Here is a 131,946-nt window from a genome sequence, read left to right as displayed (position 1 = left end):
TTGGTAGGAGTAGGTATTCTTACTGATTCATACAGTGCACACAAACCCATTTTTCTTCTGTAAGTCACTGCCAACTGATGACATTTTTTGGCCAGAAATTTTGGGGCCGGAAAAAAAAAGTTAAAAATACAGCTACCATAATCTGTGTGTATTGAGGTGCTGCTTAGTTTTTGTTTTTGAGCAGGACATCTCTAGTCTGAGAGGGGAAGTCTAGAACTGATTTCGTATGTGTTGGTCAAGTCCATACAAAGACAAAATAAGGTAAGTTTCTGTAGCAAAAAGAGGGAAGGTAGAAAAACACATGATCTTTTCTGAAAATTACTCACAATGAATTTATTCCTCATCTCCCTTTTATTCATGAATTTAGAGACTGAGACAGTTCTGTACTTGCTTTACATGTTGTTAACCTTCTGATCTTTGAGAAGCTGAGTCAGGAGGACTCTTGTGAGTCATCTCTAGTGATGAAGAAGGAAGCGTTACTCCCTTCCAGATGTATTTAGTCTATTTTTTCCACAGAAAACTTTTCAAAATATTACCTGAACTGGAAAGTACTTAGGAAAAAAAATGTGGCAAGAAGGCACCTACATGATAACCCTATGAGATTTTTTTTAAATTTTGTTTTGTGGCTTCTATACTTTTGTTGCACCCTCTTCTGTGATTGAGGGGAAAGAGGCTTAAAGAGAGAAGTTAGAAAAAATTATAATCTATTTATTACAGGATGCTTAATGTTTAATACAGTATCTATTGTATTTGCTTAGAATCTGAATTCTTGTTTTCTGACTTATTTACTCCTCACCTGTGTGTTGTAGTTCGGATGGAATTTGTTGGATTTGTGCATGGAAACGTCTGTCTGCTACTTGCAGCAGAGAATTTCATGTGTCTGGCATCCCAGAGCAGCACCTTCAAAATAAGAAGAAACTAATCATCATTTATTTGTGTTTTGATTTTTCACAGGCTGTGTTCTTGTGAAAGAGGTTTAAAATTTTAGAATATTGTTCTTGGTGGGGTATTTTGAACTCATGTCTTCTGACCTTTTGCTGTTCCCCAGCAGCTCCCCTCCCCCCCAGTTTTGGGAGGAAAAGAGAGGAAGAGAGGAACCTGGAGACTGGAAAAGCTGGAAAAAATGTAGAAGCTGTACTGACTAGGTATCTTGCTAACGAGGATTCTGTAAAAACATGACACCGTTTTTAAATTGTCCTTTTGAATAGTCTACAGGAATGTCTTTGGCAGTCTTCTCTAGGTGCTGTAAATAATCACAAAGATCTGAAAGGTCCTCCTCTCAGACAGCTCAGATCAGAAGGCAGAACCTGACAAGTGCTGATGAGAAGGGCCAACCTTGTGACTGGGAGAGGCAAAGGGACCTGCTTCAGTCCCGGTGTGGCTATCTGCTTACCTTGCTGCTGGGCGCTCTGACAACTGCTGTGATGCTGGGCTCCTTCCATACCCCCTATTATAGCTTATGAGAAGGAAACTGGTTGCAGAAATTTAAATACCTACCAATCTACCCTTGCCAAGCTAGAACAAAAGGACTGTCCTTCTCATGGCAAAGCTACTCATTGTAGTAGCTTTTCAAAAACTCAACCTCTTAGTAAAGTCTAGCTGCATGCAAGTAATGGTGAGGGCAGACACTGGCTAGAGAGGAACCAAAGAGAAGGCATGAAAAAAGGTTAAGCAAAAGATACAAAATGGTAGCACTTAGGGGCCAATGGGGGAGATGAAAAAGCAAATGTAACTGTTAAGAAGTATATCACCTGTTGATGCTCCCCTGGCAAACACAAATGTCTTCCTGCCTTAGTAGCTGGGCATGTATAGCCAAACCAACTTGCCAAAGCAAGATACCTTGGGAATGACAAAGATCTTCTTGCAATAAGGAAACAGGGATTAATGGGGTTTCTTCCACATCTTTTCCACATACTTCTATGCCACATATCCTGTTTGGTCGTAAATTGGGAGTGAAACTCAGCAGGAAGTGCTTAATTTAGGTTCAGAATGACCCTATTCAAAGGATATCTCTTGGTATCCTCCTTTTTTATCTATCCCATTTCTGGGGTTGTTGTTAATTCTGTAGATGTTCTTCTTTTGACGGTTTTGCCAAGGCCCTCACAAAATTCATTTTGGGATGAGCACACCATGGTGTGCTCACCTGCTTTACAGCGCTTTATGTTTCATGTGCGGAAACCCCAGGCTGTTGTAGGAAAGCACACACAAAGATCACTGGAAGCTAAAACAGCAGCTTGAGTGATGTATTTTAAAGCAATATTCCCTTTTCTTACAGCTTGTGGTAAGTGAACATTTAATTCTCCTATGACTAATTCTGGGATCCTATGATTTGTCTTACCATGAATTAAATCCTGCAGTCACGCTGGTAAAATTATTCCCCTGAAGTCATTTCCATTGACAATAGTATTTGTCTTGCAGATGTTAGTGATTAACTGCAGGTTTCGTTTGTGATTATTGCAGTTGCTTCCATGCACTAGACTTGAATTCTTCCCTTTTCTCAGTATTGCACCTCCAAGTGGAAGAGCAGCTGAGGTTTGGAAGCTCAAAGCTTTAGATGATGATGTTCCAGCAATCCAGGACCTCATCTAGAGTTCTGAGAAAAAGTATTTAATGCACTTAACTGTCAGTCCAATGCTCCAATTTCACTCTTTCTTTTAAATAGCTTTTTGGAAAGGCCTGATAAACCACACAGTTTAAACCAAGTTACCTAGATGTGTGACTTCATGATAGAGGGAGATAACTCCTCCTCTTGTGCATGCTTCGCAAAAGCTGTAGACAATTTTTGACCCCTGTGTTCCAGGAAGAGTAAATCTGCTAGTCCTACATCTTTCTGTGTTACAGGTGAGATCCTTGGAAGAAATGTAAATTTTTCATTCTTCCCTCTGGAATGCCATCCATGAAGAAAAGCCTACCCCCTAGCATAGGTCAGTATAAATCTCCCTTCACCTACAGTCAGAAGAAATCAATCTAGAAGAGCTCTTACAAGGTTGTCTACTCCATAACCCTGTATCATCTGGACAAATAGTGTATAATCTCTTCTTGTGTGTGATGGAGATTCCACAATATCCCCAGGTAATCTGTTCAATTGCTTTGCTGTACTTAATGTTAGAAAAAGTTCCCTTCTGATTAAACTGAACCTTTGTCCTGCTACAGTGTAAACTGATTACTGCTGCTGCTATCCCATCCTTTCCTTACACAATAGCTTTGAAGACCCCTTTGACCTGAAGTCTGATAAATATGACTTCTTAGGAAAATTACATTAACTGGACATATTTAGCCTATTTTCATTATTCTCCTTTAATGCCAATTGGTGCCTCTCTTGTCCTGAATGTGACACCCTAAACTAGACACAATGCTCTGATTAAAGTCTTGCCAATGAGATACTCGTCCTGCAGATTTTACTTCTTAGTATGCTGTGGGGTGGGTTGGTTGGTTGATTTGTTTGTTTTTTGGGGAGAGGCGGACAACCTGGTGTTGTTAAGTAATTTTGAGGTTGTAATGAGGTTTAATGCACAGATTTTCTTCTTCAGTACTGCTCTACTTTGCCCAGTTTCTTCTGCTGGGAGGTGTTCCAACTGGAAAATCTTTAGTGTCTCAGCCAGGTGAGAGCTTTGTGCTTATGTATCTTTTCAAATGGCTAACATGCTGTCCTCAACCTTACCTGAGACTAGAAGCATTCTTTCTTGCTCTAAGTTTTGCTCCATAAAATACAGGGAGGGAGACAGACAGATACAGAGAGAGAGAGAGAGAGAGGGAAGGAGACAGGAAGAAAGAGGGAGGAAAAAAGGCTGGCCCAGAGTGTAACTTGTTTACAGGGCAGCTTTTTCAGATGCTGTATGTAAATAGGTCTCTTCTTATGCAATTAGTAAATATGAGATGTAATATAATAATTTATGGAGATATTAGATCAGATTTTATCATTGTTTATTTCTGATGTCATATGGAAAAATCTCTTAAATGAAATATACTTTTATTACGTTTTGATACGCATACCTATCTCGTATGTTATAAATGCAGGTAGGCCACCTTCAGTCTACAGATATTTTACTGTAATTCCCAAGCTAAATCTGGCTTATCCTGAATTGTATTCAAATAAGTAGGACTTTTATTATTTCCTGCTGCTCTGTTTTTTCACCATTTGCTTAAATTAGGCTTTCCCTTGCCTGGAGAACTAAAAGGTTTTGTTCAGTTAAACAGAGTGAAAGAGCACTGTTACCAGGTGAGATTTTTTTCTTCAACCCCCTTATTAACTTACTAGTGTATTTATTTCTACAGTGCTTTCCCCCTCCTCCCCAGTGAATTAATTTCCTCTAATAATACATATGAAGTGCCTTTCAGCCAGAAGGAGCAGACCACAGGGTGTTTTAGACACTAGTCAGGATTATGTCAGGATTATTAACTCGTTAGTATTCTTTTTGGCTTAATTGCATTTTTCTCTCAGTAAAATAAAAGGAATAGTAAAAGCAGTAGTGTTACTAGTTCCTAATAATCATGGACATGAAACTGTTCCTTTGCCATTTTACTTCAAGGGCAATCTTTTTGACAACTTGTTAGATTGACTTGTGCTCTTAGGCTGTATAGAATATTTGATTGCAGTAGTTAATGTAGACTGTGTATTCATAACTCATATCTATGAGCGGTTGAAAGGTGGAGAGAAATGGTTCTGACATTTTGAAAAACAACCCAGAATAACAAACAGCATGGAAATGCTCAGTTTAGACTGTTTTAATTGCCCATTCCTAATATCTCTGCTGATACAAAATGTTGAGAAGTATTGAACAAAAATTGGCATGGTAGATGTCAATTTAGTAATCTAAATAAAATGTTAATGGAGGCTGGTGTTATGTATCTGTGCCACTGGAACTGCATTATGCCAGTTCTGTACTGTGAAGCTGAATGGATGGCTGACAAAACAGGACACAGTGATGCTTCCCCTTTAGGAGAGACGATAGATCTTTTCGCCCATTTGTATTCCAGAACATATTTTGCCTGAGGAAAGGACAGGGTGGTTAGAACGTGAGCTGACACATGGAACCTCCTAAGCAATCTTAAAAATTAATGTTAAAAGCTTAAGTTAAGGAGATATTAAAAAATATAAATGAGTCTGATAAGTAGTGGCAATTTCTTGCAAGATCAGTATAATATTCACATTAATTATGATACTACTAGATTTTAAACTAGAACTCCCTTTTCTGCAGGAAAGGTAGGAATCTTTCAGTCATAGCATTAGGAGAAGTTTAAATATCCACTTAAAATGACAACTTTGTTCTCAGAGTATCTCTTTTCGTATTCTGACTTCCATAGTACTTTTCCTTTTGATGCAGAAATTTTGAGCTGGGTCACATGTAAATTATTTCAGTAATGTGTTTCCTAGCGTTGTAGCACCTAAAAACGAAGTCACTCATGGGTTGAGCTGTGCAAACAATTATTGCAGAGTCCGATGCTTGCCTCAGAAAGCATAAAACCTGAGTGTTAGAAAAAGTACAAGAGAAAAAAGAAAAGAGAATAGGAGACAGGGAAGATATGTTAATGATACCTGCAGCTAAGTTTAACATAACCACGAACATCTCAGCTTGCTTCTTGCTTAACAAGTATCAACAATATCAATTTGTAGAATGAAAAGATTATCGAAAACTTGGAGCAAATAGAGCTCTAGATAGGAAGGGTTTTAAAATATTATGAATTTTGTTGTTGTTGTTAGGCAGCTCCCAAATAGATGATCTTTAGAATTCATCCTTTTGTGGCAAAGTCCTGAGAATCTGCCATGTGATATTTTTGACCTTCGCTGCACAAAGTTTTAAAAAATAACAATAGTTACATGATATGGAAGTGCTTCTTCCATTTTGTCAGTCAACATTGACTAGCAACTATAACAGGAAGGATGTTGATTTTTTTTGGTATTGTTTTTGTTAGCCTCCATCTTGTGAAAAAGCAGATGAGACCCGAGTAAAACAAAGTGGCAATAAGTGACTTTCTCATGCATGCCTTGCCAATAGCTGTCTTGCATACTTCAGTAGTTTTCTTCACTACAGCAATGGTAGATTGACTTCTGTCTCTTTGCCAGTCTTGCTAATTTTCAAATTGCAAGCTAAGTAGAATGCTATAGGTTATAAAACTGACACCTTGAATTCCAGCAGGGGACTCCCAGGAGGCTAGTACTGATGCCGCAGTGTGCATTGTGTTCTTGAGGTGAAATTCTACTTGTTAAGAAGGGTATAACATTCTGAACTCATTGAAGTTTGCATGCTTTCAAAGTGGAGAGGGAAGAAGAAGGGGTTACAGCAACCTAATCTCAAAAAACAGAGCCACAAATTGTTGTGGCAAGGTCTCTGTTAGTCAGGGGCAGCAGTGGGCTGTCACTGGTAATAGTGTGTTGCTTAACTTTAGGCAGCTATTTTAGGTACTTGTGTTATGGTGCCAAAGTCTTTAGGAGCTCTGCCTATTCTGTAGAAGGAGCAGGGTCTTCCAGACTTGGACACATGTATCTTTCTCTTTTTGAACTTATAGGAACTTAGGAAAATTACCACAATTAAACTAATTGGCTAAAGTTAAGAGGATATTCATTCTTCCCATGAGACACAAATGTTAAAAGCAGTTCCTGCTCTAGTTTCTGCTTTGGCAGGGCAGATCAGTCCAAGGTCTAACAACATATCTTCATGCTGAGCTTCTATTGCAAAAGATATTCAAGGCCTTGGACAAGAAAGCTAATATATCAACTGCTCTGTTTCTTCCAGTTCATACAAGTCACTCCACTGCTCCATTTATGTCATATGTGCAAAAGACAGAGGTACGGGATTGGTGTTTTATTGGCTGTGTTGTAACCACTCTCTCCTGATCAGTGCACCAGGTATCCTGAGTAGGTGGTGAGCTCAGTGAGAGTAATGTCTTAGTAAAAACAACTGCTGGGCCCACACCTTCCCCAGTTGCTCCAAACTAGCCCTTTGTTCTTTTGAGGAGGATGTAGAGCAAGTAGACCACTGCAGTTCAAAACAAATTGGGAGGAAAAAACTCTGAAGGGTATCCAATGTCGCTGAAATGCTTACGGGGTTAGAATGAACAGGCCATGCTCTTTGACAACTAAGTTAAACACTTGTCCAATGTGACCAATGCAATTTCATTCTGTACTTAAGTATATAACCTGACTTGTTTAAAGACATCCGAAGACTCAAGAAATGAACCATGCTCTTTGACAACTAAGTTAAACACTTGTCCAATGTGACCAATGCAATTTCATTCTATACTTAAGTATATAACCTGACTTGTTTAAAGACATCCGAAGACTCAAGAAATGAACTTGCAGTTTTACAACCTCTTATTTTCTTTCCCTCAAACTAAGAGATGGGCTACTAACAGAGTTAGCTAGGCTGTTTCTGTCAAGACTTCATGTCCTGAACATGGCCTTGCACAGCTCTTTAAGGATCACTGCCACCTTGCCTCTGAGGAGAAAATGCTGACAATTCTACCTGGGATGAATGAGGTATTTCTCATCTGGCTTTCCCCTGCCAGGTAGGACAGTGATCCAGTTTATGGATTATGGCAGAAATCTATGCCAGCACCTCTAACTTTTGTGAGAAACACTGAAGCACAAGCAGAGGAGATGCAGTGTTTATCTCTTGAGAATACTGTGCTGTTTCCATGGTAGTAGACAGCTCAGTCCAGATTTGGGCAATCTTGTCTGCAAAGTAATATGAAAAAAATCCGGAGAGAAAAACTTGACTGTAGCTGAATGCAGACAGTCAAAATTAATCAAGGTTGCATACACTGATATTGGGTCTGCTATATAAGACTGCAAATGCTATGAAGGAAGCTCTTTGCTTCCTGCATAGCTAAGCCATTTGATTTAAAATCTGCCTGCCTCAATCAGTGAAACTCTGCATGAGACTTCAACCATTTGCACTCTGAGTTTCCCTTCTGCCACGTAAACTATAACTACTAATAATGATAAGACAAAGTCATTATAAAACATAACTATTAAACTTTGAAACAATAGTAGAGAATTAAATATTACTACAAAATTTTTTTCTATTCACTGATGGAATGATTAATAAAATGGCTGTTTCTTTAGGGGTGTGTGAAAGATCATCTATGCAATGATCAGAAGATAAACTATTAAACCAGATCCATTGCCTTGTTGGAATAAATATACTGTGGTCTCAGACTAAAAATTAACAAAAATAATGGAGTTTGTTAGTCACAAAAAGGAGTGATAGATAGGCTTCTGGTTAAGCTTTGTTGGAATTCAGAAACTATGTGCAGCAGTGCCAGAGTGCTTTGAAAACTGTTGTAGTCCTTTTAGTGTGTTGTCATTGATTTCAATGGCATATGAGGGAGGGTTTGCTGACTTCCTCTGATAAATCACCATTACGTTGTATATCAGATTTGAACTGATTTTAGCAAACAGTCCCTCAAAACTAGCATTAAGTGAAACATAAAAGCACTCTTAGACAATTTTAGTCAGTGGTCCTACTCTTAAAAGCACAGACTAGCTGTTTAATCACCATTTGAATATTGATTGGTGGTAGTGAATGGTCTGCTGGATGATAGATAATATAATTAACAAAATCAAAATGTGAGGGTATCTTTTGCCCTGTGAGCTGAATTATATCCAGCTCAATTCAGTCATTTCACAGACTTAGAAACTAATGATTGCTTTAAGTTTCTTTATAAGGTGGCACTTGTACAGTGGCACTTGCACAGTGGTCCTGTAAATTGGCTGTTTCTTAATACAGTCTTTGCCAATGAACTGAAAACAACAGATGTTTCAGGGCAAGCTGTGTTACAGATCTACTTTTTCTTTTTTGAAGAGGCTGCTAAAGTAGGTAATAAGGCAACTCTTCTTTTTAGACAAATTTTGTACATTCAGGGCATGCTGTCCTGTAGCTGAAGAATACCATTTGGCCAGTATCTTTTAGGTGACTGTTGATTTTATTATTTGTATTACTGGAGTGCTTAAATATCTCACCAGGATGAGGTCCTCATTATTCTGAATGCACACATAGTAACAAAGCTTTGTCATTGATATATTGTCAAAAAGCTTTAGTAGCAATGAGTGAGATGGATGAAGAATAGAAAATTGCAGAAATTTTGGGAAAGGCATTTCTGAAAATCTTCATGAATTTGTGTTCATGTGCTGGGAGGCAGGACCCCGAGGCCTAGTGGAGGCTAGCTTGTCTCTTTTGGCTCAGATAGGCATGCCATAAGAGAAGATATGTGACTTGGGCATTTCCCCATTTTTTTTCATGTCTCTGTGCATTCTCATTGCATATGGAAAGAAGATGAACCCCTTTTCAATGATAGAAGCTTGTACCCAACAGCTGAAACTACTCTGGAGATGTTGTATTCATTTCCCTGTCCCTCAGGACTCTGTATGTTTGACTAGATCATTCTAATACATTTTTCATTCTTTGTAAATATATAGAAGCCTTGGCAGAAGCTCAATCTATATATTTATATTCTACCTGAACTAAAGAAGAAATGCCTGTGGAGGAGCTCAGTACTGTTCTCACTGTTTAATTATTCTTCTTTACAAAACCACTGTTTTGTTGGCAGGTGACAGTCCCTCAGAAGTGGCATTGTGTGCCGGCAAGTTATGAATGAGAAAGATCACTGACCTTTAACTGGAGCTGAAGCAAATTGTCTGGATAGATCACAAATTCATTCCCACTATTTCAGAATCAGTACTGGGGGGGGAAGGTAAGCACGGACAGAGCCTGGGGCAATGCCTCCTTTTCTAAGCCAAATGTAATATCCTATGTCTCTTGAGAAAATGTGCATCCCACAAATGTGAATCAGCACTGACAAAGCTACTTGAACTACTGCAGAAACAGGTGAGTAATCTTTTGTTCCACCATCTTTCATTACGAATACCCCTGGCATTAGTAACTAGGGAGAGCCAAAGGGCACCTTGTTATGAATGAAAAAGGCAGTGGCTGTAAGAAGATTCTGTGATGACTGACATTTGGTCAAAGGATGAGCATGACACACTGCTGCTTTTGAGGAGTAGTGCCCATTCTGGAATCAAATGTGAAAGGTGACAGTTTCTAAGGAACTGGTCCCTGTAACAGTATGTATTTTGGGTCTGGAAATTTATGAGAACGGTTGGTGGAGTTGATTGAATGGTATGACTTAATTAGAATTATACAAGTGTTCTTGTAGTACGGTGGGTGAAGCAGTCTTGACTCGGGGAATTTTTTCCTTAATTTATTGCCAATTAACACAAACTTCTGAACACTGAGAATTGAGAATGGGTATTGAAAAGAAGAAAATACAAGTATAACACACACTTAAACAAACACTTTTCCTCCCCCTTCTCTAGGCTCAGCTTAAGCTCAACACCTCTGTTCCCCCTGCCTAGTCTCTGCTTGCCTTGGTTTTGCTGCCTGTCGCACTCGGTCCCTTCCAGCTCCTCCTGTGAGGTGACAGAGGAGATGGGGGTTGGAGGAAGTGAGGGTTGATGCAAATAGCTTCTCAGTGCCCCTCTTTGCTTCTTAGTGGGGGTCTCTCCTCCACCTCTCTGGGCTGCTCAGTGTCACTGCTCTAGCATGGTTCCTCTACCACCACAGTCCCTGTTGGGGGTGTCCCTGCTCTCTTGTGGGTCACCCATAGGCCGCAGTCCCTTCAGGGGTGGCTCTGCCCCAGCATGGCTTATCCATGGGTCACATTCCCTCAGTGGTATACCTCCTCTACATGGAGTGCCTTCTGCCAAGGGCACACTGCCAGCCATGTCCCCAACAGTGTCCCCTTCCACATGTCTCCTTTCTTTCTCCTTACATCTCCTCCATTTCTCCAAATGCATCTCTTAACATGTTTCCTCCATGTTTCCTTTGCACATTTTCTCATTCCTCTGTTTCTCCTCACGAGTCTCCTCATGTATCTCCTGTCCCTTGTGGCTGTTGCTCACTGCGGGCCATGTCTGAGCCATGGTGCTGCCGGCACTGCTAGCAGTTTGGTGGGCAGCAGGTGCTTGCACCAGGGTCAGAGCTGGCTGGGACCAGCTCAGTGCAACTCATGGTCTCCTCTGCACAGGGTGCCCTGCAGCCCCCTGCACCGACACCAGCCACTGATGTCCAATAGTCTTAGTCAACATGATCGTATTTGAAGGGTTTCCATTTGCTGCAGAGCCAAGACTAAGCCAAGGTTGAACTTGCATGTACCAGTTCTAAGGAGAGCTTTGGAGACCACAGAGAAATGGAAGGAATTTGGGGAAGGAGTAGAGAAGATAGGAGGAGGATCTCTCTGGAGAGGGCTGGGCTGTGGAGTAGGGTTAGTATGAGCTCTTCTGCTCAGGGGATTTTGAAGAGATAGCGCCTTGGAAGGTGGGCAGATTGATATCAACCTCCTAAAAAGATAATTCGTAGATTCTGGAATTGCCTGACCCTTGAAAGCTCGAAAAAAATGGTATAGTTTATGATACTGGATACTCATGAAGAGGGATGTAACTTTGAAATCTTAAAGCATCTGTGCTTCTGAGCATCTGTGGGAGGACTGCAGAACAAAGAAGAGATCAGAAGGAGAACACTTAGGTTTGCATGCTCTAGCAAAAATATATAAAGTAAATGGAACCCTTCCAGTTTTACATTTTTCAGTGAGGGATACCAAACTCCTCAGAATTTCACAAAGAGTTGAATATATGGGGTGGGGGAAGTCAGATGAAGTACATCTGGGTTTATGCAGTGCCTAGTAGGATGGACTTCTATCTGCTACTGTGGAACAGACAGACTGATTTCATAACAGCTGTCACACTTTGTCCATCTGTCTTGTTCAATCTTAGTTTTGTTTTTATTTTTCTACATTAAGCACTATTTTCACCAATTCTGTGTTACTGATAAACCAGTTTTACGTTTCAGCCTTTTTACATAAAAATGCAGTTGTGCTTTAGACTTTAAAAACAGTAACAACTGCCTGCTGGTTTTGTTTCTAGTCTTGTGCAGTTTAACTACCCCATGGCTCCTACCAGCTGTATTTCAAGGTCATTAACTTAATACAAATTTTCATCTTTTTCTTTTTTTTCCCTTTTTCGCAAGAAATTCAGAAGAGTGAATCTGACTTAATATCAGTTTACTTTAGTATAACGTGGCTGTCATGTTCTGCAAGAACTGTAATGAATTATTACATGTAATTGTAAATAGTAGAGATGATTATAAATAAGGGAGAACAGAAAAGTAAGAGAAACAAGTAGAAGCTTAATAAAATGTTAATGGCAGTGGATATTTAAAATAATTAGTTCATTTATTTCATCATCAACTAAACTGATAAAAACTGGTATTTTGGCTGTGTTGCTCTATCTTCAACTATAATTTTCAATTACAAAATTGATTTCTTTCTTGCCTTTCTCAATTACAACATTGTATGAAAAATACGAAATGCTACCCTGCATTAGAAAAATTTAGTAGATTTAAGGTTTTGTGCATCCCATGTACCACCTCCCCCTCCAAAAGGCTGTCTTTAGCTGGGCAAGCTAATCTTCCAGGCATCCTCCCATCAACAGAGACAGAGCTCCTCCAGAAGGTGATTCAGAGCATGACTGTAACTTGGAGGCACTGCATTTGTCCTCAAGTCTCTCTTTGCCACAAGTCAGAATTTCAGATAAGGCCTTTCCTTTCTTCCATTTACTCTTTTATTGTTGGGCAGCTGGTAATTCTAATGACTTTGCATTGTAGTACTTGAGCTTGGGAAAAGAATGATTGCTGCTAGTAAATAAAATGCTCATTTGGCTTGAGTTTCTAATAGCAGTCCTCACATCCAGTTTTATTGCTTTGTCAGTTTAAAAAAAACATGGGACCTTTTCTTTTCATAACACCAATCCATCAGGGAAAATTGATTGTGTTTTGCTTAGTTTCACTCAGTTCTTTAAAGACAGCTCTAAATCCTCAGGTACAGAAAGGTTTCCACTAAACTTTAACACAAATGTTTTTGAGAGTTTGTGTGAATAGGTTTTGTTTTTTCCATTTGCAGATCTATATCATGGTAAGACTCATTCAGGAGACTCATTTCTAACTCTTACACATCTCACATGCTCTCCCTTTTATTGAAAATTGAGGGGTGCAAAAATTCAGGTCAGTGTATTATGGGGGGAAAAAAGAATTCATGAATGTAACAACAGTTGCCTAGGTAGAATATTGTCTGCTTATTCCATGATACTGTTCAAGACAATGTTGGCTCTGGAAAGTCAATTCTAAGATAATTTCATCCTTCATTGAGAAATCTGCCACATGCTGAAAATACAAGGAAGAGTGACACACAGAGAAATAAGTAGCATTATATTTAGTAACAGACATGTTGTAGAATATGGACATCTTGACTTGACTGAAGGACTACTATATTATAAGGGACCATGAGACCAATCAGGCAATAAAAAAACTGTGTGTTTAAGAAGCCTGAAGTGTAAACTAATTTCTCATGGCATTTGCATTACTAGGTAAGTCTGTAAAATTTTGTTTATGAGATGCTGTCCTGGTTAGTCTTTGTTTTTTTTGGTGGAGGTGAGTGATAGAAATGCTGGTCTGTAACTTCACTGTGCATGTGGGACTTCAGCAGACACTGGTAAGTCAGAACGAAGTCCTAGTACCCTGTGATGATAGTTTGCCTGGTGTTTGGCAGCTACTGCCAACCCCATAGTTTTCCATAATAGATGAATGCTGCAGAGCTGTAATACATTGCATTTCTCCGGAAACCTCTTGTAGGTCAGAGAGAAGATAATGAATATTCAATTTGGTCTACTCCCTCCATATGTCCCCTTTCCACAAAAATCCCCTTTGCAAAGGAAAGTATGGCATGAGTTGTGTTGCTTCAATTTAGGATGGGTGAGTGTCTTCCACTGGATTTACAACTATGTAATTGAATATTAATTTTGGCTCCCAGGAGTTTTCACTAACTGATTAGATCTGCTTTGGCAGGATATATTCTGCCCTGGCTTTTTTTAGGAACTTCAAAATGTACATCTGGAGTAAGCTTTTGAAACATTTCTTAGTGTTGCTGCTGCTTTGGGATTCTGTATTTACATCATGAGTGCCACATACAGACAGATCTGGGTTAAAGCAAACTGGTTGAAGCACAGTGTCCTCTGATCATGGCTTCCAGCAGAGCCTTGCCCTCCCAAAGCCAGCAGATGTCCCACCAAAGGCTGTGATGTGGAAGGAGGACATCTCAGCTACCATCGTCTCACCCATCACCCTCCTTGGTGCCAGGGACTGCTCTTGGCATGGAGGATGAACTTTCTTTTGAGGAAGCAGCAGGAGGAATCACCTCTCGCTTTGCCTATCTTCTTTCCACGTTTGGAAGCCTTTTTTCCCTTTGACCAGCTCCCAACTTGGCTGAAACCAGGCATCAGTAAACTAGGCTGTAGAAAATAACTCAGCTAGGTTGGTGGCAGTCCTTGGCAGAGGCAGTTAGAGGGGGCTTGTGGGCTTTCACTTTAATGGGAGCTCTCAACTTCAAAACTCCTTCCCCCCCCCCCCCCCCCCCCGGAGGACAATGTCTACTGAGTGTGAAATGTACCAGGGCACTGTATGTTTTTCTCTGGCTGACACAAAAGTTGGATCCCCTCTCCTTGACCCCTCCCTCTGACATGCATGAAGAGACCTGGAGGCAGGCGCTGCTCCAGCTGTTGGTGGACACTTGAGCTGGCTCTGAGGGCTGCCCAGAAAGCCAGGGTGCTTCTCCCTGCTGCAGCTAGCCAGCACCCCTGCTATCCCCACTGAGTCTGTGGATGCTATGAGTCAGGAGCTGTGAGCACAGGTCTGCTAGGTATAAAGACCCTTTCCTGGAGAGCTGACCAGCTCCTCTTTACTGTCAGCTGTAGCCAGGTGCTGCTCTCCCTGCACCCATCCGATAAATAGCTTTTCTCAGTCCCGATCCCTTCCTGGTGTTTTCCTTAAGTGAACCAAATTTACATGTAGCTGAGCGGAGGTGGTGTTGCCTTTTTCAGATAGATGTGGTATTTGTTTTAGCTGTCGCCTCCCTCCACCCCACAGTGCTGGGAGTGGGGGGCTGGAGGGGTATGGAGGGACGGCTCCCCTGCCCCCGCCCCGGGGAGGGGCTACAACTCCAACAAGAGGTGCGTTTTCACCTTTAGATCAGTCTTCCCGAGGAGCTGCTGGGATTACGGCAGCACTGGTGCCCTGGGTGCCCTGACCTGCCCGCCCTATGGTTTTGCTTTCTGTCGGTGATGCTTACTCGCGGTCCCGATGCAGACAGACTGCATCTCTCTCATAAAATGAAGGAAGCAGGATCTCTGAGCAGGCGGCGGGAGAAGCTTTTATTCCTTTCGGAGTTGAGCATGGAGGGAGGTAAAATAGCTACCTGAACATGGAAAAAAACAACAAGTAGTTCTCGTTTGACAGAGAGACACGCAGATCGGCTGAGATTCCGGCATCCGCTGTGAAGCAAACGGAGCCTGATGTAGGAAGAGGAGCCACTTTCTCGCCTCTTGCTAAGGTATCTGAGGGGTGGCAGGGAGGAAGAGGGGCTGGCAGAGGTCAGGGAGAGACCCTGAAAAAATCCGCGGCAGCCTGGCTCTGCTTCCAGCGGCTCTTCCTCGAGATGCATGCTCATCCTCACAGAAAGTAGCGACCAGAGCTCCACACATTCAGCTTTTACAAGGGTGTGCCTGCCGCCTGAGCTGCTTGGCGGGGCTCGGTATTTCCTCCCAGGGAGCAATCCCTCGCTCCCAAAAAAGAGATGGGAAATAGAAGGAAAAAAAAAGCGGGGGGGGAAAGAAACCTACCACCACGCCCTCTTCCCCCCACCCCTTATTACGCTGTTAGCATAGTAAAAGATAGATAGATGCCCATTAAATAATTAACTGCTCACTTTCTATTCCATCCGCTCCATTCAAGCAGCCCCGAGAGGGAGACGGGCGTGGGGGCTGACCCGGGCGGGGCGCAGCAGTGACGCTTCGTTAGGCTGCGGCGGGGGGAAGACCCCGGCGAGGGGGGCCGGAGCCCCCGAGGTGCGGGGGGTGCCCGGCGGCAGCTGGGCTCGGTGGCGAGGGAAGAGCCGCGGAGGGGTGGAGAGAGCTGCGACGCCTGGGGGTCGTCGCCTTGATTTTTGTTGTTGTTGTCGTTGTTTTTAAGGCGGAAACTAGTCTCCCGCGGAGCTGCACGCCGCCCTTGCCCGCCTGCCCAGCGCCCCGGCGGGGCCGGCGCCCGCCTCCCGCCGCCGACCCCCTCCCTCACCGCCTGCCTCCCTCCCCCGCCGCCATCTCCCGCGCCCTCCCCAGTCATGTCCGACCCGGAGCGATGGGGAAGCTCGAGGACAACGAGAGGGTGATCCTCAACGTGGGGGGCACGCGGCACGAGACCTACCGCAGCACCCTGAAGACCCTGCCGGGCACCCGCCTGGCCCTGCTCGCCTGCGAGCCCCAGGGCGAGTCCCCGGGCGGCGAGGAGCCGCCGCCGCCGCCCCCCAACCCGCCGCCGCTGGCGGGCGGCTGCCCCGAGTCCGGCAGCAGCTGCAGCCCCCGGAGCAGCGGCGGCGCCAGCGAGTTCTTCTTCGACCGGCACCCGGGGGTCTTCGCCTATGTGCTCAACTACTACCGCACCGGCAAGCTGCACTGCCCCGCCGACGTCTGCGGGCCGCTCTTCGAGGAGGAGCTGGCCTTCTGGGGCATCGACGAGACCGACGTGGAGCCCTGCTGCTGGATGACCTACCGCCAGCACCGCGACGCCGAGGAGGCGCTCGACATCTTCGAGGCGCCCGACCTGCTCACGGGAGAGCCGCCCCCCGACGGCGGCGGCGGCGACGACGACGACCTGGCCGCCAAGAGGCTGGGCATCGAGGACGTGGGGGCGGCCGCCGGCGCCGCCGACGGCAAGGGCGGCCGCTGGCGGCGGCTGCAGCCCCGCGTCTGGGCGCTCTTCGAGGACCCCTACTCCTCGCGGGCCGCCAGGGTAAGCGCCGCTGCTGCCGCCCGCCCGGCTGGGGCGCCCGGGCCGGGGCGGGGCGGGGCCGCCCGCGGCAGCCGTTGGTGACCGTTGGGGGGCGCCGCGCGCCTCACGAGCCGGTGGGGGCGTCGGGGCGAGGCGCGCGCGCTGCCCGCTCCGCTCTGGGCAGCAGGGCGGGTGGAGGCGCCCGGTGTTTGATCCGCTGGGGTGGGCGACGGTGGCGGCCCTCGCCCCCGCCGCGTGGGCAGGCGCTTCGGGGGGCGCCGCGTTGGGCGTCGTCGCGGAGGTCGTGTGCCTGGTGCTCCTGCCACCGGCTCCTCCGAGTGGCTGTCGCCGACCCCCTGGTTGGAGCATGAGGGCGTGAAAGGCTTTGCAAAGTTGCCCTTGTTAGATAGGGATTTTAGTTTTTGCCACTGAATGTTTTCTGCTTTTGAGAATGATTCTGATTCTGCTCCTGCGTTTCAGTCGCTGTTAGTGGTGGTGGGGATTCTAAGCTTTTCTGTGGCTTTGGAGCAAGTAAACCTTGTAATTCCTTTGAAGGGGGAAAAATACAGTGGTTTTCTCAAGTTTAACAGTGAACAAAGCAACCGGCAACAAATCCTCCCTGTGATATGCAAAAAAGGAAGAAATTGTAATGGGAAATATGTTTGATTTTTGAAATGCTAATAACCATTCTGCAACATATGTACCGGGATTGTGTGTGAAGCATTCAGACCTAAGCCTCATCCTGCAAAAAGTGCAATTACTGTCAGAGTCATCTCCAGATCAGTCATACAAATTTCTCTGGAAATCTCATAGATGCAAACATAAGCATATGTTAAGTGATTCCCCAAGGAGTACCTTATGGCCTGATCCAGTGTCTGTGAAAAAGTTATCGACTCTTATGAACATAGTGGGATAAGTTAATTTAACAACCCATGAAAGGCCTCATAGTAATTAGTGTCCTTTGCCAAGTGCCAGCATTGTTTACATTTTCAAAAATTGTGCACCAGTTTGTTTTCCCTTGACAGCTGGCTCCACATGATACTGAAATACACTTTTAGTGCAAGATTAGTTCTGAAGAAAAACTACCAGAAGTGTCTATTTTTGCTCATCAGTGATATACACGTGTTGCTCACATCTTTCCTGTCTGAATTTTAAAGTAAATGTTGCTGTCAGTTATCTGACAAAATAGTAACTTGCATGGTGGTTCCGCTGCAGTTCCATCGCCTGCTATTTCTGTAAAGGTGTGCTGGCCGCACTGGGTCTGTGGCTTTTACAGTACAGAGTCTTTCCCCTCAATTTTGTGAGAGATACGATGAATATAAAGTAAAAGTTAAATGGAAGATACCAGGCAAAAAGTGGAGATAGGCATGCTGATTGCAATTACACCACAAGATTATAGCTACCGCTTGTGTTTTCAGTCTGCTTGAACTCCTTGATAGCACCTGTAAGCGCTGTCCTACAAATTGTCCGTTCTTACTAGAATATCTTGAACATTATCATCAGTGGTTTGAGTAAAAACATTTTGAATCTGCAAACTGAATAGTATAAACTTGTAAAGTGGCAATATTCGTCTTTTAGAAGATAACAGATATGCCTTTTTATAATGTAAGAACTGGTGTTAAGCTTTATGTTCAGATTTCATCTGAGTAAGAGAGTGTCAGAGCTGTAATAACTGTCAAAGTGTTTTAATTTTCCTCAAGACTGCTACCCTGTATGTTGATCTTTCAGGTAGTAAGACAGTTTTGAGAATTGCTGGCAGTTTTTAAAGCAGTAAATAAATTTGTGTTTAAGGACTAGCATACACTTAATAAGCACACTTGTACACATAATAAACAATTTAAGCTTATGGTAACCTTAGTTTGGAACTGAGATGTTACTTTCAATTCAGCATTTCCTCACCCCTGAAACAGAGATACTACTTTCTGAGTATTCTGGCAAGTACAGTTTTGTTTTGTGTCAGCTGAAATGATGTGTAGCTCTAAAACCATTTTGGGTGAAATCCTGGCCTTACTGAAATCAAGACAAAACTCTGTGGACATCAGCCTTTGCCTCACAGTGTTAGTGGCTCATATACTGCTTAAATTATGGTGAGAATGCTTAGTGGTAAACTTTCTTAATAATTGCAATAGTGGTTGTTTTTTTTTTTTTAGGATTCCTGCCTGATTTAACTTCAACAATGTCTGTTTTGGGAAGTGTGATAATGACAAAAATTGGATATTTTTTATTAGTGAATTGGCCCTTAGTATTTGTGACTTTCTTCATCCTGAACTAGGATCTCTAAAAATAGAAATTTACAGAAATTCAAATATAAGTTGCCATGGTAACCTATTGGGGGATAGTGCACGCGCAAGATTATTCTAGCAAGACCATCCAATGATGTTATATAAATACTAAAACTAGTTTGTTAACAAAAAGGTGTACTTCATCTGAGATTCTGAAAGATTTTCAACTTCTACTGTATGTGGTTTTATATTCAGATAGTGACATCTACTAATCTTGCTTTTTGTAGATGTGTGCTGTAATACACTTATATACAGTTTCTTTGAAACCTGCAACATTTTGTACCTCAAGTCCAGGAATTATGTCTGAATGTTATTTCTGTTTTCATTTAATCATTTTGGATTTCGTAGACTGAATTGAGATTAAATAGTACAGTGGTACTCCTTTCACTGCCATCTTAAGTAATAGAGCAATCATTCGCACCCTGCTATTTGACAGAATACTATTATGTAGATATAGAAAGATACCGACATAAGATACTCTCATAGAAGGAGAGGTACTGGGCAACCAACTAAATCTTTCTGTGCTTTGCTTTAAGGATCTATGAAACAGATACTATCATTCTTATCTGAATCATACGTGTGTATTGTGAGTTCGATTAGTCAATATCTGTAAATGACATCCTTTGATGGCAATTGGTTCATAAGTGCGAAGTATTCATTATACTTTAGAACAGCGAAATCCAAAGCTATGTCTAAATAGTTTGTCAGAAAGTGCAAAAGTCATAATTAAGCACTGAGTTTGAAAGAGTGTCTGCAGATGCCCAGAAGGAGCTACAGTGTCAGTGTTTCAAATTAATTAAGCTTTTTAGGCCTTTTACGTTTCAATGATAGTTGAAATATGATTCTGTATAAAGAAATAATTAGCATCTTTCATTGATGTTTCCTAAGGTTTACGGATTGCTCATGTACTCACTGCAGGAACTCAAAAGTGGGCCTGAGATTCGTGAACTTCATAGCCATATGCCTTTCACTTTTTGAGAAGACCGTAAATCTGTTCACAGATAAGGGGACAGTGACTACAAAGTTGGGTAGCTAAGCAACAGAAGAGTCAATGTGGCCTAGTGCACTCCAGCAGATACTGCTTCTAATTCTCTTTTCATTTCCAGCAGCTGAAGGCAAGTTACATAACCCCTTTGCTATGCATTCTTTATCTATGAGTTACATCATAATTACTTGATTTACAAGGGAAAGATAAAAACTAATTGGCAAGTATTTGTAAAGTTCCCTGTACGTATTTGTAAGTATTCACTGAAATGGAAATAAAACCTCCAAGAGCCTTCAGATCTGGGACTTACGATACTTAGATCTTGTAAGTGTTCTTAAAAATCCTGATCTTATCCCACTTCATCCTGACATGAGGGACTGGACTTGAGCAGTAGGCAATATTTGATGTTGGATGGAAGTATGAAGTCCGTATATACTGCTTTATGTAAAGTTACATTGATGGAGACTCCTGTCAGTGTCCCATAGTGTCTAAGCCAGCTTCGAACATTTTGTGATGCTGGTGATAGGTAGAATCACTTGAAATGAACAGGGTGGGAGAGGGAGAAAACATGATTTTGTATATCTGCTCAAATGGTGAAGTCACAGAACTCACTATTAGAGAACATTCTTACTAAAGACGTTTTACCTCTTTATTTGGTGATCTGGTAGCTAGATACCTGTTGTATACCAGGGTGAATGATTTGGGTGGAGTATATTTAGGACTTAGGCTGTTTGTGATACAAGACAGTTTTTATTTTTGGTGTAAGCAACACTGCTGGGATAGTCCAACTGAGTCGCAATGAATGAAGTGAAAGTACATTCAGCTTAGAATACACGTATGTAGATTAATAGTAAAAGATCAGAGTTTATCTGCTTGCTTAAAAAATAATAGAAAAGCCCTTTAATTTGTAAATGCAAGTCTTTTACTCTTCATTTCATCTTCAGCAAGGAAAGGAAGTACATGTTAGGAGTTACCTTCTAATAATTTATGAGTTATGCAGAGTTTTTCTATCTGGAAATGATTATAAAAGTGTACAAAGAAAATAGTAAGGATGATAAGAAACTGAAAGGGAGGGAATTCCTTTTGCCATTTTTGTAATCAAAGAGTTGAATTTATTTTTAGGTGGGAAAAGAGACCATTAGTTTAAACTGGCTAAAACCAGTCATTCTGCTTGAAGCATTTAGTCTGTGGGAGCTGTAGTTCCTTTTAAAGCAAGATTTGTATCTAATGACAGAAATGATAATGCATCGCTATTACAGATATTCATATAATCCATAGCTTCTTGTGTACATGGGCTGACTAAATCACATTATAAGTGATTTCTATTAATTTATGTCTGGAATGCTGGCTGTAAGAAGGCTTAATTGTAAGTTGTTGCTTAATAAATTACCTGTTCAACATAAACTGGCTTGATCTACCTTAAATTTAGATGGTATCTGATGGTACTGGCATATCAGTGAGGTAAAATAAGATAGATTTCTGCCTCCCTAACTTCTGCCTTTTCCTCTACAGCTGTTCTGCCTGCTGCTGCTACTGTTTCCATGGAAACAAGCCAGCTCTTGGCTTCCTTTTTCCATTGAAAACAGCCTTCTTTCTGTCACTTATTAATCTCGGAAAAGCATTTTGTCATGACTCTGACATAAATGCCACAGAGATGATCTGTCCTATCATTTCAGAAATAGACGCTGCTACATATGTGCATATGCCAGATTCATTTCCCAATGACTCTAGAAAAATTTGGTTAATGGATTTACTCTGAATTTACTTTGGTGTAACTGGAAGTGGAAATTAGCCTAACATACATAGTCCATGATAATAACAGTGGGAGAATTAGTTTTGTTTGAGAAAACTGGTAGGCAACATTCAGTCCTTCTATTTAGTTAATACATAAAGTGCTATCTGTCACATTTTGTTTACGATGTTAAAAATCTTAAATGATTTGCTTTGGGGATGAGAACTTCATACTGATTGAGATGGAGCGTTGTTGGAGGATGAGTTCACAACTTCTTGTGAATATTGTATAGGTTTCAATGTGATATTTAGCCAAGGTATCATATTATCATATGGTCACAGGAAACAGTCAGGATAAGAAAAAAGTGACGTAAGAAAAATGGTATCTTTGAGGTCCTTATATTCATAAGGTATCTGGTATCTAGCCCAAGAGATATTTGTAAATATTCTGCAAAGAATTTGCTGTCTCGGTGATTTTGTATTGAATCATAATCAAGGAAAAGTCAGAAGTTGGACTAATCTGAAATCCTTGATTGGCTTCCTTCATTATAGGAACTTTAAGATATTTTAAAAGGAACTTTCTCTAAAACTTATTTGTCTTTTTCTCCCTCAATGATGGTGCACAGAAAGTGTCTGAATTCCTGTTTTCCTCTTCCTATGAACAGTTACCTTTCAATCAGAGTGGTAGGATCAGAGAAGAGGAAAGGCATTCCTATACAGATTCTTAGTGTTTTTACAATCTCTTATGAAGTGCTGTCCAGTCGTTTTATGATGATAGAGACAAGTTCTTCTCGTTACGGAGTGCTGTTTCAGTGTTGTTGATTTCTACAGATACTTTTTTCCTGATGCTTGCACTTCAGATTCTGATTCATCTTGGGGAAACATGGTTTCCTTCAGCCATAACTGCAAAGAAAGGGTTTATGCCCTCTGTATTTAGGATCTGAGGGGATAGTATGTTTCCTTTTAGTTCTCCTTACTCAACTTTTCTTTAGACCTTATTTCTGCCAGTATGATTTCTATAAACTTATTGATCCAGTGCAGAAACTTGTGGGGATTTTTGCAGTTTGCTTTTTATCACGAGCAAATAGGCAAATAAAAATATATTAGGGTAATATTTGGGATATCATACTGTTGGTTGTAGTTCTACTAATGGGTATTTCTTGTAGTAATGTAATTCCTTTATACTCACCTAGTCATTCTTTCACTCACGTGCCCTTTCCAGTATAAACTAGTGATCGCACAGGAACAAAAACTTGCTTTTAAATCAGTGCTAAGCAAGGCTATTCAAGAATTTTATGTAGAGAGCGTATTGAACCTATATGCATTCTTACAGTAACCATTGTTTCCAGAGGGCCTTTAACCTGATGCAAGGGCTGAAACATGAGGACCTTTCATGCATTGGAAATAATTAAAAATGGTGAATGCAACATGCGGTTATGTAAATGTGTACAGGCATTCTAATATGAACTTTTTATTGGCAGTATTTATCAACATGACAAAATGGATTCAAGCTGCAGTGATGATTTGGTTTATTTACTTCCTTAACATGATATGTTGCATAAGTTGCTATAATTAAATGGCATTTTGTCAGAAAAACCTTTAGAAATAGCTATATAGAAAGAACATGAAGCCACAAGTTTTTTAGTTCTACAAATGTGTTTAATTGATGTAATTGTTAGTACTTTATGATGACTAAAGCACTTTTAAAAAGCTATTTCCATCTGTTAAATCAGTAGTGTTAGAAACAGAATGCTATCTAATCAAGCAAAACGCAAATTCTTATGTTTTATGATTTTCTTTACAGAATTTTTGACTGAAGTGATGGCACAAAGCTTGAAAATTATCCAATTATATATTATAAATGTATATTGTTTCCTGCTGTTTTTTGAAAATTCTGAAATTTCTCTATGCTTTCAGTCTTTATGCCAGTAGGTTAGTTCAATCTCCTGTCTACAAAAGGCTCAGCATTTTGTAGTCAGCAGAGATCCCATTTTAATTATGTATGTATACATACATCTATGTATACATACTACTTTGCTTCTTAAAATTAACACTAAGAGGCTTTTAATTTTCTTCGGAAGGGAATCTTCCTTTTGACATAAATAAATTCTTTGTTTTAGAAGCATATACTTTGTTACATGTTCTTACACATATTTATATGTATATACTTGTTGCATGGCAAAATTATACTTGTTTAGTGTCCAGAGTGCTATTCCTATTGCCCATTTACAAACAGATTTGTTGCTTAATTTATAGGAGGTAATCTCCAAACCCAGTGGTCAGTCATTATGCTTACTGTTTTGTTTTCTCCCCATTATATGTAGTAGAACAAACTGGAGTAATTTTTAAACATAAGCACATTAATATAAGTTTCTTAGTGTTTTCAGGTGAATCTTAAGTATATATCATGCTCCTGAAAAATGTCGTAAATAGAGGAGAACAATCTTTTAGCCTAGTGCTGAATAGTATGTAAACTTTGTTAATATGTGTAAAGTATACTGCACAATATCATGCAGCCTTATTTCTGAAATGAAAATAAGTGTAGTTTATTGTATAGGTTTGTGCAGGTACTAATAGCTGTACCCTTTGTATTGTATAGGTATTATATAAGTACAAATAGGTGTATATTTTCATCAGTGTATAGCATACTAAATTGTTTCTTTTAGTATATCTACTCTTTGAACAAGTTGCTGAAGTATCTCTTGAAGTTTGTGTTTCTGGTTCTGATAATGTATAGAGTACTAGTTATATAGCAGTAATAGTCTTTTTGACTGTTTAATCCTTATCTTAAGAAAAATAATTCTTCTTCAGGAATGACTTCCACCACGCTAAAATGCTTTCTTTGATAAAAGCACAGGGATTCCACTCCAATATTAGGGGTCTGGATAGTGTGTGGGATTTTAAAGCAACGGAAATGAAAAGCTGAAACCTGATGAATGGCTAAGACAATTCTCTTTCAGGGAGAAAATTCTCTTTCATGCTTTTGAGAACATGAAGTTTCATATAGGAAGGCTACAGGAAGGCCACAGAAGAGTACTGTAAAAAGCTGCAGTAATAAGGAACACTGGCTGAGTTCCTAATGATTTTGTATCAGAGGCTTCATCAGTGCCTGTCATAGCACTGAGATAGAGTGTTTAAGGATCTCAAATAGTGTCAGGCTGTTCACAGTGGTCTTAAAGAGAAGGAAGAATAATTTCTTCTAATCATATTTTTATTGGCCTACTTAATTTTTCAGAACATAAATGTTCACAAGATATATTAGTCTTTTATATGCTGTCTACTGTAAGATCAAGGGAAATTAAGCATATAGTAACTAGTGTTTGGTAAAAGTCTTTGCAGTCACAGATTTTCCTTCTAAGTAGTGGTAAAAATCCTTAAGGTAAAAGAAGTTTTTGAAGTATACAAACATGTAGGTATAAAATTTTGTTTTGTCTTTGTTTTTTAGACACTTAATACCACAAGGAGACTTAATCTTTAGTCCATATTCTTAGAGGTATTCAAAAATTCTCTGTACTTTTCAAGAAAGCTGTCTTTTTTTTTTTTTATCTTTTTATCACTGGCAGTTGGCAATCATCCACCCCTGTGGTAATTATTTGTAATTGGTCACAGGAGTATTTTAATTTTTGGAGAATTATGGTGGTTAAGAGGTGGAAAAGTTATTTGAGATCATTTTGTTATTATCCCAGCTGATGTGCTATTTTTCCTGACAGCAGTTTTGCAGTATCCTGAATTTAATACAGATTTGTTTTAAGAAGAACCTTTTTTGTCTCCTTGTTTTTTGGCAAAACAGTTTTCTTGCACTTTAAATTCTAGGTTTAGTGTCTGTCTTCAAATTTCTGTTTGAATTTTAAGACATAATTGATGTGCAAGCATGTCTGGGTTTCATCTTGAACATCATGGCATTAGTCTGGGAAATCACTTAAATAGGCGATTTACTCTTGATTTTGTGTGTGCTTAAAATTAAGCACATGTTGAAGTGTTCTGTTGAACTGGCAGCTAAGCTTTGACCACTTGCAGGATGAAGTTCTGGTCTTCCAAACTTCTTTTCCCTTAAAATGAAAGATGAAGTCATTTTACTTAATAACTATTCTGTGATTCATATTTTTATAATTTTAAAAATCAATTGTACACAGTAAATGGCATATAATAAATGTCATCAACAACTTTTTGGGTTGAAATGAAGTGGGGTAAGATTTCAGCCCAAGTATTGAACATTAACTTTGCTATACCGCACCAAATGCTTTAGTTCATTATATGGTATTATTTGATATTAAACAAATGGATTTACACACCTCAGGCGTCTTTATCTTTTGACCATGAAGGTTTGTAGTGGTTATATTCTAGGCTTGGACTGAACCTTTTGTCAGCAAGACAAAGTTGTTCTCCTGCTTGACTAGGTGATAGGATGCCTGTGCTGTTTGGAGAAAGAAATGGACAGGTTTGTCATTTGTCTCCATAAAAGGCATATGAGACTGGTGTCTGTGACCCATGAATGTTCAACAAAATTGGTTTGATGCATTGCAGCTACAGGGTCTCCTTGGTTAGTCATTGCATGTTTAAGTTGGTGCCTCAATAGCAGAACAAACTAAGTGGGGGAGTTAAAAAGAAGAAAGTTTCTGATAAAAGGGAAAATTGCATCTTGGTGGAAAATGAACCAGTACTATTATAGAATGAAGGAAAGAATATAGTTTCATAATTTTAGTTTATCAAAACATAACCAACCAAGCCTTAAAACTGGCAAAGGCATTTTGTATTACATGTGTTTTCTATCAGGGATATTCATTGTTTTAAGGATGGAAGGTGTTGGTTGGTTTTAAACTGCAGGCTGATCTACCCAGATTTATAGTTTTTGTTGTGATTGCCACTTCCTTAATATTTAAGTGAGAAGGGCATGTTGATGTTTTTAAAATGACTTCTCTAATAACTGGATTTATTGTATTTTGGAAACAGCTGATGTAGCTGGTAGAACTCACTCTTGCAGTAGGCCTCCACCTTAATCCAGGTTTTTTGACAGCTGAAAGTATCTCCCAAAACTAACTTCTAGAGTCTCCGAGTTCTTAATTTTCTGTTTCCTCAGTCTTTAATCCCACCTCTTTGCGTGTCAGTATCTTGCCTATCATTGAGCCAGTGACTGGCTGTTGTAGTACTTTTGAATCAATGGCTTTCCAATGCTTTTATAATAAAATGAGCCATTCTGCTACAGTTTCAAGTACAATGACTGTTATAAATACCTCTCTACTGTTAATGCTACCTCTAGTAGCTGCCCTAGCAACTTTTCTGTGGATGCTTGGTAGCATACATCACTTATTGAAATGAAAAGCCAGCAAAATTTCAGTGATTTTGTGTTCTCAACAATTTAAAGGGTCTGGGGCATTTAGTAGAAGAAATGTACCTGTTAGTCTCTAGAGAGGTACAGATTTAGTTCATGCTGGGTTTGAATTTCATTAGAGCAACTTACCTTGCACTGAAATCCTGACAAATTTATATAAGATAAATGCAGTGGTCTTCGAAATAATTTCTGCTTTTGTTAAACTAGTAATAGCCAACTTTATAAAACAGCGTGAAGAAAATTATTACACTCTTGTCTTATGCTGCTACTGTTTGTGCATTCCTTGAGTATATAGGTCAGGATGTGCGCATTAGTAATTATTGTGAACAAACATTGCAAATTTTATTTTTTTTGTATTTACCAGCAATGCTGTTCTAAAATAACAATGTAATTGTTATGGTTTCTAATCATACTGTGAGCAAAATCCTGCCTCCGGAAACCAAAACGTTGTCTCTGAAAGTAAAAGTCTTGGCAGTAGTGGAGGTTAAAGGAAAATGTGTGATAGAAATTCTTTTTTGCAGTTCTGCTGTTCAGACAAGTATAGTGCCAGTGTGGCAATTATGTGCATTACAAAAACAGGTGTGAATTGTCAGTCTGAGATAGCGGATGAGAACATTTGTAATCCTAGTGTGGTCCTTTCAAACTTCAGGTGGAGTTTTTATCTATGTGAATATACAGATGCACATATATACATACATACGTGCATGTATTAGTGTTCCTAACCTGTAGTTAGGAAAGTCAAGAAGATTTTCTCTGCTTGGTCTTCAAGACTTTATTAAAGAGGGCTACAGTCCAGATCTCAGTATTTAGTTCACAGTGTTCTTGCTTTTACTTGTTTAATTCAGATCCCACCTAGTAGTTCAAGTAGAGCTTTGTGGACTCTCTGAATATCCTGCTTTATAAGGTTATGATAGTTCTATCTTATTGGCTATATTTATATATTGGCCCTACTAGTATATAGTATTTTGTTAATTACATTTATCAGTAGATGGAATGTTTCATCCCTTATGAATTGTACCTCAGTAAAAATGGAAACAAACCTGAAGCAGTTCTGTGAGTATTGGAACTAAGGAAATCTCATTTTCTGTGAATGTATGTCTTATGATTGACTCCCAGTTCCAATTCACCTTTTTCCTGCTGTTGGCATATTATAAAGTCTCTTCTGAGAGCAGATTCCTTGCTGTCACAAAGTCTTTAGCTTCCATTACAGCTTTCTTCTCTGTCTGTATGGCCCCTTATTTTCACAGTTGGGTAGAGATGTAACTGTTTTCAAACTCTCTGTCCTTTGGTATAGCTTACTTATTACTGGCCAACTGGTTCAGAGTTGTTAATGGGGGACAGGTAAGTCGAAGATAGTGAAGTGGGATTTAATTTAAAGTCCTGATTAGGTAAAACATCTTTTTTTCAAGACAGCATTTATATTTACAACTGCTACATCGGGAAGATTAACTCTGGAACTCAAGAACAGGTTAAAACAACAAGCAGAGGCTTAAGTGCGGTTCTGACTAGGAATGGATTTGGCTGACATAAGGAAAATCCTTCTGTATTTGAGAACTATGCCTTTTGGTCAGGAAATACTAAAACAGGATGGAAACTATTTTACTGTTTTTTGTGCAGTCACTACTGCATTATGACACACACAATGTTATCTAAAAAAATAGTTAATTGTTCCAAAGGAAACTGATGTTCTGTGGTGTCCGTTTTTATGGACAGACTCTAGAAAATGTAAACAAAGAGAATACTCTTTCCACAGCTTTATTTTCAAAAATCCTATAAGATTTAAAAGATAATTATATTGCTTCTGTAGAGTTATATGAAATGGTTCAAAAACCTATAAAAAGGTCAAGTTCTACTGGTAAATTATATAATCTTTCACTGGAACCCTACTGCTTTTTATTATTATTAAATTCTATATATTATTTATATTTTTATGAGACCTTTTAAGAAAAACATTTCTCCAGAGGATAGAGCTTCCCTTTCTGCAGCTGTTGGTAACAGGCCAATATAAACCAAAATCAGATTTGGCAATCATTTTCATTAGATCATGGTGAATGATACATACTATGATTTTTTTCATCTTTGAAGTGTTGCAACCTATTTTATTATTAATTTATATATAATTTATTTATTTATTGTTTAATGTAGAAGGAAGAGAGGAATTGTTCAAACCAGGTTCATGCATCTGTTTCTTGTGAGAAACACTGAATAATGAGAAACACAAAAACATAAAAGCCAGCATTTAAATAGAAGATGCAAAACATCACGGTACAGTGAATGCTGTGAGTAGTATAGGGGTTGCGTTATGAGTGAGCAAGGCAAGATAGCTGAAGGCTGTGTCTGTGTGGGATAATGTTATTTTTCAGGCAGCAGGAGAGTTTGAAATGATGTAGTTGCCATTGCCTCTAGGAAAGATGTTTAATGTGCAATATATTAGGGTAGTGACTTTGTTCCTGTTTTATTTTGAGGAGGAATCCCAATGGCTAGCCCAAAGAGACTTGACCTTACTAAAATTATTTTTAGTTTTGCTTCCCCAGACATATTCCTTTCTTTGCTTTTGCTCTCCCTTTCCACATGGTGAACTTGTTTGGTTCAGGCTGGGAGGGCCACAGAAGGTGACGAGGACTCAATGACTAAAGCACTAGGAGAGAATTCCAGAACTCCAAATTTATTTTTTTGCTAGGCCATAACGTTTTCTGTGAGTCACTTCTCTGTCTACAAATAGAGAACAAGCAAACGTTCTCTTACTTTAGAAAATGGAAAAATAACTTCAGGATTATGCAGTGCTCAAATAATGCAGTAAAATGGCATAGTTTTTTAGTTGGTGACTGTAAAATGTAATACAAACAAGGCTTTGGTGGTTTTAAAGGAAGGTTGAGGATAGTCTGCTCAGCTATGCCCAAAGGCAAGCATGTATAATCATCTTATAGTCTTTTTCTCAGGACCTTTTCCTCACTCAGTTTACAGCATAGGTCTGTACTGAGAATAAACCAGGTTTGTATACTCACTGGATATATGCAATGATGACTGTGAAAGGAACTCGCCTAAATATAGGGATAATCTTGTCTGCAGAGCAGAGTTGGAGGAGTGTATTCAGCTATAAAAGCATATATTCCATACCTGAACAATACGGAATAAAGAAAACTTTGAGTTCAGTAGGTAAACATTGTCTGTTCTGTGAACTCACTTGAGGCAGGGTCTACATGGGAAAAGACTCTTCAGTAATGTTAATAAAGATTGCTTTACAGCATATAAATAGATCAAATTCAGGTAGGGGTTGACACAGGTATGGTGTCTGTCAAATATAATCTTCTTTCTTCAAAACTTGAAATTACTAAAATAAGTTTCTAGAATTTTATATTAGCGAAAATAATTTAATTCACCCACTTTCTCATGGATTGCTTAATGTTTGCAAAAATATTTGGCATTTGGCCTGTGCTGTTAAATCCTAGCAGAACGGAGTCTTTTAAATGAAAAATATTGGGCAATCTTTACAGTAGGCTTATCTGTCAATTCCATCTGCAGTATATCAGAATGATTGTTCAATATTTTCATGTTGATTCTTGGTTATGTTCTGTAGCTGCTTTTGGAGTATAGATTTGTTGTGATGCTTAGCCACCAGCCACAGTGGAGAGGGTGCTTGAGCTTGTGTGCAGTAATTCTAGTTGATACACTTTATCAGACTGCTCCTAGAAAAAAAGGGAGACTCCAAAGCCATGCTCAGTGTGAGGAATAATTACGGTAGCATTTAACTGGGAATTTCAAGAGCATTCTGATTGGTTAGTGAAAGCTTGTTATTATTGTTTGCTGCTTTTGAATATGTTAATTAGTGTGTTCAACTATATAAACAATCAGTTCTGGAAAAGCAGACTGCAGTATTGTATTGAGTTGCTGTAAGTTTTGGTAAGAAAATTTTCCAAAGGAGTAGGTAAAACCCGTTCTTTATTTCTGAAATAACATTCATCTTTCTGTCCTACCTCATCTACAAGACTGATGTATAGAAGAATTCTAGTAGGGAAATCTTCCCATGTAGATGAGTGAATTCTTCCCATGTAGATGAATGCATTTTCATGAGTAAGATGTCATCCAGTAGTTTATTGTGAATCAATGCCAGAAATTTTGCTAACTTCTAAATTACTCAAAATGTGGTTGAAGTCGGTGAGAGCAAGAGAACTGCCATAAAAATTTTTTGAAGTATTCTGAAGATTTACCTATGTAGATGCCTGAGGGCATTAACATTGTTAGTTTGATTCCCTCCTCCACCTCACAACCCCTTCCCAGCTCAACACAGGCTTTTACAGTTCTTTTACATACCAGGAAGTTGTGATGAATCATTACAGGAAATTCATTAATAGTTTAACTGATGTGTTTCTGTGCTGGAGAAATGTGTAACTATATTTGGCCGAGATTTGGGGATGTTTAAAGCACATTACAACATTGGCTGAATTAATTCCAAAAAGAGGTCAGCTGACAAGTGTTAAATCTGCTCTGATCATAGACAGGCAAACAGCTTCTTCATTCAGTTAATTCTTTTGCAATAAGATGGGGGATAAACACATGAGCTCCATTTCTTTATTCACCTGAAAGGATCACTGCCTGCAGTCTTGACAGGAGAAAGCTGCATTTTTGGAATGTCTTCTGAGGCTTTTGAAGTTTGAAAAATTCTTCTCTAGCATGTTTTCAGTGGCTGCATAGAGCAAGGCTAGGTTTCAGCATGATTCCTTACACAGAATCATCTGTGATCTTGAAACAGTATTTTACACATACAAGATTTTATTTAGAATTGAATGCACATGTCCAAGCCAAAAATCAATTGTAAAATATTTAGCAACAGAAAATGTATAGAATTTTAGCTTTGTAATTCTGCCACATATGGTTTTTCTTCTGTGCATACGCTGTGCTGATTTTGTACAAGGCTCTACATTTGCCAAAGTTGGTTCTGGACCAGGAGCAGAGTATGGGACATATCTTGTTTCACATTCACCATACAACTTCAAAAAACAAATCTTCCATTACAGGAATTCAGCATGAAAAAACAGTTACATGTATTCCTAGGGATAATGGCAAATCGTTGGCATGGGTGACTAGTTTGACACTGATGAAGGGAGGGAGTGGTAGCCATGATAATGAGCTGCAGTGCTTTTTAAACTGAATTTGGCGCTAGATGTTAGGAAGATCCTCCTGCACTGCTGTAAGGTGTCTTAGAGTGAAAACCCTGAAAACTTAAAATGTTTTCAAAAGTTATCAAGTTAAAAACTTGATAATGGTTGGTGTTATTTTACTGTTCTTTCAAATTCGGGTGTTTGTGTTTGAAAGAATGATACTCGCTCTTCCTGCGTTAGTCTGGCAACTTCTGAATGAGGAAAGGATTTCCTAAACTTGGGTAGGGATCCTGACAAACTGAGCATTGTTGAGTTGATAAGCTAAGGTGTGCTGGAGGTTTTGAGTGCTCCTATATTCATTTCCTATAAATAGGAAATGAATCTGAAAAAAAAAATATATTAAGACCTTGAGGAAAGAGATTCTTAAAGGGAAAATCCAGTCAGGAGATACTGAAGAAAAAGGATATCTTTGAAATGGCAATTAATTAAAAAAGGCCAAAGGAGAGAAATGAAAATGACTGTTGGAGAGTTTTTTTTTTTTTTTTTTTTTTTTAAGATCAGAAAGTGAGTGAGGCTCAGAAGGTTAGGGAGTGGCATTGCCTTGAAATGTAGGTTGTGTTGGTTATAGTTGCTTCTAGATTTGTTTTATTCTGCTGCCTAGGGAAGGAAAAAATACATGTTAACAGTTTTGTAGGGTAAAAATATTTGCATTTGTCACAGTCCTTGGGAATTCTTCAGCTGATTAGAATTAAGTATTTGGAGGGGGGAAGGAAAAGAGAGGGAGAAACCTCAATGCCCATTAGCACAGACTTCTTGGGCATAATTATACACTCGAAGGTTCTTGAATTTTGAAAAACTGTTTAAAATCTTTCAGCTGACAATCTTACTGAAGCCATGTCTGAATGGGAAAAATTCTGTTTACCTCAGTAAGCTTCAGAATGTGGTCCTGTATGTGTTTACTTTTTATTTTTCTAGTGAGGATCAGTAGCTCAGAATCTTGAGCTTATGCTCCTGCATAAACTCTTTATCAAAACTGGTGATTATTCTGTAATATTTGTAATTTTTTTAGGTACAAGATTTTAATATTAAATGTCTTGAAAAATGTACCATAAATGGCACTGAGGTGTAACTGCTTTGGACAAAACACTGTCTTTGAGTCATTAAATATCCTAATGGTATTCTATTGTGGTGATTTTTAAGAAAACTCAACACTGGTTTTTTTTTTTTTTCAGTTCATAGGAAAGTGAAAAATAGGTCATGTTAAAGAGACAGAAGATGCTAATAAAATAAACGTTTAATATATGAAATTTGGAAAAACATCTGAAGATTTTTTCTTTTTTTTTTTTTTTTTTTGCTAGAAAAATTGAGCTAGAAATAAAACAGCCATTAATAAAATTATCCTAAGGCAGGTTATACTGTAACATTCTGAATTGACCTACTCAAATCAATGTTTTTTCTCAATCTCAAAACCATTTTTTTAGGGCTGTAGTTGAAAGAACATGGGTGCTAAAGCAGTAAGAAAGGATCCTACTAAGGCTTTGAAGAAACTCAAATACCAGGTATTCCTCTGCTTTTTTAAACAAAGAGAATCATCTTGGAGTTACTGAAGACTAAGAAAGATAGGTCACCTGTAGTCCATCTTGGGCTACTCTTCTAGAAAACTTTAAGTAGTATCAGCTAACAGTGTTTTTTATTCTTTTGAGAGAGAATCACAGGATATAGTGCCAAGAATGGCTAAAATCTTACTCGGCAGAGAAAAGGTAAAGACAACTGTAAATGATGGGGCAAAACTTTTAAAAAGAGGATGACATTTTTTTCTACATTTCCCAGTGCAGGGATTCCCACTCTGTTCAAAAAGAAAAATATGAATGAATTAGAAGCATAATAAATATCTTTCATAAGTCTTTATTCCTTCTTTGATCTTACCTTATGCCTTCTGTAGTTAAAGGTAAAGTCTAGAAGAAACTATTAAACACCATTTTTTAATTTTCTTTGTAGAATGAGAAGGACTAAATTTTCTCTCAGTTGTTATCTGGAATACAGGAATGTGATGGCCTCTGGAATCCCAGGCTTAAGCTAATACAATTTACTGATTTTTAGGATCTTAAAACAGCATCAGATGCTATGTAATGGAGTCCTTTTCTTTAGAAGTTTTTCATAATAAATTTATGTTACAGCAATAAAATTTTTGTTTATGATTTGTCATTATATTTTATTTTTATGCTCACGGCAGTGAAGAATAGGTGGTTTGCCTCATCATTCATTTAATGTGCTTCTCTGTAATTCTGATAGTAGTTAGTCATGCTTTTATATAATCTGGAACTGGAAATCCTTTGCTTAGCTGTGGGAGTCTTACCTTATTCAAGGGGCATTTTACAGTGAAACTGTTTCTGTTGTGGATTACGAACATAAGAAAGTGGAATTGTCCCTGACTGTGTCATCAGTTTTCTGTCTTTCAAGATGGTACTGTTAATGCTAATAGCTAATGTTAGTTTGATATGAAGAATGAGAGACAACAAACAGCAGAAGATGGAGCAGTGTGAAATAGCATAAAAATGCCATGCCGTTTGACCTCTAGGATACATTTTCATTCTTAGGTCTAGGAAACTTACGTACCCTTCAATTAGTATGAATGCTCAGGAAAGGAGAGGGAGAGCAGTAATGAAGCTTAGAGATTTGCAGCACCCTTTTTCATGAATTATTGATGATGTAAATTGAAGTGTCAGACTGTCTTGATAGACTGCCTTGTCTATGACTGTAATCAGAGGATTTTATGAAAATTGGAGTTATTTTGGAACAAATAAGAAGAAATGGAACAACCCAATATATGAAAATCAATACGTGTGAATGATGATTTTATGACACCTTTCTCCAGAGCTTTGTTTTGGAGTGCCTTATTGATAATTATTTATAAGCAAAAGTTTGTCTAGATATGTAAAATCAGTTATAGAACTGACCGAAATTAGAGGCAGTTCTAGTCCAGCACTAAACCCATGTTTTTCTTTACCTTTTTTGTTCAAGTATGTGACATGGTATATCATCCTCATTTCATAAGTCTGTTCATTTTTGGATAAAATAAATTTTCTCTTTCCTATTCCTGAAAGTCTCTTTTCTATTTTTCTAATTCACTTACTTGTTTTTCCTGTCCTTTTTATTTATTTTCCTTATAGTTTGAGGACCTTCTAAATTTAAGTAACCGTTGGCTCCTTTGCAGAAAGATTCATCAGGAAGGCTCCATTCCTTAAGAGAACTGTAAGGGCGGGTCTTCACCTCTGAAGAGCTTCGTAGAGCTAGAGGGGCACCTCATTAGCTCAGATCTGATCCTGCAAAATAGAACACATGAGTAGAGTCCAAGTCTTTTTTTCCCACTTTTATTGTGTGATATAAAAAAATCTTTAGATTCACGGTTTATTAAATACAATGAACAATATTCTTCTGTTTTTTAAACAGACTTACAAACTTAAAACTGCAGGAAAAACTGCCTCTGCGTTTTATCCTATCTGCATCTCCATTATATCCTTATTATAGAATCCTCCACACGATTTCTTCCTGAAAGTTCTCAGATGTTGTAGTATATAATTTATCAGCTAGGTGGCCAGCAGGTGCAATTCAGAGCATCTAAAATTAGGAGTCAAGTTCTCTGTGTTCTTAATGGCTAGAGATAGAGGTTGGATGATAAAAATAGCTGAGAGAGATGCATTAATTTGGACAGAATGAATCCCCTTTTGAATGTTTTAAGTATAATTCTACTATGTGTGACCAAAATAGGCATTTGTACCGAGTGTATTTCACTGTGATACATTTGTTTTTACATAAACAGTACTACTGAGAAATAGGCAAGGTGAATAGTGGGAAAAGAGCAAATAGTTGCCTTTATGGTGTATACAGAATTGGCATTGATTTAACAAAATTTCTTGCTTAAGCTGGCTTAGCTAAATGAGCGCAGCAAGCTTGTATGACCATGGCTCAATCAAATTAAGTGTCCAGTATCTATTTATTTTAGTTGGGATACCAAACCAATTTCCCCACACTTAATACACTAGAGGGTTGCTCTGATCTAAATAAGTCAATTTCAAAACCAGTTTAGCTAAATCGATGCAATTTCTGTGTAATTTCTGTGTAGACCTGTTTTAGTATTAACGTCTTCAGACCTTAATGGAGTATTCCTAGGAAACCATTATTCTGCAGCTAGAGCGATCAGTTTTGCCCCCTAATGCTCAACATGTCTGAAGTATGCTTGCTTTCAATGTTATGCTTTTCTTGAAATTAAAGTATTTGAGTAAAATCAAAATGAACTGAGACTCAGATACTTGCTTCTGTGTCACTGTCCGACCTTGTTTATTATTTTTCTGCTCCCACTCTTTGCCTTGATCTGTTTCAGCTGTGAGCTTCTTGTGAGCACAGACTGTTGTTTCCATATGTATGTATGCATGTGACGTGCACATTTTGGATTTTGCAGTAGAATCAGAGGGTTCTCTTGGTGGTCTTGCAATACACATAATAATAATGAGTTCCAAACACAATTTGCTGTCAAGTCTGTGACCTCATCAAAGTCAAGTGCAGTTGTAGGGAGCATGAATATTCTTTTAGGAAGTCAGTAAAATCATCTTAATTCCACTCTAGCAGGTCTTATTAATGTTAATAGGGAATAACTGTGACAGCTGCTAGCATACTTTATTGCAAATTATAACCTCACGTGACTGCCAAGTGATGTTTTTTCATTCTTTGCATTCATGCTGGATTCCCTCCTTGTTTGTTATACCCCTCAAATTCACAACAGGCTTATTGCATGCTCTTCAGACATGCTGTGACTGGATGAACCCTGCTGAGGTACAACTCCAACTCTATTGCTTCTAAAATAGTGATTTCCGTCCTTCTCCCCTGCAAACATCTGTCCTTCCAAGCCAGTGAGCAGAGGCTAGGATGCTTGCACCTCACAGCAGGATTGATAACGAGGCTGGGCTGTGTTCAAAATCAGCAGAGAACTTCTTGTAGGAAATTGTGGGCCTGTGTTTTTGTGGTGGGTCACTTGCAGAAGGATGAAAGAGTGAGGACTGTTTTTCCTCTGCCGTGTAAGAGAATGCGAATGGTACAGAAGGAGCTGGCAGAGATAACTGCCTGGATGTAACTGGGGAGGTCCATGCAGGTGCAGTCTTGTTTTTTATCTTTCAGGCCTTCCTTGGAGATAGGATAAGAGACATACCAGAGCATCAGCAGCCTCAAAAGCTGTTTTTCTTCATAAAGCAGTAAGAGCAATCACAGTCAAAAGAGAAGCCAACCTCAGCCCAGGTGCGTTTTTATATTAAAAGGTATGTAAATAGTCACTGTTCAAAGGGAAAGTGAAGGAGGGGCTCAGCAGGAAGTATTATGCTGGCCTGCAGTAGGCACATACCTGCTCAGCAGTGTTGAAGGGATGTTCAAGTAGAAAGCACCATGTTCCTGTGCAGCATCATGGTAGCTCTACTCCGTTCACTTTATGATGCTTTAAAAATTCTTTAAATTATAATTTTGCTGTTTTAATTTTTGGTAGTAGAAGAAACTATTGGGACTGAATTTTGCCTATTGCCCACTTCATACTTTCCACTATTCTATGCCCCTAATTGTTCTAAGAAAATGAATGCAGCCCTTTATGTTGTGAATGGAATATGAGGTTATATAGTTACAGCTTTTATATCATTTACTCAGTCTGTCTCTGCCTAGGGAACAGAAACCCCAAACTTTCTCAAGATCTTTTTATCATTGTAGATGATAACATATGCTTTATCCTGTGGGGAATGCTTTCATACCCAATATATAATATTTAAATGCATAAAATACAGTAAAGGCATTTACTAAGTTAATAAAGTCAGCATTCTCAAATTAGAGAATGTCAAAATTCGGCATTTAGCAATAACTTCATCCTGTGTGTTTGTTTAAGATACAAATCCTATTGCCGTATGACACCGTTTACCTAGTCAATGTGGTTTGTTACTACCTTCACAGTTTGTTCACCAAACTCTACTGCATGTATGGTGTAGATAGCTATTAGTTTGTCAGGTCTTTATACTTCCTTAAAAGTGTTGTAATGAATTCATTATCTATAGAATAGGCAATCTGGTGTAATCAAAAGCATAGGATCCCCGTTTGGACTGTAAATTGCTTTCATTTGGGACCACTGTGCTTTCTATTGTGCTGAAAGGGTTTCCCCTTTCTTTGAATTATGCCTATTTCACCTCCGTGGGAGTAAAAATATTCTCACTAATTTGAGAGTTATTGAGAAATACGTTATTTTTATAGGGTGAGTTTTAAAGAAACATTCAGAGATTAGATAAACGAATGATAATATGGTGACGCTGTGAAGACATTCTGGTTTCATCGTTGCACATTAAGCTTCCTTCTCAACACTGCTGTGGGTTTCTCTGTCATTTATATCCGTTCAAGATGCCATTTGGTTCAGGATGACTAAAATATGCATTGGTTTGAATGGACAGTTTGCTTCAGTTTAGTGTTCAGCATTGGCAAAGAGGCTAGTGAACAAATACAGAATTTCTGTCAAAGGCTAAGAACTCTCCTTATCCAAATTTTGCCAGAAATAAATCAGTAAGAAAAACTACTTCTGAAGGATGGATATCCATTGTTGTTTTGTTTTTCCAAAAGATTTCCTTGGGAGCTGGAAGCCAGCTGCATTTGCTTGACAGAAGTTAATGGCTTCACCCATTTCGGAGGAAACTGTCAGCAGTGCATCAGAGATTGATTTTTTTTTTTTTTTTTTTTTTCACGAAGTGTCGCTAGAAATGTTGTAAACATGAAAAAAATTTGCTTTAAATTTTAAAGCTACAGGTCTTACCAGTGAGATTCTGCAGGTCATGCACTGTGTGACTGCTTGATATCATTTCAATGTATTTTATTTCATACTTGCATTGTAGTTTCCTTCAAATGAGAAAGGTTGTGTGAACCATAGTTTTCTTGCTTTATTGGCTGGTGGATGCTAATGGGAGGTGTTACCTCATGCTGATAGGTTTCTTTAATTAAGTTTGTTCCTAAATGTAGTAGCATTTATTACATTTTCAAGTATTAGTAGCCATTTTAGAATCCTACTTGGAGAAATTAATGTTCCATGGTTTTGGTCTCTGAAGTCACACAGACTTTCCACAGTTTGGCTGTTGCAGAGTGTAGGTTTGATTCTGAATCCAAAATGATACTTTGTTTAATCTGCAGCTAGGTAAAGCCAACAATAATGTTAAGAGGCATGACAAACACTTATTTTTCTGATTACTTATGTAATCCTGTCAAAAAATCTGAAGTTCATTAACTTGAAAAGATTGTAGCTTAAGAAATAAGACTAAAATTAAATGTGCAAAGAGACGGATATTGTAATAGCTATTATTTTCATGAATTCAAATTGTGAAATATTTGATAACATTTAGAAGATAACACTGCAGAGCTTATGCTGTGCAAGTGAATCCTGTATGACTGTGCAAGTGAATCCTGTATGACTGTTAATCTGATCTGACATGACCTGTTGCGGCTTTTAAGGTTTGTGGATTTTTTGTGAAACACAGTCTTATACATAGACAGGCACAAAGGCTGTATGTTCAGCTGCAGTTGAACAGCTGTATAAATATTTCCACTTCTGAGAGACTTCCTATGGACAAGTAAGTGGCTGTCATCAAGGAAGAGTGATAGGAGATAATTCTCTTCTTCCCAGGTCATTTGCATGAATGGGTAGACCTGGCTGATGGCATCTTCCATTTGCCACCTGGGCTTCTATTGAGTAGTATATCCTTATTGATTGTATTTGGGTCAAACCCTCAAGTGTCTTTACACTGCTTTGAACTGATTGATAATGACATGTTTTGGGAAAGAAGGAAAAACAGGGAGGAAGGAAAAGAAGGAAAGAAGGAAGGAAACAGGACTTACTCTTATCAAGCCTTGTGGGTATGCAGGTATTGCTTTTTCCTCATAATTCCCTTTTCTGTAAGCATGAGTTTCTGTTTTTATTTATTTGAATGATTATGGAGCAAAGACAGAAAGATTCCCAATTTGTGAATCTGTGCAGTCTCAACATTTCAAGATCAGTCCCATGATACTCAAGTGCTTTGATTTGGCCAGAACAGATTCTGATGAAATCAGATTGGGCTGAGGCCTTAAGCACAAAACATCAAGCCTTAATTTGCTCTTATCTTCTTGCATTTTTCCAAATTCTGTGGGGTTGCAAAAGATGAACAGTCTTTAGGATTTAAGGTTCAAATTGTACTTTTGTAGCTGGAGAGTTATATAATAACAAATAATTACCTGGGATGAGATCATCCATGCTTTGATTCTATCCATGCTTGTTTCCTTTTTTGGTTCTTAATTGCAGTACTAATTCGTAAGGTTTTTTAAAAAAGTAGTAGAAATTGTTAATATATGGTAGATAATGTATTTCTGGTTGCAGAAATGTGGGAAATATGTATTTACTTGTATATTGTGAACATAAATTTGTAGAATAAGATGATGGTCTCATAGATTAAGATTCTGTGTATTCCTTAATATTTTTTTTGCAGAAATTCTTATTGCATACTGTCATTGTGCATAGCTACTAAAACCACTAAGTAACTATTACAGAACTGTTCTCAGTTAAGAGAATTGTGAAGTGAGGTAATGTAGACTGAAGCTATTTTGTGTTTATATTGAAATTGCTGCATAACAACAGTGGGACAGATGCATTTCAGGTGATAAGGAGGCCCAGAAGTCAACGAAGAAGGGTTGCTATAATGAAAATTATATGCACCTTTGGGAATTGGAACATTTTTGCTCTATAGCCTTTCACTGGAGTCATGAGACAAGCTTTAGTTTTTTAACAAGGAGACGCTGAAAGGTGGCCAAGGGGACGCCAGATCCTATTGTTTTGGCCATATCAAATCCAGAGGTATCATTTACCATTTTCTGTGATGTAAATTAAGATTTACAAGTTTCTCCTGCACAAGAGAAGATGCTGGCCAATTTGTACCTCTCTAACCTCCATGGGAATGGCTTACACTGGTTTATAAATAATCCAGTGATGTATCGAAATCAATACAGGGAAAATAGAAACATTTATGGTGAACACTTGTGCGAAAAATACTTCATCTTTATTAAGGGACCTAAGTTTTTCTCATGCAAGTAGCAGCAACAAGTTACGTGGGACAAGATTTTAAAATAGGTTTAGAAAACTTTGAAAATAATAATAAAAAACTTCTGAAGTACCATCCAAAGCCTTGAATTCCACTAGATTTTACCTTGCACATATTTTACGTTCACTCAGCTGTCTCTCCTTCCAACTTTGTCGTGCCTTTTGATGTTGTGCCTTTTCAGGTTTTTATTTATGCAGATAAATGCCTGTTTAATGTGCATATATGCTATTCTGAGTCAGGGCTATATTTTTTTCCTGTAGTGTGAATGTTTCATACATGGAAGTATGAAAATGTATGAAAAACAGCTGAAATGCTGGGCAATATGTATTTTTAAGTCAATAAGAAATATGTCCAGATAGTAGCTTAAAGGATACAGAGACTATTCATAAAGTTTCTTTGTTGAATATTTTAGATATGGGAAAAGAGAAACAGTGGGAAGGGACAACATTTTTATAATGGCAAAATATTAATTGTTATCAGTTTTTAATTCTGAAGCGTCATTTTAATTAAAGATTTCATTAGAAAAGGAAAAATAGAATTAAATATTTCAGTGTTGATTTTTTTTTCATTTTTTCCCCTGTAAAAAAAGAAAAAGGTCCATTATGGCCTGATTTATATTGACTTTTAGTATTTTAGAGTGCCCCCAAGACTGAGAGGTCCATTATTTTTACAGCTAAAACAACTGTCCCTGGTTGGGCAGTTGATGTTCTGAGGAAGCTTCAATAAAAGAGGCAGAATTTAGAGCTCTTTGGAGGAGTCTCACAACAGCAGCATTAAAGCGAACAGTGGCAAAACAACCTGGATGTCAAACACCCAAAGCAAAACTCATGGACTGTTCAGGTGTGAGAAGATGGTATTGTGTGCTCAGACTGCCTGAAACATGTACCAGTACATTAGGGCCATGTGCATGCTGACAGTGGTTGTCTGTAGAAGGTTCATTAATTTCAGAGTGATATTTGTCCTATGAGAAGAAAAATGGAGGCCAAAGCTCAACACGTCAACAGAAGTAAGAGGTGCACAAGAAGTAAAAAACTGGTACACTTGATAATCCTGATGAGTTCCTTAAATCTCAGGCTGAAGTGTAGGAAAATATTAGAAAAACGTAGTAGATGAGGTTTCATATATAAGCATGGATATCTTTTATTAAGAGCCTGTGTAGGTATAAGTAGTGAATTTTTTCATTTCTTGGCTTTTTAACAAAAATCATTAGGCAGAAATATGTCTCTTCTGCTCATTTTGAAGTTTGGACATTAGACTTAATTGATTCATAAGATGATGAGATGGGTAATAGGCTGTTATTAATGTGCATAACTTACTAAGGTGAGCTTTGTTCTGCTGAATTAGTAAGCGAATTGTAACAGAAATTGTCCATTTGTTAGAAGAAATGGAGTGGAATTTCTTGGTAGATGACAAAGTATAAATAAATATTATCGATTTAGATTACCTCTAAATATTGTTTTAAAAAAGCAAGTAGAAAATAATAAAAGTTTGAATATGAGAAATTGCAATGGTTAACTTCTCTATAACAGCAGCTGTTCTGAATTAATGGAGTATAACTGCACACAGGCTGGGGGGATTCTCCTCTTAAAGGAAGAAAAAAAATCATTATCATTCAACACACCACAGAAAAAGTAAAGAACAGTTTAAAAGTGATCTCTGCAAGGGGAATAAGTTGCTTTTGCTCAGCTGTTTAGAATAACCACTGAAAAATTCTTGTATGCTATTGTAATTTGTGTTAGGTTTCCTCCTCTTTGCACTGCTAGTAAGATGTGCATGTGAATTTTTTTTGTACAGGTATCTGTCTGTACAGGAATTGTTCTCCGAGTGCTTGAGCTTGTCACCTACTGTGTGAATGTTAGCAGTCCAGTGGAGGCCAAGTTATCTAGTATCATTAGTATTTAGACCCGTGTGTTGTGTTCCACCTGGCTGGTGTGATGTCAACTTGTAGACTCACATACAAATATTTTTCCTCCTATAGAATACAGCAGACCTGCTTGTGAAGAGAGAAGAACTTCCTTTTCAAATACATGGGAGAACTGGGAATTAGGTCCTACATACTCTCTTTCTGCACAAAATAGAAAGCCTTTTGCATAGCACACAGTTTTGACTTGGCTCGGTTGGTGAAGTTAATCAGCATCAATCCTATTTTCAAGATTTGCGTGACTGTTTTACTTTGAAAGCTCAAGGCAGGAGAAATGTTATTTCAATTAGATGGTAATGATAGCCAACATTAAATAGTTATAAACTAGTCAGAAATTTAGACCAGAAGTCTTCTTTGAAGATTACTTACTGGTTATTGGTTGCAGGAAAATTAAAAAAAATTTTTTTTTGGGGGGGGGGCAGGAACAGTTTGAAGAACTTGCTGGCTGCCTCTTGCACTGCTTTCCTAGATGAATGTTACTGCTGCTGTATTAGTTTTCTGCAAACTTGTGAGAAGTCCTTTTGTGTGTTGTGTAAAGAAGTAGCCACCAAACAATCCTTAGTTCAGGTATTAACATTTTGTTCTAAAATTAATAGAATTTTTTTTGCAGTTCCTATGAGCACTATGCCCAAAGCTATTTCCCAGTCACTGTAGCACAAGTTGAAATATGAGTTAACCCAGTTGGACTATTTTTTTGATGCTGTAATGAAGATGGAAGAAGTCTGAGGTGACAGCCTTTTGGACAGGAACATCAGCAGACACATATGCTCACAGTGTAGGCTTGTTTTATTACTAATATTTTTGCTCGCAGGACTATCAAGGTTAACTGTCTCCAGCAGATGTTCTAGCAGGAATGCTAAGTTCCTGATGCTGGCAGGTTTTCATGTGAGATGCAGCAGTGTGTTTCTCTGGTACACAAAGTGTTACAGAATTTTCTTCTTTCAGAGCAAGGCAGTCTTGCTGAAAGGTGAAAGAAATGCTGAAATAATGAAAACACCTATCTTCAATGTCCGAAGTTAAAAAGTTCCTTGGTTCCGTGAATGTTTGAAGCAGCAAATACTTCAATCAAAAAGTAAAAAAAAAAGAAAAAACAAAAACCCCAAACACAGTTTGATAACTATGTTCAGGTGGAAGACAGAATTGTACTGTACAGTGTGACTTGGTATTCTGATAACTCAAATCAGTCGGGGGCTTGAGAAGTGCCAGGTCTGACGGTTATGCAGAAATGAGTATCTTGACTTCAGTGTGATCATCCAGCTGGTGGTCTTCTGCATGGCGCTTTGCAACACGGTATTTATGTCCTCTTTTCTTCACTGATCCCTCTACCTTAAAAATTAATATTTGGTCTGTAGATCTGGATCTGGAATATGTTTGAATGTACAGTTGTGAGAGATGTGAGGAATCCTCCACACAGGGACTGTCAGTGCTTTTGAACAGCATTAGGTACTTTGTAGGGTAAAATGAACCTCACAGTTGTATTTTATGTTAAGAAAACTTATTTTTTCAGTAGAGGAAGGGCTATAGTACGTGTGGGGAGGAGGGAGGCATGAGGTCTTGGTGATGGAAGAAAAATGGGTAGTTAGAAGATGGGTATGTGTGGCTGAAAGGATAAGATGAGGCACCACTAATCTCTTTCTCTCAGGAATAACAAGCAGTTCCAAACAGATTTGTTAAAAGCTTACAGTTCCTCTTGTTTCTTTATATAAGAAACCTTTTATAACAGATGAACTGTCTTGCAGCTCCCTATGGGAAGCTTACCCATTCTATTCAAAGTGATAAACTATCTCTACTCCATAGCATTTCTAGGACGATGAACTAGCTCTCTTTTTGGGAGAATGTGATTTTGCATCAGTGAATAACTAGTATGGATGCAACCAATATCCTTTAGACAATAAAGTTTTTGTGGTAGAGATGGTGTTTTCCTATATACGTAATTTCAGCATGTAGCCAGCAAGGTCATTCTTTTGATTGTGGCATTATGGCACGCATTACACTTTTTTAAAGAATAGCAGGCAGTCTAATAGGCAAGTGGGAGAAGTGCTACGGAGATCTTCAAATCCCAGGGAAAATCAGGATGATCATCATGGGAAATTGTTATTTGAAGAAGCCTGCCAAGGTAAAGGCACTTCCAGCTTATATAACTCTTTGTGATAGAAACCAGAAGTTGAAATTGCACTTTTTACGTCCATCTGTCTCTACATGCGAACTCCTACTCATGAGAGCGGTAGAACAATTAGAAATAGAACAAAGTTTTAATTTTTTTTGACTTAATACCATGGTTGGGCCAGCTAGAGTATGAAGAAAACTAAAAGAGATGCAAAAATACACTTTTTGAATTTTCTGTGTGTGCTTTTATCTCTTTGGTTTTCTGTCAATAAAATAAGTGTCTATGAATAACAGTTTTCTTACCCAGATTTTCAGTGACTTCAAAATAAGTTGGCTACTAATAACGGGAATAGAATTTGGCAAATGACTACCCCAAATAGGCAATAACATTTGTTAAATCTGTCATTTTTTTTCCTTTTGCTATAATATAATAGAGCCAGTAATCTGAATGTATTTTCTATTCAATGGAGAGTGATAACTACTATAATTATTAATGCAATGCCAGTCATTTAAACATGCGGTATTCAGTATGAATAATAGTCTTTCTTTTAAAACAATTTTCACTCCTACAGTAGTAATTTCATTACTTACTTCATGTCATGTTATTATTAAATGGAGTATACCTAAATGCTCTTCAGAAAAGATATTGCTGACACTTTCAAATTAGTTTTAGTCTAATTAAACTTCCACCATAAAAGATCAGGCATTTAGGGACTTCAAAATGTTTTTTTCTTTTTTTAAAAAAAGCAGCTGAAATGCCACTGGAGCAGAAAGATATAGGAAAACAAGTTGTTGTGACATGATATATTTAATCACACTGAGCCCTTCTTCCTTGTGGAAATGCAGAGTTCCAAGCATCTCAGGACACAACTGAAAATTAAAACTATGACATTTGAATGTGTTGCTGGTCAAATGAGATGTCACAGAACTTTATGAGGCAAAGTAAGAAAAACTGACGTGTTGAAGCTGCTGGGAGTATTGAAATCTGTAAGAGTAGGAGAAACTCTTGGGATTTTTTAATAGTAATCACTCTCGTTAAGATCAGAGCCTGTAAGCTTCCATTAGCAGCAAGCAGTGAGATTAGATAAAGAAGTAGGAGAACTGAATGCCTCCCGTTGATGTAGAGGTGAATGGTCTGATCCTCCTCATATGCATTTCAAAATTACTGTCTCAGGCCTTTGAACTGTGCCAAAAAATGCCCCCCCGAATGAAATTGCAGAGAGGCTTGCATTATGACTTGCAAGTTTTGTTTGCTTGTGTTTTGAATGCAGCATGAGTTTCTGATTTGTGGTATCTTCTTGTGTTGTTTAAACTTTTTAGCTCTGAATCAGAAGTATATACTGAGGAAGCATTAAAATGTTTGAGGGGAAAACATTTGTGGAGTGAAATTTTAGATCTAACTACGCTTCACAGCTCTGAAGTTGACAGGAGTATTGACTGATTGTTTTTATCCTACTTGTAATGAATAAAACTGATACAATGTGAGATTTATACAAGAGTAGAATCTCTCTTTTTTCTTTAATGGATGCGCCAGAACACTATCAATATTTCTTGTTTTATTTAGTGATTTTCCTCAGAATCACTGTCCTTTCTTAAGTAGGAAAAAGTTTGTTTTATATGTGAGAATTCTGTGCCTTTGCTTTTAATAAATGTCCACATCCTCAGTTTCCTAATTGTGGATCAGATATTGAAAAGTAGTTGCTTCCTTCCGCTATTGAGTGGAAAATTTTATTCTTGATCTTATTTGGTTTGGGAGAACATTTTAGTTTTGAGAGTGAAAAGGAAACTTATTTTATGTTACACCAAAATAAGGTGCTTGAGAGTTTGGCATGAGGTGCTGATGGGCATATCTTCAAAGCTCTAGAAATTTAATATGGGATGGAAGCCAAAATGTAATCTCGTTTATAGGACTGTGAACAGTAGGTTTACTATCAACTTCCTATTAAATGTCATTGTCACAAGTGATGGAAGTATTTCCTAGACCTGATTAGGATATTGATTTCTTTCCCTTTCTTCTTAGTTTGAAAATTCCTTTTATAATTTGATGAAGCAATAAATCTTTTGCCATACAATTTATTTTTTTATTTTTCCTCCTAAGTTGTCATTAGAAGTCCAAGCCATGTTTCCTTTCTTTTCCCTCATGTGGAACAGCCCTATTTATAGTTCTGATCTAGTGAAAGCTTGAAGGTACTTCTCATTCAGATTGTACCCAAAAGGGACTAGTTATTTAGGCTTAGTTATTTAGGCTAGAATAAGAGCTGAGCTGATGGCATTTGCACAGGAGATAAATAATCTTCCTCAGGAATAATCTTGTTAGGATGTTCTTTTATTTTCATAGGTGCCCTGTGAGTCAGGTCAAGCCTAGACTTGGCTTGAACCATCACAAAATACCTGCGCCAAGTTTTTTGCATAGAGAGGCACAAAGCATTAAGATGCAGTTCCTTTTAGATTTTTGTAAGATCATATGGGAAAGCAGTGATCTATTCTTAGTATTCCATTTGCTGAAGTTGCATTTTGATGAGTCTTCAGTATTCAAAATCCGTTATCACTCATTTGGTCAAAAAAGCATTGATTATACTCAAAAAAGGGTAAATCTGCTTAACTTACTGTTTCTGAAAGTATGGCACCTTCTTATTGCACAGATTGCCTTCTGCTGTCCATCAGAACATGTCCTTAGCTCAGTGAGTAAAATTAATATGCATTTATAAAACAACGTGCTTTTATAGTGTCACTTTCATTGGCAGAAAAACTGATACCACAGATGGGCCCCTTAGTAATGAGGGTCTAAACTATTGCACTGTCATTGGCAGGTGAGTTTGCTATTTACGTTTTCCAAGACAAACAGCTGGTTTTAGTTTTCAGTCAGTGAGGTGTTTTTGTTTGGATGAGTGGGTTTTTTTACTTTTCAGAAAGGAAGAAATACAGCACGGAAAACATCCAGATGTTTCTTTCACAACATGAAAAAGAGTCTTATTAACCTAAACTGCACCACCAAAGTGTAAGATATAATTTTTCTCAGTTAAAACTTGTGTAGCCATCATGGGTTCATAATTACATAATCTCTGAGAAATGTATGTGAAAATTCTTCGCAGCAGTAAACATTTCAATAGATTTTCGTGAACCATGGTTACAGCACACTAGCAATAGAAACCTGTCTTGGATTAATAAGAAATGTTTGCGTCTGTGATTTCTTCAGTGTTGAGACATTTCCTGAATATGCAGAAAATTTTAACAACATTCTGAACTGTACTGAATTCAGAGACTGCAAATTGCTGTTGCCAGAGTTCCTGTTTCTTGATGCCTTTTACTTGATGTAGTCTGTGATCTTTGGAAAAATCATATTGGCTGAACAGGTTTTTCTGTATGGCATCGTTAATTCATAACCACCACTTTCCATGATTATTCCTAAACTACCAAAACAGTGCTTGGAAGCAGACTTCTTAATTATCACAGTGCTATTTGTGGCCTCGAACAATTTAGGATGTGTCAGCGCTTCCATTATAAGTCCTGATTTTCAGGATTTAACTATGCTACATAAGTATTTTCCATTTGAAATATGATAGACAAGGTCTTGGTATGTTAGCAAAATGATTTAATTAATTCACTTATTGGAAAGCTCATGAGAATGGGAGAAATTGGCTTTGGCACAGATAAAAAGCCTGCACTCTTCCCATCCATTGCCATTGGACTTCACTCCCAGTCACCTATCCCAGCTGTCCCACTCTGGATCTCTCCTGTGAAACACTCTGTGATATGGTGAAAGGATGAAAGGTTGATAGGAGGGCATGTCTCTGCTGGGTGTTTAGGTTAAGAGCAACAGCCTCAGTTTCATCCAGACAAAATGTCAAATTCAAATCCAGTTTTGCAGAAAATAAACAGTTCCATCATCAAGACTTCTAAACACAGGGTTTGCCAAGTTGGCCACTTCATGCACTCTGTTAAAATAAAAATATTTATTCAGAAAATGGCCCTTCTGTAGCTCAAACAACATTATGAATAAAATTCCTGTAATTTTTTTTTAATAAGTAGAAATCATGATTTGACTAAGAGAGGAAAAAGGAGGTTAAGAAAGAAGATTAGTTTCCAGCATCATAGTTTGTTCATTGTAAGCCTGCTGATTTGTGTAGGGGCATATGGCTTCGTATAAATAATTTTCGCTGCCATAAAGGGACAGATACGTCTTGAGATGATTACTCCTTGAGAAGAACACATATAATCAGACTGTCAAAGAATTAAGGCAACATGAAATTAGCTTCAGTGGTTGTTGTCTTGCAAGAAGTCTGCAGACTTCGGCTCTGGAGAATAATTAAGTTCTTTTGGGAAGTAAAAATCCCCTCTCTTCAACAGCTGCAGAATATGTGATTAGGTATCATGGAGCATTGCCTTGGATTCTAACCAGTCTAATTGCAAAGTCTGACAGCCTGGTCCTTTAAAAGGCTGGTTGTTTAATTATGGCTCTCTGTCAGGACTCATATTATAGCAAATGGCTACCAAGAGCAGAGGTATCAGAAGCAGGTCAAAGGTTGCGATTAGACTTTAAAAAATGCTCGCTTGTGGTCTGCAAGGACTGTATACATGTGTGTTTGTGGTGAGGGAAGAATGAAAATCTTCAGTTTACAAAGTGTAAACAAAACTAAACGCTCATTGAGCATCTGCTAGTAATTGGGAATCTTTCATTAACAGGACAGCCATCAGTAGAAATGCTCAAGAGAGTAACGTTCAGGAAGTGTGGAAGCCAGCTTCATTTGACCAATGCTTTTATGTCTTTCAGCTTTTTTATTGGCTCCAACGGCAAATTGATGTTGATGTAGCCTAGCTTAGCCTTTGCTGGAATTAGGAAAACTCATGCTTTTAAAAAAAAAAAGACAAGGATGAAAAACTCTTTTAAGGTAGAGCTTGGTAAGTTTGTGAATGGGAGCGGGTGACAAGGAAAGGATGTTGCTATTGTTAGAAATTAAACCAAGTAGCATGAGTTGATGGATATCTTGCTTGCTGGTATCCCCGAGCAGATGTTGTCAGTATTGACAGTGGGTTCATCGTACTCTTTTTGTATTTATCCAAGCCCTCAAGTCTTCTGTTATTTGCTTATTGGGATTATCTCCTGACCTGCATATCCATTCATATTCTGTCTTTTAGTTTTTCAGTTTTTCATTTTTATTTGAAGCATCTGAGAATGGCTGCAGGCAGATATAAAGAACTGGTGGGATCTGCTGATGCTATGAGAAGTACCAGAGTGTCTTGGATCCCAGGGTGGCCTGTCATGCTCACATGATCAGACCTATCACCAAATCTGGGCCTGGGGGAGGAATTTCACCCAGCTTTGAAAGTCAGGGTTCTTTATAGACTGTTGTAAAGTGCTTGTTACCAGCAAATGTGGGGTCACTTTGAAATACATGTGTATATATATCTACTGCATAATTGCCTGCAGTTATGAGGGACTAGGTTTGATCGCGCAGGTAACATTGTGTTTCTGTGAATGGAGGCTGAACAAGTAAACCTGGCATTTTCCAGCTTCTGAGTGTTCGATTTTATGACCTAATTAACATTTTTAATGTACTTTGTTGTGAGTGGAATATATAATACAGAATATTGCTTTATGCAAATTGTTTTTTGAAAAATACTGAATAGAAAGTGAAACTCTCCCAGATTTTTTCTGTTATGAAAAAGAAGCTTTCACATGTGGGAAATATCTGCAAAGATGATGCAGTAGATAATTTTTCCATTAGAGTGGAATTTTTGTATTTTTCCTCTTGCAGCTTTATCTTTTTTTAGCAATGTTTTTATCAGGCAGTGATTATTTTGAAAGATGAAGTATTTGCATTAGATTTTACATATGAACAAAACAAAATATAAAAGCAACAGACATCTGCTTCAACAGTTATTGCGCTAGTTATTTTCCCATCACTCATGAAATTTATCCCTCAGAAAACAATTTTAGTCCTGATCTGGATGCATCTCTGGAAAAAATCATAAAACATTATAAAATAAATTGATTTAATATCCAGTCCTTTTTAGACATTTGCAAATTTACTTTGTGCCAAGGTAGTGTATAAATATTTCACCTTCTCACTCAATAGGTCTTTTATTCAAACATATTAACAGAATTCTATGTTTAATGAGAGAAATTTTCAACTTCTCTTGTCACTGGATAGCCTGCAGCTGTTAGGAAGACTTGACTAATGATTGCACTTTCATGTACATTAGTGAAGGAATTGTTTAGGCAACTGGTATTTATCAATTGTCTGTGAGATATGGGCGTGTTTATCATATAACACATTTCCTCTTTTGAAAAGACATGAAAAACTGCTACAAAATCTTCTGAATGAAGCATTGGTCTAGGCAATGTTTGTCATAGCAAATAAAGCTGGTGCCTTCAGAAAGTTTGGAATATTGCTTAATTACCTAGCATGCTGTCTAATTTCCAGGTACAAAAGTGGAAACCGAGAGCTTTCGAGCTGTCGGAAGTCTAGGAGGCAGCATCACAGTAGTTCTTGGTGGGCTGGAAAAGTAGTGTGCTGCGTCCTTCTCTGAATTCAGATGGGTTGTACGTGGGAATATCTTGAGAAGGGTCTTGAGGCTGTTCCCTGCTTGGGACAGAGATTAGTCTGGACAGTGCTAGGAGGACTAGGTTATTGAGAATATGTATCTAGGTGTTTTATATCTATAGATATAGATGTTAAAGTGAGAAGTACAGTTTTCTCCTATACTGCTTATATGATCAAAATTCTCATCAGCAATAAGATCAAAGTTTGTAATTCTGTAAGTTTTGCAGTCCAAAAGGTTGGTAAACTTTTCTTGTCAGCTTAAATTTCCCTCCGTGGCTTTTTTAGACTTTACAATTTTTTTTAAAGAGAGATTTTCTTTAGTTGACTTTTGCTCTTCTGTCTAAGATGAATACTGTCTTTTTAGCAGTGTTTCTGCTTGAATTGAAAGAAAGAGAAAATTTGCCAACCTTCTTTGCCCATTTTCCATGTGATATAATGCCTTTTGTGAGAGGCATTGGCAGAGAACTTAGATGCATAAAACTGCAAAATACATGAAAATCCTAAAAGCATTATATAAAAAATTGAATGTCTAAATGTATTAAACTCACACAGCATATCATTCTACTACATATTTAACAGTTCCTCTTGAGCAGTAGGCAGCTAGTGTTGGAAAGTTCATGAATATTTTATTCTGTGAGATGAAGAGTAACCATGTAGCAAACATACAGGACCTGCTGCATTTTTTATTTTGTTTATTCCTTTTTTGGTTTTTGTTTTCATATGGATGAATCAGCCTTTCATCTCCCACAAATCTTCTAAAATTATTCCCATTGACTTAGTAACCCTTGCTGAGGGCAGACCTCATCAGCTGGAGGTTCCTGTAGTAAAGAACTGAGTTAAAAAGCAGATGATGACTTTCCACACCAAATAGTTCTGTTTCTTTAGTCTTGGTGGGTTTAAGGAAAAAAAGCCAAGAGATGGGAGTTCTGAAATGATAATGCTGAATGTCAGAATGCAGTTTGAACCCTTTCTGCTCTGGTGGACTGTAATGCAACCTCCTCAATTGAGGACAGTTGACAAACTTGACTTTTTGACAGATCAATGAGCTAAAGGGAACCTGACCATTCTCTATGGGATGTTCTTTCTAGATCTGGCAGTCAAGTTCTTGGAGCTCTGGTGGCCTAAAGATGGAAGAGAAAAAAGATTTACAGGGAGGGATAATATCTCCTCCTAGATCAGAAGGTATAGATGGAAGAAATAGGCAAGGCTTTGGGTGCATAAGCCCTTGTTCAGGTGAGAAACAGAAAAAACAGAGTTAGTACAGGTTGCAAACAGTTGCTCTGAATTTTAATAAATTATGTAGATCAGCTAGACAATTCAGAGAAGAGTCCTTCCTACCTGTGGAGCACAGAGGGATATTGTGTTAGATCGTATTCTTTGATCTGGATGAGGCATGTCTTCGGCTGGTCAAACTCTCTGACATACAGCTTTTACTTCAAATCTACAGGTATATTAGGAGGAATGCATCCTTATAATCATTTTTGTCTGGGCAAATATTTTGTTGTCATGCTGGCATTCCTTTTACCGCTTGTTGACAGACATCTGTTGAAATTATTCTAATGCAATTTTAAAATACTATTTTATGTCTTTTTTTTTTTTTTTTTTTTAACTGAGGACTCCTGAGAGCTTTCGTTGTTCTCTGCTCTCCTTTTGTTTTTTTGTTTTTAAATAAAGTTTTTTTTCTATTCCCTTCATATCATAAATCCGCTTAGCTTACAGCTCACTCTCATTTTTCATGTTAATCAGAGTTCTCTCTTCTCTGGCAAGATGTCAGGAAAGTTAACTGAACATGCCAGTACAAGTTCTCCAGATGTCATATCACATGCATGATATCTAGAACAGGAGTAAAGAAGTGATCTTTATGTATTGTAGTTGGAGGCAGTGGCAAGGAAAGCCTTCAGCAGCTGCCAACATTTATTTATTACAAATGCTGAAACCAGGCGATCATTCTGCAGCTGTAGTTCTGAGGTGGCTAGGAGATCCTCTGTAGAAGGGCCAGCAGTTGAATAGCTAGCTGTCTTAACAAAAAAAAACCCAAAAAACTGGGGGGGGAGAATGTAAATACTAGTAACTGGTAATCAAATTCCCAAATGGTCACTTTAAGCAAAACATAGATGGACTAGGAGATCCAAGAGCACCTGAAGAATTCCTGGCAGCATGGAGGGGCCATGGAAAAGTGACAGTTTATATCAGCTGAAGATTTGTCATAAGTTTGTGTTTTATTTCTGTAAATCCTAAAATGCACACTAGTGTTCTAAGAGTGTTTTCCCTGGAAATCAAACATGGGATGAGCTGAAATACTTTGTATGATATCCATCATGCCTCATTTGAAACTGAGGATTTAAAACACTAATGTGTATGTAATATATACTTTAAAAAAATCAGGAGAGTTTGTGAATTTTATTATTAATAGAATGTGTATGTCTACACATACAGCAGTTGGAGGAGAGAAGAGTAAGATTTTGTTTCAGGCTGATGAAGGGACAATATGTTATTGAACTATATGGGGAGCAGGAACAGCCTATCTTCTAAATCATGTAGTCTAAAAAGAAGACTATAGCTGGATCTGGGCTTGCCTCCCTTTAAGGGACTTTTGCTTGGCAGACATATCAATAAAAATGAAGACTGCACTTACAGAGATGTAAAGTTAATACATATTCCCATTTGTACCCTTCCTTTTTTTTTTCTTTTTTTTTTTTTCTTTTTTGAAAGGGTGGCTGTGAAGATCAAACATTGTGGCATAGGGACATAGGATTGAAAGATGTCTTGGAGATCCCTTCACCCTTCTTCAGGTTTTCAAGTCTTAATCCTTTTTCTTTTGGTACGTAAGCTTGAAAATACTACAAATGTCCTGTAGCCTTTAGGCTTTTCTTTCAGCATATGTTTATATTGGTAGAGTACCTCTGAGTATTCACTACTTCATTACAGTCGTGACCCCTAATCAACACTGAGTCTGAAGGTAAAACAGATGGAATTTATTTGCTTATGAATTACGCAAAATTATAGTTTATTAAGTTCCTGCATTTTGATGGGCAAATGAGCTAATGGCTATGTGGGTGGGCTGGGTACTACTCTGTGCGTAGCTGTGTACTGATGGACTACAGTTGTTTAAATTCACAGGCTATGCTTTCAAATACACCTGTTCTCTATTGCAATTTTAAGCTGGAAGATCTGCCATCTGGCTTCAGATGAGCTTTTTGAACAAAAAATGAGCATATAAATTTAGATCAAAGCAAATTTTTCAGCTAAAAGGATACACTTTTTTTGGAACCTGTTTATAGGAACAACTATTTGCTGAGAAATGTAAGGATAATTAGAAAGTAAAGAATTTCATATTTCATGCGAATGAATGATAAAAGCTGAAAATGAGGGAAATGTGTAAAATGTATCAATGCCACTTTAAATTTTGGAGCTTGCATTTGATCAGAACCTGGTTTGGCTTGAAACGGCCGTTTATCGAGATTTCCTTTTTTTGTATTCTGAGGGACAGAATATAAAGTTTCACTGACTTTTGATACAGAGGGAATGAATCAAAAAAAGCTATGAAGCAGCAGATGACAGGTATGTTATCTGGCCGTTGCTTAACTTTATTTACTTACTCACATACAGGAAATGAGGTGCTTGTCTTAATTTTATAACTAGACAAGGTTTGATGGAGGCTTTTTTAAAAGAAGTTCCTTCTGTTCTGGTTTTGAAAGACACTACTCCAACCCATTTCTGTAGTACAAGCCCACAGGCAGAACTAGCATGAGAAACTAATTGCACAGTATCTGGTAGTATGGAAAAAGGCAGTATGTTTAAGATGGGAAAATTAATCTTTTAAATTAGTTTGTGTTTTCTTATAAGCATGAAGGGTCCGTGACTACAAAGATGATTTATTAAAAAGAATCAATATGTAAAGAGAAATAGGAATAGTCAGTATTAGCAAATTAATGTTTAGCGGTTAATTAATTTAAGCTCTTCTTTTTGGTGAGTGAGAATCTAACACTAAAAGCATACTTTGGCTCACATTTTTTATATACATTGGTGCCAGCTCATTGGCCTCAGTGTGACTGCACAGCTGTAACAAATGCTGAAATGTGGCCATTAAAAAGAAGCCTGAATGACAAACAGTTTGCTTGTCTGCTACGGGCAAAGACAGATCCTCTTTCCTGCAGACATCAAAGATGTTGTTACAGCTGCCTTCATGTTATCACCAAGATGCAGGCTATTATGGCCAAAGCATCCCAGATACAAGGAAGAGTTATTTATCCTTTTGTCATTCAGGTCTTCCTAAATGCTTTTGGAGGTATTTTGAGCTAAGATGAAAAGCTTTGCTTTGAAAGGAAATAAGGATGCTTGCACATTCTTTTCCTATGAGAAACTGGTAAGCTCTAGGAGAGGACAAATAACAAGGAGCTTGGGGAAAGGATGGTAACACCGAGCCACTCTAGCAGTTTCCAAAAAGGTCAAGAATATCTCTTCGCTAACTCTCCAGTCAGTAGTTTGTGGTGATTACTGTTTCCTATTGCTATTTTTAGGCTAGGGAGATTGATTTTAGGTGTTGTTTTCGTGGTTTGAAAACATTTTTTCCCCTTCAAAAAGGGAGTGTTTGACTGCCAATACTGATGCATAAACGACGAACACTCTTGACAGCTGCTCATTCACATTTGTTGTCATTATGTAAACCACTGTCTGTCAAAAATGAGCACTGTCCGAATGAAAAGCAGAAGAATTCTGTTAACTATCAACCACTGTACTGAACTATAAGGGGGCTGAAAAGTTACCTGGTCATAGAATCAAGCTCATCCTATTGTGTTTGTTACAGCAATTGGCTTTCAAATGAAATTACTATGCCTTGATTCAGTAAGCGTGCATTCCTTTTCTCTGGTAACTGGGCTCCCAAATAATCAGCAGTAAAGAAATAAGCTAATGATGCTAATTTTTGGAAATATTGCCGTTGACTTTGCTAGCTTTTATATCATGTTCTATGTGAAATACGGTGCTATACTGGGGAAGAGGTCGAGCTACCTAGTCATTGATTTCCTGAGACTGCAACTCTGAAATGCTGCAACTGACAGGCTTGGAAATAAGTAATGTAAGACTACTGTGGGCAGGATAGAAGTAAAGGAATAATGACAAATCTAGAATAGGGTGATAGAACTATTTTCTATTTTACAATAGCTACATAGTTTAGAAATGTTTCTCCGAAGGTATGATATTTTTGTGCAATTTGTGAGAGACAAAGTTTGAGAAAATCCCAGTAAAAAATATGACGAAAACTAATGATAATTACATATTGTCATACAGGCTCTTTAGCACTCAGGTGCCCTTGTGCAAGTTTATATTCTTATTCGTCTGCTACAGATCAGAGGGGACTAGATTAAGCCCTCCAGGATAAGATTCTACATTGGCCAGTATGCACTAATATTGTAGTGATCTCCAGCTGAGACAGACGCTACAGCAGAAGGCATTTGTTTTGTTCACAGACATTATGTTGCTATAATGTTCAAAATTTTTAGTCAGAATTATTGATAGACTATGATTCGTGATAACAAAAGGCTTGAAAATTCCAAATTTTAATTCTCAGGAGGGGAGAGTGTGTGTCTATGTATAGATATGTGTGTGTGTGTGTGTGTGTGTATATATATGTATACACACACACACACACACACACACACACACACACACACACACATATATATATATAAAAATACACACGTATGCACACACACACACACACACACACACATATATATATATAAAAATACACACGTATGCACACACACACACTTCTAAATGAACGTAGTGCTACAAGCCCATAAAACATGAAATAAATACTCTATTACTGAAAACCTTTCTTAAGGTTTAATATAGCTAAGCAGGCCTGTAGGAAGGATCTTTGTCTTAGCTGCCATGTTTCTAGGCCTCTGTGAGATCATTAATGCCATGGCTGGACTCTGCTGCTGTGGTGGTGAGGGACCCAGAGAAAAAGGGGGAAAAGCAGGAGGAAGGAAGAGGAAGGCTGCTGAACTGCATGGAGACTTCTGGACTATGGAGCCTAAAGCTGCTTCTCATGGAGATTAATGGGGGCTACAGTTCCTGATATCCAGTCAGTCCTCATGTCCAGCAGATCACAGAATGATCGCAGAGTGAGGGTGCATGCCTGAACAGTGCTACAGCGACAGTCCAATGGCCAAGCAGAGACTAAATTTTGTGTACTGTAAAGGTTTACCTCTCCATGTTGACAGTGATTCAATCTGATACATCCTGCTTGATCTCAGGCCATTTAAAATGTAATTAGTGCATTTAGTCAACATCTAAATATAAACAGAAAATAACCATCCATATAAAAATGCTTGTCCCCCCAGTGGCTTCCCTCCCCCCCCCCCCCCCCCCCCCCGGAGTAATAAATTAGCCAGTAAGAGATTTCATGCAGTTGTCTGGCATATATTAGCTACTGTGTCACACTGTACTTTAGAACAATTTGACTCTCTGGAATTTTGTGAAGCAGTGGAAGAATATTTATTTGAACAGTTTGTATCCAAGTGCCCCAAACGACATGTCCAGGAATCAGTAGTCCTAGTTTTAATGTGTTTTTTGCGTTACTTCATCAAATACTCAACATATCAAAACGAAAAATTTTTTTTTATTACAGTTTACGCTTTATCTCAGTTACCTAAAACTGCAGATTTTGAATTAAGAAGTTTGGAAATAAGAGAACAGTAGTGCAGAGTCTATAGAATTGGCCCTCTGTAGCAGAACTGTAAAAGTTTTTCATTATGGTGCACACAATTACCTAATTCCCAGTATGGACACACAGCACTTCCAATTTGCAAATCTTGATCAAGTTTTGTATTACACCCCAACAAACAGCATAAAGTTTTCCCACTGCCTACTGGCCTTAGCTTTCTTGTCTAAAGGGACATGAAGCCTTCCCTCTTCACTCCTGCATTTTTTTTGTTTTGGTGCCAACTCTTTCCCTTGATTTTTCATAAATTACATAGTCAATCTATTTACTCCATTTTTTTTGCCTTCACTAGAAGGCAGAAGGCTAAAAGGCAGCTATATTTCTTTTGCTCTGTTTTTCTGCCAATCTCTTTTACTTGTTTCCAAACTTAAGAAATTAGCTTCAGATATAAAGGCTGCCTCTATTTTTGTCTTTTGGTGATTCCGACTCTGAAGCTGCCTGATAGGCACCAGTATATTGGGTGTGATGCATCTTAAAGTAGTCTGTAGCTGTTGTGTATATATTGTAATGCCTACATTAGGTAGTCTCTCTTGTCATGGTAGCTTGAAGCTTCAGAAGTTCACACTCAGGCTGAAATTCTGCATTGTCTTTGCTTATTATTTCAGTGGATGTGTCCCCTTATCTTGACAGGAGAAAAGAGCCAAACTCCTTAGAAAGCTGGTGGCTTACCCTCCACAGTACTGGTGCCAGAATTGCCAGGGTCAGTGTTTGTCTGTATCATGGAGAACCTTCAAACCAAAATACAAGCAAGATGATTCAGACTCTGTAAGCTATTCATAAAATAGCCAGAGTATTTCTGGCCTGTTCAAACACTTAGTGCTCACAAGGATTTAGGATAAAAAGGTGGAGGAAACAGCTGAAATAGATGTGTGAGCCATTTGTGAACTGCTAATGTAGTTAACTATCCTTCTTTGCCAAATATGCAAGTTTCTTTGCTCGTAGTGATTCTACCACATTTTTAGTTAGAGAGAGAGACAATATTTCCAGTACTTTTCCAGTGTTTAAAATGGACCAGTAGTCTTCATTGTTTTCCAACACTTGCAGCAGAGCAACTTCTTCTTTTGTGGTGATTTTATGCATTTTATATTTATTCCTTTCCTCCTTAACTTTCACCTGAGAACTGATTTGGAGGATTTCTTAAATCTTTATGTAGCATGTCACATTTGGTCTAATTCTAAGAATTGTTTAATCTTGCATTTGCTGCTGAGATAAAGTAAGCAAGGGGAAAAACTGAAAACTGCTTTGCGGAAATGAACCTTATTACAGCTTTCAGGAAATGACACTAATTAAAGCTGAGACAGGCATTTCATTCAAATCCCTGCTCTTCAGCTGTTCATAGCATATTGAAAATAATGTTATGACAATTTATCATATTTAAACTCCTTATTGGGCAGTTTCTGGATAAAATTTTTGCTTAATTTTGAGAGAGAAAAGTGAATATTTCTACTTCATATATTCAGACTTCTAAGAAGTTTTGCATACAGTGTCTTAGAAACTGGCTTTAAACTTCTTCTGTGTCAAACTCCATTTATACTATTCCCATGGATGTTGCCATGCAATGGATTTCTGTCTTTTCCTCTCAAGTGCCACAAAATTGTAGTTTGGATTTTGACATTAATGCATGTCATGTTCTTTAATGATTAATGATTCTTTTTTGCAAAAAAGAGATGTGGAAAGGGAGAAAGCAGAAAGAAATAAAATCACAGTACTGATTGGACTGACTAGGTTTTAAGGTCTTGCATTGCACCTGTGACTGCTAGCTAGAGACCTTCTAGATTTGGGAATTAAAAAACGAGAGGGAAATTGAGAGTATGAGAATATGAGCAAGACTTGCTCTCCTCTCCTAGCCTAACTATTGAGCTAGGAAAATCATGGGATCAGGCATTTTTGGTGAGTTTGCCAGCCTGGGAATACTTGGGAAGTAGAAGTTGCTGTCTTCTCTTTTTCTTTTGCAAATCAGTTCCAATAAGTCAGCTGCAAGTGAATTCTTATTCTCCCTGCTTATCTATCCCTCTCCTAGATGTAGCAATTTTTTTATTGAAAAAATATGTAATAGCAAGTGAAGGTTCATCCAGACATGTTCCATCCTTAGGTTTTTCACTTGTTATGGTCAACAATGTCTCCTGTGCCGCCTTTTTTCAAATATTTTTTTAGTCTTCTCTCACTGCATTCCATCTTTTATATATGCATACATACATGTGTGTATGTGTGTGTGTACATTCCTGATTACACCAGCTTTGGGCCATTTTGGCTCTATGTGATAAACTTCTTTGCACTGTTGTTTTTGTTTAGGAAATTCTATGAGAATGACAGAGAAACACAGTACAGGAATAAAAAAGCTACAGTCAGTTATGCAAAGGTTAAGAATGCTAGATCGTGCACATTCGCTGTGAAGCAGCTTTCAATATAGCACTTTAGTATACCACTTTTTCACAGGATGGTCTCATTCCCAGGTGGATATCCATCAAATGATTAAAATTTGTATCGTAAAGGCAACCAGTGTCAGTGTTGTTGCATCATCTGTTGATGTTGGAAGGTGCAGAGTGAATGAGGCAGGGATTCTGTTTAAAAATCTTAAAGGCAGAAAGAAAAAATGGTTTGTTTTCTTGGTTTTTGACTTGAGCAGTTAGTCAAATTTAAAGTGTTTTCATTTGTTTCTGTTGAGAAAAGAAATTGATTACAGAGCCTTTGTCTCTTACGCTTTCTTTCAGTTTATCAACAAAGAAAATAGAGTGCTGTTTCTCTGAACGCAGCGAGAATCAAAGCAACCCATACCTGTAACCTGTGGTTATGTCACCCATTTGTTTTTGTTACAAATTCCTATCTTCAGTTCTTTATATTTTTGTCAAATTAACTCAATGCCAGTGTGTATTGAATGAATATATGGCACACAGAAGGGAAAGTTGATCGAGCAGATCCCTTTCCCTAGCAGAGAAATGGGAGGTTTCTGTTGTCCTTCCCCTCCTCCTACTGCTCAAACTGGCATCGTTGCATCCCTTTGAAGAGGGAGCACTTTCTCCCATCCTGCTATACAGCCTTGGAAATGATAGCACACCTTCCACACCCACAGCTTATGAAAGGTTATTGAGCATCTATTTTCAAGGAACTATATTTTAAAAAGGTTTATGTCTAAATGAGAAGCAAGCTACATGCATGAAATATATTTCATATATACTTACAAAAATATACAATATAAATGCAAATATAAATGTTTGAAGAATCTAACCTTTTATAAGAACCCCAAATATTGTAATTGTAACAGGTTATTATTTTTAGATAGGAAAGGTAACAAATACTATTTTCAATGTCCTCTGTTGGTGTATGACAGGGATTCCCAACTATTGCAAGCATAGAACTAGTGGTATGAAAGCCACTTCAAAATTGCATACAAAAGCTGCCTGAGCAGCTAAATGATATCTCATGCTAAGTCTGAAAACCTCTGATACAAGCTGTGTAGGTGGAGCTAAAATCCACTGAGGTGAGAAGGGTGACTTTCTGCCCTGTCTTCCAAAGCCATACGAGTTTAATCATGAGCTTTTGACTGAAAATTCATAGTATATTGTCGAGTAGCATAAGTAAAATAATTAAAAGAGGGAAAAGGTTTTAATGTCAAAAGAAAAAATCAAGTAGCAGAAATAATAAGGGAGACTGGAAAAAAACCTTGTATGTAGAAGAGAAAAATATCTTATTAATGTGGTGGTGTGAAATTTGTAGCCTGGGTGAAGAACAGGCTAGAGATGTAAACAGTAGCCTTCATGAAGGCTTTTCAGTCAATTTTTGAGGTAAGGCTATAAGAATGATATATTTTGATTGCCCTTATTTTTTCAATTCCCAAATGTTTTTAAAAAAAATTTTCCGTGCCAAGTTTTTGACTTTTTTAATATATCGTTGTTGAAATCTGCAGGAAAAAAGGCAAGTTGATTGCTACGAAATACTACATAGCTAAAGCTATCAGCTGTCAGGAACATTTTCCAACAAATCCGTTCTCCACTTCAGCTTTGCACACCTTTTACAAGACTGTTTTCACAGATACTTTTAAAGGAGAACTTTCCCAATATGGATGCTGAATTGGAGGTGATGTCTGATACATACCTGATTGGTAACTCTTAAGCTGATAGGTAGGAGTGTGAACTCTTACTATCATATCGATCTATTAAGCATCTGTATGATGAAATTCATTGGAGCTCAACAGGTGAAAAAGCTCAGAAGTGTGCATAGCAGCAGATATCTTATTTTTAATCCTCTATGTTAGAGATGCACTGAGATTTCTGAGATCATTCTGAGATAACTATCAGTAGTGCCAGGCACCAGGAAGGTCTGCAAAGCTTGAAAGGGACACACAAAACCTAGGGAATGCTCAGGCTTACTGCTGTGTGTGATTGCAGAAATCGTGAAGCTTGTTTACTTCAAAAGTCAGGACATGCAAAAGTTCAAGCGGCTACGCAACTTCACCTCTCTTCTTCTCTGCTTGTGCATTATAGCGAATATAATTGCTCAATCATTTTCATTTCTTTGGGGCTTTTCCTTTAGCTTTTCCAAGAGAGTTGATGATGTAACTATGAATGAAGTTCTTAAATAACATTTATTGATACTGAGTTTTGTAACTAGATAGAATGGAAGCTTTTTTGTCTTAATGCTGCTTCATTGCCTTAACAATCCATGTCTCTTTTACCATGATCTTGTCTATTAAAGATCTCTCTTGTCTATCAAAGCCAGCCTCCTTTCTCAAACACCTGTATGGCACATCATTTACTGGTATTTTGGTCCATAGTTAGAGTTTTTATATGCTACTGTAGCTGAAAGAGAAATTACACATGATCAGTACCCTGTCTGTGAATATTTAAATGTAATCAATTAAATATATTTGATTTACACACAGAAAAAAAGATATATATGCCTTTAAAACATAGGGTAAGCTTTGGGGATGGAATCTTGACTCCACACATCATGGTGCTCCAGTCCAGCAAAATGACTCAGGTGGAGATAAGTATGAATTCAAACCCAGCACATTTTAAACCCTTTGTAGAGCGTAGGAGAAGAAGCGTCAATGTAGTTGTCAGGGCTATTCCAGGTTGCGGTCTACGAGCATCAGCAGCTTTTTCATGGAGCTATGGAGGCTGAGGTACACATAGCAGCTACAGCGGCTACGTCTTGCAATGGCTTATGTAATATGCCATTTACCTTGTGTATGTTAGGCTCTAGCAAGGCTGTAATTAAGCTGCTATTATTATTAATCAGTTTTCTCTGCTTTCAGTGAAAACATCCCAGCCTAATTTAATGTGCAGACTGACCTTTGCCTTTGGTTACAATAGTATACAATGGTGGTACATTTGGAAGTGTTCTGGATTTGCAGGGCAGCACTTGTGAAGAGAGTTTTATCTAGAAACAGGAACATTTGGCTTTCTATCTCATACATTATGTGGTAGTGTTTGTTTTATTGTGAATAATTCAACATCTGCATTGAATAAAAGGAGGTGTGGAAAAAAATACTGTGATCTGTTAGTTACAGACTGTATCATAAAGTGTATGTCTTGGCAGAATCCAACAGATTCTGCATATCTGTAAAAACAGATTCATTCTTATACTCAGGTCTCTTTTCTCTGACAAGATAAACTCCATTCAGTATTGAATGTGACCCCCCAAAAGAGGGAATGCACTGTACTGACTTTGTCCAGATGGAGTCAGATTGTTTCAAATTAATGGCTTCAAATGGGTGCTTTTGATTGTTGGACATTTAAATTTCTTGCAGAGTACTTTGTGTAAAGTGGAAAAAAAAGTATTCTTGTAAAGGCTTTTTATGATGAGATGAAGTAGTCTAAACAAGTTTGTAGTGTCTGAGTAGATTTCAGGCAAAAGTGGCAGGTGAAATTTGACAGATTTGACATGCATACTAAGTGCCTCTAGTATTAGCTATTGCTGACTAACCAATTAGTAAAGACATATACAGTAATGTCAAATCTGTGGATACAAACTGTATTAAAATACTTGAAGTTATGTTCATACACTGTGCTTTTCCCCTTCTAATTGAGCCCATTTACTTCCATTCTTCTTATCGCTGAATTGTCATGTTTTCATGGGACAACTGCTCTTTCAGGCTGGTCGTTTTCATCAGATAGTTCAGTCTGTTTTTTTCCTCTGACAAACCCAAGAGATCATAAAGCTACTGGTGAACTGGAATGTTAACAGTGAATGAGAAATAAGGCAGAACATTTTGAAAATGTTGGAAATGCTATTTATGAAGAACTGTTTTAGAGGAAAAAGGAAATGGCTAATAATTAAAGCAAGGAAATAAGAATCAGGCTTGGTCTCTATTTCTAACTCTGGCATAAGCTTTAGGAAACCATTTAACCTTTTTACAGGTCTTCATTTCCAGAGCTGTAAAATGACATGATAAAGGTGTATGGGAAGGCTAAATTAACTCAGAGCTGCAAAGTATTTTGAGACCTGTGAATACATTAGATGGGAATAACTGCAACTTATTTCAGGATGAAAATTTACCTTATTTAACTTAACTTGATTACCATGCTAATTAATTTTTTATCTAGAGCGTAAAGTGCACTATTGAATAGCTCATGTGTATCAGAGTAATAACTTACAGAAAATTGTGAAAGAGCTAGAAATGAATTTCATTTCTACATCATACAACAGAGACCAGTTTTATAGTCTCTGTTTAGTTTATTCCAACTCTGAAATAATTTTGAATTTTATTAGGAATTTCCACCAGCAATAATTCTCAGACATTATCTGAAGAAAAGAAATGATCATAGATTTTCAGGCAAAGCAAAATCTGTTTGGAAATGCTGATTACTTGAACTCAAACAGTTTATTTGGAAACCTGTGAGTTCAGCTAACTTGCATAGGATTTTGATGGAAGATCTGTTTCTTCATGGCCATCTTACCTATTTCATTTTACAAATGCTTTTAGACTTCCCCAGAGATGTAGTCATTTGGGGGAGTAAAGAACTGAAATATCATGCAGGCACTTTGAATGAGATATTTGAAACAGTGTGTTTTTTGAAATTTGAATCAATTTTAATTTCATGTCAGTGTGTGGAGTGGAAAAGTAAATGTTCTTCAACAGAACTGTTTTCAAGTAAGTAATTTTTCCCTTCTATTAAGATTGAGCTTACTATTGCTTTTGATTTACTCTGAATTAGAAAATTTATTGTCCCATGCTGAAATACTTAATAGCCAGTCTGTGCAAATGAAACAACTAAAAATAAGCGAATAATGAATTAATGAGACTCATATTACTTGCTACAGTGTCTCTAAGGGCTTATTGCCATAGTGAAAAGAAAATGAAATGCTGTGTATGTTATCCTGGTGGCGATGTGGAAAATCAGCCAGTACGAAGATACTGTTTTGTCATAGCTAACCTTGCAGGGAAGAAATATAAAGGAGAAAAATCTGAAGTTAATCTGTTCTTCATTTAGGAAAAATTATTGAAAGTATTATATTAACTTCCTTCTAATTAAATGATAAGCTTTTATGGGGTTAGGCAAATACTGTATATTTGAAAATCCTATCCCTAACATATGGTTTATTATAGATATTAATTTTGTTATACTAAGAAATATGGATATTTAAAGCAGGTGAAAGGAGGAACTTACTCTAGATCCAGATGGAAACTTGTAACATTTCTTTTCAAGTGTGCAAGAGCCTGAGGCACTTGAATTGCAAGGTAATAAAACAAATAGAGGAGTGAGCAACCTTTCAAAATACAGGCCTCAATACAAAATCCATGTATAGATTTCAAGAAGAGCTGGTAACCAAAGTGGTTGTATCTTTTGATAATATGCCTTTGTATGAAAAAGGAAGCCTCCCCCATCCTAGGCACTAAATTGGAATGAGTTTTAGATCATATGATCCTGATTGTAAGGGGCATGGAACAAATCAGTGTAGTTAACTGCCTCAGCCTTTTAGTGGTGAGCAGGGCAAACTGTGCCGATCTTTTTCTTCTTTAGGTGACAAATGAAGATGTGATTGTGAATGTCGTACTTAGGGTTTTGAGCCAGTATCAGGCCGTCTGCATGTGTCCATGTGTATATTCTACTATGTCTCAAAACTGTCAGCTCTTAAAGGAAAAAATGATCAAATGTATTTGAGGCTTTTTCCTAACCATATATTTTATTAACATCTTACATGTTTTGCTTGTTGGTTCTTGTTATAGCTTTTGCATTACAGCTTCAAAAGCTATTTTAGTATATTGGACAGATAAAGGAATTATACAATAGATGCAAAAAGCTGTCCTATCAGAGCTAAGTAGGACTGCAACTAAGGCACAATCAAAGAAAGATTCATAGTGTAAGTAATAGGCTAAAGATAGTTGTTTATGTAGCTCTCTGACTTAATAAATGTGCAGCATTTCAGCATCCTGCATGCTTCAACTTGTGGAACTGTGGCCATTTATTTCATTTATGTAAAGACGTGTGTATTAGTTGGGCTAAATGATCTACTTTCTTCTTCCTACATTTTTAAAGCTAACTGTGCAAAAGAGGGACTTGTCTTAAAAGTTTATACTTGAAGAATTCTAATTACCTCAACCCTGTCTTTAAAAGTACTTATTTCTGTCCTGTTTAGTAGCAACTTGAAAATCAGGAGAATTTAATTTGGAGGAGAATGAAAACAACTGAAAATCAAGTTGGCTTTGCAAAATGGAAATTTGAAAAGCTAGAGATCCTGAACGAAAGACAAGTTTTATTTGTACATTAAGGTCTTTGTCTGACCAGGACATTTTCTATTAGCTATGAACAAATGATTTCTTGTACTGACTTTCTCCTGAAAACAGTGATGACTTTAGGGGAAAAATCATGACATTTAAGTGCTTTGTAGAAGCCATGTCCTTAAACATGGTAGTTCTGAAGTGTTGAAACCACACTAAGTTTATATTCTGCTGCATAAAGCACTTGTAGAGTCTCCAGAAAGGAATATTTTGAAATACAATATGCACTATCTAGTATGAATATGCACTGAAAACTAACTGAATGATAATCTGGACTCATAGGCAGTTGCCTATAGCCACATTTTTTTGCAGTAACTCTAGAGAATTTTAGAAAAAATCCATTGGGGATGTCAGAAAGTAAGGTTTTTTGTTGTTTTTTTTACTATTTAAACATAAAATTAAAAAGAAGGCATAAATCTGAGTAACAGTAAGCTGTTGGAATTAGAATGCAAGAAATTTTTATGAATAGAAGTGGAATTATTCTTAGCAATTTCTGTCAGGCTTATAAAACATCTTTCTGTTATTCATCCAAAACTATAGTAATAGATTCACACTGAGCCCAAATGACAACTGGACTTTCAAGGATCTTTGTTCTGTTCTGTTGCTAATGGATTGAACAACACCATCTCCCTAACAATCAAGAGAGTGACTGCCTGTGCTGGAGAACCCAGTGATTTAGCTATGTTCCTATTAGGTTCATGGGAAAAAGTAGTATGTCCTGCTTTTTAAAATTCTGTCACTCTGTTCTCTAGCAGGACTTACCATTTGCCCTGGATCCTCCAGGCTGAGGAGAGATTCATCTTACGAAATGAACTGAAATATATACTGAGTCGTTTATGGAAACAAATGTAATGGGTGTGTCAAGTATATGAGATTTACAAACAGGCCTTCATGAAACCCTTCAGTGAGAAACCCCTTTCCCAAAAAAGGCATGCAGTTTGCGTTGAGTGGGATCCTGCTGAAGTCTGACAAAGGGCCTACAGGGGATCAGCTGGGCTTAACCAATAGGCCAAGAATAAATAGGCTTAGTACTAGGGCCTGTATTTCAGATATTTTTCACTGCCAGGGCAAATATGTGTTGAATTACAGTTCTTCATGGAAAATAACTGTTTCATCTAAGAAAAAGATTACTCTGTTGATTTCACTTTCAGCTAGCTTTTCTTTGCATATGTATGGCATCACAGACTACTGAATGTAGGAACAGTTTTCAGGAGTTCAGACTCAGGTAGATGAAAGTCTGAAGAACCTGACTGATTTTAATAATCTTTTTGCCAGAAAATGAAATAAGCTGACTATTGTACTTAAGACCCTTTCACAAGTCATGGTCTGCCTTCATTACAATTTTCAGGTATTATCCCTGAAGTTTTAAATAAGTTTATTTTGCAGACCCAGGTATATTTGTAGAAATATAGTATGCATAAACTTCATGTAATCTCTTTATGATAATGGTAGTGTGTTCTAATGATGATGACAGTGCTTGTCGAAATGTTTTATGCAAAAGTGTGATATTTCTTTGTTACCTTCTATTCATCAAACTGCTTATTTACAAAACCTACAATAGGACTTTCCAGCTTCCCTGTGTACTTAATGTAGAAAAGTTAAGGTTAATAACCATCTCTTCCCCTGGAAGATTATTGGTTTGTATTAGTAAGCAACTCCCTAAGAAACTCTGTGAATCAACTCAGTATTTTTGGCCTCGAAACATTCCTCTTAATCCCTTCTCCTACTGGAAAGATATCTTACTGCTATTGCATTAAGCACAGGCCCAATCAGAGGATGGTGGCATAGCTGAGTGTTTCTCTGGCGTGTACTCAAAGATCATACCATGACACTGCTGCTCCCTAGTTCTAGTTTTATTTTTTTAGCACATTGCATTTTGCTCACTGAGCCATGTTACAACTTTTCTAAGGGAAAAATACTTAAACTATGTTTTCCTAAAGCCTATCCCTAAGTGGCTGTAAGATGCACAAACCACAAGTATCGTGTAGAGAGACTGCTAATTTCTAATCCTACTCAGACTTTGGTTACATTCAATTTGTATGATTCCAACGCAATCCACAAAAAGAAAAGGATTAGAAACAATTAAGAAAAGCTGAAATTTCCCTAGTAGACTTTTAGCTCCTAATTTCATGTTTTACGTAGCTTCTTGTTTGGTACCATGCATCACTGCTCTCAGTAGTGACATAAATTATCTAACACTCTGCATATATGTAACTGTATATAATAGTTCTATTTAGCCTGGTGAGATGCTGATTCCAGCATACAATATATGAGAGACAGGGGACAGTACAGATTCAGACTCGCTAGTGTCAAGGAATGTATGATTCTATTCACCTAGCCTAATCCATCTAAACTTCTTTTGTCTAGATTTAGCTAGTGGTCTCGACTGTCATTGTAATCAACGAAAAGAGTTCCCAAAGGAAAAGGCAAATCACTCCTCTGAGACACACATCTCTCTCCATTGACTGTAGAGGGAGCCTAGAAAAATAACTTTAGATAGATAACATTATACGGCTAACATTAGAGGAAATTAATTCTGTTCTAGGACCCTAGTCTAGCATATTGTGCTTTATACTGTGCTTTTCTGGAGGCATTCCTGCTTAAGAATGACGTTTTGCAGAAGTGCCTGCATTGGTCCCAATTTCTTGAATTGTTTCCCATATTATGTGCAGATCTATACTCAAATATCCAAGGGGATATATTTATCCGACCTGGCTTTATACTATGGAAAATGTAAACCTGGTGTATTTGCTTTCCTACATTATTCTGAGTTGAGCTCAGCTGGACTGATGCATTAGTCTCTTCAATCCAAATTCATCCCACTCCACAGGATACTCCTAGCTATGGGCCTATCCAAGTTAGAGGCTTAGCTTCTCTGGTATTTCCATGAATCTTTAATTAGCAGAACCCTACATGATTTCCACCTGAGATGGAGACCCTGTTCTTTAAAAATGAAGCCTACTTACAGTGGGTTTGCTTTTTTTACTTATCATTTGCAGACCTCTTAGAAGGATTTTACAGATCCTTAGAGTCTGTGGGCCAAATGTTCAAAACTAGCTCTTCTTGGGCAGTGAAGAGATACAGCGCTTCCAGGGAGTGGTACTTACATCTTAGGCAGGGCAGTCATCCTTTGGGGCTACCTCTCCTTTTCCATTGTCTATGCAGAGAATTGAGGATGCTGTCTTCCTTAACTAGGCACTTAAGTGAAGATATTCAGTGCAACTGAGGTGAATCTGACCATATATATAGCCACTTAACTCTATGGCTCTCAGTTTCATCTGTGCTAATATTCGCTATCCATTTCTTTTTCCAGTTGCTTCTCAGCTGTCTGTTCTCAACACTAGCTGATCCTCAGTTATCTGCTAGTCAGTTCAGCTTCTGCTAATCCCTCCTTCAGGCACTTCTGCTCATTTTTATTTAACATGATTTATTTGTTGTCTCCTCTCATCTTTGCCACCACATTATTCATACAGTACAACATTAAAAACGTTTTATAGGGTGCCCCTAAAGTAACTGTAACATTGTTGCACTTCTACTGTGTTTGGATACTTCAAAAAGCTACCACAATCCTTGATTTTTTTTGTTGTTTTTGAGGCCCAGTGACACAATGGCCCTTCTTATAGCAGGAGCCCTTCACTGAGTTCACTTTTTTTTTCTTACTATCTCTGAGAACAAGTAACTTATTTTAAATATATCATTCTTCCTGAAGACCTAGGTGAGTGCCTCACATCGAGGCTGAACAATTTCTGCCTGAACAGATCCTGTTGGATCCTCCCAGGATTCCCAGCATTGTGTGCCTAGCTTTCCTTCCTGGGGAAACCTTGTGCAGGAGGGAACTGTTGCCTATCTGGGTCTTAACCACAGGATAAGGGTCAGGACAAGGCAAACCAAACATTTGACCCCAGCTCCACAAGTTTAGCCACAGCTTTAGCCTTTCAACAGAAGGCAAGAATTCTTTCTAGTACACCATTAAGCTTATAAAACAAGCTGGATTAATTTTTTCTTCTGACAAAGTTTTAGTTAGGATTTACTTTTACAAAACTTTTCTGAGGGCTGATATTTAGCAGAACTGTTGTCTACTGAGAGATGAGACAATTGAGTGCTCTCTTGAAGTCCCTTAAGCAAATGTTAATTGTCTAAATTTGATAAGGACAGTAAGTGCTCTAGGGGAGATGATGCCTGCAACCCTTGTGATAACAAACCTAAGATTGACTAGAACACAAAGAAGGTAACCCTTGAATAAAGTTAGACTCAATGTGACTTAGACTCACATTGCCTGTGAAAATCTAAGCTTAAAGCAAAAACACATGGTTTAATGGTTGGGGATTTCTGCTAGCTAAAAAAGTCTTTCTAATAAGAAAACAAGGACTGGCAGGACAGTGCTACTTTTAGCAAGAATTATGCTCCAAGGCGCAGACTTGAGCTACAGATGGAAGCTGTGACTCTCATTCTCTTCTGTAGGTTTTATTTTATTGAACTACAAATGTTGGGTGTGAATAACCAATTTAAGGTTTCTGAGGCAGTCTGCCTTGCCAAATGTTTCGTTCATCCTCAGATAATCCTATAGACTACATAAGTTCCAGGACACAGATTTACCACATTAAAGCATTGCCACTGAATTTAGAAAACCTGTTAAAAATATGAGTGTCAGGCTTTATAATTTGTAATTCAGCTGCTTTTGTTCCCAAGAAAACCCTTTAAGGTTGGAGATGTAGTTCTAGGAATTATTTCATTGAGTATTTATTAGAATCTATGTCCTTTTCTCTCCAGGCTTATCCAGTCTCATGCCTTTTAAAAAATAATAGGTGTTTTGGAGTGGAGCGCTAAAGAAAACCAAATTCCAGTCAGGTTGAAAAGATGCAGGAGTCGATGTAGCATAAATATATACAATCAATTTGGGAAAACACTTGAATGGTAGTTTGACCTACAGTCTATGCGAATGTCCGTATCAGTGTTCCTGGTAGGAAGCATTAATAACATGAGATTTTCATGGGTCCAACTATGTGTAGGCCAGGAGCAAAAATATTGAAGAGAATACAGAGGATCTAAGTAATGGTAGTTAAATATAGTGAGAATGTTTTCTTCCACTATCCTGCAGGAGTTAGCAAAGAATTACCTTTCCCTTGCCCCAGACTAGAATATACACTCAGGAAAAAGACAGGGCTGTGAGCAGTTCCATGTGTTAACAATTATTTTCTCCTTCTTTTTGAAAAAGCCATACTGTGTATCCAACAAGAAATTAAATTGGGTCTCTGAGCTCCCACATGTACTTCTCTGTTTCCCCTCTTCAGTGGCATAAGATAAGAATAACTGGTCTTCAGTCACTTATTTGCAGAAATAGATGAACATGAAAACCATACCATGCTTACCTATTGATTTTGAGCTATTTACTCTGAATCATAATGCATGATTTCTGTATATATCATGTCTGCATTCATCACATTAAATAAATAAAGATTTCAGTAAATTCTTAAAACTACTGTTTCATAAAATGCATATTTAATTTTTCTTGAAACTACATGGAGCAGAGAAGCTTCCAGACAAAATCTAGTTACTATATGGGCTTTGGAGAAATTCAGGGTCAGCACTGAACTTTGGGACATGGGGCCCTACAGCAAATGAGAATACCCAGAAAATTTCTATAGTGGGGAAAAAAAGTTATACCCTTAGAGTAAAAGTTGCACATGAACATCTCTTAGCAACACAGTCCATAAAAGTGAAGAAGTAAATGTTAACATCCAAAATGCTTGTCACTCAGATGTCATGGCTGTATAGATTAGCCTGAGGGTGAATTAAAAGGCAAAATAGTTCCTGTCTTTATCCCTTGGTGGCAGGAGAGTTCCGGAATTACCCCTCTTGTTGTGCTTGTCTGATCCTATCTGGAATGTGGAAAGCCCCCCCAAAGTCCAACTACTAGAAAATGAGAGGAAGCACTAATGCATCTGTTTTCTTTATCATCCATATGTTCCTCAGTTCCTTCCACCAGCTAAGTTGACTGGTGATTATGGGTATATGGACTGCATTTTCCTTTGATGAGACAGAGAACAGCCTCTGCAGCTGATGGAGATAAACCATCCCAGACCTAGATCGTGCTTTGCCCTTTCCAGTGTTCATCTCGTAGCTCATACCTTTGTGAGTTTATCCATTGGGGGCATTTCAGTTTGATCCCTTCTGTCTGATGCTTTTTGTACTTTTCTTTATGTACCCTTCATGCACAGAAGAGGATGTCTCCAGCAAAACTTCTCATTTCTGGCTTTTTCTTTATTGAATTGAATATCAGTATGTCAAGCAAATGTTTTATTTTTCAACTGTTGACTTGTTCCAGGACTGTTATCTCACCTCCATCTGGACGGCAGTGGGAGGATAAAATCTATACTTTGGGCTGAGATGAAATGCACCTTAAAAATACCTGTTTCCACTGACTATGAAGGGAACGTAGATTTAGATGTGTACAGCATAGACATCTACTTTTGTTCATTAATGCCTGCATAATGCTACACGTGCATTTTGTCTTCTTTATGGATTCCATATAAAATAACCCAATGATCCGAAGAAGTTGCCTTAAGGATAAGAGAGTAATTTTTCCAGATTTACTATTCTAGTATCATCTGATTAATGTAGTCCAAGGATGACAACGAAGCAACTGTTTGACAGGGCCTGTTGGTTAAACACTACGTTAGAGCACTGTGCAAAGTCTTGCTTTATCTGACTACAGAAAAAGCTGGCTTTTATGTAGCTGGAAGGATGTCAAGTGTCTGTAGTGCCAGCTATAATGCAATCAAATTTTAGATGGCTGATGGAGTAGTGGCAGGAATATATTTTCAGAATAAGCATAATGAGAACCTAAATTATTTTTTTTTCCATTAGCTGGTTTAAACCACAATGAACATGGTCCTCATAATTGTGTATATACATACGTACAAATATCCATATAAATATATATGTTTTATATGTCTATTTATTCCTATAGAGAGAGTGAACTACAGAGTAACTGGTTTATTTTGCCATAATCCATGCAATCTACTTCCATTCTGCATGAATAATAAATGTTATATACCTATTAAGCATATAACTACAGGGCTTAACAACTTAATTGTTATGATGAAAATTAACTCCACAGTCCCTGAAGATCATGCTATGTAAAAATTGCAACTAATTAAGGTTCATTGGCTATCCAAGTTGATACAAGTAGAAATAACTATATGCAATGCTATATTTTTAATGAAATAATCAAATGGTATTTGTACTAAACTTACTCAGAAATGTCATCCTTGCTTTCATCAGATAATTAGTTATATTTGTCCTCTAAAATTTTGAATCAATTAGGCCATTACTGATTTTATGACTTCAAGTTACATTAGAAACTCTCTGGGGCAGGGACTTGTCACTTCAGTGTTTGCAAAATTGTACTTTGATTGCAATTGAAATTTTGCTGTTACCACAATTGAATTAATAATAATAATAGCAGAAGATGGGAATCTTTTAATTTCATATATTTGGGAAATGCATTAAATATTTTATGGAGGTTTCTACTTTGCTTTTTCTGAATCTGACAGATATTATCAGTGCTTCCTTAAAAATTGGACATTTTCTCTTTTTTACCTCCACATGTGCTTCACTAACATGCCATGTTAATGTACATCATCCTGTGTGACATGAGATTGCAGAACTGTAAGATTCATAAATTGGCTCATTTCTGAATAACTGTCACTTTCATATGGGCTTGTTTTTCTTCCTTACATAAAATATTTCATATTCTTTGGAGATATAAAAAGCCCTTTTAAATGCAAGGGGGCAATATATAAAAAGCAAAATGAATTGAAGCCTAGAAATGTTTAAGTAACAATCTAGTTTTACAAGTCTTTGTATTTGAATGAGTACTTGTAGTTACAGAGAGAAAGAGCTTGATGTTTAGGTAGTTGAACAGTGGGTTCTGAAGTCTTTCATATTTAATTGATGGCAATTCATAACTGTATTTTAAGGAAATAAGGATTGCAGCATTTATGAGTATTTACAAGTCCTCTTACTGTTTCTTTAGCAGCAGTCAAATAACAAAATGAACAGATGTCTCTCCCAAGCTCCTTAGAAAGAGCTCAAGAAGAAGGGGAAATGACTTATTAAACATAACTGATGCGAGGGAACATCATCTCTCTTCATCAGAGATTCATATTTGCATGGGGAGGCGAAGTGGTTCTTGTTATGAATAGACAAAGCCTGTTCCTGATTACATCCTGACTGTGGTGCATTTACAGCACTAGCCCTTGGCCTGATCTCTGTGGCATAGGCATGTTGCAGAGGGCTGCATGCATGAGTTTTATTTTCAGACTTGCAGATAACCTTTTTAGGTTATTTGGGGATTTGAAGAGGGGGGGCAAAACCCACTCCAAACTGAGCATTATGGTGCTGCAGAGGATCAGGAATATTGCAGAAGTGAATTGCTGCTGTTCTCAGCAGCTCTGAATATTCATAAAGGACTCAGGGAAGGTCTTTCCACCCTCTTGGGTCAGCCTCTGCTGTCTGAGAGGCAAGGTGACTTTTGGGGACTGAGTCTCCTGACACGTTCTCCAGTCATTCTCTCCAGTTGGGTGACTTCATAGTTGCTGATGGAGGCCTCTGATTAAAAGGCATTAGCTCAGAATGTATAGTTTGTTCTAGGGATTTGTCTAATGTACTTTGTATAATGCATAATCATCCCTGTCTCGCTTATCTAATATGGGTGGAAAATAATGCAGGTTATGAAATTTGCAAGAGAGACTTGTGGCTACAACATTTTGAAAATAAAAATCTTGATGATTGTTTATGTTGTTGTTCTCCCATATGCAAATTGGCTGATGATAAATGAATGCAGTGTTTTTTTCTGCATGCAAACTCAAAATGTATAAGACATGAAATCCACTGCCCTGCAAAGCTCAAGCTCATCAGTAAAGCTAACTGAATGTTTATGGTTTTGGTCTCCTTTTCTGTGGAATGGTATGGAGAAGGGCAATGATTATTACTGCTGAAATAAATCTGTCACTACCCAATCATACCATGGATGGTATATTGGAAGTACTTTAGATGTGGGTGCTCATGTAGAAATTCCCACCTCTACCTTTCAGTATGTTCCACATCCGAAGAGTTCTGTCTCTGTGTTCCCTCTCTGAATAATGCCATGACAGTCTTCCTCTATTTGATGGGTTTCTGTCTTTTTTGTTTGGTTGGGTTTTTTTCCTACTACATGCTGTCTTCCTTCCTTGCTGAATAAGTCTTTAACTTCTGTGCTGGGACTCAGGAAATTGCCTAGTTCCCTCATGGCATAGCTTTGCTATGCACTGTGCCATATACCCTATGCACTTTGTGGCACTTGCACTGTGGCTTTTAGTGTGCCTGCCTGTCTCGCTTTATAAAGGGGCACAGTTGCTCCTTTCCTTTAACGCAGCCACATGTTTAACACATGCAGCTTTGTTCACGGGATTTGCTGTTGTCTGTTAATCAAGGATTCTTTTGATGACGGTCTTTGACACTATCAAGCAAACAGTAGCAATGCTTTGCTGGTATCTCTGGCACAATATAGGCTGATCAACAGCAGGGATCCAGAATTCATCCTGTTTGATAATGCTGTATTGTATCTGGTATTGAACATTTCTATTCATGTAGGTTAATGACTAGGTCCAAATGTGTTCAGTATTATGTAATTTTATTAGTCACTGTACCATCCTTGTCCTCCTTTCCCTTGGCAGTAACAAGAAAATCAGTGACAGCAAACCTGTTCATTGGTGTTTTTCATGTATGCCATGCTATTGCTCGGTGTGTGTTTCATACTGACCCACCTTAATTGAGTGTATTAGGACCTACTTCATCTTCTTGCAGACTGTTCTCTGCATCTGGTTGCCATGTTGGTGTCTATTTTCATCTCAACATCTTCACGTGATAGGTGGCCTTGTTTCATAATGTTTTTTTTCCCAAAACATTACCAGTTGAAACTGAAGCTTTCTGATCTTCAAAAGCCACCTGGAAATCTTGTAAAATTTGCACTATTTCAAATTTTTAATATATCTAGAAATACCATGGGAAAAAATATTGTGTCATGAAGGGCTTTGGTGGCAGATAGCACACATGAAGATGAAGAGGAAGACAGACTAACTGTTCAAGTCCAACATTAATTGGAACAGTTAGGTTCCTGAAAAGGAATATGACTTTTGTCTTCACGGGAATTCTGATTTGGTAAGTGTTAATGCTATTGAAGATTTCAAAACAGAAAATCCTTTCATCTGTCACACCACTGGATGAGACAGCACTGTTTCATACTCAGCTTGCTTCTGCGCACTGGATAAAGCTCATACTGCAGAAAATGTTATTAAATCTTTGGAAAGGTTCTGATTAGCAACCCTCTTCCACATGCGATTCTTACAGAGGAAGCCAGATAATACCACTGCTGATTCCATTCCGAGCACGATGCTGTCAATGATGTGGGCTTGATCTGTTTCTTGAATTTCGTTTTCCTGCCCAGGTGTCTTCTCACTTGTACTTCAAACAATAATGATGAATTCCTAATCACTGATGTCAAAACATTTTCTGTACTTTTAGTTGGAATAAGAAAGGCTGTTTGCACACTTCTCTTTTTGCTGCCAAGACTGCAATATGCATATTGCCTAGAGAGAGAGGTGGACCTTGTTCCTCCCACGTGGTTCCACCGAGGTGTAAGCCTAAGCCTTAGCCTTCTTTATAAAGTGTCTAAGATTGATTGGTTGATTGATTGATATTCATTATGGGTAAGATATGAATTTGACAGAATCTTGTAAAATATAATCTAAAGTCACATGGGCCAAAGTTTTCAAGTGTTTATTCAACTTGAGGTATCTTGTGAGTGACTAGTGGCCATGCTGATCATCTTGGAGTTCCTTTTGTTTTGGCTGCACTGCAGGCATGCATCCTCACAAAACACAGGTGCTAGTTGTCTGAGTAGAAGATTGTGGATGTTTTTGAAAAGGCAGGCCAAATCTTTTTAAAAAGTATCTATTAATCTTTTATTTTGTGTAGCATTTGTGACTTCTTCACAGTGGATGCATATAATTCTGTGTTGAATTGTGCCAGTCTTTTAGAGAGTGTAGAACATTGCTACAAGTGTTGGGCTTAAGAGGTGAAGTACTGTACTGGATTTCTGAGGATTTTGGAAACTCCTCACACCTGATGCAGGGTGACGGCATGTTCTTGGACTAGTCTTCTATTGTGTCTTTCCTCCAGTTTCTTATCTGAGCAATGGGAATTCATAAGGGTGATGTAAGAATAAACTCTGCTGTTTGGGAGATGTTCCAGTACTGTTCTGATGGAAGCCATATTAGTACCTAAAGAGGAAAAAGAAAACTTTGCAGCAGTGTTCTGATTTTTGCCCGTAAGAGGTAAATACTATACTTTCTGGATGTTCAAAGTATTCATTTGTATGAGGTAGTTGATCATTTTTATTTTTATTTGACCAAAACTTAATAGAAGATACGGTATTCATAGCACTTGAGTAAAGGAAGCCATAATTTTGCTTTGTGGTCAAGGAAATGCCAAAATGAAGCTTATGCATTGGATAACCACAAAAAACAAAGATATCTGAATTAATCAAAAGCCTCAGATTTATGGTAAACCCACTGCAGAAATTACTTATAGCTGTATTTATCTCAGAATTTGAATGGAATTTTTGAGTAAAAATTAAAAATAATATTTTAGAAGTTTAATAAAAATTAGATCGCGGGTTAGAAATAATCTCAATATTGACTGATATTAACAGAATTGAGAGAATAAGCCATAATGGCAAATTGGCATATTTTTCCCCAGGTTATATTGACATTGTAGATAGCATTTCCCTTTAACTTTCCAGGGAAATTGCATGGGAGGATGTGAGAAACAAAGAAGTAAAAGAAGATAGTAAGTAGTAAGAAGAGAGTAGTGTTGTGAGGAGAAGAATATAGTAGCTTTGTGGTTTATATAAATGAATAGATCACATATACATCTGACTAGTTTGAAATAATGGATATATAGAAGCAAAACAATTACATTGCAAAAGCTGGACAGTGTTGAGTCAAATGATTATGTGAGAAAATTCCTAAAGAAAGTGACAAGAAAAGCTGTCATTCAGTCTCAAAATATCGATCACATTTTCAGTAAAATTTTACCTGTGTGTGCATGTGTTAATGTGAGTTGGAAGCTAAGTGCTTTCAAACGGCTTTCTCCAATTTTTCAACCATTGAAAAAGCTCTTATGTTTCTTTTAGAAGGACTATTTAATTCATTTTCAAATAAAAAGAGATAAGATTTGAGAGAGAAGCTATAGATTTTTTTTATTCTGAGATTTGGGTGTTTCCATTGAAGAAATCAGGCAGTGACACATGGAAAGAGAGCACTGTATACAAATAAATCATTCTTGACATATCCCTTGGGCAGTTGGCTTTCTCATGCTATGCAGTGCACTGGGATGTACTATTATTATTTTCCATGTGATTATATGAGTGCATATGCTGTCACTTTCCATTGCTGGAATAAGCTGTTTGAGCTGGATTGTTTCCGCGTTCAAATATTTTCCCTTTTATTCCTTAAAGAAAAGTTGTTTTTGATGCAAATTCAGGGCTTACTGAATTTGGTCAGCAAAGAAAAATGTATTCCTTCTTTCCTTGTAGAGTTAAGAAGAATCAGCAACAGTGGTTGGTGACTTAGATGCTAGAAGTGGTGTGAAGTAAAGTGAACAAGTTTCAACTTTACTTGTCCATTTCCAATTTTAAGGCCTGCTCTTGAATGTATTAAATGTTGGCAGCTAATACTGACATTGAAAGGAGCTGCGTGAGTGTTCATGATCTCCTCAGATCAGACTTAAAGAAAGATGTCTTTCATGAAGCAGTTGCAAAGATAACATTGTGCTTTGTAAGTAGCCACTTGATGCCTTGTGTGGTTTTCAAGGTGATCCCATTTGTGGCTTTACATCCTTCCTTACCTCCTGCTTTTACAGCCTGACAAGATAATGCTGCTTTCACTGTATTAAATCGTGACTAAGACCTCTGTGACTCCTAGTCACAGTCTCATCTGATTTGTCCTGGAGGGAAGAAGAGTATTTTTATGTTCATCTGTTAATGAACCCTCCTCTATCATACTTCATTTGACAATAATTATTTCTCACTGTCTGAAGATGCTTGTTAGAGGAGCAAACAGTGTTTAGCATCCTTGTCAGCACAGAGAATGTAACATGCTCAATATTTAGTACGAAGAGTAGAAATACTAATTATTCTGTGGCAGATTGATTATTCCAGGAAATATTACTAAAATATGACTGTTCAGTTTTTTTGTCGTTCACTGGGTGTTTCAGGACCTACGTTGCTGTGGAAAGTCATAGGAATTATACAGGTTGGCAGCAGTGAGAGAGGGGGTAGGTTCCAAATACAGAAACTGCTGTTAGCCCTTAGGCTTACTGTGTTTGCCACCCCTAACTAGTAACATGTGGCTGAGAGAAGAAAGGAGATTTCATCACCCAAATTCAGGCATCTCATTAGCCAACTAAAGCCAAGGTTTTATAAGACAAAATCATATATGCAGTATTGGCCTGTGGTACTCTTGCTTTCTCCTTAACTAGTCATTTCTCCTCCTGCAATGCAGTGCATTGCTCCCTTTGCTGTTTTGCCACCATGCTTTGTGCAGCTGTGCTGTGAAATGAATTTGGAAATTGGTGACTTGGAAAAAAAAATTAAATGCCTGTGACCTGGGAAAATTCAAGCCAGCATTGCAGAATTCTCATGAAACCACAGCCAAATTCAGAGGATAGTCTTCTGAGGAACCTGTGTAGTAAATGAAGAGAAAGTGTTATTCCTTAGAAGGGCTCCCCATTCACTACCAAGGGAACTAGCTGGCTAAGCTAAGTCAATAAAACTAACTACTGTGAAAGTGCCTTATAGAATGACATTTTTGGAGGAGCCCTAACTCTGAATTGTCCTTCTTTGTGGTTTTAAATAAGTATTTTATTTTAATAAGCCCTCTTATGCTCAAAAAATGCATAAGGTCATATATTTTGTGCAAACCAGGTTATTACCAATGGCATGTACACAAACTGGAATTTTCATTTGCAGTTATCCATTTTCCATTTACCAGTGCAAGTACAGCACCTGCCTGCTGTCTTGGTGCTGTATGAGAGGAAACATTGGGACTTAAGCTATTTTGTGCTTCTCCTTTAGCAGCACCCCATGCCTGAGACTTCAGAGGTTTTCCACTGGCCCTGGCAGTTCTAATAGCTTATTCTGTTCACAACTAAAAGTTGCTGTGTGGCGACTGTAAAGAGTCAGAGCCCCTTTAGAGTCTGCTCACTGCTCTGGTGGTCTGGGCAGAGGACTTCTGAGAAGCCACAGCTTGAGGATGTTGCCTTCAAAATGCAACTAGTGTTGGCTATTGTTTTTCAATCAAGTTCACTTACAATATCACTGACTGTTACTGGCTGTGTAGGCACAGTTATCAGTCTGTCAAATGTGCGTGCTGGTATGTCCCATACAAGCCTCAGAAGGTTATTTCAGACTTCTATTGTTAAAGCGTTTAAAAATAAACTGTTGGTTTGAGCCACAGTCCAAGGTTAGAGGATTGTGAATATGCCCTTCCCTACTAGAAGCAGAATGGAGAGCCAAGGTATTCAGCTCTTACGTTGTCAGAAGGAGCTGAAGAGAATTGTCTTTTTATGTATCTCTCTTCCTTCTCATAATCAATTATTGGACTTCATTTACTATATTATAACTCCAGTTACTAGGAAGCAAGAATGCTATCGACTGTATGAGTTGCACGCTCTAGAGTGCAGAACTCTCTGGTAGGTGAAATGATGGGTGCCGTCTAGTCAGTGCTCTTTAGTTAGTTCAGTTCAGCCAGCAGGATTTCTTCTGCTTTTCTTTGCTTTCTCCTCTTTTAATCATGGAATCTGACCTGAGACAATGAAGACAGAGAGAGAAAACTGATGTAGAAAAGGAAACTTTTTTAGGCTCACAAATTCCATAGGCCCAGCACTTCCATAAAACGTTTTAAGAAATTTAAAAAGTTTAGAAGCATAGCACTTGTATAGAATATTTTTGGAAGTGTGAAACATACAAGTATATTACATGTATATATTCATATAGTAGGTTGAAATGATTTAGTATATGATAGTATATACTGTCTCTTCAAATATATTTTTCAGAACTTTCTACAGAGAGAAAATAGGGAAAGAATAAATATACCAATACTTCTAAATGTTCACACTGGTGTGCTGTATTCCCATTTTAACCTGTGTGTTTTTGTGTGTAGCTGTGTATTAACAAACAATGCCATTATTCACATTTTTAGAAGAAATTTCTTCAACTTTAAGTATAATTCTGCCGAAGTCTTCTAAACAGAAGCATGCTTTTATTTTATTTTTTTAGTCCCTCGCGTGTGTCTGGAGGGATTGTTGCAGAAATGTACATGTTTTGCATAACTCATTTTTCATAATTTAATTATTTTACACTTCATAATAAGTTTCATAATGAGTCAACTGAAGTATGAAATTTTGAAGAGCAACCATTTCAATACCAAATACAAAATACACAATCAAAAGAAGTATCCAAGCTTCTTCCGTTATTCTTTGTTTATATGGCAAATGGAGCAATAGATAAATGATATATCCATAAAAGAGTCAAGTAGGATTGAAATCATGTAAACACCATCTGTTGTCATTTGAAGCTCTCTCTAAATGGAGTCTTGTATGTAACCTTCACAGTCAGTGGCAGAAACATTTGCCTGTCTCCTTTTAAAACATGAAGGTAGGGTAGCCTGCTCTTGGCCAGCTCGGTTCAGTGATCAGCTCAAAGGGGATCCCCTAGAATGATGTTTGCAGTGTTAGAGTGAATGGTATTGCCTGAAAAGTTTTCTGCAAGTGCGCAACACTAAATGAGAATATAATTGATCATGACAGTTCTTGAATCATACAGTGATATGGTTTTCAGCCATAACACTTAGGAGATAAAATGGATATAAAATAGTTCAGCATATCAGAAACAAAGTTCACAAAAATCTGAAATGATGGCAGTGCCAGAAAACAGCACGAGGTTGTTACTGTTCATTATAATGTTTCTTTCATTTATGTTGTTTCTTTAATTTATGTTGTCCATCCACCTTTTTCAGTTTCAGCCCCATCCTGAAGTGTATGTTCTCAGAATGGAGGCCTCCATGCCTCTTGTGCAAGGAATTATAGGTGGTATCTTTCTGTGTAATCTCTATGCTGTGAAACACCTAATGTGGAATATGGATCTACCTGCTGAATTATTTTATTCACCTGTAATAATGTATTTCATTTCTGTGAGAGCCAGATGGTAGCATGTCATGGGCAGACATTTCATGGGGTGAAATGTGACCCATATCCCATATACTTGCTTCATGGGACCTACTTTTCACTCTCCCTGCCTCCAGACCACTCATCTCTTGCTCTGTCTAGATAGAGTCACTCACAGATGGCTTGTACTGTCATTGATACCCTGCTGCTCTATGGCAGTGCACTTTTTTGCTGCAGTTTTCTTTGTTCCTGGCTTTTCTGGCCACCTTTTACTCCCTGCAGACCCTTGACCTACCAACCACTGCTGCTTCATTGAAAAGGTCTGCAAGGAGACTGTGATTCTGGAGAGGACTGGGTAAAGAGCAGGAACTTGGGGAATGTCAGGGAAACCATTACTTTTTCCCTTCTTTTTTCCACATTTCAAGAAGGAGGTGCCTGAAGCTGAGGAGAAATAGCATATCTGACAACAAGCATATTTGCCTTTTCACCTTGCAGAGGTGAAAAGGACTGAGAAGGTGCAGGAAGGTCTTTCTATTGATTATCTTCTTAACTCTGAATGGTGAAGTATAGAGACTCCTCAGCCCTCCTGTTGCATGGTGGCAGATGAAACAACAGGAGAAATGCTGTTTCAGCATTGCATGGAACATATACAAGGTATTTGCTTAATGGATTCCTTTCTTTTCTTTGGCTTCCTGTTGGTTTCAGAGGACAGTCAAAAAATACTACTGTCAGTTCCACAAACCCTGAGAGAGGTGTGAATAGGATAATAATTGAAAGTGCAGTAGCTGTTCATGGGGAATTTCAGAGCTGAACAATCCTGAGTTCTTTAACATGATCAAAGAACCTTCTTGGTGTCTTGCCATAGGGCAAGAATGTATTTTGCATCTTTTCTGTTCTGCAGGAAAGAAGGCACCTAGTCTTCTACTGTCTATTGTTTGATGTTAGGTGTTTGTAAGTAGGCAGGGACAATCTATGCAAGGGAAGGAAAGGAAAACCTCCATGGAAACAGAAAAAAAATTCATGGAATTACAATAAGACTATGGCAATTTTAATGTACAGGTAAAAAGCTACTGTAATGAAAATTAGTACTACTGAACTTAAAGTCATTTCAGTATTTGAAAGCAAATTTAATAATCAAACCAAGCAATACTGTACTACTGCACCAAAAAAATCCATCCCGAGAATAAGGACCCTTTTAGGTCACTACAGTAGGCATTTTTATGTGCAAAGGAAAAACACTGAACAGCAACATTCTTGCTGTGATTTTATGCCTGATTTTTCAGATATTGTTTCTAAGCACAGTTTAGCACCATTAAAAATATAGACAATTAATCCCCTTTTGCCATATGAAAAGCAAGAAATGAAAGTTACTTGAACCCTCAGCAGTTCAATTCACACAGAATTCTGCCTGTTAAGAAACTCGGGCTGTTTTTTAACCTTATTACATGAAGCTCAGGAATGAAGGACAAGAGAAGTAAAGCAACTAAGTATTTTAAGAATTTTGAGAATTCCTGAGGCAGTAGTTCATAATTCAGACATTGTTTCCCCTTGGGAGGCATACCGACTGAATTAAATGAGAAAACAAAGTGCTTTCTTCAGTGGTGTGCTCTTACTTTTGAAACAAGAGGGAAAGGAGTTCATCCTGAATTTTGCTTTGATTTTGCTCTTTAAAGTCAAGCATTTTTTTAATTGTGTTTTTATTTTGTTTTGTTTTGCTTTGTTTTGCATTGATAAGCATTGGGAAGATGTAAGCTGTGTACATATGCAGTGAAGATGTAAAATTAAAAGGCAAAGTATCACAAATCCTTTTAATTGTATACAAAGATTTATTTGGTTCTTAGAAAACTTGGATAATGCCTTGAAAGACTAGCTATAAAATATATGCTTTTTAGATTAATTTTGTTATTTAAATGGTACTATGTGGATTCCTAATTGCTAATAATTTATTAGTTTTGAAGATCTAAGGTGCTATCTAAAATGCAATGTTGGCTTCTTTTGAACTTTCATTGTTATTATTTTCTTTCATTTATTCCAGAACAAACAAGAGAATATAGAGTCTAAAGGTGCATGTAGCAGACAGAAATTCGAAGTACTCTTTCATATGCTGTGAACATAAAGGTATAAATAGATGCAGTCATCACTAATTCTAAAGGTCAGCAATTTTCAAAGTTAATTTTTTTTCTTCCATAGAAACAATATTTCACATAATGCCTGCATGTAGTAGGTATAAATCTGCTCATGTTAGTTTATACTGTTCTGCTGTGTTTTACATAGGAAGAGCTTACCAAGCAACACAGTAATCATCCATCTGTTCTGGGTCTATTAAATAGTCAATGCTTTTGCATTAATATGATTTTTGCTATTGAGAGATTTATATGGAGACCTACTTAACTGAAATAAGAAATGCAAACTATTTCACAGACAAATATATCTAGCTTAGGAAAATATAGCAATGGTAGCACATCTAGGAAATAGGGGGTGATTACAGATATTATTATTGGCTCATTTATCAAATACTAAGAAGAGGAATATTAATGTGCTGCCTTGGTTGGCCTCTATGTATGGCAGTTATATATATGTATTTTCTCCACCCAGTTCATAAAAACATTTAAGAGTATGTTTTCTGGAGGACTTGAATATTGTACTTTATTTTTTTTCTGAATGAGGTTTTCTATAGAAGCCTGAAGAGCTTGTTTTAAGATACCGTAATTATAATAGCAGCTATGTAACACTGTATTTTCAAAACATTGATATGATGGAGAAAAGATGAAGAAGCACAAGTATTACTTGAAGTATCACTATGGCTTTCTGTAAGTAATGTCATTTGACAACATAGTGTCTCAGTTTTTTCTTCTTTAAAACATGTGAAAAAGAAGCGATGTGCTGTGATGATCTGCTAATGTTTGTAAAAAATGCACCAAAACCAAGAATGTTATGTTAGAATCACCTTTACTCTCAACAGCATGTTGTCCCCATGAAGATCCCATTCTTAGGTCTGAGGTCTTCTGAAAGGATCCACGTTTGAGTGTCCACATTAAGACACCTTTGAAGTTTCAGAGGAAAGGATCTTTCCCTGAAGATGCAGTCATATTAACAAGTCTCTGGGGAGATACTCAAAACTGATGTTCTCTAAAACATGATTTACTTTTGAAAATGTAGACTGTAACTCTTTTTTTAATACTTCTTCTTTCTACATATACATATTTCTGCTTACATACATATGTATCTAGCTTGAACAGTAGAAAGCAAAGGATTACCTCTGTTAATAAAAATGTGGTAGTGTAACAGGAAATATCACTCGTCCTTGGAGTTATAAACACCTTTTCAATACAATTTATATAAAAGAAGTTTTGTTGTGAAACTTTTCTGTGTACTGTTTCTCTAGAGCAAAATATTTCATAATTTGTTTTTAAAATAAGAGGTTTTGTTCATTACAATACTTAAAATGTCACTGGAGTATAAAAGTTAATTTGTAGGCATGCTATTTGCTTTAACTGATAATTTTTCTACTCCAGGTTATATATCTGTGTTTTAAATAGAAAGGAGTAAGTGGCCAGTTATTCAACCAAATAGACTGTATTTGAAGGTCAGATTAAGACTGCACATTTGTTTCATGACCTGATAAAATTGCAATGTTATTCTTTTGATAAAAATTTCTTCTGATCTGACTATGACAATACGTTGAAAAAATTCTTTTGAGGCTTGCCCTTATATTACAATTCTCTTTACTGCCTGACTTAGCGAAATTCTTTCTTTTGACATAATTTTACAGCTACAAATGGCCTGAGATGCAACAAGCAGAAACTGTTCTATTGTGCTGCAAGGCCAAGATAAACACTTTGATTTGAAAGTAAAAATTTTTAAAGGACATTCAGGGATATCTAAACAACATGACACAGTCTTACCATATGAAATGTTTCAGGAAAAAAAAACTTATCACTTTGATTTTTATTGAGTGGAAATTTTAGCAACACGATCCATAAATATTCAAAAATTTGGAATTTTCCCTTAAATATATAATTTTATAGTCAAGATTTCAGACTTTCCTCACATAATATGAATTTCATATCTGTACTTCTGCTCTTCCTCTCCTCAAAATTAGGGTAACTTAAGCCTAACAGATCTAACTAGACTTGATCCCACTATCAAATCTACTTTCTGTGTGTATAAAGTATCTACTGATAGATAAGTTGACAGATAAGAAACAAGTCGTTTCTATGGTATTAACATCTCAGGTGAGTTAGATATGAAGATGGGAGTCATCTGCTCAAATGTTGATATCTACACTGTATTTCAATCATTCTCCGCTCCTTTTATAATCAGTGGAGGTAAACACACACTTACCTGCTGTGCTTCAATTCCTCCTAAAGCAAAGATCTTTACAGTTCAAATGAGCTGTAACCTAAAAATGGCTGACTCTCTCCACTGATTGTAAAGGGTGGCTAGAAGACAGGATTTCTGTGAGGACACCATGTAGATATGAGAGAATGCCTATTTTCTGGTGCGTCAGTCACCTTAAACAGGACAGAAACGTTGATATACCCCAAATGAGACTGTTCTAGGTAAGGAGGATGTGCAGAACCCCAGATGCCCAGAAAATTATGAAGAAACAGAGGGAGTCACCTGGTAGTTTTGAGCACCTCCAAACTCTGGTGACTGATGAGTAGGCTTTTTTAGATCCTTGTTTTGGTGGTCTGTGGAGCCTTAAGTCACATGTGATGTCCGTGACCTCTGGCTCTGACCGTATGAGCCTGGAAACCCAAGAAAAGTGCAATTTATTACCTAAGGAGAAATGGAAAACACATAGGGGCTAATTTAGGAAAATGACCAGGTGCTAGATTTTCAGCACAAGCTTACTTCCCTCTCACTTTGAGATTTATTAAACCTACAATAACAGGTACTTACAAGGTTTAAGAAAACATTCTTTAATAAGACCTCTTTGAGATAACTTGCAGCCTGGTCAAGGATTTCATAACACTTTCTGTTCAAAAAATGTGTGCATGACATTTACATTAAACAGTACATTTTCATAGCATTATATGAGGTTTCAAAACTTAAAAAACGTACATCAAAGAGTTTTAAATCCTACCAATCCTACCAGCTCTGTTTCCCCCTTTCAACATAATTAAGTTAATCTTTCAAGGCAAGTTGACACATGTAGTCAATTGGTTACAGGGTCTTTTTAAGATCATATTTCATATTCTTCTAACAGACTAGTAACTATGGTGAAGTCTAACTTAGGAAATTTTCTAGCTGTGTTGACAGTTCCTTATTATTAAACTTAAAATATATATATGCTGATTGATTTCTGATTTAATCCTTGTCTTCCAGAATGCTCCAGTTGAATTATCAAGACAGTTTCTTTTGCAGTCAAATATGAGGAGTGAATAATTCACCATGTTACATGCAATTATTTGAAATAATAGTGATATGATCAGTAATGTTTCCAGGATCTTAGATATTGGCAATATAAACTGCAATAAAAAGCTATTATGCTTCAATCTATTATATTTTTCCTCACATTTAGGTGCTCTCACTTCATTATTAGTTGAGGTATGAAATTTACAGGCAGCTCGAGCAACTAACAGCTACTTTGTATGAAATGAGAAACTTGCTTATAGTGACTGGCCTGTTGTCATCTTGACTGATGTGCTGCTATGATAAAAAAGTGGTGTATAAACAGTTTACTAATGAGGGAAGAATGTTTAATGGGGAGTTTGACCAAGGTCAAATAGATATTCAGAAGAAAGTCATGTGCAGAAAATTGATTCTCTGATAAGTAGCACAATCATCTGCAGAATGAAATCAGGGACTTTGAATGACTAATTGCCAAAAGGCAGAATGCAGTAGAGTCTGTAAGATGAAAGATTTAATAGCAGCCTAGTGAAATGACATTGGATCAGGTGCTGCTCCTGTTACACCACTTCGAATCTGGAGTAACTTTCTGAAATCACTGAGCCACCCTGGGTTTCTACTCCCTCTGATTTTCATCATTGCACAGCTATTTCTGTACAGTGCTTCCTGGAAGGCACAGAGCTATCTATGTGCTGAATGCTGCTTGTTCTTGGATCCCGGTAGGAGATTCATCCAAGGGAGAGGTGCCAAAGGAGATGGGAGGGATTGTGACCAGGACTGCGTGCGGAGCTTTGGCTAGCAGAACAGTCATTAGCGAGCCTTTCCAGCTGGCACTGTGGGAACAGCCACGGTGAAGGACAGATGTTGGGTTGTTACGTTCAGTGGAATTACTCCAGACTCACGGTAACTCAAGTGGCCCGTTGCTGACAATGGCACGGCTATGTTGCTATGAGAAACAAACTGCATACTGGCAAGACAGAATATTGCAGATTAAATATTTATATCAGGTTTATTTACCTTTTCATTAGGAAAGCATACAAATTCATTACTTATGGCATGGTCAGGATAAAGATACGATGCTGTAATTTTTATTGTTCCTGGTGAAAATATGGGCCTCTCTTCAGATGTACTCTTGAAACAAAAACTTCTAAATAGTGGAACTAGCATGCTGCAAAAGCTGCAGAGGAGCCAGCAGCAATGACATATTTTCAGCTACATACATTGAGCAGAGAGGGATCCTATCTTCTAAACAGCAGTTCTTTCTCTTGTCCTTTGTGGCTGAGTGTGCAAGAGCAATTCCCAAAGCTGTTGCAGTGACGGAAGGAAACAATTGTTTCATTTCATGTTTTCCAGTGATGTGAAGCTATGGTAACTGTGATAATCTCCTTCTTCACAGTTTTTCGATAATCACTATTCTCCCATGGACATGCCAGTACTGTGAAACAAGCCTCTGATCTGATGTATGTACAGTTAGTGGTGTGAGTCTAAACTGGACATCCCCTCCAGGCCTTTCTGTGGAAGGTGGTAGATGTTTATGGAAAACTTGTTTTTGGCGGTGGCAGTAGTAGGTGCTAAGATGCACGTGAATGGCTGCCATATTAAATCAGTGTTGATCAGCAGAGCAGATGTTATGCCCAAACCTCTTTTTCCCCAAGCAGGCTGCCCACCTGGGGAATTAGGATGCTACTCTCAGGGGAAACACCAAAAATGACCTTCTGGATGAAGGTCAGCCCTAAGAAAATAAATCGGAGTTACTTTTGGTGCATTTCTACACTGCAGTGTTAAAAACAGCTCAGTTTGACTTGAGGGCTGCAGCTCACGGGCTGCTCGTGATAGCTCATTTAATGATGGAGTGCAGCTCTCACTATTCTCCCCTGTAGGCTGAAACCTATTCTTCTGTTTCATTCCATTATCTAGCATAGCTTTTGGAAGTCCTGATGGTATCTTTCTTCTTTCTCTACCCACACAGTTGAAAAAATAAATAAACCTTTGAAGCCTGGGATTTATCTTCTCTTTCAGCAGTTGCGAGTAAATCTCTGTTACAGTAGTCAAAAATTGGAAAGGATTATTACATTTTTCCTGACAGTTTTCTCCTTAATAATAATGTAGGCTGAAAATACAAAGAATTGTAAGAACATACATACGCACGCAAGCACAATTACACCCCTAAAGACTGGAAGAAGTTTAGAAAATTTAAACCTGTGCCTCACAGTGTTTTCATCTGTGGATTAAACTAGCTGTTCAAATTACTTCTATCGGAGAAAGTGGAAGGACTGAAGAGTTGCGACAGTAGGAGTAGCTTCAGTCTTGCAGTGCTGCATGGAGGCAGCAATCACTGAACTAATCCAAACTGCCCTGTTTGCAGGTAGCGTGTTAAAAAAATAATAGGACACTGAGCTGAAAAATACTTTGTTTATCTGTGGTTTAGATTAAGAATGTAAACCTTTCCCTCCCCCCTTGCTAACCTGGGGATTCCTCCTATCTCCTCCTTCAGCTGCTTAGCACACATACTGTAAGTAGCTCTCAAACGTAGCCTGAAGCTTAGAGTAAGTTCATGCTGAAAATCAAAATGAAACTTCTAATCAGATGAATGCCATCAATTCAAAACATCTGTGCTGGCATTTAATCCATTTGGGTTAGATCTAGGATAAAAATAGCACCAAGAGGTTGAATATGGATGTTTACTTTTTTTCTTGCTCTCAGCTACATTATTGGATAAACTTATTAGTATTATTTTTAGAAATTAGGAGTTTCTTTACAAAACCAGATTTTGGAAATGGAAGCAACTGTTTACAGTCTTTAGTAAGTCTTTTTAGCTGGTGATCTTAAAAATGGCAGTGTCACAGTTTTCTTAGAAATGCCCCAGCGCAGAGCTGGGTAAGTTTCGTTTTACTAACCTTCTCCATTACCCAGGGTTCCCAGGCTATCCACGTGTAACTTTTACAGTGATGACTGAGTACATTCAGTTTGGCTGGTTAGGTATATGAAGAGTTTCCAATAACTTAATGTATCTATACCAGCCAGATTTAGTTTAGTAAACACTTTTTATCACGCTAATAGCTTCATGGAGAAATTTACCGGGGACCTGGGAGAAATGAAACTTTTTCACTTGCACTGCCACCATTTTGAACTTCATTTCAAGCTTTCTTTTGAGGTAAGAGAATTTTAGTTGATGGTTCAGAACCAGCATCACACTATGTGTCTGCATATCTTACAAGTCTGCACTGAAGACTTTTGCAGGCAGTTCTAAATTACATAAATCTTTACAGATTTACTTTGAATATAAGAAAGATCTCAAGGTCTCTGTCACCAGCTGAATCTTGGATCATGTAACAATGGATTTGAAAGTTTGTTTCATTGTTTTTCTATAAAATTACTACATCTAGTTGTAGAACAATACCAGCACCAGTCTGTGCACATTTGGTGAGCTTACACACACAGGGTATGCAAAGTCAGCATCGCATTACCAAAATCGATGTGTTTATCTGTGGGTCAGCAAGATTCATAAATAGGTGCCCTATTCAAACCTCTGTGTCGTCACATTTACCTCAAAAGAACCGCACAGTCATTGTCTTAGACTTAGTGACATTGCCATGCATTGTCTAGGTTACTTTTTTTGGCTCACTCTCCCATTTCTCGAGTTCTGTGACATTGGGTTTATTTCTGATCCCGATTATAACAGTGTGAAACTCCACAGAGTTGCATTAAGTTATTTTGGAATTTTATCTGTGCAGCTGCATTCATAATCAGATCTTGTATGGTAATGATCAGCCACTGAAGGAATTCAAGCCTCAATCAACTTATATTTTTGGAAGAGTGTCTTTGATACCAGCTAGCGTTGCAGAGAATCTGGTTCTGATTGCAGTGAGGGAAAGAGGTCCTTTGCCCATGAAGGCCATTGCTGCTCGCACATAGATGGGTGCGTACCTCACTAAGCCTTATCTAATGGCCTACTGCCTCCCTAGTGCACTTTGTAAATGCACACCTGGCTGATAAATATTTGTTTCCAGCTTCTTCTGCTCTTGAATGTTGCTTACCTTATTGCTTTCTATTATCTTTCATGGGACACATTTTCAAATGGGGTACTTTGGACCTCCATGTGTGTCTGTTCATAGATGTAAATCTTATCTGACCATATCTTTCAATGAGGGAATTTTATGCACTGTCATATCTGCAGCCAAAAAAAATTTACTTTGTGGCCCCATTTACACATAACTTAGCCTTCTTTTGCCTTCATATGGGAAGTTTTTCATCTAACCTATATTCTTTCCCTGATAAGTGCAAGAATCTCATGTGCGGGTAGGGCAATGTCACATTTTGACCTTGTGAGTCTCTTGAAATGTGGCTGTTTCAGTAACACAATTCTAGAAAATAAATGCAATCAATTTTTCACATAGTGCTATTATCAGATAAGTAAAATAAAATAAAGAAAATACTTTAATTCAAGTAGCGCAGGTCAATAACTTTCTGTTTTCCTGTTCTGGTTATCTGATGCAGTCACGGATTTGTGACAAGGAGTAATGTAATATGCCAGCAATCTGTCCTCCTAGGATGGGCAGAGGTGTATCAACAGATGTACCAAGCCCTTCTCCAACCATCCCCAGTTTCTAACATCTGAGTGTTTGGATCATTAGCTGTTGGCAGATAAAAAGGGATTTAGTAATAGTCTCAGAGTGCTTTTTCTGGTCATATCCAGCATCATTTTTCATGCATTTGAAGAACACTGTTAATGAATATGAAGCTACGAAACTTAGATTTTTATACTGTGGCTCATCACTGCATATCTGAAGCATTATATCACTTGATAGCTTGCTAATGATCATAATTTTATCTTTAATGAAATTGCTACAAGTGACATGGGGAATAAAACTTTCCATATCTTTTAAATGTAGGCTTTTATCCAGTGAACAGAACTCTGTATGAGCTGGCCTGACTTCCGTTGAGAATGAATATGCCTGTAACCCTGTTTTTTACAGAAGCACTCTCAAAATCCATTGCATATGAGTAGTCTTCTAAAAGAGAAACAATCTTTAGCTGTACAAAACAACTTCTTGCTGTCAATATTTTCAGAACCTAGCTCTTAGAATATATTCCCAAACTATAATGTGTATCTGTAGCCCAGGATGCCTGTTGAGCTTCATTTGAAGTTTTATGGCTGATACTTGAGAAAGGTGAGTTATATATAGCTACTTTATATTTAAAGAACCTTCCATCCCAGTATTACAATTATCTGAACCTAAAGGATTATCTATTTCCTGCTCATTTACCTTACGAATAACCTACAACAAACTTATGAACAAGAAAGGCCCCAGGGTAAGGAGACATATATAATGGTAGCTGTTCAACAAGCCCTCTGAATCTTGGTAGTTATTTAACCCCATGTAACAGAGAATTTTCTGAATCCCAGATAATTTTTAAAGATTAGACCAAGAAAAGAAAGCTATAACTGGCAGTGTGGGTAATGTAAGAACTGTGCTAACAGATTACATAATCAAATAAACAGTAAAAAAATACATGAACAAAGTGAAAAAATTTCCAGAAGGCTATAGTGGCAAAGCATGGACTCTGGAAGCACTAAAATAAAGTTTATTATAAATCCCATACAGAAATTGAGATAAAAGCCTAATAGTGCGAGATGAAACAGTGTGTACAAACTGGAGTTTCTGCTGTTTTTATTTTCCATAAAACTAGATGGCTTTGTCAGATTCCTACATTCTTATGTTTCCTACAGGGAACCTGGGTAAACAGCCCTCACCAGAGTGTTTCTATGTTCTGCTTATCTCTTCCTGTAATGTGTCAAGTATCCTGTTTCCACTGCAGGAGGTGCTCGGTATTTCACAAGGTTGAGCATTAGAAGCACCGTATATTTAGCTCTGGTTGAGACCCAACCACTCTTTTTATTAATTTTTTTTTTTGATAGAAATAGTATTGGTACCAGCTGTGCAAAATGGAAAACAAACAAACAAACAAACAAAAAACCTTGCTTTGTCTCATCCTGCATCTGGTTTCTTCTGGAGAGAAGCTCTTGCGTTCAGTGAGCGCATGACCAGGCCATTTGTCCGAAGGCCAGTTTTTGTTCTGGGCTGGCAGAACCCAGTGTTTTTGTAGGCTTCCCCCTCGCTATCACTGCAGCTGCACCTGGTAAGAAGCAGCAACCCACAATCTAAAAAGCTCATTCTAACAATAATGTCTGCTTCTCTCTTGACAGGTTAATTAATTGCATGCCATTTTATTTTGTGTGTGCTTTTGGATGGTTTTGATACTTTTATTTCAAGTGTGTTTCCCAATAGAGTTTGAAAAGGCTGATGCATTCTCTGCCTGTCTGTCAGTTTAGATCGTGCTTGATACAGAAAGAAGAGAGGGAGAGGAAAAGTGAGAGAGAGACAGAGGATGTGTAGGGTATTACAGCTGGAAAATCTAAACTGGGAAACACTGAACATAATCCTGCATGGTACAAACTGAACAAATATCTGTTTGAAACTTTAAAGTATAAGAAAGAAAATCTTTAAATGCCAGCCAAATAGTAAATTTTTCTTGTTAGATATTGGTAAAAAGTAATGTCCCTGTCTACCATGTACATTTTTAATGCTTGAGTGTTGTTACTGTGTTAGGTAGAAATGAGCCAAGAAAGGCATTCTGTTTCATGGTGACTGAATGTATTTTAGAATACGGGATTCACTCCAGTTTAAAACAACTTCCCATATTTTCAAAGTTTCTCATGAAATGGAATGAAAACTTCATTTTAGGACAGTTTCTTTCATAGTTTGCTGGACATGTAGATACAAGCTTGGCTTCTTAGTGAACCACCAAGAAGGCTGTTAAGGGGTGAGGTGGTAAGTTGGCTGTTTTTCAAAGTATATTGTTGGATTGGAAGTGTCTGCTTTCAGAACAATTTTGATGGGGCAGTATTACCCAAGTGGGGAGAAAAAGATGAATGGGAATTTATTTGACCAAATCTTTTGCATGAGGTTGTACAACATGTGTGACTCATGTGGTAGTGAAGGGAGGGGGTTGGAAGTGAGACCATAAATTGTTGTTATTGTTGTTGATCATTCTGGTGCTTCACAAATACAATTTAGAAGTAGGAACAGTTCCTCAGTTCCTGTCAGTTCCTGTCCTCTGGGAGAGAAAGGATGGTGAAGAAATACAATAGAATATATTCACATCCCATAATACTCTACCATCCCCTATTTTAATATAGAGAATGATTATGAAAGTTGTTTGATCAACAGTGCTGCACATGAAGTCTTTAATGTTGATGATAGATGTCTTGTGAGTTATGGCAGTGCAAATTATTATCATACTGGAACAGCAACAGTTTTGATTTCAGCTAAGCACTAGTCTTTCTGGTCTTAGCATCTCAAGAGTCATTCCATGATGATTTTGTAGTCTTTTTTTGGTGGTAGTTACCTGCCCACTGGGAACTGAAATGGGATCATGATTATGGCTGACTGGAAAACAGGAGTTTTGTTTCATGAAACATTTGGAGTTTTGAAGCCTGATTGTCATTCTTCATAACGCTTTGGAAGGAGAGGAAAGTTGTAATCCACCTCAGTCGAAGACTGTAGTCTGGGACAGGCATGTACTCAGTGGAGACTCGAATGTAGTTTTTCACTTCCCATGTAATCACATTAACCCCCAGCTACTGGCTGTTTTGCTGGGAAACCTTTTGTGTGTGTGTGTGTGTGTGTTGGGGTGGTGGAATAGAAATTCAGTTCTGGCCCAGAGAAACTGGGATTCATATTGAAAATTTTATGAACAGCTTCTCTGTGAATAATTGTGGCCTTTAATCTCTTGGATTGCGTTATTTTGGAAATTAAAGTAGCATCGTGATGATGAGGTCGAACTAAGAGACTTGACTACACATTAGAATTTTTCAAACTGGAACATTTCCAAAGGTTGTATAACACCTCCCTTTGTCTTACCATCCAAAAATATGTTGACTTATGGGATGAAGAATTTTGATGGTTTTCGGTATGCTTGGAAGATCCACTGCAACAGAAAATTTTTGAAAACAGAAGTCCCATGTTCATGTATTAAGACTATCTTGTATAAACAGGGCAACATATCAATGTCCACATTGTGCATAAATGAAGATATTATTAGAAATGTGTTATTCATATGCAAGTGTGTAGGTTTGGAGAGTATGTTTCATATGGCCTAAGACAGAAGTGTTGTCTACGCCAAAGAATTTTGCCAGTGAAAGACCCTGTATGCCTTGCACTGTGCAGCCCTTCCAAATGCTCTCAGTAATGTGCAAAAGTAATGTGCAAACGCGTTGGAGTTGCTAAGTACTGTATCAGTCACTCCTTTTATTTACTGCTATATTTAATACCAATGTGGAATGTAAGCTCTAGCACTGAGAGTTCAACTGTTTCCACCTGTGCAAAATGGCCTCATAAACTTCTATTCTTGTTGATAGGAAATTTTCATTAGCTTCCAGTTCTATAAGATTGTTGCATTTTTACCCACAATGTTAAAGAATCTTTTCCAGTGCGATTCTGTCTTGGAAAGCAACTTATAATTATGCCATCACATGAATGAAGCAGATACAAGTGGGCATATTTAGATCATAAGAAAACACAAGCCTAAGTCAAATGAGGCTACCCATGCACCCTAAATTATAACTGGATGTCATTAACTTTACAGGAATTTTTCATTGCATCTAGCTATGACAGAGAAATCAGAGGCCTGAAGGTCTGGAAACCTCCCTGAGACATGTGGGAGACAGGTTATTTTTATCCAGATTTCAACCATTTTCATCTTCTTTGTATATGAGGGAGCTAGGAATGGCTTTTTTTGACGCTGAGACATCTGGAACAGTGTTGTGGCATGGGAACTGCCTGCTCTTGTTGTGGCAAGATGGAAATAAGCTCAAGATCAAGAAGCAGTGGAGGGAACTGGAATCCAAAATCCCTGCCCACACAATACAGATAATATCCTGAGTCATTCTGGAGGACTTGAACTGGGTTGATGAAAAATACTGTGTGCAGGTGGGTTTATTTGCTATGAATTTTTCTTTATCAAGTCATGCCTCTCTTCATTGTATTCCTCTGGAGAGCAGGGGGAGTGGATTTGCACAGTCACTACTGTTGTTGAGAAATAAGATGACTGTAGTTTCTTGCAGTTGTAAAAATCCCTTTTGTAGCAACATTCTGTCACTTATTCAGTGTACATGTTGCTGCCAGTTTCGGTGCCTTTGGGAGTCCTGTAGCACACTCATCAGTTGTCACTCACTGTCTCTCCCCAGTGATCAAAGTCATAATTACTTTGAGAGGCATGCACAGAGGTTGCCTGTTGTAAAAATGGAGGTCAGACACAATGAAGTATAGGAATCTGTATTTGAACAGGAAATTGCTAAGCTAAATATGACATAACATATGCTATAAACATATCACATATGGTAAACATTGCATACATGGTAAATTCTCATCAGAAATGATATTTTTTGATCTGTTCATGTATTGAGACCAGGCAAACTATATGATTGGCTGGGATAACATTTACATGATAGCATATTCTTTAGCAGAGGAAAAGAGCCTTTTATTCCTAAATGGAGATGAGAGAAGATGACCTCTCTCTGCCATGTGCTGCAAACCAGAAAAAACACTGTGGTGCATTCAGGTTAGCTCTGTTTTCCCCCAGTCTTTCAGGGTCATCAGATCATCAGTCTCTTAATGTGTCTCTGCTCTAGCTTAGCAAATTAATCTTGCAAGAGATAACTTTATGTTAGACTGTTTTAGTGAACATCATCTCTCCTACTTGTTTTTGTCCCCCAAAATTAGTGACTAGTTAAATAAAGGGTGGCATTTTAATGCTGGTATTATCATACTGAACATCTTAAGGGACAAAAAGTCTAACAGTTAAGAATCCTTTGTGAGTAGCAGACAATATTTTTCTTAGGAATTGGGTGGTTGTAAAGAATGAAATTGCCATTAACATCCTGCTAATCCTTTGTTTTTGTTTTCAGTTTCCCCAAGAATTACCAGGGCAAATCTCATAAGACACCAGGGAAATGGGCTTTCATTCGACTCCAGAAGAAACAAACCATCTGGAAAATTTGAATGAAATGGCATATCTGTATTTTCTACATCTTGAACTACAGAAGGGTAAGAGTAGGTGAACTGAGGAGAAAGAGCTGAAGAAACAAAGTGAAAATTAAAGCTGAGCCTGCCACTAGACTTCTCTGCTTGTATGTTGTTAAATAAAGTTGTATTTCTTGGCATGTATCACTTTGTCAAGATGTTGTATGACTGTCAGTGATATGTAAACAAAGAGAATTTATTATCCTTCAAATCGGAACTGCAAAGCCCTAAATAAAATCACAGAGTTCCCCAAAGCCCAGCTTGCTACTCCATAAACACCATCAGTAACTGGCCTCTGCTGGTATGTCTCATGCATATTTCAGCAGTGACAATACTTGTAACTTCATGTGCAAGTGACCTGTTCCTTATCTAAGGGAAATATATGGATAGACATAACCAGTCTTGAAAGGAATGTGCTGTGTAAATATCCCATGTACACCTGAAATGGGAAATGGAAACTGAAAACTGTGCCTGTGCAACATTGCATGCCACTCCTTTTGTAGATTAAATTTACAATCTCTGATGAGCAAAGTCTGTGTAGTGCTGGCAGCAGTTGCAACTCCTTCTCTCAGAGTTCCCAATTGTGAATAATCAACAGGAAAGTCTCAAGTCATGTCAAGAAACATTTTCTGACTGTGGTCTTTGCCACAGAAACTATCCCTGGAGAATTGTGTTCCCTTAATGCAAAGCTTACACTACAAGCTACAAACTTTGCCTTTCATTGCTGTGTGAGGATCATTTTAAAGACAGCAACTCAAACTAAAGCAGTCCGGTTATTTTCCTTCCAGTAGCCCGAAATGCTAGTTGCATGGAGCAAGAATGGTCCCAGGCATCTCAATAGCATATTGACTTTGAAACATAAATGATAATATAGATACTGCTGACTGCTTTACTACAGATAAATTTTAGTCCTCCAAGAAATCCAAATGTTTATATTAAGTTTAAATTACTTCCTACGCCCCTCTGTGTGGAGAATCTAATAAAAAAGATCATTGAATGGATGCACTGTGCATATTCTACTAATGATTTCCCATAAGTAAGCTATTAATGGAAGTTAAAAAATAAATAAATGAGGTTTAGAATCAACTGAAAAAGGATAAAGATGTTTATTTTTTGAATTACTGTTATACCTCTGAAAGAGATGGAGTCATTGTACCAAGTAGAAGTACGGCAAATAGACAGTACCTTTCCCAAGCAATTTTATTATTCTGAAGCCTGCCAGGTTGGGACAAACACTCTTGTCCATCTCAGCACCTTATGGTTCTGAAGGAATAAATACTGTGGTGGTTTGACAGATTTAATAAATGAATTCATTCCTTGATTCTCCTGAGATTAGCAAGGCAAGTTCCATATGGTTCCCCTTTGCTGCTAGCAAACTCTCATTCATCAATAACAAAGAAATTTTCAGCAGAATGGCGGCCTGTGCACAATATCACTGGTATTTGTTGTTATGCTAATTAGTCCAATCCTGAATATAAGGATAAGTGTCAGCCCTTTGGGCAAACTGGCGATAAAGCTGTAAGAGAATGTTTAAGCTAAATAATATTGGCAATGCAGATGCTTTTAATGTGAATACATTTGAAATGTTGCTGTATGCAGCTTCACTGCTAATGCTTGTAATGGCAATAGCTTAGAACATAATCTGTGTACTGAATACAATGTGCAAACTGGATTTTGCAATATTCATAGGGACAGAGGGCTGGAGGAGCCTCTTGGGTCATTCAGTCCAGTTCTCTTTTATCACAGGCCCAATGTCATATAATCCCTCTCATAAACCTGTGTGATCTTTTTCATAAACTTAAACATGCTTCTCCCAGGATCTAGAGAGGGGCTTGAACTATCTTTCGTCCGAAGCCAAGTGTTTGCTTTGAACAGGGCAGCAATGAAATCTGGACGTCACAGTCTTCTGATCAGCCTAAGAACTATCCTACTAGAGGTTTTCTCTTTCTTATGTTGCCCTTTCTTAGTTCAATTGAACTGTCACTTCTTCACTCCTGGTTACAGAGGTAAATTGAATTTTAATGTATTAAAAACTGCATGTAAACTACATGTTAATTTTGGCCTTTCTTTAGGAAAACGTTCAACAGGATCCTGGACAACTGGTTGGACCATAAAGTCAGAAGTGAGATCTGAAAAAATAAGGCGTGTGTATGAAATAAACTTACCTCGGATGATGAGCTCAGTTCCTGAGAGTCCAGATAAGCTTAGCTGACTATTGTTGCAATGCATAATTCACTGTCTCTAAATTTAGCTTTGGTCCATGTGATTGTGTTGTGAGTTTGGAACACATTCACACACACCATGCAGAAGAGCTTAAACTGCTCTCCCTTTCCCCCTCTCATAAAACACCCTTCTGACCTCAAACTGTTCTCCAAGTGCATCACTATTTAAGTTGTACCAGAATGTTAGGGTGCACAGTTCATCAGTTTAGGTATCTCAAAGATTTTTTTTACCTTGAATGACTTTTCAGTGGCTTCTGTGAGATCGTGGAGGTATTCCAAAGGTGCTATCTTGTCTGGCCTAGGGAAAGGTTAAGGCTGAGATATTGTTTTTATTTTATAGAAAGTCCAGTGTTTTGATGATAGAAAGGCATAAATCTTCATCTGAAGAGGAACTGTTTTAATTTTATTAGATGGTAGATTTGTTTAATTAAGGTCAGCATTTATCCTGTGCTGCCTTCCTCCTTCCTGGCATCTAGCTAATGCGGGGGTGGAAGCCTTCAGATGCAGAGTGAGACAAGGTTTGGAGGAAGAAATAATATCTTTCATTAGACCAGCTAATACAGTTGGAAAAAGCAGATGAGTTTGCAGGCACGTGTGCCCTTCAAATATAAAAGTCACAGAAACCTCACAGGGACAATAAGAGTGGCATAAAAATCCTGATGAGGTTGTGACTGGAAGCTCAGAGTGGCTGGACCAGGAGCCTGTGGTAGGTAGAACCTGAAGAGTATGGAAGAGGAAATTGCATTTGGAAATCAAGGAAGGGGAGAAGAGAAGGACTTGAAGATCCTCCACAAATGTGGAGGGAGGCAGAAGGATAAAAAGATTGAGACTAGGGGACAAACAGAGTTGGCTGAGCAAATAAACTGGGACAAGTAACTAGGCAGCATGTGAAGTAAACGCTGAGTCTGGAGACAGATCCTGGAAGAAGGGGCTGGAATGATGAGGGCCTGGAGGGACAAGAGGAGGAGCACTAGTGGCTGCGTATGGAAATATGGAGTGGTTGGAGATGCAGGATATGGATATAGAAATAAGGCAAGGCTGGGGAGCTCAGAAGGAGAAACGGGAAAGGTGGATGGAACTCTAATCCTGAGGAATAAAGCTGGGATTGAGAAAAGAAATGAAGGACAGAGAAGAGGCAGTATCAGGGCAGGGGCAGTCTGCAGACTAAATGGCAGAAAGGCTCATACTGTTAACAAATGGAAAAAAAAAATCTGCGCTCCCTAGAGCTTTTTCATGTCAAAGCTGGGGAACTTTAGATTCCTGAGTCTCAGCACTGTGTGCTGCACCATGAGTCAGTTCAAACTGCTCCCATTACTGGCTGCTGTGTTAGTGCACATGGCAGAGGGGTTGTGTATGCTGGCTTGCAAGATTCTGCATCTATGACAGCTCCTGTAAGAAGTCATAGGATGAAGTTTCTGGGTTCCTTATTTGCTTTTATTAAACCTAGATCACCACACACAACCTGCTGCATTGAAAGCTTGTCATTAAGACTGCCATGCTAAGTAATAAAGATTTGGACAATGCCATAATCAGGGTTCACGTAATTAATTTTCAGTTATGTAATAAGGACTGTATTCTAATCCATGCACCTCCACCAGGGCAGAGTAGAGGTTGCTTCATGTAATCTCATTTTAGGTGCTTCCTAACTTTTAAGTGCTTGACTTTGCAATTTTTGTAATGTTCTTCTAATGAAGCCTTTCTCTATATGTGTTTAAATAAATATAGATTGCATTAATCTGCACTAGAAGATGACTATTTCATCTCTCAATATTTTAGCATATAACTGTTAAGAATCTGATATCTTATTCCAGACTGGCCTTTAGCAGCATAGAGAGATGAATTTTAATCTCCATTTCCATTCCATACTTTATTCTCTTCTAACTGCCAATAAGACTACAAGTTAATATTGTCTGTACTGTATTTCAGTGCCATAGCTATGGAGAATTAAACCAATGCTGCAGTATAAGGAAGAAAAAGCTTCTAGTCAAATGAGACCTAGCAATCAGGTATTTGAAGGCTGTAAATGTTTTTGAACATCTTGGAGATGGCTCTCTCTCTTCAATTTTTAAGATGTAGTTTGGCAATTTCCATTCCAATGCTTGCAGTACAGGTCTTACTATGTTGTACAGCAAAGATGCAAGCTCAGAAAACTTGTAAGTAATTCCAGTATGTTTTGATTAGATTGTGTTTGGCAAAAAAAACTTATATTGGTTTGGTTATAAGGCTTCTCTGGTGAAAGCTAATATGGTTTCTATTAAAAATCTTAATGGATGTCAAATCTCATACTTGTAATATTTTCTAAATTTGTCAAAGTGTAATTTTGAATTACGTTGTCAGACTTGCTCTGAGAGAAAAATTAGGCATAAATGAGCGTGAGTGCTTAAAGGAGAAAGAGATGATAGGGCACAATGTTTCTGTAACTTTAATGGGCATAAGATTTATGTGCTAGACAAACTACAGCATAACAGATTTTTCATGAATTTGTCTTCTGCTTAAGTACTTCTCTCTTTTATTCATTTGTCTGCATAGGTGTGAAAGTCTATGAATAATAAATAATGTTATACTGAATACTTTTCCCAGTTTTGACCCACTGAACCAAATAAAACCTTTCATAAGCAGTCAAGTGGGGAGAGATAGTGTGTATGTACTGTTTCAAGTCGCCAGGTCCCGAGCTTAATCTCTGCTGTATTGGTGGGTAGTCTAGGGCAGGGAAATAAAGCATGCAGAGAGGCTAACTTGACACAGCATGTAAATTTAGGATTGTCTGAAAAGGATCCTTCAAAATCTGCCTTTTTCAGCCATTCAATGAGTTTTAGCTTGTTTTTGGAAGATGCTCCTTTAGTAATAAGAAACCTCTGAATGTCTGATACCAGAACCCAGAACACTGACTGAGAAAATTCTCCTATTTCTTACCTTTCCCTTAACTCCAAAAAGAGCATGCATTGCATTTTTGCAGCTGTAGGACATTTTTTGCCTGTTTTAGTGCATAGATTTATGACAATGTTTAATGAATGAGTGATAGTGGTTTGCCTATCAGTCCATGTAACCGTGCAGACATTTTCAGTAAAGTGAGGTCAAAATGAGCCTTGCTGATGCCTTTTTAAAAAATGATTGCTGGAGTGGAAATGCCAAGTCTAGCTAAAAACAACTGGCTGTAAAACCTAGTATATTGCTGGGATAATCACAGCTCAGAAAGACCATAAGTAAAATAAGCTTGATAGATTCAAGTGGATGAGAAAAGCAAGCTTCTGGAGCAGTGCAGTTACTTTTTAACCAGAAGGTCTGTTGCATCTTCAGGAGTAAAAAACATAGGCAGTGGGCTGTATGCTGTGTGTTGGGTGTTACATGTTTGACTTAGCCTCTCAAAGCAACAACAAAGTCAAATAATTTTGGTTTGTCCAAGGTGAAACCACTCTGGTCGTTTGGGAAATTAAAAACTCTTGTGGAAATAAGCCAATTGGGGATGGAGTCCAGGAGATGTGTAGGAATGTTGCAGAGAGCAGATCCATGTTGTCCCTGGGACTTCCATCACACAAACTTTTGACCCACCATGCACATGCACTGTCACATCTTCTTTCCAGCTGCACAGCAGTAGCGAAATTATCCGTGCTGAGCAGCAGAATATATGTATATATCAGAATAAGTTTGTAAATTGGTTTTTGATCCTTTGGGATTTATGTCATTTAAATGCAATTAAAATACAGTGAAATTTATAACTCTGTTTTTCTTTATAATGTGCTTTAAAATGTAGATTTGTTGAGTCAGATATTTATCTGGTGGAGACTAGTGTCAGGCTGCTGATTTACCTGACAGCTGAGTTAGAGCGACTTATTTGTGGAACTGGATTTCTGAATATGAGCAGGGGCATTCATAACCTTTTACTTGTGCTCCAGCTGGTAATGAAAGAAAACTGCTTTGTGAGGCTATAATAAATGGGAAGAGAATGAGCAAGCAAGAGAACATTTTTGTTCCCACTAATATATACAGATGGTAGCCAGTCCGAACTGTAAATACTCTCACATTATAAATCTTTGCATAGCATATTACTGTCTATCCTATATGCTGTTCTTAAACAGTATATCAATACCAGTGTATCAATATATAGAATTTTTCATTTAAATATGACCGTGCATAGAATTGTAACAACAGAATGTTAACCATTAAAATGAATGCCAAATAATGTTAACAGGAGAGAGTACAAATGAGAAAGAACTGTGCTGGGGATTTAAAAACAGGAGACTATCCAAATGAAAACTAAAATATTGGCAAGAGCTCTACCAACTGTGTTTTCTAATTTTTCGTTTTTTCCTTGAAGATTTCATTAAAATGCTATACCTGTATCTATTCTTTAATCTTTGGAGAGTGATAATATAAGGGATTATGATTTATGAATGATAATGCAAAATGATAGTGCTGGCCAGTTTGTCTTGAGTTTAAAATTCAAATTCCAATAGTTTGGTAAGTAGCTACTGATGGTCTTTGGTTTCCTACTCAATATACCCAGATGTAATGCACCAAACGTATCACAGCATAAAAACATCTGTGACTTTTCCTTTTTTTGCGTGGAATAGTAACCTACCAAGATGAGCTTGTACTTAGGGAAGAATAGCAACTTTGAGAAATTTGAACTTTGAGTCTTGAAGAGACTGATCTGTTTGGTGAGATTTTGGAATAGCTTCTGTCATCGGTGGGATTTGTGTAGAATGGACTTTAATATTTAAATTTCACCTGAGCAGAACATTAAGCAATACAAGGAAGTGAGATCATCACAAGAGCTCATTCTGAATTCACATTATGATTTTAGCAGTCTCCTGATACCCAGATGAGTTTAAACGGAGGGAAAAAAATCTATTTTGTTAAAAGCAGAAATGAGAACAATCCAGCAATTCTAAACCTAGAGACAACTTTCTTTGAAGCTGGAGGTGATACCTAATTCTATGATTTTGTTCCACAGCTAGCTGCTGCTCATTAGAGTGAAGCATGTCATGTACTTTATGAATACAGTTTCTTTTTCTGTTTGCATAATATCCATAGTTATAGTTTCTTGAATTCCCAAAGTATTGGAGTTTATTGGCATTCTTTTGGCTTTTTTTTTTTAGACTTTGGTTTTATATGGCTAAGCAGCTACAAAACTTGATTAAAAACAAATCAGCCTTGCCATTTAGTTTTGATGGATCAGAAATAGTACATGACATTCAGGAGAGCAAACTTTGGCCTCTGCAAGGACCTATTTGGAGGAATCCCATGGGTTAGGGCCCTAGAAGGAAGGGGGGTCCAAGAGAGCTGGTTTATTTTCAAGCATCACTTCCTCCAGCCTCAAGCCTGGTGCACCCCTATGAGTGAGAAGTCAAGCAAAGGGGGCAGGAGACCTGCATGGATGAGCAAGGAGCTCCTGGCAAAACTCAAACAGAAGAAGGAAGTGTACAGAATGTGGAAAAGGGGACAGGCCACTTGGGAGGAATATAGGAGCGTTGCCAGAGTATGCAGGGATGTGACGAGGAAGGCTGAGACCCATTTGGAATTAAATGTGGCAAAGGATGTCAAGGACAACAAGAAGGCCTTCTTCAAATACATCAGTAGCAAAAGGAAGACTAGGGAAAATGTGGGCCCGCTGCTGAATGGGGTGGGTGCCCTGGTGACGAAGGATACAGAGAAGGCAGAGTTACTGAATGCCTTCTTTACTTTGGTCTTTACTACTAAGGCCAGCCCTCAGGAATCCCAGACCCTGGAGACAAGATGGAAAGTCTGGAGAAAGGAAGACTTTCCCTTGGTCAAGGAGGATCGGGTTAGAAATTATTTAGGCAAACCTGACATCCATAAATCCATAGGCCCCAATGGGATGCACCCACGAGTGCTGAGGGAACTGGCGAATGTTATTGCTGGGCCATTCTCCGTCATCTTTGAAAGGTCCTGGAGAACAGGAGAGGTGCCTGAGGACTGGAAGAAAGCCAATGTCACTTCAGTCTTCAGAAAGGGCAAGAAGGAGGACCCAGGAAACTACAGGCCCATCAGCCTCACCTCCATCCCTGGAAAGGTGATGGAACAGCTCATCCCGGATGTCATCTCTAAGCATCTGGAGGAAAAGAAGGTGATCAGGAGTAGTCAGCATGGATTCACAAAGGTGAAATCAAGCTTAAGCAACCTGATAGCCTTCTATGATGGGATGACTGGCTGGGTAGATGAGGGGAGAGCAGTGGATGTTGTCTACCTTGACTTCAGCGAGGCTTTTGATACTGTCTCCCATAACATCCTCACAGGTAAGCTCAGGAAGTGTGGGTTAGATGGGTGGACAGTGAGGTGGACTGAGAACTGGCTGAATGGCAGAGCTCAGAGGGTTGTGATCAGTGGCGTAGTGTCTACTTGGAGGCCTGTAGCTAGCGGTGTCCCCCAGGGGTCAGTACTGGGTCCAGTCTTGTTCAGCTTACTCACCAGTGACCTGGATGAAGGGACAGAGTGCACCCTCAGCAAGTTTGCTGATGATACAAAACTGGGAGGAGTGGCTGATACACCAGAGGGTTGTGTTGCCGTTCAGAGGGACCTGGACAGGCTGGAGAGCTGGGCAGAGAGGAACCTCATGAAGTTCAACAAAGGCAACTGCAAGGTCCTGCACCTAGGGAGGAATAACCCCATGCGCCAGTACAGGTTGGGGGTTGATCTGCTGGAAAGCAGCTCTGCGGAGGAGGACCTGGGAGTCCTGGTGGACAACAAGTTAACCATGAGCCAGCAATGTGCCCTTGTGGCTGAAAAGGCCAATGGTATCCGGGGGTGCATTAGGAATAGTGTTGGCAGCAGGTTGAGGGGGGTGATCCTCCCCCTCTGCTCAGCCCTGGTGAGGCCACTCCTGGAGTACTGTGTCCAGTTCTGGGCTTCCCAGTACAAGAGAGACATGGCAGTACTGGAGAAAGTCCAGTGGAGGGCTATGAAGATGATTAGGGGGCTAGAGCATCTCTCTTACGAGGAAAGGCTGAGAGAGCTGGGACTGTTCAGCCTGGAGAAGAGAAGACTGAGGGAGGATCTTATCAGTGTGTATAAGTATCTAAAGGGAGAGTGTAAAGGGAATGGGAGCAAGCTCTTCTCAGTGGTGCCCAGTGATATGACAAGAGGCAACGGGCACAAACTGAAACACAGGAAGCTCCATCTGAACCTGAGGAAAAACTTCTTTACTGTGAGGGTGACAGAGCACTGGAACAGGTTGCCCAGAGAGGTTGTGGAGTCTCCTTCTCTGGAGATATTCAAAAGCCACCGGGACGCGATCCTGTGCAACGTGCTCTAGGTGACCCTGCTTGAGCAGGGCGGGGGTGGACTAGATGATCTCCAGAGGTTCCTTCCAACCTCAGCCATTCTGTGATTCTGTGACTGGCGTTGTTCCGTGTTTAATTGGATCTCGCTCCTAGAGAATTAGGGGGATTCAAGAAGTAATTGGAGGTTTGAATTCCTGGAAGAATAAAAAAGGCTGATGGAAACTGTTACATGACAAACATAAGGACTGAGGACTGCGTGAACAGACACGTTTCTGCCCTGAATCTTGGGAGAGGAAAAAGTAGATATTAGATTATAATGTTTATGATGGGAATGATTAAAATTAATTTTGATATAACCTCTGTCTTATTCTAAGGTTATTTTTAATCAAGACATAATGTGGATCAATCAGTTTTAGAGTACGTATGAAGAAAAATCTTGTTATAAAATGCAATTTCATAATTAATGTATCTGATCAAATTGTCATAGTTAATGAGATTGGATGTGTTTAGTGGATAGATTATTTCTACTTCTACTTCTGTAGTCTGGGGGTAAGTGGGATGAACAAACGGAATCAGTTATTTTTTTCAAATAGTTTGTATCATATTCAGAACTATGAAAAGATGAAAGTTAAATTAACAAATGTAAACAGACATCACTGGAAATGATTTTTAAATCTCCAAAGTATGGAAATTTATTTTTGATTTTTCAAAATGACTATGGTATTAGCAAAAAAGTAAATATTGCTTTCCTTTTAAGCATTTTGCTTTCATTATCCAGCAGAAAACTTACTCTGTGTTTGAGCATTCTTTTGAGCATGAATGCTTTGGGGGGAAAATGAAGAACTGATGAGAGCAGAGACCCCCCAATGCTTGTTTTGTTCAGGAAAATTGAAGAGTCATTCAGTAAATTCTTATCTTTTGTAATGAAAGCAGAAGTGTGGTTTCAATAGCAAGCAAACCTTCAAAGTTAGTTTCTTTAAGAAATAATAAGCAATTTCTTTTCTGTGTCTGTCTCCCTATGGTAGTATTATTAGTCTAATAGGCCTGATGAGGGAGATTATTCTTTTTTAAATTGTTTTAAATTCTGACAACATGTACAGATGATTACTGCTAGATTTATATATCAAGTCTCATAACATGTCTGTGAAGATATTTATTTAAAGAGACTTTTTCTTAAAGTCAGCACTGTACCTGCATTTAGAGAATATAAAATGTTGTATTTCCAAGGGCGTATTAAATATTAAGTAGTTTTCTTTTTCTGTAGTCGAGTGTATCAAGGGCAAACCTTGTTAGTCCTGCAATGAAATTCAGATGAACTGACTGAACCTTAAAAGCTGCTACTGAATACTCATGTTAGAAAATACACCTTACACAGTGAGGGGAATTGAAAGAGGAGGTATTGAGATCCAACCTAGAATAAATTGTATCCAGGCAGGATACAGAATCTTTCTGAGAGGATACTAAAATGCTGTGATAGATTTTATTCAAAAGTTAACTATCATACAAAACGTAAGGATATTAACAACAACAGATAGTGCATTAACCACTTAGCTGACTGTGTCCTGTCCATCTTGGAATACCATTAGTATGTAGAAATAGCATGTTTTAAGGGAGAGGAAGGGACAAAGCATGTCTTGAATATGGAATAGTGAATATGAATCTGATTTTATGAATATGAATCGCACATCTGAGTATGAAGATCAATTTCTTGGATCTGTTGCTGGTTTATTTGGGCTATATCTAAGCTGGTAAACCTTAAAATAATTGAGGCCATGCCCTGACTCTATTACAGGACAAAATCAAGGTGTGCACTATTACTATGTCTTGGTTTGCATTGGAAAGGAAACTTGGGCAGGTGGGCTAGGTGTGAGTCATAGCATCCTCTGACCGGGTACCTTCTTCTCCTGTGAAATTGAGAGATGGCCTAAGAGACTGTCGTCAGATCATTTGCAGGCAAGGTTTTTAAAGTGACTCTAATTTCTTCGAGGCACTTTAGGAGCTATGTGCAGATAAAGCATGTCATTGGATGCAAGGAAGTTCTGATAATTCACAAATTGCTCAACTTGTATTCCTGAAACTGGCTGTCATTTGAAATTGCTTTAAACTCTGAGCAGCTCTTCCACATGGGGCACACATCAAAATAGTATCATAAAGTTATCACCTACCTCCTAAGAGTTTTCTGCAAGCATCTACTACTGGTTTTAGGTTTGTGCACTTCACTAAAAACCAAGGTTGTGGGTGATTAAACCAGTTATCATGAACATTAGTAGGACTTAGCAACAGAACTTGGCTGATGAGCTCATCAGTGAGGGGAACTGGGAGCTGGAATTTGTACCAGCTTTGTCTGAAATGTGATGCTTACACACATGAACAAAAGTGTTTTTTACCTTCAAAATGTGAGTAGAGGGAATCGTCAGCATACTGGGAGCTTTAAGTACTTAATGAAGAATTTTCTGCACGCTTTGTATTACATATTAAACATTTTCATTTTCCTTTTAACTGTGCTCTCTCCAGTCCAAATGCATTAAAATTTTTCTTAATTCAAATAATTTCTGGAAATGGCTGGTTTTGGTGGCATTGGACTGTCTGTACAACCATTCTCTCACTTAAGAACATTTTGCCCCCAGGGAAAAAAAGAAAACCTAAGAGAAGAAAGACAATTTTATCTTGCACATTGAAACAAACAAGAAACAGCTATTTTTGGAAAACTTGAGAAAATAATCATAATTATTAAGATCTTATTTGAGACTTTTACTTGAATTTTTTTTCAGTGATTTAAGCCATGTGTTTGGGTCAAATTCTTTGGTGTAAAAGAGGTGGTCTAGGAAATTGTTTTGCTGTACACCAAGGTTGAATTTGTCTTACGACTGGTCAAAACCTAAGTTTTCAGAACTTCCTGCAGTGAAGGGTTGCTAATGATTCAAACAAAAAATTGTCTCTTTCTGTAGCCTTTCTCAAATGATGATTTGTCAATCTCCTTTTAGATTTGTATGCTTCATGGAGAATAAGGGTTGTGGGTGGTACCCCAATTATAGTGAACGTTAGTAGAACTCAGGAACAGAACTCAGCTGGTGATCCCATCCACAAGAAAAGCTGGGAGTTTGAATCTATACCAGCTTTGGCTGAAATGTGGTGGTTACTCACATGAACAAAACCAGGTGTGTTTTTTTCGAGGCTCATTGCCTTCAAAATGAGAATATGGAATTAGGATGAAGCAGGAAAACAGCAGAAAGCAAGGCTAGAGTGTGAGTTTTAAGGCTGATAGATTCTTTTCAACCTGTTGCCTGATCTTGTGTAGTACAATATTAAGGAAATTACTTTATTAATATAAAATAAAACCCTAAGCTCCTTTTTTTTTTTTCCTTGAGAAAATGTTCTTTCTTACGTTGGTCACCATTTTCATTTTTTTCTGAACCTTCTGATTATTTCAATAACATTGTAGGTCCTTCATGTGTATGTGGTTTCATTGTGATAGGTGCTGTACAAACTCTATCTGTAATGTCCTGATGCCAGGAGTTTATAGCCTAAAACAAGATACAACAGAAAATATAAGGAGTAACAAAAAAGAATGAGTGCCTTTGCTCAAAATCTGTAACATACATGTGGTTGTGTACATGGGTAAATGCTTACATCTTATTGTTTTATACTACTATGAATGGAAGTTGTAGGATTATCAAGAAATCTGTCACAGATTAAGACATAACCATTTTTTCTCATCTTTCTTTTTTCTTGTTTTTCTTTTTATAACCTCTGAAAGATGCTTGCCATCAGGATATCATAACAGGATACTCAGCTGATCTTGAAAATGAGTGAATGTCTTTCTCCTGTAGGGATAATAAAGTGTCCTTGAATGTAGGTTCACAGTTAAAAATTCTTAGCTTCTTTGTCAAACGTAAAGTGGACTGAAGCCTTTCACAGTGTTAATGTTATACAAAACAGTAACAAAAAGCTTGTCAGGCAGTTCTACCTGTAACTAATCCCATGCTGTTTGATGATTTTGGAAAGAATCTGAACCAGAGAGGACACTTTTGCTGAGAAACAGCTCCCAAATTGGTGCTGTGCTAATTATTTACTACTAGATTCAGTGTATTGTTGAATGCTCATAGAGTCTTTATTATTTCCAAGTTTTTGGTAAATTTGGTTTTTGGCTAGGTTGAATGTAACTTCTTGTTTTTCTCAGAGGAAGAACATTCATAGTGACCTAAAATAAACAGACATGTTGCTTCTAAAAAAGTATTTTATCTAGTAAAAATCCTCACCCAAGCTGCAAAATATAGCGTGACTTAGCTTCAGTGATCTTCAAACTCCACGGATTCATTTGCCTTATACCCTCTTGCACCATACAAAAAGATGCTGGAAGGTGCTGTCATAGCATCCCAAGGGTCATTCTTAGTCCACTGTTGGCTTAGAGTCTAATAGATTCTCTATCCATATTATGGGGAGTATTTGCAAAGATCTGCTGAGATTAATTCACTTAGGTTATATAAATCTGTTTGTGTTTGCTGACTGTAGCTGTCTCACACAGGACTAGGGCTTGTGTGTTTATACTGGTGTCAGGTGCCAGGAAGAAATTAGCTATGAATGTGCAGCAGTTTTGTAGTTAAGGCAAAGGCAGAAAGCTTGCTTGGTAAAAATCCGCTAGATGGATTGTTTGCTTAGTTTGCGGCAAGCAATTCAGAGTGGATAGTAAGTGTTGTTCAGCTCAGTCCCTGAGTCAGTCCTTTCTGTAAGGTATCAGATTTAGAGCGTTTGTGATTGAAAGGCTTGGTGTAATACCTTAGTTCCATTGTTTGGGAAAAGGAAGCCATAAACAAGCCACAGATGTCTGATATAGATATATTAGATATATGTTAGATATATGTTTTTTAGATGGATAGATGTAGCTTGTCACTCTGAATATAATAAATCTACCAGCCCCTCATTGTAACTTTAAACTTGTTGCACGGAATAAAAACAGTTCTCTCTATGGGTTGTATAGACAGCATTTTGTTGTCTAACTAATGTTCTGTGTTGGGAAAACAGAGCCATGCCAGCCCAAATGAACTATTCTAGCACACAATTCTAAATCTTGATTCAGTGATTGATTACCAAAGTATACAAATTTGGCTTTATAATAAAGTTGCAGCCTGGGTTAAAGTGACAGAATGGAGACATTCTTGCTTATGGCTGCCATTCTGTCTCCACTGTAACTAGATTTTTTTCAGTGAGATTCAAGACACTGGTGTGCTAACATGTTAGAATCCTGCTGCTGCCACAGTTTCTCCTGTCTGTAGCACGGGGACCCAGAACTTAAGATGCCCTCCCTTTCCATTAGATTGGAGATTAGAGAACACGATAATTTTTTTTACTTGCTGGACATTGTTAACATGCTCAGTTTCAGGTAGGGGATTAGAAGATTAAGCAAGTGATACCCTGAGTGATTTGTGAGTTGTATTAAGACAAATATAAAACACATTAAGTCTATTTACTAAAATAAATAATATTAAAAAAGGATGAACAGCCTGCTTCATGAGTATAAATTAAGCTCTGAGATTTTTATTATGTGTTTTTATTTTACTAGCAAATGAGCATTTAAGATTTTAAAAATCAAAGGCCAAGAGAGTTAGTCACCTACTGCCATTTTGTTGTATTTCTGTTTTGATATCACACAATGGTCCAATTTCAAGTTGCTAGATGTGTAAGGAAGCATATAGGCACTATGATATTTTCAAAAACCTGCTTAGGAAGGCATCATTCTGCCTCTTTGGGCAGAATACCTTTGAAAATCTTCAAGTCTTTAGGAAGTCTGTTTGAGGGTGATAGTGGCTATAAAATGTGTATTAAGTGGGAAATCCAGAATAACAAGCACATCTGAGAAGATGTTATAAGTCCTAGCTCAGAGAGGCATTTAAACACATTGCCTATTCATGTACTGTGCAATCACTGTTGGAATGATAATATGCTGGTAAAATGTTGTCATTTAAAAGCAGGTAATCATTTAGCAGAGGAGCAACTGCCCTCAAAACACCTTTTTGTTCTATGCATTCTACTGGGTGTAAGGATTTCTAACCCCCCCTCTAGCTGTTTGGCTCAGCGTTAATTTTTGTGAGATCCTGTCTTGGAAATTCTGTTTTTTCTTCTGTGCTTAACTGTAACGACTTGACTTAGAGATCAAGTAGTACCTGTTTTTTAAATCCTTAACAATCCTAGGTAAATGCTGTGGTGTCTCCAGATTAACAGTATTCTATAGGTTCAAGTATCCTTGCTAGAACACCTGTATTTTGATTTTCCTGTTTGTTCAGAGTGTCCCGGATTTGTAATTTCGATAGTAGGGCTGTGGTACAGCACTTCTAAAGCACTGGTAAAGCCCTGCCAACTTGTTCCAGATCCTGTATGTCCTAGATGTTTTCCATGAAATAGTTGTGTGTGTTCTGAAAATGGAAGAAAGGGAAATGTCTTTTTCTACTCTTGATGTCAGAAATGACTGGACTCATTTTTTTGCTGGAACATAACAAACAACAAGTAGAGGGAAAAACTCAGCACAGAGCACCCTAAGGCACCTGAGACAGAGAAGTGGTATAACCAAGTTTAACCTGAGTGGTTGAAATCTGACATGATTAGAAAACATTTGAAGTTGTGTCTTATATTGGGAGACTGATTCAGCCCCTGTGTTTTCCAGAGCTTTGCTTCCGAGTGAAGGCCCTGGAGAAGCATGACGATGCTTTTTGAAAAATAAGACAATGGGTGAAGGACGTTGATATATTAGCTTTTTGGGAAATGGTACTTGATTTCTCAGTGCTGGGTAAAAGTAGATAAAGTGCTGTTTTGCTAAGAAAGGCCCTAGAAGTGAGGACAAGTACGTTAGGTTTACTTTTAGTCTTGCCTAGGAGTACAAGAGAAGATTTTCAGCAAAACTGTGGATGACTCTGAACTAGACAGGCTGTGCAACCAGCTCTAGCTATAATGCTGGAGACGTTTTCTGTCAGTGAGTATTCTGTGTCTGTGAATTATTGAAAATCCAAAGGAAACCTTCTGTTTGGATCTGTTCCTAGGACACTCTGAGGTACCCTTCAGACCAGGTGTAAATTCCTGAACCATAATCTTGGGACCATTAGGGTCAGCCCAGTTTCCCACTCCTCCCTGTTTGAGCAGCTGCCAGCCTTAAATTTTGCTGTGGTGGGTGTGTATGAGGATTGTTCATAAGGTACCTTAAATCCTGAATGGAATTCAGATGACTTAGTATGGATTGAAAAATTCATTGCCACTTTCTGGATGAGTTGCAGTCTGCCATGGTTTCCATCACCAAAATTTTCCCTGCTCCCAGACTCTTGGCCTCATATTATGTGGGAGCTCTCTGCTGTTCTCCTCTGGCCTGAATGCAAAGTTTCATGCATAGAAATCTGTGAATAAATTGGGGAGCTTTTGGGATGAATCTGCATAAAAGTTACAATAATCGATGATTTATTGTTATTGTTAAAGATCTGTGTGGTTCTGATGTCCTCTTTTTCCTCTTTTTTTGCAGTTTATTGCTTTTGCTTCTTTATTCTTCATCCTGGTTTCGATCACAACCTTTTGCCTGGAAACACATGAGGCTTTCAATACTATTATAAACAAAACTGAGCAGGTTGTCAACGGGACAGAAGCTGTTCTGCAGTATGAAATTGAGACAGATCCTGCTCTGACGTACGTAGAAGGAGTCTGCGTGGTGTGGTTTACATTTGAATTTTTAGTCCGTGTTGTTTTTTCCCCAAACAAACTTGAATTCATCAAAAACCTGTTGAATATCATTGACTTTGTGGCCATCCTGCCCTTTTACCTAGAAGTGGGCCTGAGTGGGCTCTCCTCCAAAGCTGCTAAGGATGTGCTTGGTTTCCTCAGGGTGGTAAGGTTTGTGAGGATCCTGCGAATCTTCAAGCTCACCCGGCACTTTGTGGGCCTCAGGGTGCTGGGCCACACTCTGCGAGCCAGCACCAACGAGTTTTTGCTGCTGATAATATTCCTGGCGCTAGGTGTTTTGATATTTGCCACCATGATCTACTACGCAGAACGAGTGGGAGCCCAGCCCAACGACCCATCAGCGAGCGAGCACACGCAGTTCAAAAATATCCCTATTGGCTTCTGGTGGGCTGTTGTCACCATGACAACCCTCGGGTACGGGGATATGTATCCGCGGACTTGGTCAGGCATGCTGGTGGGGGCCTTGTGTGCTTTGGCCGGGGTGCTGACCATAGCCATGCCCGTGCCTGTCATCGTTAACAATTTTGGAATGTACTACTCCCTGGCAATGGCAAAGCAGAAGCTGCCGAGGAAGCGGAAGAAGCACATCCCTCCTGCCCCTCAAGCCAGCTCCCCTACGTTCTGCAAGACGGACTTGAACATGGCCTGCAACAGCACACAGGGGGACATCTGCCTGGGCAAGGACAACCAGCTGATGGAACGCAACAGATCATCAGGTAGGACCCCACTGGAAATGCATGTCCTCTCAAAACACTTTATAGACCAGTATGTTTGGTAGGTGTCAGAAAGCAGCCAGTCTTTCTGCAATGAGCAGATACGGCTCCCACCCTTCTCCCCTCCAGTGTTTGCGTGTTCTTGTAGAGGACAAAATAGTTACAGTGATGTTCCCAATTCTATATGTAGCTGGTCTATACAGTTTTGCTTGCTCTGTTGTGAATGCTTTCCTGCTGATGATATCAACCTTTTTTTTTGCCTGTTGTTTGTTGTGTTGTATGGATGTTTCTTGTTTTTCTGCATGACTGTGACAATTTGAACAGCCACCGTGTCCCACCCTGTTGAATTCCATGGTGTTTTGCCTCAGTGTTTGTCTCTTGTATCAGCTTTGCCTATGCCACATAGTGGGCTGTTAAACAAGATCCTAAAAAGAAGCAGCCACTTGCAAGGAACAGGTGCTTTACATAAAAAGCCCAGCACTCAAAGGAAATAAAAAGAAATTGTCTTTCTAGCTTTCTTTCCATTTGGTTCTGCTTCCCTGGCAGGAAGAACCTCCTTCATCTGTGTTAGATGAGACGTTGCATGGTATTTACTATTAATTGGATGATAATAATAAAGCTGATGTAAAGTTTGTCAAGAAAAATGAAAATGGCAATCCCCAGCAACATCATCATTGCTATCGGTGTTGATTTTTATGATTTGTATTACCTTAACTCTTAGAGACTCAAATCATGGACCTGGACTGTTTTATGCTAATTGCTGTGAAAAAACTTATCAAATGACAGCCTCGACCCCTCCACACCACTGCCCCAAATTCCATCTCTCTTGAAATTAAGGACAGAAGTTTATCTTAGAGTATAATTGAAACAAATTTGTATCAGCAAGGATTTCTGTCTGTTTGTTTATTGAATGTATTTATTCTTAAGCCAAACACAGTATGATTACAAAGCTCACGGACCAGTCATTAGACTCCTAATGGAAAGTTGTTAAATGATAATAAGACCCCCAAAAAACCGTGACTTGGTGTCATTCAGTAACTGAAATTTATTTTTTTGAAAGAAGAATCTGGAAAATCTGTCTCTGAACAATATCCTTCTTTGTTCTGTTGCTCTGTTACTGAATAGCATTTATGTTCAAAGAAGCTCGGTTTCAGTCTCTGAGTGAGTGTTCACTGACAAAGTTAACACAGCTTTCTGAACATCTTAAAGATATTTAAGAGGATGGAAACCCTTGAAAGGTCTTGTGTTGTGGGTGGAATATAGTTAGTTTTACAGTGCTTTGACTGATACACACTTTCAGATAACATCTCTAAAGTGTTAATGAAAACAGCTTTTTCATGTCATCAGGTCCTGCTAAAGGTACACCAGAATGGAGGAGGCTCAGTGTGATCAGAGCAAAGAGACACTTCTAGTGCGACTGCTGCTTTATTTACAAGGTGTTATAATCCTTGAGGTTAGAGAGAGAGCAGATATACAAAAAGGAGCAATTTTTAAGTGTTAGCTTTCTCTGTGGTAGTGCCACCACTTGCATTGTATGTTGTAGCTTCATTTCAGTTAGGGAATCCTCTTAGACTAATTAGGAATTTTGTGCAAAACTTCAAAGCTGAATCTATATTCACATATAGCCATTACCATTTCAGAAAAGCACCTGCTCAGCTTTAAATGCAGAGGTAAAGTTGAAGTCAATAACATGCCGTTACCTGCTATGTGCCTTACTGAGCAGAGATTTTTTTCTGGAAGTGGGGCCTGAGTCTGAAATAGTAGATAATTTTAGAAAGAGTCCTTTGAGATCAGTAGAGGTAAGACTTTTGCCATTTGACTAAATTAACTACATAGATCAAAGAAAGCATTTGGTATTGGGTAATTATGATGACAAGCAATAGCAGTATGATAACAAGCATAGAAATGAATGCTAAGTGTGTATTTTGAAGGAGGTTTTAGTGCCAAATATTTCATAATTTAACCCTTCTGGGGGAATTCTTTAAAATATGCTAAGGAACATGTTCTAAGCAAAAATGACTAGCATGGCTTCTTGTTTAATAAAAAGGATAGCCAAAGTAATAAATTCATTTTTGAAATATCTGAGATTGACTGTACTCAGAAAGGTTACAGTCCGTAAAAGGCAACTAAATTAATCTTGATTTGATTATTTTTTATTTCATGTTAAGTTAGTGGAACATTAAGTGAGATTTAAAAAGAAGAACAGGAAAGTCAAAAGATCATTTGTGCTTGAAAAAAAATATATTTTTGCCATTTTGTACTGATGAATGATGAATTGCAATCTTGTTTTCTTCCAATGATTTACCTTGTTACTATTTTTTGAGTGATGGGAATATCTGGCATTCAACGTAAGCTCTTTGTGATGTCTCATTTCCTCATTCATTATTGTCTGTAAATGGGCATGGTGCTTTAACCAGTGTTATCAGGTGAAGACAGTGCAGGAAGTGAGCAGCCACTCTCACCTGGTGAAAGGCTCCCTCCCATCAGACGCTCTAGCACCAGAGACAAAAACAGAAGAGGGGGAACATGTTTCCTACTGACAACAGGTGATTACACGTGTGCTACTGATGGAGGGATCAGGAAAGGTATGGACTTCTTTCATTAGATCATAACAGGTCACTCAGCAATGTGCTTGTGAAAAGCAAGCTTAGAGTAAAATCATGTGCACAATGCTCTTATAGGAAAAGTTGTACTCACAATGTATTTTTTTATTTCTTCCTAGTCATTCTTTTCTTGCTTTCCTTTTAGAAACACACCTTATCTCTCAGTCTTCAGAAAAAGTGCTTGATGTTGGACCCTCATTCTACTTGTGTCTTCATTTGTCTGTTACCTTTTATGGAAAAGCCCGTATATCCGACCTTTCCCATTCAATCACTCATCACTCAATACCATTTGTCATTCTAAAAGACAAATTAATTAGTTAATAACATTGTTCTACACTTAGTAACATTTTTAGTAAAAATTATAGCTGAATAAATTACATTTAAAACATTGAAATATCAGAAGTAAACAGTATTTTTGTTCTGAACACAACAAACCATATCACTTGAGATTCTATTGAGATTGCTGCCATAAAATGCCACAAAAAATGTTTCATCTTTGTAAAACACCAGAAACGCTGAAAGGTGACTGCAATAGCACAGTCTACCCCAACTAGAATTCCACTAGATTAAAAAAAGGCTTGATCTTGCAAGGTGCTGAAAATGTCCTATATAGTTATTCATACTGTTCAAGTCTGATTACTCACTGTTCTGTAGGATTGGGTTCTCCGGATGGCATTTGCAAAACCTTCCAGTATTATGTATCACTCACACAATTGATTATGTGCCTATCTGATTGGGCCACAGCTGGCGGTGTCTGGAAAGCTAACCTTAGGGCATAGCACAAAAATCGTCAATGCCCGGGGTAATCTTGCCGTTTCCTTAGACAAGAATAGCTTTGGCTTCTTGGCAAATTATAGCATTTTAATAGTTTTCACATTCCTGGTCACTGGTGTGCTATTTCTCTCAGAATTCACCATCTGCAGTAGCCATGTGGCATTGGACAAACAACTTTGGCTGAGATTTTTCTGTTGTTTTTTTTCCTACTAGCTCTGTCTGCAGCAAATGTAGCTCTTCCAGCCAGCCACAGACTCTAAAAGAAATTATGTTGGTTATTCAGCAAAATGCAAGAGGACATTCTTTTCACACTTTAAAAGCATTAGCTCAGTAGGTTAAACCTGTGAAGGCAGATGTGCAGCCACAGTGCAATGTATGTAGTATTTGTAAAGGATATGATTGTCTCTGTTCTCCTACATTTTACATATTTCTATATATAATGTTCAGATTAAATGGTACTTGGTTGCTAGCATGTTTTTGCACACAGATTTTAGGAGTCTTGTCTAATGAGAATATGTTTTGTATTGACTTCTGGACACTTTGAATTATTCACAGTATCTCTAATGGTAAGGGTCCAGTCTTTTGAGGAGGTCAGGAACACCCAAATAATGCAGATTACCATGGCATCTTGCAAGATCTGGTTCTTTGCTTCCTTTAGAAATGTTAGTATAAAAATTTCAGTCCTGCTCACTTAGTAATAACTGTAGTTAGAACAGTTCAGAAATAATAAAAGAAGTCACCCATTAATTTCTGGAGATAAATATTCATATGAAAATGAAATATATTTTATACTGGGACTACATGAACATTTTCATTTTAAAATCTAGATTCAAGAGGAAATTCATTGTTTCATAGTTTGTTTGTTCTGGAAAAATGGCGTTTGAATTCAGAACTGACATATTCTCAAAGAGAAATGTGGTCTTTGACTGACTCTAATGATATCCTTAACCTAGGCTGAAATGTTTTAGCCACTGGCTTTGAAGTTTAGACAGAGTAGGGAAGCTAGCTTATAAGCAGAAAACATCTTCAAGGGATATCCAAATGGTTTTGAATACTTGAATTTAATTCACACATCAAGTCTACTAGTTTTTCATCCCCCCCCTTCTTTTTTTTCCTTTTGGTATATCCTTCTTGTTTGGTTGGTTCCTTGATTGATTCTTGGTTGTGTTCAAAGATTGTTTATTCTGAGCTTTTTTGCATTAGCATCTTATCTCCATCTCTAAGGTGATACTGCTTCAGAGCTGATCCAAACTCCACTGAAATACCTGGAAATGACCAAGTTTGGATTATGCCTCTATCTCTATTCATCTTGTGTGTCTGGTTTTCATTTTTCAGGAGTTCCTGTTTTCTTTATTCTTTTTACCATCTTGTCTTCGTTCCTCTATCAGTTGTTCTTTGCTTTTAGAAAAGTGAAGAAAACTGTTACTTAAAAAGTAATGGGAAGAATATTGAAAATATTAGTTTCCTAGTTTCTGTGTAGCAAAAGAAGCTACCTGATCTTTTAGAACTTTTTGTCAGCATTAAGTGTACAGGAGAATTTAAGTACATGCATTAGCATTGTGCTTCCCTTCCCTTCCCCTTTCAAACATGATTCTTTCTAATCTGTGTAAATACTAATAGAAACTCAGAAACTGGAATTTGGATTTGAAATCTGTCAGAAGTCTGTGAAGTGTCACAGTCCAACCTGCCCTTGCAGTCTGGAGATAACACTGCACAACGTTTAAGCAGACATTAGATTACGCATTTGTTTTAAGTACAGATTTGCAACATGCAGTTTTCAGTAAGTAAGAAACATGTTAATTGTCTTTATTATTATTACTGAGTAAGTTTTCACCATGGTGCTCAATAGCACAAGACTTATACAAACACAAACAGGGGTGCAGTGGCAGTCTGAAAGAATAGTATTTTGGAGAGAGCGTAAGACCTGATTTTTCCTAAAGATGCTAATAACCTGTGATCTGTTATTGAGACCTGGAGTTTGAACAAGTAACTGTTTTAATAATAAGAAGAAAATGCTTGGTGACATCCCATGTAATGTTTAAATGTATTGTCATTTTATACTTGCTGCAGGAAAAATCTCGGTATTTCACTGTAAGCAATTTACACCTGAATGCCTTAACGTTGCAAATGCTTAGACACATACTTGCCTTTAAGCAAGTAAGTAATGCTATTGAAATCAAAGGGACTTCTCATGCTTAGAGTGAAGCATGTATCTCAGTCCTTTCAGGAGTGAGGTCCTGTCCAGCAATATCACGGAAAAAGTGACACAGGATGAGGGAAGATTAATCCAAATAGGCTTGATCTTCCTTGTATTCTCCTTGCTGATAGCTCTCTCCAGACTAATGGGCTGATCCTTGTCTTTATAGGTGGAAATATTCAGGTGTTATTGAAAATACTTAAATATGAGGATAGTGAGGGAGTGAATAGCAATGCTATTCTGATGTTTTATACCATAGCCTTAACAAAGTGAAAACAATCTATATGTCACATAAAATAGGCAGCTGGAGCTGACAGTGTATCTGAACAGAAATGTCTGCAAGTGCAATGTTCCCTCCAAATTGTGAAGCATTATTATGTGATTGCCTCATTTAGTGATTAATTCTTTACTACTTGCTTATGTAGAATAAAACTGTATTTCATTTGAGTCAGTTGGATAAGGAGCACAAATATGATGATTTAAATTTGCCAGTGAAGAAGCAGTTGCAAATATGTCAAACTCTGCTATCTTATTATACTTTAATATTAGGCAGAAAGTCTTAGAGTTAATAAATCTGAAGATGGAGCTTTTTTTACTATAATGTCATTAAATCCTCTGCAGAAATGACTTACAAATACTTTATGCAATTTCATCTCATTTTTGTTTTATTTATTTTCAAAGGAAAATGTTCCTTTATTAGGAATTTGGTTTGATAGAAATTATATTATTCTAACAGTTTTTATAGTCTGCCTTTCTTTCAGTGGGGTTTTGAATATGCTTCGGCAGATAGCTGACCCAACAACCCTCTTGGCATCCTTTGTCTTGCACTCTGTGCAACCCTGCTGAAGCCAGCAGAGTGGCACTGAGTGTGAGTTGGGATGTGGAAGAACAGGTCAGAGCTCTTGTGTGGTGCTCTGTTTCATTTCCTGGAAAAGAATAGCTGCATTAATTTGTGAATGATTTTATTTATTAATATCTTTTGGTAGTAACTTGTATCAGGATTGAATTTTCTTGCAGGCAGATTCCCTTTGAGTCCAGATAGCTCCTTGGATTACATTACATTGTATTGTTTGTCTTTGTCTATTTTTTGGCTGAATTCAACTGATGTCTGTGCATTTTCTCATACAAGGCTACGAAAAATCTCGAAGCTTAAACAACATAGCTGGCTTGGCAGGCAATGCTCTGCGACTGTCTCCAGTAACATCACCCTACAGCTCACCTTGTCCTCTAAGGCGCTCTCGGTCTCCTATCCCTTCTATCTTGTAAACCAGATGGCGTCAATCGGCTACATAGTATTAATTCAAATACTGTTTACGCATAATGGAAATAAATGTAGCATTAAATGTAGGCTCCACAAATATGGTATAACTCCTGCATGATATAACTGTCAGTAATAAGAAATGCCACTTGGGTAGCTGAAGATTTTTATCTCGGCTTTTAAAAATTACCTGAGGTAGTGCTTCTCCTTTTATCTACTATATTGTCCTACTTTCCTGTGGCAATAAAAGGACAGTTAGTGGATGCCATTGGCCAGTATATTCAATAAATAAGCATATTTTCAGGGAGATATATTTTAAATAATGTGCTTCCAACTAATTATCAATCACTCCATTGAACCAACTTTCATTTCTTGTGACTCTACTCCATTCTGAAGATGTCTGGAATCGTGTCTTGGTTGCACACAATGTGACTCGGGTCTGCTCATTTGCATGGACCATCCTGTCTCCATCACCTGACAAGCCGTGTTGCCGATTACGGAGACCACAGATGGCTCTGGATGTGTGTTCTTGCATTGTACCATCCTGCTGAAATGAAAGCACTGATAAACTGGTCTGCATGTGGGATTGTTTTTCTTCGTTTAACCTTTTCCTTTATTTTTTAACAAACTACTTGTTTATAAATGGCTTTATTTCTTGATTAACTTACTTTGGTACTAGATTGCTGTATCAGAGTTCTGAATGTCTCCGGTTGTTTGCACACAGATAACTGCAAAGAGGTTGTCATTACTGGTTACACGCAAGCAGAAGCCAGATCTCTTTCTTAATGGCTTGGGGAAGGCACAAAACATGCAAGAAAGGTAAACGCCATCCAGGCTTGCAATTTTAAGCTAGCAAGTGCTGCTTGGTACTGTAGTCATTTCTCTACTCCAGGGTTCTTCAACATTTTCAGAGGCTGAGTACCAAGTAAATGAAGATTATTGGGTTATTTTTGTACAACTGCAGGAGGGTAATAGTTCTCAAGTGGGGCTTTTGACCAGCCTTATACCTCTGGCTCATGAGCTTCAAAAATTTCTTCAGTCAATGTTTTTTGAGGTGCTTTGTCCTATATGTTGTTTGTCTGTCTGTTTTGCAGCCTGTCTACTGTACTCTCCATCTGTCTCCATAAAGCACTGAGATACTGTTAAAATATCCCCCTCTTTTAAGATTAACTAAGGACATTTTTCTCCTTTTCTCTTTTTTCATGTGGACTATACATATATGTATAGATACATATATATATATATTTCAAGTGCAAGTTAGTATCATTTTGACTAACTCATGTGGGCACTATGAAGATTTTTTGAGTGGAATTTAGTAACAATTTTATAGTTCTGACCAGTTGCCTATTGCATGACCATCAATCCTGCTTCCTAGCAACCAACATTTTGAAACTCGATCTCCTCTAGTGGCTTTTTCTTTCAATCTTAACCTATGTTTATGCAATAGGACAAACACAATAGTGGATTTGATATTCTGGGCTGGTGAGCAAAAATTACCATAAAACACAGAGTTTTAGAACTACATGGGGAAGACCATAACTCACCAAATCTTAAGATATCCTTGAGATTGTTGAATAATCCCTGATTGTCATGTTTTAATTTTTGTTAGGAAAGGAAATGTAACTTATTGTTGACCATGTAACATGTTCTCCTGTATACAGCCTAGCCCAAGAGCATGACATGCATGTCAGAATTCTTGTATAATAATGTATTTATCAAAGTATACATTTCTGATATTTAGAGATGTACATTTGTTTAGTTTTGGTAAAATATTGTCAATAGAGAGATAATTGCAAACAGCTTTTAGCAAAGGAATTAATATAATATCTGGTGCTGCTGTTATATTAACTACAGTGTTGTACAGAATTTATCATGGATTTTTGACTGCTGAAAAAGGGACAATGGAATTTAGCCATACCAAGGACTGTACTGGAAAGAGACTGCTGCTGCTGAATGGGCCCTGATAAACAACTCACGCCTTGAAGAGGTCGCTGAGACTTTGCACAGGAAGTAGAGTTTGTGAAAGAAGATTAAAGACTGCTCATAATTACTGCTGCCAGAGGAAGGGGTGACTAGTCACTGTTGATGAGTCAGCTGTAAATAAAATGTGTGTGCATGGAATATCAGTTTTTATCTATATCAAGGAAAGCTGAATTCAAGTCATCATTGCTAAGACTCCATGCAAAGACCCACACCCCTGTGTGTATTATTCCTGGTTCCCGCAGTAAGTTGTGCTGTGGATCATACAAAGACACACACTTCTAATGATAGTGATGTAAACGACATCTGTCTTGACTTGCATCATAATAATGGTATATTTTGCAAAGGTCACAAATATGAACAGAGTAGGTTTGCCTAAGTCTTTGCTTCCTCAGTTTGCCATGATCTATATTTATATGAATTCTAGCGTACATGCCGAATCTTAAGTTTACTTTTCACTTTGATAAGAGAAATGTGACTGCAGACAAACATCACTGACTTTGTTCACAGCACACAGTCTTTTTTCATTGTTACCTCAGACTATAAGTATTATGAGAAATAAAATTCTGGCAGCAAGAATATTTTTGTTTCCAAAGTGTTGCAAACCCAACATCAGTAAGTATGTAAGATGTATTAAAATAATATCCTAAAAATGTATATTTTACATAAAAGAGATATTCTTTGATCAGTTACTTTTTGTGATTTTTGTGGTAAATGGATCCAGTCTATTCTATGTTTATGAAGCATTGCAGTGGTACGATGTGATAATTATGTTCTCTCCATCCTATTCAATGAGAAATTCTCCAGAATCTGTTTGTCACCCTGGTGTCCCGATTGTAGGGACATATCCCACTTGTGAAACTCTGTATTGTGGAACTTCTGTGAACATGTCAAGGTGCATGCACAATCCTGGTGGAAACCAGTGGAAATGTAATACCTGAATTGGAGAATAAAAGGCGAAAGATCTGGGGAGGAACTTGGAACATATCTTCTGAAGTGGCTCATGCGCTTTCTTTAGCTGTATTGGTCCTTTCTCTGCCATTGGCCATCCTTCTGATTCTCACACCGGTTTCCTGGGGTACATGAGCAGCTAATTAAAACATTAGCATGAGCTGGCTTTTAAGCCAATTTAAAATCTCCCTTCTTGTTAATGATGCCACACCTTGTGCGGAAGTAGTAATTGGGATAGATATAATTGACTCAAAACAGTTTTAGCATGTCCTGGTATGAAGTGAACCTAAAAAGGAACTTAGAGATGATAAATGATTAATTAAAACTCCTAATCCGATATTGTATTTGGGGCAATGACTGAAATCCCTGAATACCCAAGCAGAATATCAGAGAGTGATGATGTGAGAGCATGTTCAGTTCTGAAAGATAATTCAGAAGAGGTATTGGAATGTAAGAATGATTCCAGAAAGCATGCTCAAAAGTGTTCAAATTTTGGAAAACGTGTTACAGTGCCATACTACAAAAACTCAATCTGCTTATTTTACCCAAATTCAAAAGGCATCTCAACTGTCCTATGCACAGTACCTGCATGAAGAAGAGATATAATGGTCAGCCTCTCTTCTGTCCCAGACAGGCTTACAGCTAGTTCCAGTCAGGCAGGTCTCATGTCTGGCCCAGAAGGGGACTCAGTGCCCAGAGAGAAGTGGCTTTCCTCAATGCTGCCTGGGGACAGTTAGGTGTCCAAAATGGGATCCGGATCAGGTGGTGGATTGTGCTGGGCAAGACAGTAGGAAACAGTAATGGCCATGTGGCTGAAGTTGTCTTCTGCCTCTGGAGGTAAGGAGGTTGAATCATGACCTCCACAGACACAGGATCTGGAGTCCAGACTCTCCTGATGGCAACTGCTTGCTTGTCCCCAAGAGGATCAAGCATGTTTAACTTTCTTTTAAAAAAAATATGGAGGACAAGGTGAGCCCATTAACTATTCATGTGTCAAACCCAAGTCTGACTTCTCTGAGAGGAAGAGTTTGCTTAACCACCAGCCTTCAAAGACCAGCTTCCTCCTGTGCTTTCCCTGCTCCTGGGCCCGTGAAGGCCCATCAAGGTAGCCAGCGTATGTCTGGGAGAGATGGGCATTTTCATGGAAGGTGGAATGGCAAGGTTTAGCTTTCTCAGACTGAGGAAGGCTTTGAACCTAGACTTCCCTTTTTGGGATAACACAGTTTTCATGATGCAGTTATTGTATAAATGACAGGCAGCACATTTGCATCCACTTTCTTTCTTGGCCATCTTTTTAAAATATGTGGGTACACTGATATTTTGTAAAGGGGGGATGTCACCCTGCCAGTTTGTTGGACTTAGAACATATCTACCAGGCCCCCAGGGCATTTCAGCCCAGGAAATGCGGGTACCCTGAGGATCAAATAGTCATTGAAGAGTGGTTGTGGGAATTTCTGGGTGTGCTTGAAACGTATAAACACTTAGTTAAGTGTTGTATAAATAAGGCTTGATGGTTGGAAATCAAAACTAGGCAAATTCAGACTGGAAATGAGGTTAGAACCAATGTATCCATTAAGACATTTTACCAAAGGCTGTTGCCTGTTCACCTTGAAAAGCTATAAAGCTGTAACATCAAAAATGAGGATCTTTTTGAAAGATAAACTAGTGCCACAGCAGACTTGATGCAGAGATAACCAGAACAAAATCTTTGACATATATTGAGGAGATGAGCAGATTATGGGACTTTGAACACATTTATCATTCTTATGAGGCCTCCTTCAGCACTGAGAAAACTTTGCTGTTCCAGCTAATTTCTAGACACAGTATTAGTAATGTTATAGGTATGCTCTGCAAGCTGGAGCCAGAATTGCTAAGAAGCATGCAGCTAAACAAATTGAGATCAAGCCGCTTGTCAGGGGGCTTTTTCATGTGTGAAAAAATTATTGCTCCTAAATGTCCTCTTACAAAAGGTTGGGATGAAATTAAAACTGTTAAAAGAGAAGGAATTTTAAGGAAGCCTCTGTGAAGAATGGTTACTGAAAACCAGAGGGGGAAGGGAGCAATATAACAGGAGCAAACTTGCCAGTGTATTTTAATGTGAAGTTATGAATTAAGAAGTCATGAATGAATTAAACTATATGAAAGAGGAGGGCATTTTATCATCAGAATAAATCATGCAGAAGTCACATAAAGGAAATTGGAATGGAAAACTGCTACTAGAAAGAGAAAATGAATATATTAATATGCTGTATTACAAGCAGTGGCTTGAACAATTCCATAATAGATACTTTGAGCACTAACCGAGTGAGAAGAAATTAGAAAAAACCCAAAGGTTTCAGGCAAGTTGAAGTTATCAGAAATATTAATATAATACATTATTTTCCAGTTAGAAATGCTTATTATTTATTTAATTTATAAAGACACAAGTCATTTTAAACATGATGATTTTTTTTTTTTTCAAGTGAAGAGTTGGCTCCAGAGCCAATACTGAGCTATTGGTGTATGAGACCTAGTGCTGGCTACCTAACCCTTGTGCCCATTGCCAGCATTTTCCTTCTACTTAGCTGAATCTCATGAGTAGCTACCTCTGGGATGTGTCGAAATTGCAGAGCTTTCTAATTCTTGGATCCAGAGACAGGGCTCTGTCACACTCCAGCTCCGTGGGAGGGAAGTCTGTGCATGGAGGCTGGCTGGGAGCCCTGGTGCACTCCAGCCAGTTTGGGTGGTGCAGAGCCCCAGACAGTGGCACTGTCTATGGGAACACCCTGAGCCAGTCTCTGAGCAACTTCTCGTTACCTTTTAGCAAAACATACATGCTTCCCCCAACCCTCTGCAACCTCCTCCCCAAACCCCAGCCTTCTGTTGCTTGTATTTTTTTCTCCTGAGCATGCTGATGAACAGCTGACAGATTTCAGAGTCATACTTTCACAGTTTCGCATTCACATATGGCAATATTCTAGCATATTTTTTTAAAAAAAGGGAGGTGGGCACTTTCTGAAGATTTGGCACCTAAATGCAATACATTTCATTTTAATATCTCCTGTATTATTTGCTGGTGGAAGACTGGAGATCAGTTTAAAACCAGGGCCATCGCTAGGCTATATTGAAACATACAGGGTGTGCTCACTTTACACTCTGCAGCTGGTTATGACGTAGCTGCATTTTACTGTCATATGAAAGTCTTAATTTTCTCCCCAGATGTGATTTCGGGATAAGCTGCTAGGCCACATCAGAGCGCTCTGTATTATATTCCATTTCTTCTCTATAGAGTGGTTGTAGCTTCTGCTGGACTGTAAACATGAATTGTAAAATGAAGAAAAAAAGTATTGTTTGGGAAATATTGAGGCTGGAGATGGCTATAATCCATCATTGTCTTACAGAATGGTACAGGCACTCTTTTTTTAAAGCACTGAAAACAGATGATTTCCTGTCAGCCTTTTTAAGAGCAGCATTAGATCTGCCTGAGATACTGAAAAACTGAAACAAGAAAGTGGAAGTTGTTTCCCTTGCCCTTAAAACTGCTTATTTGCAATAGCAGCAAGATCAGACTAATTTAAGAAGCTTGGCCTTTGCAGTGAAACAATACGAAGCTCCATCAATCCAAAGAATAGTAAACCGAAGCCACATGATCCTATTAGGCTGACTCTAAAAATAGATTTTTAGGTTCTTACAGGGATTTCCTCACTTTGTGACTAAATACTGAACCAGGGATTTATGGAAATCTTATTTTATTCATAGCTATAAATATTGTTGGTATAATGCAACATTCTGAAAGTCTTAAGACTATACCATTGTTTACTAGTACTTTTTTGTATTTTGCTGGAGTAAAAATCAGGCTTCTTCTCAACTGGAACACTGGAAAGGCAGGAAAACTCATAAGGAACCTGCTGTATGTACCTGCAGCTACACAGTAATAAAGATACACAGCTTTTCCTGTGTCAGCGTCTTGACATTGACTGTAGCTTTTCTGCTCTGAAACTGCCAAACTTAGCGTTGGTTAGAAATCACAGCAACAAAATTAATTGTTACTGCTGTGTGTAACCCTTGCTCAACCCTTGTTAGTTTAGCTTTAAATTTGAGAGTAATGGAGAAATATAGAGCTCAACCACACTAAGTCCGAGCTCAGAGTAAAGCTTACGGACAAGCTTAATGCTAAGTCCATCTGTAGGTTTTGAAGAGTTTTCTTAGCACAGGGCAATATCTGAAGAAGTTCCCGGTTTGAAATGTCCTCACTGGAACAAATGACAAAAACTGTCCTTGACTTACTTAAGAGAAAGCAGGTTTGGGGAAACATCTGGTCTGTATCACAGATTTATTGTGGTGGTCACCATCTCTGTTCTGGGTGCCAGTAGCCCTACGAATTTACTGCCTGGAGCTGTATTGTGCCTGTTGTCACCATGTCCTCTCCCGCTTTCCTGCATCCCCCAGTGGAGGCTGCTGCTGTGGCAGAAGGGACTATGTGCAGGGCATCGCGCTGCAGCTGGAGGGTCAAAACGGCACCTGGTGCAGGGAGGAGGAGGAGAAGGGGACTGTAGCCTCCTCAACCAAGTTACCTCAGGGTGGGCGGCAACACCGCTGTCTCTAGCATGCCTGGTGCCTCCTCTAGCCAAGCCACTTGGCTTTCTCCAAGGCTAAACAAGAATGATCGGTCACCCCCAGAAACTGATTTTATCCACATCTGAGACATCTGTTTCTGGATGGGACAAACTGATCACTGTGACTGCTTATTGACAAAAAAAGTAGCTGGAACTGGAAGGTTAACTTGAAAATGGCAAATCTTGATGAGTCACACCTCAAGAATTTGTCTAAATGGGGACACCAAAGAAATTGAAATTGCATCAATTAAAAATATGCATTCAACATGACTATATTATACCTCTTTAGATGCCCCAAAGGAGACTTTCACTCATATCATAGCATCTAAGAAATTAAAGAATTCCCAAATAATAACATTATACCTCCAAATCTTTACATCAGATGCTATAAAATGACTCCATGTGAATATGAGTAAATCTGTTTCCTAAATATGTTGGTGTTAAACTCTGTGGGGAATTAATCACTGTTAATGCTATGACCATAGCGGTACCTTTATGGTCACCTTTGCATCTCTCTCATATTTACCTTGTGACT

General features: G+C 38.1%; 1 protein-coding gene across 8 annotated transcripts; it reads left to right on the top strand.

The window, feature by feature from the left end:
• The first annotated feature begins 15,102 nt into the window (after positions 1 to 15,102).
• Positions 15,103 to 126,852, top strand: KCNC2 (potassium voltage-gated channel subfamily C member 2). 8 transcript variants are annotated; one of them, XM_064509192.1, is made up of 6 exons: positions 15,103 to 15,435; positions 16,074 to 16,889; positions 116,126 to 117,056; positions 119,471 to 119,638; positions 124,610 to 124,704; positions 125,740 to 125,826. In XM_064509192.1, exons 2-5 carry the CDS (start codon positions 16,239 to 16,241, stop codon positions 124,669 to 124,671), a joined length of 1,812 nt encoding a protein of 603 aa, XP_064365262.1. In that variant the 5' UTR covers positions 15,103 to 15,435; positions 16,074 to 16,238; the 3' UTR covers positions 124,672 to 124,704; positions 125,740 to 125,826. The 8 variants fall into 8 exon arrangements, with proteins under 8 accessions (XP_064365262.1, XP_025956179.2, XP_064365249.1 ...); XM_026100394.2 differs by lacking the exon at positions 124,610 to 124,704 and having other exon boundaries at positions 125,740 to 126,852; XM_064509179.1 differs by having other exon boundaries at positions 119,480 to 119,638; positions 123,757 to 125,830.
• Positions 126,853 to 131,946: the final 5,094 nt, after the last annotated feature.

This window comes from Dromaius novaehollandiae, chromosome 1 (genome assembly GCF_036370855.1).
Source record: "Dromaius novaehollandiae isolate bDroNov1 chromosome 1, bDroNov1.hap1, whole genome shotgun sequence".
In the NCBI taxonomy this organism is placed as follows: domain Eukaryota; kingdom Metazoa; phylum Chordata; class Aves; order Casuariiformes; family Dromaiidae; genus Dromaius; species Dromaius novaehollandiae.
This window is presented reverse-complemented; position numbering and strand designations above follow the sequence as displayed.

Excerpts from the sequence above, each read along its gene's own strand:
- KCNC2 (XM_026100393.2), top strand. The coding sequence starts at position 16,239 with ATGGGGAAGCTCGAGGACAACGAGAGGGTGATCCTCAACGTGGGGGGC. Across the intron at positions 16,890-116,125 it reads ACTCCTCGCGGGCCGCCAGG|TTTATTGCTTTTGCTTCTTT; the intron begins GTAAGCGCCGCT and ends CTTTTTTTGCAG. Across the intron at positions 117,057-119,470 it reads GGAACGCAACAGATCATCAG|TGTTATCAGGTGAAGACAGT; the intron begins GTAGGACCCCAC and ends TGCTTTAACCAG.